We start from the raw sequence: 144,179 nt of genomic DNA, 5'->3' as shown, positions 1-144,179 counted from the left end.
CTTTAACCATTGTTGAAAATGTGAGCGCAATAACAACAAATCACAAGCACCATATGTGGAAATAATACAGAAATAATGATTCCTAAAACACAAATATCCTATTAAGAAATAATGGAGAGATATATACTCAAAATGTGTGAATAACGAGAACACAGAAAGCCGACCAACTCTGCACTCTCTGCCAAACATATCTCTAAGACCATAGCTATTACTTCTGTACGGTGACATGCAATTTATATTGAGGCCTCTGGGGAAATTAACTTTGTGGTGACAACTCACAAGATCAACAATTCTGAAAGGAATAGGCCATTCCTTAGTGAGGAGGAATACTATAATTAAAGGCCATGAACTCCTACACAGCTACGCTCTCTCTCTCTCTCTCTCTCTGAGACAATTTGGAACCTTCTTTCTAGAGCAGTGATATGTTCACTTTATTATTCACTCTATTATATCTACGGTCCATTTTCCCTGTGGTGATGTTACCCATGAGGTCGATTAGATATTTTTGAGATCGTGTTTACAATCTTCATATATATATATATATATATATATATATATATATATATATATATATATATATGCAGTACCAGTCAAAAGATTGGACACACCTATTCATTCCAGGGTTTCTCTTACTTTTTACTATTTTCTATATTGCAGAATAATAGTGAAGACATCAAAACTATGAAATAACACAAGGAATCATTTAGCAACCTAAAAAGTGTTCAACAAATCAAAATATATTTTAGATTTTAGATTCTTCAAAGTAGCCACCCCTCAAAATACACCATACTTTCTCTTCCATTCTCAACATTACAGGAGTATATTATCCATTCTGAGGAAAGGATTCTGCCTGGGCTATTATTAACTAGTGATGAGAGCCATATGAATACCAATAGGGAAGGGGAAGAACACACCAGCGCTTGAGGGTCGGACAGACTGAGATTTGAGTTACTGGGCTGTTAAAGCATATTGCAGTCTTGCATTTCAGACTTGCCATCTATGGTGAGAGAAACAGGAACAGTTTGAAAGCTCGTTCACAGATTTTAAAAAACATATGAGGTGTCGCTGAAAATTGACAATAAATGTTGGTCTCCAGACATGCCCCCCCCCCCTCCCACACACACACACACACACACACTTAAAAGTGTATTTTCCTACTAGCTCTGACTTTTCTGATAACGACTTTGCTGAGGGAAAATGTACTTGCTATGACTGTGTGGTGGTCTCATCTAGCTATCTTAAAATTAATGCACTAATTGTAAGTCACTCTGGGTAAGAGTGTCTGCTAAATGACTACAATGCAAATGTAAATGTAATTTCATAAATGTTAAGCATTCACAATTAAAATAACATGATATTGGCTCTGTCAAATTATTTCCTGTAACCCTCAGACTTTTGGTTTAACAGTGAGAGGCTTTTTAAAACTGAAAAACTGTGAAGGTTGGTAAAAGCCAGGATCAGAGACGGACTAAAATAGCCTCCTTTTATTTGTTTATTAACTGTCGTTGCCAAGTTCAACTGTCCACTTGGTTATTCACAATCACCAAGGGGCGAATGTTTGGGAAGGGCAAACAGATCCCATATTCCATTTCGTGGATCCATTTCTTCACATTCCATAATTTCTTTGCAAAGGTCCCAAATGACACCCGTTTCCCTTTTAAAGTCCACTACTTTTGACCAGTGCCCATAGGTATATAGTCAAAAGTAGTGCATTATACAGGGAATAGGGTGCCATTTGAGATACAACATGTATATTTCTGTGTGCCTCTCCAGACACCTGATTCCATCATCAAAATCCCAGTGCTTGAGTTGGCTGGAGACTGGACATTTGAACAATTTGGTCCGTCCTGGGCTGTGACAAGTGTCATTCTCAGGGTTGCTGTCATGAAGGACAACCACTAGGTGAAGTACCCCAGGTGGTTTGATTCCTCCCTTTGTTATGTTTACTGACGCCAAATAGATTTGGTCAATCCATATTTCATTTCCTGTGTGTTCTCTGGGGATTCATCTCCCGTGGCTTGACCTTGTCAGTCGGTCTGGCCACGTCTGTCTCCCCACCTGTGGAAACGGCTGCTGGTTCCCTCCCAAATGTCCTCAAATGGAGTTGATGGGACCATTTTTACAGCTTATACACAATCACAAAAACACCCATATCCAAGAGAAACAACAATAAAAACGCATAAAGTGTTAGTAAATTTGATCAAAGTCATTTCAATTTCCATTTGTCATTTTGTTGAAATGGTTATAAGAAAGTCAGAGGCATCAACACCACGTTTTGTGAACTAGAACCAAGCATGCATAGCCTGTGTAATGGATACTACAGCATGGCTAAATGGCTACATCTCTTGTGTATTCCATCAAGCTGAACGTTCTTGTCTCTCTTTGGCCTGTATTTTCCCGGCACCTCATCATTCTGTCCACCCTGCCACCATCTGTAAATGGATTTAACTTATCTGTTTGTTTCAGGCAGTGGGCTCATTTTGTAATGTCAGATTATTTCACAGCAATTTCTGCAAAGCAAACATGGCTGTTTAAACTAGGGGGAGATAAGTGTTTCAATCCAGACAGAAAAAAGGGGATAGATTGAGGCTGATGGCATACATGAACAGTGAGTGGCCTTGGTTCATCTCCCTGCAGCATCAATTATGACTGAGCCTTACATTTTGTTATCACTCTCTGTACAGTTTGTCATGAAAAGTTGACCCCACCAGAGTCAATTCGCTCTTGATACTGTATGTGCCAAGGCAGCAGCTACTCTTCCTGGGGTCCAGCAAAATGAATGCAGTTATACAATTTTAAAAACATTACAATACATTCACAACAGATTTCACAACAAACTAAGTGTGTGCCCTCAGGCCCCTACTCCACTACCACATATCTAAAACACAAAATCCATGCATACGTGTGTGTATAGTGCGTATGTTATCATGTGTGTATGTATGCGTCTGTGCCTATGTTTGTGTTGCTTCTCAGTCTCTTTTGTTCAATAAGGTATGTTTGTATCTGTTTTTTACATCTAATGTTACTGCTTGCATCAGTTACTTGATGTGGAATAGAGTCATGGCGCTATGTAGTACTGTGCGCCTCCCATAGTCTGTTCTGGACTTGTGGGGTATGCATGGGTGTCCGAGCTATGTGCCAGTAGTTCAAACAGACAGCTCGGTGCATTCAATATGTCAATAACACTCACAAATACAAGTAGTGATGTAATAAATCTCCCCTCGACTTTGAGTCAGGAGAGAATGACATGCATATTATTAATGTTAGCGCTATGTATACATCCAAGGGCCATCAGTGCTGCCCTGTTCTGAGACAATTGCAATTGAACAGTAGTCCAGGTGCCACAAAACTAGGGCCTGTAGGACCTGCCTTATTGATTGTGCTGTTAAGAAGGCAGAGCAGCATTTTATTATGGACAGACTTCTCCCCATCTTAGCTACTGTTGTATCAATATGTTTTCACCATGACAGTTTACAATCCAGGGTTACTCCAAGCAGTTTAGTCACCTCAACTTGTTCCATTTCCACATTATGTATCACACGATTTAGCTGAGTTTTAGGGTTTAGTGAATGATTTGTCCAAGTACAATGATTTTAGTTTTTGAAATATTTAGGACAAATTTATTCAATTTATTCCATCTGAAACTAACTGCAGCTCTTTGTTAAGTGTTGCAGTCGTTTCAGTCGCTGTAGTAGCTGATGTGTATAGTGTTGAGTGATCTGCATACATAGACACACTGGCTTTACTCAGTGTGTCTATGTATGTCGTAAGTAAATATATTAAAAGGTAAGGGGCCTAGACAGCTGCCCTGAGGAATTTTTGAATTATGGATTATGTTGAAGAGCCTTCCTTTACAGAACACCCTCTGTTAGACAGGTAACTCTTCATCCACAATATAGCAGGGGGTGTGAAGCCAGAACACATAACTTTTTCCAGCAGCAGACTATGACCGATAATGTCAAAAGTAGCACTAAAGTCTAACAAAATATCCCCCACAATATTTTTATCATCAATGTATCTGTCAATCATCAGTCATTTGTGGCAGTGCTGTGCTTGTTGAATGTCCTTCCCTATAAGCGTGCTTGAAGTCTGTTGTCAATTTGTTTACTGTAAAATAGCATTGTATCAGCAGCTAATGGGGATCCATAGGAAATACAAATACAAACATAGAATCACTACAAAACGTATTGTATGACCTCTTAAATACTATATTTGGCCCAGCCTCCTAGATATGGCTACTATATTGTCATCACTACATCTGATGGATCTGGATACAGCTTGACATTTCTGCAGCATTAGTAAAGATGTGATCAATACATGTTGATTTCATTCCTGTGCTGTTTGTATCTACCCTGGTAGATTGACTGATATCCTGAACCAGGTTGCAGGCACTGGTTACAGTTTGCAGCTTTTTCTTGAGTGGGCATCTTGATGAAAGTCAGTCAATATTTAAATCACCAAGAAAATATACCTCTGTTTATCAAATACATTAGCAAGCATTTCACACATATTATCCAGATCCTGACTGTTAGCCCTTGGTGGTCTATAGCAGCTTCACACAAGAATGGGCTTAAGTTGAGGCAGATTAACCTGTAGCCATATTACTTCAACTGTATTTAAAGATCCTCTCTAAGCTTTACAGGAATGTGGGTCTGGATATAAACAGCAACTCCTCCACTATTGGCATGTCTGTCTTGTCTGTAGATGTTATAACATTATATTCCTACCACTGTTTCATCAAAGGTATTGTCCAAGTGAGTTTCAGAGATAGTCAGAATATGAATGTCATCTGTTACTTCTAATCTCATGAACCTTGTTTCTTAAGCAACATATGTTAACTTGGGCTATTTTGAGCACGTTTCTGGGATGTTTCTAACATTTGCTAAATAATTATGACAACTCAGCAACGCAATGGTAGGGATTAACCTGTCTGGTACCAGTGGGACGGTAGCGTCCCACCTCGACAACAGCAAGTGAAATTGCAGGGCTCCAAATTCAAAACAACAGAAATCCCATAATTTAAATTCATCAAAAATACAAGTATTATACACCATTTTGAAGATAATCTTCTTGTAAATCCAACCACAGTGTCAGATTTCAAAAAGGCTTTGCGGCGAAAACACACCATCTGATTATGTTAGGTCAGCGCCCAATCACAGAAAACCTTACGCCATTTTCCAGCCAAGGAGAGGGCTCACAAAAGTCAGAAAATGCGATTAAATTAATCACTAACCTCACAGGACTTCATGTAACAAAATAAATGTGTGTTTTGTTCGATAAAGTTAATCTTTATGTCCAAAAACCTCAGTTGAAATTGACGCGTTATGTACAGTAATCATTGTATCAAACAAATATCCGGTGAAAGTGCAGAGAGTCCCATCGAATTACAGATCTCCTCATCATAAACATTGATGAAAGATACAAGTGTTTAACATACGATAAACTTCTCCTTAATGCAACCACTATGTCAGATTTCAAAAGGGCTTTACTGCAAAATCACACCATGCGATTACGTTAGGTGAGCGCCTAGCCACAGAAATCCATACAGCCATTTTCCAACCAAGGAGAGGTGTCACAAAAGTCAGAAATAGCATTAATAAAATTAATCACTTACCTTTGATCTTCATTTGGTGGCACTCCCAGGTCTCCATGTTAGACAATAAATGTTTGTTTTGTTCAATAATGTCCCTCTTTATGTCCAAAAACCTCAGTTTTGTTGGTGCGTTTAGATCAGTAATCCAAAGGCACAATGTGCTCTCCCAACATCCAGATGAAAAGTTTTTAAAAACTACAATAAAAGTTTGTAGAAACATGTCAAACAACACAAAACACAGTTTAGCTTGTTGTTAATCCACCTGAAGTGTCTGATTTCAATAAAGCTTTTTGGCGAAAGCATACCAAGTGTTTATGTAAGGACATCTCCCCAGTAGTCAAAATATTACAATTAGCTAGCAGCCAAGTAGATTGGTCACAAAAGTCAGAAAAGCAATAAATTAAATCACTTACCTTTGATGATCTTCAGATGTTTGCACTCACGAGACTCCCAGTTACACAATACATTTTCCTTTTGTTCCATAAAGATGATTTTTATATCCAAAATACCTCCATTTGGTTGTTCAGAAATCCAGTCACGACATCGCAGACAAATAGTATCCGTAATGTTCGTAGAAACATTTTTAAAAAAAATGTATAATCAAGCCTCAGGTTGTTTTTATAATAGATAATATATCAACCGGGAATTTAGCTTCTTCAATAGGAGAGAGAAAATGGCTGCTTCAAGCTGTTGCGCATACAAAACACTGCTGGCACCCAGCCATACAATGACGGGATGTGATCTTTCGCACTCCTTTTTCAGAATAAAAGCCTAAAACTATGTCTAAAGACTGTTCACACCATGGGGAAGCCATAGGAAAGGGAATCTGGTTGATATCCCTTTAAATGGAGCAAAGGTGGGCTATGGAACATGGAGCTTTCAAAATAGATGCCACTTCCTGGTTTGATTTTCCAACGGTTTTCGCCAGCAATATCAGTTCTGTTACACTCACAATATTTTGACAGTTTTGGAAACTTTAGAATGTTTTCTCTCCTAATTTGACAATTATATGCATATTCTAGCTTCTCGACCTGAGTAGCAGGCAGTTTAATTTGGGCACGCTTTTCATCCAAAATTCAGAATGCTGCTCCCTACCCTAGTGAAGTTAACTGAGCTGGTCATTGATAAGTCATTGTCTCAACGTTACCTTATAATGCTGTGTAAGGTTCCAGGAACCCAAGTGATTTGGGTGGATCCCATCCTCCTTATAAAACATGTTTTGCATCCAAAAGGTATCGAAATTGTCAACAAAAGTTACACCCATTGAGCTGCAATAATCACATAGCCAGTTGTGAAGAGAAAGAATCCTGCTAAAGCACTCAATGCCACGATTCAGAGAGGGCACAGGGCCAGATATTAGAGTTATTTTATCAGTGTCTAGCAGAGTCAATCAGCTCTTTGAAATCCAGTTTCAACTGTTCAAAGCCGCCATTCATAATGTCATTAAAACACACATGGACTACGATAGAATCGATTTCCATGTCCTGATGTAGTAAATTCGGGAGCATTTTAGTTATGTAATTTACTCGAGCTCCGGGATAGGACATTGTTTTAGCACCAGGAACCGTCACATTTTTTACCATGGAGCGGCCCAAAATCACGGCTGGCAAGAAGGACTCTTCACTGGTTTCGGAGAACCCTTTAAGGACGGCGAGTGGCAGGATAACTTGAGTCTGTAGGTCTCGGCGCCTGTAGAAACAGGTACCCCAGTAAAAAAGGTGCAGGAAGATCAGGTTACAGAACGGCAAAACTGTTTGTTGTTTGTAAGCGCTCCAGGCCTCTCGTTGGGAGTGTAGACTGCTTGTGGGAGGCCACTGTCTTCGGCTTCCACGGCTTGTGACATACGACCATCGTTGATTGCCATGCTCCTATTTGACTCCACTATTAGATGGGGTAGGAGAGGCAGTATATAGCTCCCCTGGTGAATAAACTCTGGTTAACACCGGCCAGTCGGATAACGACCAGGCAGAGATGCATCCAACAAGCATGAACGCCGTTCAGGCACCGGCGTAGAAAAGGTGAACATTCCACTCTGCGTTTTCCCAGTTTCTTACGTAGTCCGGCAACCTGCGTGATCAAGGAAGCCACCTCAAGCCTATAATACTCGGCAAGCAAACAATAGCCGCATTGAAACTCTGAGAGGTCCAGTTTGTCCGTAGTAGATACAGCTCCTACATTGCTGGAACCGTACATTTTCTCTCCAGACAAAGGGGGCTCCTTTGCTAAACTGATCTGGGACTAACTTCATTAGCTTGATGGCTAGCAGCTTAGCTAGATTAGGGTCTCTGTCAAGCAGGTTCCAACCTGTTAGTTAAGCGGGATTCCGGGACAAGAAATAGCGGTCCTAGCTGTTAAAAGCTAACCGCGTTGCACAATCCATGCAAAAAGAGGTTTGGTATTTATATTTAACAAAAATGTATTATGTTTTAGTAAAAAAATACAAGCCTAGCGTTTCCAGCATACAGTGTTCAGCTGCGCACTCTGATGACGTAGAAGTAGTCAGTCAGTCAGTCAGTTAGTCGATGACCTAATAAGTCCACATCATGGTCGATTCCATTCTGGACAGCTGAGTTAACTCGAGCACCTGTCATTACAATGTCTTGTTCAACTGTGATTTAGAAACACTCATAGGCATAGTGCATTCGGTAAGTATTCAGAACCCTTCCTGAGTGGCGCAGCGGTCTAAGGCACTGCATCTCAGTGCAAGAGGCATCACTACAGTCCCTGGTTCAATTCCAGGCTGTATCACATCCAGCAGTGATTGGGAGTCCCATAGGGTGGCTCACAATTGACTTGCCTAGTTAAATAAAGGTTCAAATATATATATATATATATTTTTCACATTTTGTTAAGTTGCAACCTTTAAATAAATAAAAATCCTCATTAATCTACACACAATAACCCACAATAACAGGTATTCAGATTTTTTTGCAAATTTCTTATAGCACATAAGTATTCAGGCCCGTCGCTATGAGACTTGAAATTGAGCTCAGGTGCATCCTGTTTCCATTGATCATCCTTGAGATGTTTCTATAACTTGATTGAAGTTGATCTAGAGCAAAAGAAACGCACACCTATATAGGCCAGGTGCTGGCTAGCGGAGTGGAAAACTTGAAAATAAAGGAGAGCCGCACACTCTAAAAGCTCAGATGCAAACATTTTATGTCCAACGTTTCGACAGTCAAGCTGTCGTCATCGGGGTATAAAGACAGCTTTCCTGTCGAAACGTAAGACATTACATTTTTGCAGCTGAGCTCTTAGTGTGTGCGGCTCCCCTTTATTTTCAAATTCAATTGATTGGACATTCTTTAAAGGCACTAACGTGTCTATATGAGGTCCCACAGTTGACAGTGCATGTCAGAGCAAACACCAAGCCATGAGGTCGAAGGAATTGTCCGTAGAGCTCCGAGACATGATTGTGTCGATCTGGGGAAGAGTACCAAAACATTTCTGCAGCATTAAAGATCCCCAAAAACACAGTGGCCTCCATCATTCTTAAATGGGAGAAGTTTGGAACCACCAAGACTCTTCCTAGAGCTGGCCGCCAGCCAACCTGAGCAATCAGGGGAGAAGGGCCTTTGTTTGGGAAGTGACCAAGAACCTGATGGTCAATCTGACGGTACTCCAGTGTTCCTCTGTGGAGATGCTAGAAACTTCCAGAAGTACAACCATCTCTGCAGAATTCCAACAAACAGGCCTTAATGGTAGAGTGGCCAGATGGAAGCCACTCCTCAGTAAAAGGCGCATGACAGCCCACTTGGAGTGGGCCAAAAAGCACCTAAAGACTCTCAGACCATGAGAAACAAGATTCTCTGGTCTGATGAAACCAAGATGGAACTCTTCGGCCTGAATAGCAAGCGTCAACATCTGGAGGAAACCTTGCACCACAGTGAAGAATGGTGGTGGCAGCATCATGTTTTGGGATGTTTTTCAGCAGCAGGGATTGGGAGAAAGCTGAACAGAGCAAAGTGCAGAGAGATCCTTGATGAAAACCTGCTCCATAGAGCTCAGGACATCAGACAGGGGGGAAGGTTCACATTCCAACAAGATAAGCACACAGTCAAGACAACGCAGGAGTGGCTTTGGGACAAGTCTCTGAATGTCCTTGAGCGGCCCAGTCAGAGCACGGACTTGAACCCGATCTAACGTCTCTGGAGAAACCTGAAAATAGCAGAGCTTGAGAAGATCTGCAGAGAAGAATGGGAGAAACTCCCCAAATACAGGTGTTCCAAGCTTGTAGTGTCATACCCAAGAAGACTCAAGAATGTAATCGCTGCCAAATGTGCATCAACAAAGTACTGAGTAAAGTGTTTGAATAATTATGTAAATGTAATATTTACGTTTTTTTTATATATATACATTTGCAAGAAAAAAACTGTTTTTGCTTTGTCATTATGAGGTATAGTGTGTAGATTGATGAGGGGGGAAATAACCACGTATTCCATGTTAGAATAAGGCTGTAATGTAACAAAATGTGAAAAAGGAAAGGGGTCTGAATATTTTCAGAAATCACAATATATGCAATCAAGGCAGACAGAGATTTGATCATAATAACGATTGCTCCATTGCAATAACAGTGCAACATTTTTGTAGTGCAAAAACATTTGACATGGACTTGGACATGCTCTACCAAAATGTCACCATATGTTGACAGTAGCTACAGTTGAAGTCGGAAGTTTACATACCCTTATGTTGGAGTCATTAAAACTTGTTTTTCAACAACTCCACAAATGTCTTGTTAACCAACTATAGTTTTGGCAAGTCGGTTAGGACATCTACTTTGTGTACAACACAAGTAATATTTCCAACAATTGTTTACAGACAGATTATTTCACTTATAATTCACTGTATCACAATTCCAGTGGGTCAGAAGTTTACATACACTAAGTTGACTGTGCCATTAAACAGCTTGGAAAATTCCAGAAAATTATGTCATGGCTTTAGAAGCTTCTGATAGGCCAATTGACATAATTTCAGTCAATTTAGGTGTACCTGTGGATGTATTTCAAGGCCTAGCTTCAAACTCAGTGCCTCTTTGCTTGACATCATGGGAAAATCTAAAGAAATCAGATAGGACCTCAGAAAAATAATCCATCATACCGCTCAGGAAGGAGTTGTGTTCTGTCTCCTCGAGATGAACGTATTTTGGTGTGAAAAGTGCAAATCAATCCCAGAACAACAGCAAAGGACCTTGTGAAGATGCTGGAGGTAACAGGTACAAAAGTATCTATATCCACAGTAAAACGAGTCCAATATCGACATAACCTGAAAGGCCACTCAAGGATGAAGGCACTGCACCAAAACCGGCATTGCATTGTTATGAAGCCTTGACTTTCTGTTTGTGAAGTGTCTGGGTCTGTCCCAAATGGCACCTTATTCCATATATATTCCACTTCTTTTGACAAGGCCCCATAGGGCTCTGGTCAAAAGTAGTGCACTATGTAGGGAATATGGTCCAATTTAGGAAGCATCCTCTCTCTAAGAGCTATTGCTGGAATACAGCGAGCCGAGGTGATAACATGGGACAGGAGATGTTGTGTGTTAGTCACTTTAGACGGCCCAGTCTATTTCGGTTTGCATGGAGCTTTAAATATTTATTAGTCATTAATTTGCCAAGGCGATGGTGAGCAAACAGGGCTACACGCGTCTGGTCGGCAGGCCTGTAATGATCATCACACTGCTTATCTCCAGTAGTGGTGCGTGGGTAAAATCACTGGGAAGCCAAGCCAGAAGCAATAGCCATATTACAACCAGGCAAAATAAGAAGACACAGTGGCATTCAACCAAACCTTTGTTTCATCACAAAATCATAGAGCAACCTCTGTCCGGTGAAGTCCACAAAGCATATTGCATGTAATAAACAGTTACATGACCTCCGGCATGGTCAAGCAAGTTAATGCTTTCAACATTTACGGACTACTGAACAACTATTGATTTAGAACCACAGAGAGTTACTGCAAGTCGCAAAGAAAACAGGAGCTGCCTCCACTTATTCCAGCACCATTTCAATTTCAACATTTCAACATAATCAAATCACTGTCATACAGTACACGCTTTGATTTTTGTTGTCTTAGACTACCTGGCTAAAATGCTTGCCCACTAGCCTAACTTCCATTCATGGGCAACATTAGCTAGTTACCATTATTAGCCTTCTACATCTAGCTACATATTGAACTTCTATCCTCTCAGTCCAGGGGCACAATGTATGAATTTGTAGTTGGATCAGAATCACCATTATAATCATTGGCCAGTACGGAGAATTAAGTAAAACTACAAGTCCAAATCCCTATCTCCTTCCATGGTTAACATAGAAAAGGGAACATTTTTGCTAGCTAGCTGGCCAATGGAGGACAGCAACACAACGAGAAGCAACAATTCAAGTTGTTTCTGTCAATGACATATTTCTCTTCATGCGGTGTGGTAGGAGTGAAGCCAAATCCAAACGGGCTTCCCTTGACCCTTTTCTTTGGTAGACCATTCACAGTTGAGCTCACTCAGTGTAGCTCAACGCTGATTAGCTATTATTTTATACTTTTTTATGAAAGGAGGCCAAATGCTCGCTGGCTTCCCTTGCATTCAATGCTACAGGCAGCAATAATGTCATACACTTTATGACCAGACAGCATCAGATAGATGGCCTACACATACAGAGACAGAAGGGCGCTGTTTTGCTCACTCGGATGCTTCCTCCAGTGAGATATTTTCAGCCTCATGCGAATTGAAGGAAAATTATGAAAAATAAAAGTTTTTCTTGGTCAAATTTTTGGGGAAGCCTGGCTTCCCTTGGCATCCATGAATACACATCACTGCCTATCTCGGTGATGGTCAGAGATTAAACAGAAGCAGAGAGTAGAGAGCAGTCACCTCAAGATGACTTTCATACTCAGCTCTCATTCTGCTCTCTCACACCCAACCTGTTCTGTTACACACGCAGGTATGCATGCACACACACACCCAACATGTACTGTCAAAGTACACCCCCTTATGTATTTGTTTAAGCTATTAAGGCATTTGCCGACTACACAACAGTGGTAGGCCTGATCACCGACAATGATGAGCCTATAGGGAGGAGGTCAGAGACCTGGCAGTGTGGTGCCAGGATAACAACCTCTTCCTCAATGTGATGATGACAAAGGAGATGATCATGGTCTACAGGAAAAGGACGGGGCTGTAGAGAAGCAGTTTGACTGCAAAGCATTACAGAGGGTAGTGCGAACAGCCCAGTACATCACTGGGTCCAAGCTTCCTTCCATCCAGGACCTCTATACCAGGCGGTGTCAGAGGAAGGCCCTAAAAATTGCCAAAGACTTCAGCCACCCTAGTCATATACTGTTCTCTCTGCTACCGAACTGCAAGCGATACCAGAGTGCCAAGTCTAGGTTCAAAAGGCTTCTTAACAGCTTCTACACCCAAGCCATGAGACTCCTGAACACTTAATCAAGTGGCTACCCAGACTATTTGCATTGGCCTTTTGGATATCAGAGCAGCGGTAACTCACCAGCATCACGACTGGGAATACGACTTTTCCAAATTGGATCCTTTGTTTGTACCCCCCAGGTGAATTTAACTGATTCCGGAGGCTGATCCAAAACACCGCAGGTGGAGAAGAGGTATTCGGAGAGAACTTCAAGTCCGATTCAGGAGGCGCGCACACCATCCACCGCTTCCGAGTATATTACTTGCTAATGTTCAGTCTCCGGATAATAAAGTAGACAAGCTCAGGGCGAGAATCTCCTTCCAGAGCAGCTCATGGTGTGATTTTGATAAAATACAGAAACTCAAGTCCTTTTGATCACCCGACTTAGTTCGGTCGGCATTTGATTGTGAGGTATTCTCCCAAGAGAGAATCTCCCAAGAGAATCTCCCAAGAGAATCTCCCAAGAGAATTCTCCTTGGTTATAGTCACAGCCTTGTATATTCCCCCTCAAGCCGATACCACGACGGCCCTCAAAGAACTTCACTGGATTTTATGGAAACTGGAAACCACATACCTAAGGCTGCGTTTATTGTAGCTGGGGATTTTATTTTAACAAAGCACATTTGAGAAAAACACTACCAAAGTTCTATCAACACATTGACTGTAGTACTCGAGCTGCTAAAACACTCAACTACTGCTACTCCAACTTCCGGGTTGCCAATAAGCCCCCCCCCCCGCCCTCCCTCCCTTTGGCAAATCGGATCATACTCCGTTTTGCTCCTCCCTTCCTATAGGCAGAAACAGGAAGTACCCGTGCTAAGGACTATTCAACGCTGATCTGACCAACTGGAATCCACTCTTCAAGATTGTTTTGATCACGCGGACTGGGATATGTTTCCAGGTAGCCTCTTAGAATTACAGTGATGAATACACTGATACGCTGACTGAGTTTAGCAGGAAGTGTATAGGAGATGTTTTACCTACTGTGACTATTAAAACCTACCCTAACAAGAAACCGTGGATAGATGGCAGCATTTTCACAAAACTGAAAGCGCGAACAACCGTATTTGACCATGGCAAGGTGACTGGGAATAAGGCCGAATACAAACAGGCAAAACATCAGTATAGAGACAAAGGGGAGTCGCAAATCAACGGTTCAGACACGAGACATATGTATCAGGGTCTACAGACAATCACAGACTACAAAGGGAAAACCAGCCATGTCGCAGACACTGATGTCTTGTATTCCGGACAAGCTAAACACCTTCTTCACCCGCTTTGAGGATAACACAGTGCCACTGACACGGCCCGTTACCAAGGATGGTGGGCTCTCCTTCTCCTTGGCCGATGTGAGCAAGACATTTAAACGTGTTGACCCTCACAAGTCTGCCGGTCCAGACAACATCCCTAGCCACATTCTCAGAGCATGCGCTGACCAGCTGGCTGAAGTGTTTGTTTACGGATACATTAAATCTCTCCCTATCCCAGTCTGCTGTCCCCACTTGATTCAAGATGTCCACCATTGTTCCTGTAACCAAGAAAGCAAAGGTAATTGAACTAAATGACTATTAACCCATAGCACTCACTTATGTCATCATGAAGTGCTTTGAGAGGCTAGTTAAGGATCATATCACCTCTACCTTACCTGACATGCTAGACCAACTTCCATTTGCTTACCAGCCCAATAGATTCACAGACGATGCAATCGCCATCGCACTACACACTGCCCTACCCCATCTGGACAAGAGGAATAACTATGTAAGAATGCTTTTTATTTAAGTAATATGTGTTCAGGAAGTGGCAATGTGTCTAATAAGCTATAAGTTTAATGAATATTTATATTTTGTGTTTTAAGTTAACACCAAGTAAAACTGAAAGGATATCACTGTTACGCACAGTTCATTGACTATAGCTCCACATTCAACACCATAGTACCCTCCAAGCTCATCATTAAGCTCGGGGCCCTGGGTCTGAACCCTGCCCTGTGCAACTCGATCCTGGACTTCATGACGGGCCACCCCCAGGTGGTGAAGTTAGGAAACAACACTTCCTCTTCACTGATCCTCAACACAGGGGCCTCACAAGGGTACATGCTCAGCCCCCTCCTGTACTCCCTGTTCACGATGACTGATGATTGGCTGAGAGAAATTCAGGATAAAAATATTGTGGGGGCTGTCTTGTTAGACATCAGTGCAGCTTTTGACATTATTGATCATAGTCTGCTGCTGGAAAAACGTATGTGTTATGCCTTTACACCTCCTGCTATAATGTGGATACAGAGTTACTTGTCTAACAGAATGCAGAAGGTGTTCTTTAATGGAAGCCTCTCAAACATAATCCAGGTAGAATCAGGAATTCCCCATGGTAGCTTTTTAGGCCCCTTGCTTTTTTACATCTTTACTAACTACGTGCCATTGGCTTTGAGTAAGGCCAGCGTGTCTATGCATTACCTTCCTACTTAAATTCTCTGGTGTTACCTAAACCACAAAACCAAGCAACAATAATCAGAAACTGTCAAAGAACTCTGCTCCAAATGTCCAACTGTGTTTTTTACAGCCCGCTCGCTTCCAACCACAGCTAATCTATTTTTCAATCTCAAGGCTCAATCATGTAACATTGCATTAAAACCTCAGCTTCTTCAAATTACCTAAATATTGCATCATTAGAGTGCCATCCCAAAACCCCACTAATAACATATTACCATTCACATACTGTTAACCAAGTTTAGCTGTAGGTTTTTGGATTCCTTTCTCTGCATGTTGAACAAGTGCATTACTCAAATCAATAGCGCCAACTAAACTGACTTTTTGCGATATAAAGAAGGATTTTATCTAACAAAATGACCATGCATGTTGTAGCTGGGACCCTTTGGATTGCAAATCATAGGAAGATTTAAAGAAAGTAACTGAATATTTAATCGCTATTTGTGATTTTATGAAGCCTGTGCCGGTGGAAAAATATGTTGATGTGGGGCGCTGTCCTCAAACAATCGCATGGCATGCTATCGCTGTAAAGCCTATTGTAAATCAGACAATGTAGTTACATAGATGAACAAGACTTTAAGCTATTAACCAACATAAGACACTAGTACGTACCTAAATGTTTAACATCCATAATGTTTATGATTATTTATTTGAATTGCACGCCCTTGTCGACCGGTGCCCCTAGCCCTACACAGAGGTTCACTTACTTATTCCAGCCTGCACTGTGAATGATTACTCAATGTATAATTTTTTGGGGGGAAAAGCACAAGTGTTTGTGTTTAATTTAGTCAAATTGTGTTAGTCTATTATTGTGACTTAGATGAAAATCAGACCACATTTTATGAGTAATCAATGCAGAAATCCAGGTAATTCCAAAGGGATCACAAACTTTTTCTTGCAACTGTATAGTCAGGCGGTTGAGGATGGGTTATTAGCAATTGTGTATGTGTGTGTGTGGGTGAACAAACAGCCGACCCACTCATCACTATTACAAATATTGTCTCTGCACTTCATTAATTACCACACGTTCTCAGCTTGAAAATATCCTCTTCGCTCTATATCTCTCCAGCAGCTAATCGAATTGATCCTGTAAAAAGCACACTTACCTATTATCCTCAGAATGGGGAATGAACTGTAAATAATTCAGGTCTTTGAATGGAGACTCAGTCTGCGTCCCAAATGGCACTCTATTCTGTTATTAGTGCACTACTTTTGACCAGAGCCACACAGTGTGAGTCCCAAATAGCATCATATTCCCTATATAGTGCTGAGACAGAGACACTGGGCCATAATAGAGATAACTGAACTCAACACAATGAATGCAAGCATTTCAATGGCTAGGATTAAAACCACAATCCTGAGTCTGTCATTTTATCCTAAAGACAGCCACATCACTTTGAGCATTTGACAGCAGGAAAAATCCCAGATTATGTGTTTGGAGAGCAGACTCACTGCACTATAACATTGAAATGACTTTACTGTCCCATGTGACTCAGTTTCTAGAGCATGGCACTTGCAACGCCAGGGTTGTGGGTTCAATTCCCACGGGGGACCAGTACGAAAATGTATGCACTCACTACTGAAAGTCGCAAAATATATTTTATGTACTTGCATGCTTTTGTAATTTAATAGCACTCCAGAAAAAAACGCTATACGAAATGACCTCAAAACACAATGTTGTGTGAGCGCTGCATATTTAGAGCGGCAGCGTCTCCAACTGCAGACGTGAGGAATCCTCAGTCAGATCGAGTACGACATTGTTATCTGGGAGGCAGCGATGAAGCATCTGCATTAGAGTAGCATGGAGCTGTAGCACCGACTGACACTCCTGTATGCTGCTGTCTCCCTGATCCAAGAGAGCTGCTAGGATAAAGCAGGGACAGGGAACATAATCAGATTCGGAAGATTGCAGCCAGAAACATATTTCCCCCTTTCTGTCATTCTGACTGGAATCAAACAGCTGTGTCAAGGAGTCATTGTGATTAATCTGCTCTTTTGCCTTTTCAGAATTTAATTTAAGGTGCCTGGTAAACAAAGCTGTGTCCCAAATGGCACCCTATTCCCTATGTAGTGCACTGGTCAACTGGGCCCTGGTTTAAAGTAGTGCACTAAATAGAGAATTGGATGCCATTTGTGATGCAGATAAAGAAAGGTCATTGTGGCATTGAAATGGCTGTTCTGCATACAAGGAAAGAGAGACATGAATGTATGCATGCAGAGCTGAGATGGCTTTGACACATAAATCCTACTTCATCTCTGCTGAGTCAACCTGCGAGGGCTTGTATGACATGGTAATCGTGGCGTTCTCTGCATATTTTTGTCTGACTTAAAAGGTAGTTGTATTCTTTGATCATGATTTACAGTATTGTAACATATTAAGATAAATGAGCACACATTAGAAGATTATCTATCTAATCAACTGCCATCAACTGCTAGCTAGCTAATTGTTTTTTTTTTTTTTTTTTAAATGTTATTGACCTTTATTTATAGGGATGAACTCGTGAAATCATGGATATCATTTTTTGTCTCTGTATTTGTAGTTAAAATGGATCCCCATTTGTTGCTGCCAAGGCAGCAGCTATTCATCCTGGGGTCCAGCAAAATTAAGGCAGTTATACAATTTTAAAAACATTTTCAATACATTCACAGCAGATTTCACAACACATTAAGTGTGTGCCCTCAGGCCACTACTCCACTACCACATATCTTAAACACAAAATTAATGCATACGTGTGTGTAGGGTGCGTATGTTATAGTGTGTGTGTATGCATGTGTCTGTGCCTGTGTTTCTTCACTGTTCCAAAAGGTGTATTTTATAAAAATGAAACAAATAAAATGTTACTGCTAGCATGAGTTACTTGATGTGGAAGAGAGTTCGATGTAGTCATGGCTCTGTGTAGCACTGTGTGCCTCCCATAATCTGTTCTGGACTTGGGGACTGTGAAGAGACCTCTGGTGGCATGTCTTGTGGGGTATACATGTGTGTCCGAGCTGTGTGCCAGTAGTTCAAAGAGACAGCTCAGGTGCATTCAACACCTCTCACAAATAGAAGTAGTGATGAAGTAAATCTCTCCTCCTCTTTGAGCCAGGACCTGCATATTATTAATGTTAGCTCTCTGTGTTTTAAAAAAATATATATTTCACCTTTATTTAACCAGGTAAGCTAGTTGAGAACAAGTTGTCATTTGTATGACATGGTGTACAGCCGAGGGCCACCTGTGCTGCCCTGTTCTGAGCCAATTGAAATTTTCTTAAGTCCCTCTTTGTGGCACCTGACCACAGGAATTAACACTAGTCCAGGTGCAAAACTAGTCACACATATTATCCAGATACTGACTGTTAGCACTTGGCAGCTTCCCAAAGAATGGGCAATAGGTGAGGCACTGTTGGTTAAGGGCTTGTAAGTAAGCATTGCACGTTAAGGTCTACAGTTGTTGTATTCGGCTAATGTGACAAATAACGTTTTACTTGATTTGAACCTGTCTCACCATCTGTCTCCAGTATGAAGGAAGTTAGAGGAAGTTTTGCGATCCAATGCTAACTAGTATTAGCGCAATGACTGCTAGCAATGACAGCTAGTCATTGCGCTAATGCTAGTTAGCAACTGCATGCAGAAACATAAAAATGGTATTCACGAGTTCATCTGACTCTGGAAAAATAGATAGGGCCTGTTTGCCAAAAAAGTGTCACCTTAAGCAGTGAATCATGCTCTCTCTCTCTCTCTTTCGCAGATGAACCCTGCAGAACACCAGTGACTTTCAGGCCCTACCCTACTCAGGCCCGATTGCTTCCAATTGCCCTGAAATAACTTCCTCCGTTAGTATCCATTAGCTGCTCATCTGTCTGACCCTTGCTCCCTGTGCTGCTTGCGCCCTTTGCATGTCTTGTGTCGTGACTATCATTAATGTGATGATGGCTATTCATCAAATAATTACATACCACGTTCAATTATTATGTGATTAAATTAATCATATATTAATTAAGTAGTAATCTGGGGCACCACAGGAAAAGTGTATTTAAGTTACCATTTCCGGAATTAACTCAAAATGTCAGAATCTCGACATCATAGACATCATCCATCAATCATTTATTAATTGTTACCTTGTCAGTCTCATTCTGAATGTCGCAAAATGATTGGATATCTGCCCGAACCCTAGCATAAATGATGATTCAGCGATATACAAATTGGCTTAATTATTTATTTACTAACTAACTAAATAATCATACAGAAATACATAAAAACACACACACAGTGTAGCTATTGGTTACTAACACAATGCAATGAAAGGTCCCTAGTGGACTAAACCGATATGACGGTTTGTTACACAAAATGGCGGATTCAAAAGAGAGAGAAATGGAGAGACAAAGGAATTCAACTATCGGGACATTTGTAAACTATGCTTATGGGAATATGACTAGTTTGCACCTGAACGACCGCTCATTCGGATTTAGAAATGCAACACATATTTACACTTGTTTGTCCTTGTAGTCTCTCTGTTGAAATCAAGCGGTCTTTATACTGAGAGTAATTCACAGTCTCTGGTTGTCCTGTCCTTTGTAGTTGTAGTAGGTTGGTCTCAGAGTGTCTGTTAGAACGCATCTTCCAGAGGTCTATGAATGGTAATTTGATAGGGAAATGTTCTTATTTTCTCGTCTTTGGTCGAGTTTACTAGACTATTTTACATATAGAGCTGCAGACTGTGAACGTGTAGTCTCTATCTTCTTCACTAGTTGAGAGTTCCTGACCATTTGTGGTGCATTCAGCTCGTGCTGCACGTATACTGGTCTGGTAGAGTCTAACCATTCGTGACGTCCTGTTCAACACCATCCACCTGCTTGGTCTGGTGTGATTTTCTTCTTCTCTGTTGAAAGTTTCAGAGTTTCTAACCATTTCGTACCTTTCAGCTCACGCTGTCGGTCACGCTGGTCTAATATGAATTTTGTCAAGAGGGGTTTTATGCACTCTGGCAAAAGGGGGCATTCCATGACGCGGACATAATGTCTGTGCTCATGTGGGTGTGGTCACTGACTGGGTAAAACGTTTATATGAAAAACAATTCTTATTTAGAAGGCTAACATCACACTTAATTTTCTCACAAATAGTTTAATTTTTAATCATATAAGTTCCACAACATTTAGATGTAAACCTGACAACTGGGAAATGTACACTTTCAGAGATATACAGTAGTTATCTACAGTATATCTACCGTCTATAATGACATCACAAAATCTTAATGAATTCGACAGATTGTTCTTATAAATAGCCGAGGACCATTCCAAATATTGTTTCATTTCATTCATCCAATCGTGGATGTTACAGTACTACAACATCTCTCTCTGTTGTAAACAAAGGGATTTTTAACTTCCATTTCTGCAGAGTGGGAGAGAGAGTTCCTGCAAGGTATTTAAGGCCTTCATAAAACATCCAACTTCATCCCCTCCCCACCCCTCTCTGGTGGGAGAGGGGGGGGGGCTCTCTCTGATCCTCACCCAGGAGGGAAAGTCATGGCTCTGCTTGTGTGAGTGTCCATAGCAATGCTTCTGTTTGCTGGTCTGCTCATTGATAAGAGTGAGCAGATAGCTGTAAACAAGCTGCTTTTCGTCAGTCTAAACTCTGACAAAACTAAAGAAACATTATTATTTTCTATCAAATAATCTCTTCTGTGGACTTTGACAATGTTCTGGTCTTATATTTGACAATGTTGAAGCCCTTCTGAAACCATGATATGTATTTCATAGCAGAGCACAAGTAAATGGCTTAGCTTCAAAATGTTAAAGATTAATTTAATGATACCCGACCCCTACATGTACCCTAGTTATTGATGAAAAAACAGACCCTACCTGGCCCTAACCCAATGTATAATGTTGTGGCCCATCGGGATCGGATAGCAGAGCCCTATTACACATCAATTACATGAAAAACAAGCACAAAACACAAAAAGCAAAACATAACCATAACCATATAAAAGAAACACATTATTCAGTATTCAGTGCCCTAGAGGCACCAACTCCAACAACTTTATTCCACATGAGAGGCACCAAAAAACAAAAAGCAGATTTACCTACAGCGGTTGTTTCTTTAAAAGTTACGAGTTTATGCCACGACCGTTAGTGGTAGATGGTGGCATTCTGTCATTGCACCACACTATCACAAGGGGGAGTTAGAATGCTGATCTATCGGTAGTCTAAACTGTGGCAATTAATGGAGGTGTTTTCAGTCTGTGATTTCACTTGACTTGTGGACTGGCGATTTTTGAAAAATAGGCACAGTGGGCTTTTGGTTTATCTCCCTCAAAAAGTACAAGAATTACAAATTAGTAAGAATGTCTCACCCCATGTTCAAGAATGGCCTTTTTCCCTTTATTCAGATAACAATTGCTCACTGTCGGTTATTTGAAACAAAATCATCTCCAAAATATCATTATTTTAAAACAAGAAATAGAAAGTTGGTTGCAATTTCAGTAAAAAAAAGAAGTAAGGAACTTGTCTATCAGCCCTGCATTAAAGACCAAAATTGGTTAAAGAGAATTGGGATAAATAAAAATATATACCAGTTTCATTTAAGGACCAAAAATGACAGCTTTGCCACATAGATTGTAAAATATTTGGGAAGAGATATTCGATGTACCGATTCCATGGCACATGGTTTATGAATAGACATGCAATTTTCTGTTTATTATAACTTACTGCAGGCCTAAAACCTATGTGTTTAACCTTCTGAATTAATGATTATATTGAAGATAGAAGCCGCCTCTTAATGAGTTCCGAGAGCCAATCATTTATCCAACGATTATTATAATTATTATTACTGAATGATAGAGCATGGGGACTAGTCTTGATAAATCTGATTATTTTGCTCTTAACTTGCAGTCACTTAGTAGCTTAGGCCTACAGTACTCTCAACTGGTCCCGTTGTACAGCGTCATATTTTCCTAACTGTAACCCTTAATTAAATCGCTTAGCCATGATTGTAAAATTAATCTGCTGATGCATTGGTCCAGAGGCAGGTGATATTGGTGGAGAGTCAGGCAGTAAATGAGGCATTGAAGAGGGCGAGGAATGAGATGGATTTAAAATCCAAGCCAGGCACACCTGTGAGCTCTGGAACTCCACTTCCTGTTTGTGGACTAACCTCACTAGGGTAGGGGGCACTAGGGTAGGGGGCACTATTTTCACCTCCGGATGAAAAGAGTGCCCAAAGTAAACTGCCTGTTACTCAGGCCCAGAAGCTATGATGTGCATATAATTGGTAGATGTGGATAGGACACAACCTAAAGTGTCCAGAACTGTTAAAATATTGTCTGTGAGTATAACAGAACTGATATGGCGGTGAAAACCTGAGAAAAATCCATCCAGGAAGCTGGATTTTTTAAATGTTTGTAGTTTTCCATTTACTGCCTTTACAGTATCCAATGACTTAGGACTCAGATTGCACTTTCAATGGCTTCCACTAGATGTCAACAGTCTTTAGAAATGGTTTCAGGCTTGTATTCTGAAAAATGAGAGAGTAAGACCTCTCTGAATGAGTGGACCACGACCGAGAGCGCACCTTTCTTGTTTTTTTTTATATTGATGAAGCTATTGTCCGGTTGAAATATTATTGATTATTATGACTAAAAACAACCTGAGGATTGATTATAAACTTCGTTTGACATGTTTCTACGAACTTTACTGATACTTTTGGGATTTTTCGTCTGCCTGTTGTGACTGCCTTGGAGCCATTGGATTACTGAACAAAACGTGTCGACAAAACTGAGGTTTTAGGATATAAAGAGGGACTTTATTGAACAAAACAAACATTTATTGGGTAACTGGGAGTCTTGTGAGTGCAAACATATGAAGATCATCAAAGGTAAGTGATTAATTTTATCGCTATTTCTGACTTTTGTTACTCCTCTACTTGGCTGGTAACTGTTTGTAATGTTTTGTGTGCTGGGAGCTGTCCTCAGATAATCGCATGGTATGCTTTCGCCGTAAAGCCTTTTTGAAATCTGACACAACGGTTGGATTAACAAGAAGTTAATCTTTAAACCGGTGTATAACATTTGTATGTTTAAAAAAAAAATAGAAATGCTCATAATGTTTTTGAATTTGGCGCCCTGCAATTTCGCCGGATGTTGGCTAGGTGGGACAGTAGCATCCCATACCCCCTAGAGAGGTTAACATATTTAGTCATTCCATGATGGGCTATTAGCAGGACAATAGACACTTCATACATCAATTTATTTACAAAATGGTAATTTAATAGCTCGGCTACTGTAGATGTGAAAATCCCTCAACTTACAATGTATTTGATGTATATTTCAACTACTTTTAGTTGCATGTCCCCTCAGCTCCATGACCATAGGTACAACTTTGCTGAGATTATCAATGTATTTGTTGCATTGTTGTATCATCGATTTCTCAATCCAAAGCGTCTTGAGGCCTTCACCAGTTAATATTTGCTTGTATGCTTGGCAAAGTTACTGATTGATGTTTTCAGTTGATTTGATTGGGTTTAAATCAGGAGACATACAGTTGAAGTCAGAAGTCTACATACATCTTAGCCAAATACATTTAAACTCACTTTTTCACAATTCCTGACATTTAATCCTAGTAAAAATTCCAAGTCTTAGGTCAGTTGGGATCACAACTTTATTTTAACTTCATATGGCGGCAGGGGCAGTATTGAGTAGCTTGGATGAAAAGGTGCCCATTGTAAAGGGCCAGCTCCTCAGTCTCAGTTGCTAATATATGCATATTATTATTAGTATTGGATAGAAAACACTCTAAAGTTTCCAAAACTGTCAAAATATTGTCTGTATGTATAACAGTACTGATATCGCAGGCGAAACCCTGAGGAAAATCAAAACAGGAAGTGGCTTCTATTTTGAAAATTCCATGTTCCATAGCCTCCCATTGCTCCATTTAAATGGATTTCAACCAGATTCCTTTTCCTATCGCTTCCTCAAGGTGTCAACAGTCTTCAGATATAGTTTCAGGCTTTTATTTTGAAAAATGAGCCAGAAAGATAACATCGCGTCAAGTGGTCACATGAGTTTTGCTCGCGCAACAGAGTTTGGACAGCTATTGTTTTTCCCTCTCCTACTATGAAAGACATTTGCGGTTGATATATTATTGATTATATATATTTAAAATAACCCAAGGATTGATTATAAAAAAACGTTTGACATGTTTCTGTGGACATAATGGAAACTATTTGGAATTTGTCTGCGTTGTCGTGACCGCTCTTTCCTCTGGATTTCTGAACATAACGCACCAAACAAACTGAGGTATTTTGGATATAAAAATAATATTTTTGGAACAAAAGGAACATTTGTTGTGTAACTGGGAGTCTCGTGAGTGAAAACATCTGAAGATCATCAATGGTAAACGATTAATTTGATTGCTTTTCTGATTTTCGTGACCAAGCTGCTTAATGCTAAGTGTACATAATGTTTTATCGTGCGATCGATAAACTTCGATAAAAAATCGATAAAAATTGATCTTGGCTGATTTCTTTTGATTTTCCCAAGATGTCAAGCAAAGAGGCTCTGAGTTTGAAGGTAGTCCTTGAAATACATCCACAGGTACACCTCCAGCTGACTCAAATGATGTCAATTAGCCTATCAGAAGCTTCAAAAGCCATAACGTCATTTTCTGAAATTTTCCAAGCTGTTTAAAGGCACGGTCAACTTAGTGTATGTAAACTTCTGACCTACTGGAATTGTGATACAGTGAATTATAAGTGAAATAGTCTGTATGTAAACAATTGATGGCAAAATTTATTGTCATGCACAAAGTAGATGTGTCCTAACTGACTTGCCAAAACTAGCTTGTTAACAAGAAATTTGTGGAGTGGAGTTTTAATGACTTCAACCTAAGTGTATGTTAACTTCCGACTTCAACTGTACATGTAGAGATGTGTTTTGGGTCATTGTCTGCATTTGGAGAAGAAAAAAAATCTATTTAGCCTAACAGCCAACATTAGGTACAATACTAGAAATATACATGTAAATAGGTCTAAACATAACAAAATATTTCTGAAACACCTCTCTGACATAGGGTCCAGCATATCTTTTGATGATTTCTTCCTCAAAGAAATCTTGAGCCATGATACCTGAAAAAGGAGGCAACAGTGAATTATTGTGGAACACATAGCAGTCCGTGAAGTGTAGGCTACAATATGTTGTACCTTTTTCTTTGTAAATAGCTAAGCTTACCATAAAAATCTAATATGGGCCTGGTCCCTGGCGAGATATTGCCCCCTACACATGGAGTTTGAGGGGACTCAGCTTGCTTGATCTTCTTCCTTTTTTTCTGTTGCAATGTGAAGATGATGTCATTGAATGTCTCGCCTGCTTTAATCTATGCCTGGGCCTGCAGGACATGAAGGTATTTGTTTGTCAGACGAATCACTGGGTCGAAACTACAGAACAGTACATTTGTGTGTTGGCGTCACTTTTAATTCTTAATTGTTTCGATCGTAGGCCACTGTAATCGATGGGGGCTCAGGGCGGTACCAGTCTGCTCATCTGATGAAGGTGCACATGGATTAGATTCAAACTTTGAAGACCGAGATCAAGTCATTGAAGGCAGACCAGCAGAAAGAGAAGCATTATCTTAGGGCAGAGAAACTGGCAACAGCTGATGCATTGGTCCAGAGCCAGGCGGTATTGGCGGAGAGTCACTCGTCATTGGCGGAGAGTCAGGAGGCACTGGCGGTGAGTCAGGCGGAGAATGATGCATTGAAGAGGGCGAGGAATGAGAAGGAGTCACAATCCATGCCAGGCACACCTGTGAGCTCTGAAACTCGACTTCCAACAGTCAGAGTCAAGATACGTGGCGGATTCAGTTGTTTTATTGTTTTAATTATTTAAGGCTCCTTTCTCTTCTCTGTGCTGGAGTTCTTTTAAGAATAATGTTGGCTAATGAAGGTAACAAGTTGTTGCTTACTAGAACACCCAAAGTCATCCAATTTTTATCATAGGATTTGAAGCAATAGCCTACCCGCGTGTGGTCAACTATTTCAGCAATGTTTCGTGCTACTCTGAGACAAGCATGGGGACTGGTCTTGATAAATCAAAGATATTTCTATTTTCACTGAATCTCTGTTTGGGTATTGGTTAGCCTATTATTAGAGTGGGGAAAGGTGAGGATTATTTTGCTCTTCACTCGCAGTCACTTAGTAGCTTACTCCCGACCGGTCACATTGTACAGAGCCATATTTTCCTTTCTAGTTTTTAGTTTTTCTTGGAATAGAAACACTATAACATTAAGCAAATTAATTAAGCAACATTTCTAAAAAATCTATCCCATATACTATTTTCTTACAAAATAGCTTTTCAATTCCCTAGTACAGCCAATATTAAAAACAGTCAAATGATTCTCAAAGATGCCCTCTGGTGGTCAAACTAGCACTAACTAGCATTAATGGAAATAATGGCTGACACATGCCATAGAATTCTGAATCAGCCCGCAAGCTGTGCTGCAGTACGACACAACTTTTAAAGGAAGAACCACTGTACAGTATATGTAGAGATTAAAAATAATCTCCAGGGTTAGCTATCCCTGAGTCCGGGTCTGGTAATTTACATGTCTGAAAGTATGGCAGATCTTACTCGCCGTAGCAGAGGTGGTCATGCTGTTTTTATGTTATCCAGAGAGTTGGTGACTGTGACTGTGCTGTCAGTTTGTAAATTCAGAGCGTTTCACTCTGGGAGCATTCAGAGTGGGCACTGGACACTGGCCGATGAGTAGGGTTGATCCGAGTGTTCTGACCTCACAACGGCAGTCAAGAACCCAAGCTAATTGGCTAGCTTGCTAGCTAGTTCCAGACACAAATGAGAGAACACCCCCTCCCCAGCAGAGCTGGTTATTCTGTTTTCATGTTATACAAAGCGTTAGTGACTGTAACTGTGCTGCTGGCAATCATTTAATTATGCTTTTTTGCCAATGTTTACTGACACCGGCCATATTCAACAAGTGTTGAGTGTTCGTAAATTCACCAGTTACTCTGCCACACTCAGACTAGAGTGATCGGAAATCGGCGTAGATGGTCAGACTGAATTTATGAATGCACCCAAAATGGTTACTTGCATAGTGGAGTCTTTTGTTAAAGCATGTAGCTAGCTAGGTAAACAATTGACCATAACTCATGAATCAGCAGGTAGCTAACCAACCATGTTCAATGTTAGCTAGCTTACCCGCATATATCATGGTTGGATGCTTCTCCCTGTCATGAATGCCATGGTGGCCCTTAGTTTGAAGATGTAATCCGGAGACAGGTGTTTTCTCCATCTCCTTAGCTACCATACTCTAATTCAACTGACTTCAAAACTCGGTCCTCCAGAAAATGGAGAGCAACACTTATGCAGTTCTACTAAGCAATAGATAAAAAAAGCTGTAGCCCAATTCAAACTCATCTCTTGGCAGCCCACTCATTATCTCAGCCAATCATGGCTAATGGGAAGGTTGCGGTCTATTTCTGTGGCTAAACCAACTAGGCTCATAATTTAACAATTGCATTTGTATTTACTGGTGGCATTAGAGGTTTATTAAGGAACATGAAAGTTCACATGTTCCAGAAGGACTTTCTCAAAAATATTTTTTTTATTAAATTCAAATGGCACTCGTGAGAAGTAGTGATCCGCGACATACGCCTAGTTTCTATGTAGAAAATAGTAAAAATAAAGAAAAACCCTGGAATGAGTAGGTGTGTCCAAACTTTTGACAGGTAATGTATACTGTATATATTTTTTTATTACATAGTGGATAGGAAATGATATAGAAAATTACATTGATGGAAGATACAATCGATCTGCAACATTAAAACTGATCTACCCCATAAATAAAAATACTAAATAAATACAATGTAGCTTCTGTTAGCTTAGCTCACACGTATCTTTATTTCTAAACAATATTAAATTTCTCCCTTGTGTTGGCCAGAGATGTTGTACATTGTAAACAAGTCTAGCTGTTGTATCGCTAATTTATGTTTTTTTTTTTTTTGTCAATGCAACCTGTAATTTAGACTGGTTTAAGGAATGAGTTTGGCTGTGGATGTGTTCCGTGTGATGCTTGGATGATGAAGTTCGCATGCATCTTTTACAAAAAAAGGTGAAATTGAGGAACAAATGAAGAGCCGTCCATAGGGTATGGCATGGTGTTGCAAGATGGAGTGATAGCCTTCTTTCTTCAAGATCCCTTTTACCCTGTAAATCTCCCACTTTACTACCACCAAAGCACCCCCAGATCACCACATTTCCTCCATCATGCTTGACAGATGGCTTCTTCGTGATCCTTCACCTCAAACTTAGATTTGTCTGTCCGTAACACTTTTTTCCAATATTCCTCTGTCCAGTGTCTGTTATTTTGCCCATCTTAATATTTTCTTTTTATTGGCCAGTCTGAGATATGGCTTTTTCTTTGCAACTCTGCCTAGAAGGCCAGCATCCCCGAGTTGCCTCTTCACTGTTGATATTGAAACTGGTGTTTTGCGGGTACTATTTAATGAAGCTGCCAGTTGAGGACATGTGAGGCGTCTGTTTCTCAAACCAGACACTCATGTACTTGTCCTCTTGCACAGTTGTGCACCGGGGCCTCCCACTCCTCTTTCTATTCTGGTTAGAGCCCGTTTGCACTGTTCTGTGAAGGGAGTAGTACACAGCGTTGTACGTGATCTTCAGTTTCTTGGCAAGTTCTCACATGGAATAGCTTTCATTTCTCAGAACAAGAATAGACTGATGAGTTTCAGAGGAAAGGTCTTTGTGTCTTGCCATTTTGAGCCTGTAATCGAACCCACAAATGCTGATGCTCCAGATACTCAACTTTTCTAAGGAAGGCCATATTTATTGCTTTTTTAATCAGAACAACAGTTTTCAGCTGTGATGACATAATTGCAAAATAGTTTTAAATTATAAACTTGGATTAGCTAGCACAACATGCCATTGGAACACATGAGTGATGGTTGCTGATAATGGGCCTCTGTACGCCTATGTAGATATTCCATAAAACATCAGCCATTTCCAGCTACAATAGTCATTTACAACATTAACAATGTCTACACTGTATTTCTGATCAATTTCATGTTATGTTAATGGACAAAAAATGTGCTTTTCTTTCAAGAACAAGGACATTTGTAAGTGACCCCAAACTTTTGAACGGTAGTGCATGTCACAAAGGAGGTAACTAGGGGCTGTAACTCTACACTGCTTCTAGTTGTTGGATATGTTTAGAGAAATACTGATTTTATTAGTAGGATACTTTTAGAGAAATTCTGCTTTTAGGAGTTCGATTAATTTAAGAGAGAAGAAAAAGTACTCTTTTGCATGGAAATAAAACATATACATTACCAGAAAAAAGATTGGACACACCTACACATTCAAGGGTTTTTCTTTATTTTTACTATTTTCTACATTCCAGAATAATGGTGAAGATATCAACACTGTGAAATAACACATATGGAATCATGTAGTGACCAAAAAAGTGTTAAACAAATGAAAATATATTTTACATTTGAGATTCTGCTACCACAGCATTTTGCAGCAATATGCTATCCCATCTGGTTTGAGCTTAGTGGGACTATTATTTGTTTTCAACAGGACAATGACCCAACACACCTCCAGGCTGTATAAGGGATATTTGACCAAGAAGGACAATGATGGAGTACTGCATCACATGACCTGGCCCCCACAATCACCTGACCGCAACCCAATTGAGATGGTTTGGGATGAGTTGGACAGCAGAGCGAAGGAAAAGCAGCCAACAAGTGCTCAGAATATGTGGGAAACTCCTTCAAGACTGTTGGAAAAGTATTCCAGGGGAAGCTGGTTGAGAGAATGCCACGAGTGTGCAAAGCTGTCATCAAGGCAAAGGGTGGCTACTTTGAAGAATCTGAAATATAAAATATATTTGACTTTTTTGGTTACTATAGTGGTGCCTCCTTTAATAGTTGTGAGCTTGCACCTCGGGACTTAAAGGGTACCCTCCGTCACGGCTTCATTGCTCCAGACCACTACAAGGTTGAATTAGAGCACTCATAATGCATTTGGGTCCCAAGGTTTTTATATGACCAATGATATCAAGTGGTTCCAATGACAAATTTTGTCACAAGCCCCACCCTTGCCTTGTTGCGTTCTTCAATAAAGATGGCTGACAAAACATTACGGTGGAACCAGATGTAAGTTGTTATAGCGTCATAACGAGTCAAGTAAAAAATGTACAATTGAGAGGAATATGTTAGTTAATGTAGAGACAAACGTTTGTGCATATGTTTTTGTCATGAAGTTAATTTACGAAAATTGCTATTTAGCAAGTTATCTGACTAGCTAACATTAACCAGCTAGCTAGTGTTAGGAGAATGAATTTGTAACTCTTGTTGTTTAATGTTTTAGGGACTCCTGAGAAAACCAGCAATCCAGGCTGTCATCTTGTAAAACAGTGGATGTAAAGAATCTAGCTAGCTTAAGCATTTACTGTAAATTGAATGTACAATTGGGTAAGCTTGTCTTGCCTTGCAATGCAGCTTAAGTGACATAGCTAGCTAACTATTTACTTGCTTATTGTGTAGTGGAGGATAAAAACAACTGTATGCCTACGGATGTGTAGCTAGCTACAGTATGTAGCCGATCTGTGTATGGACCCTAAAACATTAGGTTCTGAACTAATATTCATACCAATCTATGAACCTCAGCTATCATAGTTGTTGTATCAACTTCAAGTCTGAATGGCATTAATTAATGAAGCCTATGGATAGAGTAGAATATAATAACTTCATTGTGCCAATGATGAATATATTCACTGATCATATACTCGTCCTTGGCAAATAAAGGTGCGGCTCAGGTATGAGTCTCAGAGACATTCTTTTTCATTCATATGAAACTCTGTATGTATTACAATTATGCACTTCAACAGTGTTTACCACTCCTGCTCCTGGGACATCATTGATTACACATTGTAGCTATGCAATAGACTAGAAACATGATTGATTTGAAATTCATATACACAGAAAAAAAACTATCCATATCTAACTCCCTTCACCTGCATTAATCTGAGGACACAGGACAGTATTTCAATGAGATACTTAATTTCAACCAGTGGAGAATGTGAAATGCTTTATTGAAAGAAGTTCATTATCCAGGTGTTATAAATTCATAAATGAATTATAATTATGATAATTGTAATATTATAAATACAAGTTCAGTCTGTACTTCAATGCACATATGGTGTGCATTATAAAACAAGGAAGAAAAAAACGAGGTGGGGAAAGAGGTGTAGAAGACAGAAAGGGAAAGAGGTAGGAACAGCGGCAGACAGCAAGCATATGATTCATGAATTACAGTGCTACCCTAATATTCTCTCAGTTCATCGCAATTGCGGCGTCTCCTAACCAGCCTTGGCCCCCCAGTTGGCCCGAAGGTTATCTTAAAACTTCTTATGGCTGCAGGGGCAGTATTGATTAGCTTGGATGAAAGGTGCCCAGAGGTGCCCAGAGTAAACGGCCTGCTCCTCAGTCCCAGTTGCTAATATATGCATATGTATTATTGGATAGAAAACACTCTGAAGTTTCTAAAACTGTTTGAATGATGTCTGTGAGTATAACAGAACTCACATGGCAGGCAAAACCTGAGAAGAAATCCAAACAGGAAGTGGGAAATCTGAGGTTGGACGAATTTCAAGTTAAACTTCCTAGGGCTTCCACTAGATGTCAACCATCTTTAGAAACTTGAATGAGGCTTCTACTGTGTTGTGGAGCCGGATGGGAGCTCTTTGAGTCAGGGGTCTGGCAGAGAGCCAGGTCCTAGTCACGCGCATTTCACATGATAGCGACCTGCGTTCCATGGCTTCTCTACAGACATAGGAATTCTCCGGTTGGAACTTTATTAAAGATTTATGATAACAACATCCTAAAGATTGATTCTATACTTAGTTTGACAAGTTTCTTCGACCTATAATATAACGTTTTGAAGTTTTCGTCCGACGTTCGGATGGACCTGCACGAGCGTTTGGATTTGTGTACTAAACACGCTAACAAAAGTAGCTACTTGGACATAGATAATGGACATTATCGAACAAATCAAGCATTTATTGTGGAACTAGGATTCCTGTGAGTGCATTCTGATGAAGATTGTCAAAGGTAAAGGAATATTTATAATGTGATTTCTGTTGACTCCAACATGGCGGATAATTGTATTTATTTTCTGAGCGCCGTCTCAGATTATTGCATGGTTTGCTGTTTCCGTAAAGTATTTTTGAAATCTGACACAGCGGTTGCATTAAGGAGAGGTATATCTATATTTCCATGTCTAACAACTGTATTTATCAACATTTATAATGAATATTTCTATTAAATGATGTGGCTCTCTGCAATATCACCGGATGTTTTTGGAACTAGTGAACGTAACGCGCCAATGTTTACTGAGATTTTTTTATATAAATATAAATTTAATCAAACAAAACATACATGTATTGTGTAACATGAAGTCCAATGAGTGTCATCTGATGAAGATCATCAAAGGTTAGTGATTAATTTTATCTCTATTTGTGCTTTTTGTGACTCCTCTCTTTGGCTGGAAAAATGACACAATTTTTCTGTGAGTTGGTGGTGACCTAACATAATCGTTTGTGGTGCTTTCTCTGTAAAGCCCATTTAAAATCGGACACTGTGGTGGGATTAACCACAAGATACATTTATGTATGTCTAAGGAATTTTAATTATGAGATTCCTGTTGTTTTGAATGGCGCCCTGCACTTTCACTGGCTGTTGTCATATCGATCCCTTTAACGAGATTGCAGCCCTAAGAAGTTTTAAGAGCGGGTGAGGTGGCGATGATGGGACTGGCTTCCTCTCTCACATCAAAACATACCTGCAGACGAGTGACGGATGGGCACAGAGACAGCATGATTAAGCCTTGGTTTTTTTATTCTAACACGGTCAGTCATCTTAAATCAGGAGGTGAAATGCAAAACTGACCTTGGATCATTAACGCTGGGACTGCTACGTATTTTTAATAATACTTCCTGTTGACCCGACCAAGTGATATCTCACCTATGATCATGCTATGCCCTGTGTCAGCCAGATCAAATGTGGGAGGGGTTCACCAAAACAGCTGACATAACCTATAGGATTTAGGGAGAAGGGGAGAGGGATGAAGTGAAGAAGAGAGACTGTTATTGTGTGTGTGTGTGTGGTCTCACCTGGTGTCCACACTAAGTGGCTACAGAGTACTTTATGCTGAAAAACAGACACATGAGGACAAACAATAGAAGATAATGTCAATAGAAGATACTGTATGTGACACACACACCTATCGGAGTGTACCTGAAACATTTAAATGTAGAGGGCTATGTGTCTCACCACTTGGTTATTGCAAGGCTAACCCCCAGGGAAATCATGACTTGGCAGCAACAGATAGTCCAGTGAAAATGGCTGTGTTTATGTGGTGTAAATCTGAAAATTAGCAGCTGACATCTTAAAACTTCTTGTAACTAGAGGGCAGTATTTTCATTTTTGGAAAAATAACGTTCCCAAAGTAAACAGGCTATTTTGTCAGGACAAGATGCTAGAATATGCATATAATTGACAGCTTAGGATAGAAAACACGCTAAAGTTTCCAAAACTGTAAAAATATTGTCTGTGAGTTTAACAGAACTGATTTTGCAGGTGAAAGCCTGAGAAAAATCCATTCCGGAAGTGACTCATGTTTTGAAAGCTCTGCGTTCCGATGCGTCCCTATTGAGCAGTGAATGGGCTCTCAACCAGATTCCTTTTTCTACGTATTCTCCAAGGTGTCTAGAGCATGTTGCCATAATTTCACGCCTTTATGTTGAAGAATGAGCGTAAGCGACTACATTGCATAAGTGGTCACATGATGGCTCTCAGAGTGATTCTTGCGTAAAATACAGAGGTAGCCATTTTTCCTCTCGGTCCTACTGAAAAGCCAATTGTTCCGGTGAATATATTATCGAACAGATATTTGAAAAACACCTTGAGGATTGATTATAAACAACATTTGCCATGTTTCTGTCGATATTATGGAGCTAATTTGGAATATTTTTCGGCGTTGTCGTGACCGCAATTTCCGGTTGATTTCTCAGCCAAACGTGAAGAACAAACGGAGCTATTTCGCTTACAAAAATAATATTTTGGGAAAAAAGGAACATTTGCTAACTGGGAGTCTCGTGAGTGAAAACATCCGAAGCTCATCAAAGGTAAACTATTTAATTTGATTGCTTTTCTGATTTTCGTGACCTGGTTGCCTGCTGCTAGCTAGGCATAATGCTATGCTAGGCTATCGATAAACTTACACAAATGCTTGTCTTGCTTTGGCTGTAAAGCTTATTTTGAAGATCTGAGATGACAAGGTGATTAACAAAAGGCTAAGCTGTGTTTCAATATATTTCACTTGTGATTTCATGAATAGGAATATTTTCTAGTAATATTTATGTCCGTTGCGTTATGCTAATTAGTGTCAGATGATGACAACGCTCCTGGACCTGGGATGGGTAGTTACAACAGGTTAAGGGTTTTTAATTAATGAATGTGACATAGGTTCCATGTACAACAAGACAAGCAGAGATGGAGAAAAAGACACAGAGCAGTTTAATTACCTCTGTTTATGGACACTTTTCCAGCGATAAAGCTTCCACAACCTGTTCCTCGGACAGTGAACATCTGGCAATATCTACATTTTCGACCCCTTGGTCAGCTCGCTCTCTGAAAGTAAAGAAAACAGCTTATTTTTTATACATATGACCAATCTAAAGCAGCATATGCCATTTTTAGGATACGTTAATACAGCCCAGTACTGCTTACCTGAGATGCCATCTTCGTAGGTGTCCGCTTTGACTTCCTTTGTGTCGGAAAAAAGTTGCTTCCAGAACAATTATTTTTGATTGAAAATAAGAAAAGGTTTGACTCTCGACAAAGACACAAATGTACCTCCATAGTGTATAACAATTTGCCTGTGAATAACCACACCTTCATACAAATGTGCTACTGTATGCAGAAATCTTGGCGCACAACCGAAGATGCCATATCCTGCCAGCATGCCCACAAGTGAGCCACTCAGGAGAATAATTTGTTGCAAGTTGGGGAGGAGGGCTAATAGCTGAATCATAGACTATTCAACCTTTACTAAAGAATAATCTAATACTAATCCTATTACAGATCAGATTTGCTACTCAATGTAATAAAGTAATGACTTTTCAAATAAGTTACCTTGGCTGACAATTTGTTAGCTACACTGTCCTTACAGCGGTATGTACCGGTATGTTAGTAGTTAGTATGTTAGTAGTTATACATCAAACTTGCCAGTATATTAACTATAGGCTATCTAACTACTCAATGTTTATTGACTTGATTATTCTCGTCATTCTTAGCTTAGCTAAATTGTATAGGTATTGTGCTTTCTCAATGGACATTTTGTGTGCTTTCGTAAATTCGCTCTGGCTATCTATAGGCTGAACAATAGAACGAGTCAAAATTCAACTAAGGCTGAAAAACGGCTTAAGAACATTGGCTAAACTGGAAAACTAGCACGGATGGTGTCAACTGTTCTTATGTCTGCATAACGAAAAAGAAGGGAAAAAATAAAAACGTCTGACTATTTCTGGTCTAGTGATCGATGACAAATGAGCTCGCTGCTCAGACTTACATAATTACAAAGGAGATTCTCCTGATTAACATGGTACCCGTGTAACAGTTTTGCTTCCGTCCCTCTCCTTGCCCCTACCTGTACTTTCTCTGAACTTGCACAGCATAGTGATAAGGAAATACTTATCATGTCACTCCCTGATCTGTTTCACCTGTCTTTGTGCTTGTCTCCACCCCCCTCCAGGTGTCGCCCATCTTCGACATCACCCCCTGTATATTTATACCTGTGTTCTCTGTTTGTCTGTTGCCAGTTTGTTTTGCTCGTGAAACCTACCAGCGTTTGTACCCCTGCTCTTGCCTGTTTCTCGCTCCTGTTTTCTAGTCCTTCCCGGTTTTGACCATTTTGCCTGCCCTGACCCTGAGCCTGCCTGCCATCCTTTACCTTACCCCACTTTACTGGATTATTGACCCCTGCCTGCCCTGACCCTGGCTGCCATTCTGAACCCTTTGCACACTCTCTGGATTATTGACCCCTGCTTGCTTTTGACATGTCATTTGCCTGCCCCTGTTTAAGGAATAAACATTTGTTTCTTTGACACTGTCTGCATCTGGGTCATACCTTAAACGTGATAATAATATGCTCAACAAACTGTAGTTCAACTTTTTCATCTAGAAAAGTTATTTTTAATGACTTTTCCAAAGCTTTATGAAACATAATACACTTTGGTGTTCTACCACTAAACCAGGTCTGCTAAACCTACCAGCCCAGGCTGAATATTAAAGCAACACACTGGAAGGGTATCCTACAAAGTGTTTTCTAAAGCTAACCAGCTTCAGCTAGCTTCACATTCCAGCTCAGGCTTCATCGTACTTGTAATATTCATATGTGTAAACATACTGAATTATAATTGGATGCATTTTAGCCGTATCATACTGTGCTATGATTGGTTAAGACCACCCAGATGGTTAGGTCATGTTCAGTTGATCATGGTTGGAGATACGTGAACTTTCAAGTTATAGCTAGCTAATAAAGAGCTACGTTAAGAAATATCCTGTAGAACTGCATTTTATTATTTTGTACAAAGCGTGCAAAACAAGACATAACTACAATGGTGGATATTGCTCGTCCGCCTGCCGTTAACTCTAGCAGGCTTGTAACTGCACGTGCATGTCAAACATGGCTATTCGGACGCTGAACTCTTTACTAACAATGCTGAAACATCAAGTGAGTCGTCTTCCTCAAATGAAGGGGATGATGACGCAATCTTTGCAACAGGGAGGGAATCTGATTTAATTGATCCTCAACTCGCGGCTCACTCATTTCAATAGAGTAAGATGCATTAGTTCTGAAGGATTCGTTGCCATAGAAATGTACGTGGCTAAAAGGTGAGCCACTTTTGTATGACCGGTTATCCCGAGTTGAACTCAGAGTGGACCAAAGTTACTTTGCTAACTCCTCATACCTGCTTCATAGGATACCCCTTGGCATGTGTCATATCAACCTTCAACATAAAATCCTTACATTCCCCATAAGTTAGCTAAGGTACAGCCAGCCTTGCTGTCATCTGCTGAGTGTAGCAACTACTGTAGCAGGCTGTGTTGTGTCATCGGTGATGGTAGAGCTCAGGAAATCCAATCACAAGCACCGAGTACAGAGCAGAGGCAGTTAGCCTCTTCCTTTTCCTCTCCCGCCATCTCTTTCCCTCTGTAACACTTCCTTACTGTGCCACACCAGAGCTGTGTTCGAATACCTATACTAATTTACAGCATACTAAATACTTAAGGAGTGTATATACTACATATTATATACTATTAGTTCATTTTAGTATACTGTAAACAAACGTATCCTTTCAGTTGAGCGTATTAGCGCTTCACCTGTCTACCGGAAGTTGATGCTGTTACTATGCAACATCTTGCTAGCTTGTTAGCTTAACAAATTACTAGCTAGACATTTTACGACTTTGGGTGTGTTCTTAAATTCAATCTGGGTGTTCGTAAATTCAGAGCGTTGTCAGATTGTCCACATGTAAATTCAGTGTGTTTCGCTCTTAGATCGTTCAGAGTGCAAACTGGACACTCTGACCAAGGAGTAGGGTTGATTTGAGCGTTCTGACCTTACAACGGCGGTCAAGCACCCAAGCTAACTGGATAACGTTGGCTAGCTTGCTAGCTACTTCCAGACACAAAATAGAGAACACCTCATTCTAACCAGAGTGTTGGTCACTGTAATTGTGCTGCTGGCAACAATAGAATTGAGCTTTTTTTGCCAACGTTTACTGACACCAGCCATATTCAACGGGTATTGAGCGTTCGTAAATTCATCAGTTATTCTGCTCTCTGGTCTGGTACACTCAGATGAGATGAGAGTTCTCTGAAATTGGAGTAGATAGCCAGAGCGAATTTACAAAAGTACCTGAATGTCCATTGAGAATGCACAATGCCTATACCACTTAGCTAAATTAAGAATAACGGGAATAATCAACTCAATAAATGTTGGGTAGTTAGTTAGATAGCATAGAATTAATATACTGGCAAGTTTGATGTATTAGTAGCCAACTAATGTTAGGTAGCTAGCTAACATACCCATACAGACTTCTGTAAAGATATGCTGTGTGGTTCGTAAGGATAGCGTAGCAAATTGTCAGCCAACATAACGTGTAAAGTAACTTTTTTGGAAAGTAATTACTTTGTTACATTGCTCAACATTTTCTTTGTCATAGTTAGTTAAAGGCTGCATATTTTCCAGCATTTTCTCCAAACAATGTGAAGCCACGCCCATTTTCTGAAGAATTGCATTATGGGCCCTAAAAGCACGGAATTAGTGATCACCGCTTGTACACTTCGTATTTTGGCGAATGCAGTACGACATCCGGGACCTTTTATATATCGATACTATGAGCAATAAGTATACTATATACCTAATTTACATCACAAATAGAACGGGTGGTGCGGTTAGTATGAATATTCGAACACAGCTCCCGTTTAAACTAGAGCATGGGGAGCTCTGCCTAACACCATTACACAGGTTCTGACAATCCAACTTGAGCTGGCAAATGTGGAAGTGAGCAAACCAACACCATGTAACAGTTGAGCATTGATTTAATATTTGCTTGAGAGTTCTGAAAAAGACTAGCTCCACTAAAATGTAGGTTACTGAACAAGACGGACAAACATCACTCAACATTCATCATCAACAGTACATACTTAAAACGAGACAAGGGCAGGATCAGGTCAGAGGTAAACTTGGCACAAAAACATATTCAAATTTAGATTTTAAATCATCACCAAAACCAAGTGCTCCACTTACCTGCTCCTTCCTCTTCAGCTGCTCTAGCTATGTTTGCTACATACTTCATTGCGGAGAGGAAACAAATGTCTGTGGGCATGACGTAGTGTTTGGCTGGAGCAAGGAGTTTGGGTAGCCAGGGAACTCTACATCTCCCCCATTACTCATCAATGCAGGTGAACATCTACTGTACTTGAATTTGCTGCTTGATTGAGAATACTATGGTAGTAATATCTTCATTGAGTAGCCTATTGATTGAATGTAAATTACTATTTTTCTGACATTGCCCAGGGAAGATTTCTTATTAAGTGGGAGTGGTGATAAATTATATCCAGGAACCAGGGTGAGGAAGTGGGTTGAAGGGAGGGATGGGAAGGGGAATGGCCACGACACTGCTGAATGGACATCAGGTCCACATGGATGTGCTGAGTGAAGAGGAAATCTCATTCTGGTCCTGAGAGTGGGATATAGACAAGGAAATTGAGAATAGGGTCTCAGGATCAGAGATGAGAGGTTGATAAAAAAATGCTGTCTATTCTCATGCTAAACCTAGTCAGTCATAATCTGGTGAATGTGTTAAATACATGTTCAACAGACAAATTAATGAATTCTTACGAAGTCATTTGTTCCAATGTATCTATCGATAAGAGTCCTACTAATCACCCCAATCAACTGCGAACAACCACAAACAGGCAACCCAAACAACTGCAAACAAGTACCTCAAACAACCCCAGAGAACCACAACCAGCCAAAAACAACCACAAACAGGTACCACCTCCCCCAAAAAAATAATAACAACAACATTAAACAATCACAAACAGGTACCCCAGAGGACCACAAACAACCACAAACAGGTACCCCCCCCCCCCCAAAAAAATAACAACAACAACATTAAACAACCACAAACACAAACAGGTACCCCAAAGAACCAAATAACCACAAACAGGTACCACAAACGGGTACAAACAACCACAAACAACCACAAACAGGTACCCCAAATAACCCCAAACAAGTGGTACAGGTGCTCTAATGCCATGTACCTGAGGGATAATTTGTCACTAGCTCTGGTCCAGGGCATATCTAGTAGCTAGCTATCTCTGGTCCAGGGTATAGCTAGTGGCTCTGGGCCACACTAGCTCTGGTCCAGGGTGTAGCTTGTAGCTGGCTAGGTCTGGTCCACATTAACTTTGGTCTAGCTCTTGTCTGCACCAGTGTTGGGATTAGTTACTTGGGAATGTAATACATTACATATTACTCTATCATTAACAAAAGTAAGGCATTAGTTTACTATATTACTTTGTGTGGAAAGTAATGTGTTATATCACTGTGGGAAGGAGCAAGGCCAGCCGCGTGTGTTCTTAAAAAGATAGGCTACTTACTAACTCAGGTTTGATCACAAGTTTCTCCTTTTATCTGTGGCAATGCTTTCCTGTGCTAGACGACAAGTGCTGCAGCTATATACAGTAGAACACCAAAAGAGAGCAGAATTAGGCTGATACCCGCTAATTATCAAAATCCAGAAAAGAGCCGTTCAATTCTACAACCACCTAAAAGGAAGCGATTCCCAAACCTTCCATAACAAAGCCATCACCTACAGAGAGATGAACCTGGAGAAGAGTCCCCTAAGCATGCTGGTCCTGGGGCTCTGTTCACAAACACACCCCACAGAGCTCCAGGACAGCAGCACAATTAGACCCAAGCAAATCATGAGAAAACTAAAAGATAATTACTTGACACATAGGAAAGAATTAACAAAAAAACAGAGCAAACTAGAATGCTATTATGAAAATTGGAATGGGTCTAGGGTTTCTGGGATAATGGTGGTGATGTGAGCCACTACCAACCTTTCAAAGCGCTTCGTGTCTACGAACGTGAGTACTACTGGTCTGTAGTCATTTAGGCAGGTTGCCTTTGTGTTCTTGGGCACAGGGACTATGGTGGTCTGCTTGAAACATGTTGGTATTACAGACTCAATCAGGGACATATTGAAAATGTCAGTGAAAACAACTGCCAATTGGTCAGCACCTGCCCGGAGCACACGTCCTGGTAATCCGTCTGGCCCTGCAGCCTTGTGTATGTTGACCTGTTTAAAGGTCTTACTCACGTCGGCTACACAGCTGATGCTCTCATGCATGCTTCAGTGTTGCTTGCCTTTAAGCGAGCATGGAAATGATTTAGCTCGTCTGGTAGGCTCGTGTCACTGGGCAGCTCGCGGCTGTGCTTCCCTTAGTCTGAAATAGTTTGCAAGCCCTGCCACATAAGACGAGCGTCGGAGGCAGTGTAGTATGATTCAATCTTAGCCCTATATTGACGCTTTGCCTGTTTGATGGTTCGGTGCAGGGCAGAGCGAGATTTCTTGTAAGCTTCCGGGTTAGAGTCCTTCACCTTCAAAGCGGCAGCTCTACCCTTTAGCTCAGTGCGAATGTTGCCTGTAATCCATGGCTTCTGGTTGGGGTATGTACGTACAGTCACTTTGGGGATGACGTCCTTGATAAAGCCAGTGACTGATGTGGCGTACTCCTCAATGCCACCGTAAGAATCCCAGAACATGTTCCAGTCTGTGATAGCAAAACAGTCCTATAGTTTAGCATTTGCTTCATCTTACCACTTTTTCACCACTGAGTCACTGGTGCTTCCTGCCTTAATTTTTGCTTGTGAGCAGGAATCAGGAGGATAGAGTTGTGGTCAGATTTACCAAATGGTGGGCGAGGGAGAGCTTTGTACGTGTCTCTGTGTGTGGAGTACAGGTGATCTAGAATTTTTTTCCCTCTCTATTGCACATTTAACATGTTGATAGAAATTTGGTAGAACTGATTTCAGTTTCCCTGCATTAACGGCCAGTAGGAGCACCGCCTCTGAGTGAGTGCTTTCCTGTTTGCTTATTTCCTGATACAGTTGACTGAGTGCGGTCTTAATGCCAGCATCTGTCTGTGGTGGTAAATAAACGTGATCGTGATCGTACCTCGTCTAATTTATTGTCCAATGATTGCACGTTGGCGAGTAATATTGACGGTAACGGCAGCTTTCCCACTCGCCTTCTCCGGGTCCTGACAAGGCATCTGACTCTTTGTTCTCTGTACCTGCGTTGCTTCCTCTTGCAAATAACGGGGATGTCGGCCCTGTGGGGTGTTTGGAGAATGTACTGTGCGTCTTCCTTGTTGTAGAAAAAATATTTGTCTAATCTAAGGTGAGTGATCACTGTCCTGATATCCAGAAGCTTGTTTTTGCCGTAAGATGCAGTTGGAGAAACATTATGTACAAAATAAGTTACAAATAATGCGAAGACCCACCACATAATACACAATGGGTTGGGCGCCCCTAAAACTGCTGCCATTTCTTCCGGCGCCATTTTAATGTTTGGGGTACTTTTGGGTTCTTTTGGGTTCCTATTTGGGGTTGTTTGTGGTTGTTTGGGGTACCCGTTTTGTGGTTGTTTGGGGTTGTTTTTGCTACCTGTTTGTGTTTTTTGGGGGTTGGTTTGGGTTGCTTGGCGTACCTGTTTTGTGGATGTTTGCTGTTGTTTGGGGTGGTTTGTGGTTGCTTGGGTTTGTTTGGGATACCTGTTTGGTGCTTGGTGTTTTTTGAGGTACCTGTTTGCGGTGATTAGTATGATCCACTGATAATGCTATTGACTATTTACATCACTATTCCCTTGATACCATACCTTGAATAAATCATTAGTGGATATACTGCATCTTCATGCAACATCGTTTTATAATGTTATGTCAGTGCCAATCATATTTTATATCCACATGTCTGTCTGAGTGCTATTCTATGACTGTAATAATGTAGGTGGTGTATTATTTATGTGGCTAGCGGCTTTTAACCCAGTTAGAATGCAATCAGCAGGATTATTGACGATTGTAGGGAGGCATGAGACACTTCAATTCCCGGTGTCAATAACGTAAGTAGCAGGGATCTCCAAGAGCGGGCGTACATGTTCATTAAGGCGTTAAAGATGCCTCGGCAGCCATTATGCCTGGTTGCGTCCCAAATAGCACCTCAATCCCTACATAGTGTACTACTTTTGACCAGAGCTCTATGGGCCCTGGTCAAAAGAAATGCACTGTAGAGGGAATAGGGTGCCATTTGGGACGCAGGCCCTGACTGAGATGGGTAGAGCAGGAAATCATAGCAGCTCCCCTCCAATCCACTTACCCAGCGAGCGGAGAAATGCCAGATAATAATGTAATGAATCAGAAAATATGCAATTCTGTTACATCTATCAGGCCACTCTGTCTATATGTGGGAGGGTGCAATGGCTAATTCACATTAGATTGGAGAATCAATCTACACACCACAGCAATTCATCCCGCTGTTGTCGCTTTCCAGTGGCCAACATATATTCATGTTTAACATTTAGGGTCAGATCCATCATGAGGTGTTTAGATATCACAGTGCCAGGTGGAGGAGTCTCTCTCTCTATTATCTCTCTATCTCTCTCATACTCATGGTTGTTCTAGCTGAAAAGGAGCTATCAAAAGACAACGATACACACTAAGGGTTCTTGGAGTCATCATGGTTCCACATAGAACCATGAACCTCACCAACGAAATCTTGATGAACCAACCATCTTTTCTTAGTGTGTATACATATAGAGTTTAGCAAAGCATCCTCCATGTTGGCACCAACCATCCCATAACGATAACATTCTAATTTGCATTCTAACTAGAATGTGTTGAGGAACTTTCTTTGCCAAGATGCCTGTCATTAAAATTCTGAATCTAAACTGAGTTGTACTTGTATACTGTAGCTTGTTTATCTATGGCTCTGGTTCTATCCAGTCTGATTTTGTGGTTCAATCCAAGTCTCTCAGCGCCTTCAGTACAGTTTGGTGATCAATAGTAGCACCCTGACACCAAATGAATCCATTCACAGTCATGGAAAGGCTAAAGAAAGCCATGATACCTGTATTGAGATGAACACATTACATTCCTTTCTAAGAAACACATATGATGCTATTTCACTCTAGAATAAAGAGCAGATGTAAAGTTTCATTAATAAATTGGTTTGAAATCTTCTTTATAATGTGAGCTCAATTTGTCATGTTTTGAAACCGGCAATAATGGTAGCGATAGTGAAGTAAGGGTGGCAGCCAATGTTATGAGCAACGTATCCTCTATTCCTGTAGGTTATAGGACACATTCTCCCAGCCAGACATCCTACAACTATTCTCTAGTCCGCATAGGGACTCATGCACAGAGACACAGGCATACACACAGAAGTGTACACACACACACACACACACACACACACACACAAACACACACACACACACACACACACACACACACACACACACACACACACACACACACACACACACACACACACACACTATATCTGGTAACAATGGACATAGCCTTAATGCAGGGGCTGAACCTGATTAGAGGAGAGAGGCTAACAGGCAATGGTGTCAAGGTCAAATTAAGTCAAACTGCACTGAAGTGTGGTCACCAACTTTCATAGAAGGGGACATAGAGGGTTTATGTCAATGTCAAGTGAGCCTATCTCAGCTAACAATGTCTCTAATACTCTCAAATAGATTTTCATTGAATGGGATGAAAAGCTGTCAATGTCATGTTGCTTTGATCTGTGAATATTCTCCATATTTTATCTCAGTGGATAGTTGCATTTCAGCTAGACTAGACGTGTCCTTGATTATGATAATTGTCTGAGCATGTTTTTGATAGTCTCACATGATTATTGACAGAAAATCACAGTCCTGTGGTGCTTGTAAAGTAAAGAAACTCACATTTTCATCTCCCAGGGAAACCATCTGTCGGTCAGGAAAGCCCCGTTACTCCATAATATCTCTATTTTAGCACTTAATCAATTCTAGTAGATGTAATGACAACCCAAGACAACATTTAACACAGATTTGATATTTTCTGCTCATGTTTGCACCTTCTTATTTGCTCAGAACAGAAGAGGCAGTCTATCTCAGGCCAAACCATTAGGGCTGGGGACCATTTTTCATAATCCAGTGGAACCCCTTAGATCAATACTCTCCTGTGTGTGTGTGTGTGTGTGTGTGTGCATGCCAGGGTGTGAGGAAGAGAGCGTGTGTATGGGTGAGTCTGGCTGTGTGTGAGGGGAAAGAGTGTGTTTGTGTGTGTGTGTGTGTGCTGGGGTGTGAGGAAAAGTGTGTATGTGTGTGGGAGTGTGTGAGAGAGTATGTGGGGGAAGTAGATTGTGTGTTTACTTGATAATTATACCTCTGGCGAGTTGGGAGACCATCATTCAGGGGTCCCTTAGTCAATAGAAACTGCACCCAGTGTAAGTGTGTGCACAAGTCAGTGTGTGTGCCTGTGTCTGTGTGTTTAATTGAATGGAAGCTGACCATGGTAATGACCATGAGGCATGGAGCCCAAATGTTCCTGGAAGCTTGGGACCAATATATCCAGCAACTGCTGCAGGGCATTAAACACTGAGTTCAGGGGTAGTCCACTGCTATTGTTTTCTGCTTGATAAGTGTGGTGAAATGTGTTGTTATACGGTGCCAATGGCGACGCAGCTTCAGACACCTCAGCCATTTTGAAATCTCTGCAGTGATTTGCACACTAAGGAGGTACATCTGTTCAACTGAACAGACCCTCTTCCAAGGGAATTTATCGCAATGTATGTTCAATCAATCCTGTCTTCCTCCACCATCCCTTTGTATCTTCTCTTTACCAATCGTGAGGAAAGCACTGTCAACTATGTTGTCTCACCGGGCAGTGACATTCTGGTACTAAGACAGTGTGTGTATCCAAAATGGCACCCTATTTCCTACATAGTACATACTGTTGACCAGCGTCCTACAGTAGTGCGTTATATAGGGAATAGGGAGTCTGTTGGGATGCAACCTCAGTGTCACCCGTGTGATGTCCCACCCTGCAATGACCCTCTGGTTCTGAGAGAATCAGGATGTCAGTTTAACAGTGGCCTGACTATTAGTTGCCTGGCCAGCACAGTTACTGTAATTGTTCAGGGATGACAATGGACAACCAAGGACATGATCACTTAAAATACAGAGTCGACAGGCTACAAATTCCAAGATTAAACTTCAATGTGCTTTTCCAATGTGCTAGTATTCACCTGTATTTTAGATATTTGTTCTGTGGTTGTGGTAATAGAAATACAGAAATATAGAAAATATAGCACATTGGTATACAATATACAACCAACTTAACAGAGAAGTATTTTACTCATACCAAGTAAAATGATACGATTGCGATCTAGATTATTTTCATGAAAACAGTAGTCCACTTGTCCTCGTCAATCTGTCGTGTGACTAACAAACTGAAAATGCATCTTAAAACTTAAAGCAATGGTCCTTAAAAACACTCCCTCTAAGCTTACTCTGTAAGCATAGCAAACATGATTGCATGCTCTGTGATTTAAAAAAAATTAAAATACAGTGGATCAATTATAATTATACCATGGATATGGAGAATATAAAACCTCATATAAAACCTCAACTGATAGTTGCTCCCAGGCATTTATGACTGAAGAATGAGGACCATGCAGCACAGCGACTGCGAGCACTGTCTGAGCTTCTGTTGTTCCAGAAACTAGTCCTTCACATGATAAGGTTCAGACCATAAACAAACCTCAACAAGCAATACAAGGGATTAATCAAGGACGTATGTCAGTGAGAGGGTACACTTTTGGGGGTTTCTTCCATTGGAATTATATTGAATTCTGCTTATATCACACAATAAACAAAGTTCAAATGCAGAGACTCCGAGACCATTGATTGAGTGCTTTGAAAGTGACAGTTTTGGAGTGAAATCTGTAGCCTATCGCCGTTGCGCTGAATCATTACAATGGACAGCACCCTACATACTAGAGCAAGGCTGTTTTGGTATTGAATATAGGCTACAAAACAGATAGGCTGTTTGTAAAAGGGGAATTACCCTATGTGAATGCAGCCATACACACAGCTGTTTTACCAAAATAACGGCAACTAAATGCTGAAAGTAGAAGCCTGGTTATTCATGCACGCAAACAAAAATACTGAATAGCAGTTTAGCTTAGAATACCGACACAACTGCAAACGTGAACAGAACAAAACAGTGGTACCAAGTAGTAGGCCTAGTAAACAAAATATAATATTGATAAAGGCATGACACCATCTATATTTAGGCTAGTTTCATTAACGGTAAACAATCACAGCAAATAAAAGGAGAATGGAGATCAAAATAACCTAAACATAGCCTACGGCCTACTACAGTGAGATGCAGCCATGCACAGCTGTCTCGCCAAATAAATTGGCTCATAGGCACGCTTCAAACTCTAGGACAATTTGACTACTATTCTAATGAAAATAATTGAGATTGCAAATGGATCATATTACTTGGTATGAGTAAAATACTTATCTGTTAAGTTGGTTGTATATCATTTAAATAGCATTCCAATGTGATATACTTTATATATTTCTGTATTTCTACTACCATAACCACGGAACAAATATCTAAAATACAAGTAAATAATAGCACATTGGAATAGCACATTGAAGTTTAATCTTGGAATTTGTAGCCTGTCGACTCTGTATTTTAAGTGATCATGTCCTTGGTTGTCCATGGTCAACCCTGAACAATTACAGTAACTGTGCTGGCCAGGCAACTAATAGTCAGGCCACTGTAAAACTGACATCCTGATTCTCTCAGAACCAGAGGGTCACTGCAGGGTGGGACATCACACGGGTGACACTGAGGTTGCATCCCAACTGACAGCCTATTTCCTATATAATGCACTACTGTAGGACGCTGGTCAACAGTATGTACTATGTAGGAAATAGGGTGCCTTTTTGGATACAAACACTGTCTTAGTACCAGAAGGTTACTGCCCGGTGAGGCAGAACATAGTTGACACTTCCCTCACAATTGGTAAAGAAAAGATGCAAAGGAATGGGGGAGGAAGACGGGATTGATTGAACATACATTGTGATAAGTTCCCTTGGAAGAAGGACTGTTCAGTGGAAGATATTTACCTCCTTAGTGTGAAAATCACTGCAGAGATTTCAAAATGGCTGGGGTGCCTATAGCTGCGCAGCGGAGATACAGTGTGTGCCAACCTTTCACTCAATAATTTGAACTTTTTGGCTATTTTTATAAAGGGGATGTAAAACTCCTCCACACTGGGCCCGTCGCAGACCTGGACAAAGTACCACACATATAGTATGAGTACACTACCTTCAAATCTGTCCTCAATATGAAAGTATCTCACTCACAGACACTGATCTCCCCAGAGAGGGAGCATTTATTTATTTACTTTTATAGATGACCACACAACTGAAGGAGACGGAAGTGTGAATTTAAAGGCTGATTACTGTCTCCACCGGCACACCAGGAACATAGCTTAGAGATCATTTAGATAGGTATACTGTTTATACACCTAATTCATTCCTCGGCTCTCAAGAGGAATCACGGGAGAATATGTGTGTACACACACACTACAGTATACTGTGTACACATGTAAAGGACGTCATGCTGATAGCTTAGCTAGTACCAATTCTTCCACATTCAGCCCATACCTGACGCAAACTCAGGACCTCTGCCTTGCTAACACACATGACCGCCCTCCTGAAGCATTTTACCAGTCGGTGCCTCGTGAAAAGCTAGCTATCCGCTGGCGCAAGAAGTGACACTTCAGGCTGAGGAGTACATTTCACACATCCCCATGTGCGACACACACAAAGACTCACAGCTCAAGACTAATGAGGAAAACAGCCGAGCCATGACCTGGATCGGTACCGGATCATGTAATTGCAGCCATCAGTAGAAAAGGTGGCAGAGAGCCAAAATGGACTACAAGTCTGTCTGATCTTCAGTGCGGGCAGAGTTTGGCTAAAGTATAAATGACCTTTCACTAGACTAGAGACTCGTTAAAAAATAGATGCTAGAATAGAAGCTTCATGAAATGGAATGTCAGAGGTTGACAAAATGTCTGAGGATGAGGGATGCAACTTGCTACAGTAATCTATATCATTTTGGAATGTTAGAGATATAAAAGCCTTCCCTCAATGTTCCACATTCCCTAGACAAGCGATTTGATATGGGACACAATACATTTTGTGACAAACAAATTGCAGTATCATCATCTCAGAATTTGTTCTCAAGGGTACCATTCAATGTTTGACTTATTATTTTAAAACATTTATTATCCAGCCTGCACGTGTCCCTTCCAAATTAGGGCCCGACTTTTGTGAGAGCTGAGGACACATTTTGGTAGAAAAATAACTCAAAGCATCGATGATATAGACTCTCTACATAATTTGTGTATTTCTCCCAGAGAAGACCGTAGCATCACAGATAAAACATTTCTTAAGTGATAAAGAGATGCGATAAGACTGATGAAGCAACAAGATACAAATAAATAATCAAATACGAGGCAATCCATTTTTTCCAACAACAATTCAATGTCAATTGAATGTATTTACATTACACTTTTGTGCAGAAAACACATGGATTCAAAAGACCTTACATTATGAGCTGATCATTTCAAGGCACATATAATATATTACCATAACATATTTTTTTTGCTGAACATAAACTCAGATAGTTGCTTCGTATCCAACTGTCTTGACAGATGTGCTTGTGGATCTTTCATTCTCAGCTATACGACGTACAGCTTCCTTATGCTTTAATTTTCGTTTTTTTTGGAAAGCATAAGATGCAAACTTATGACCTGTGCATGATTTGCTGAGTCGAGCTGTTTTTTAAACAGCTTGGGAAACAATCAAAAGGTTCAACAAACTCCATAACTACAGTAGCCTACTACCATTTTCATGAACAGTATTTCCAGGTTGTGGTGAATGACCACTGGCCAACAACATAACCATGTGTTACTGAAATAAATACTTGAATCACACGCCGCATGTATCAAGCATCTCAGAATAGGAGTGCTGATCTAGGATCAGTGTAGCCAATTTTGTATAAGATGACAGAGGGGGACGTGATCCTAGATCAGCACATCTAATCGGAGACACTTGATGTCTACCAGCCCTGGAATCCATGCAGCCATTTGACCAACACTTCTCAAAACTGTGTTCATAGAAATGTGTCTTTGTTATGTAGATGAGATGATGAAAGAGAGACACTCACTGCAGTATTACTTACATAGGCAGAACTACATTTCAATACTCAGCAATGTCCAAGCAAATAAAAAGATCAAGAATCATGAATGAATCATTGACAATAATGAAAAATTCTGCCCTCTTGTGGTGCATTTGAATGAACAGATTCTCTCCCTCTTTCCCTCTCTCTTTCCCTCCCCTTCCTCCCTCCTTCCTATACTCTCTCCCATTCTCTCTCAAATCCTTACTGTGAGAAAATATTTATCCCCAAAGCTCATTTCCTGAATGGTTGGTTCTCTCTGTCACATTGAGTTGCCACATCAAGTCTATGACTTAAAACCCTTTTTGTTTTAATTTCCATTGCCAAAACATGGGATGTAGCTATATCTGTTATGGACATTGTGCATGTTAGACTCATTACTGGCTAGGCTATTTTTATAGGAATGAGTAGACCGTCTGACTATCATATGACTTCCACATGGCCCAATCTTTATGGAGCTCAAAATATAAAATGATGAGAGAAAGCTCTGATTGTAAAGAACTGTATGCACAGAACCGAGTTACACAACTTTGAGAAATAAATAACTTATAAATCAATTAGCATTTTTTACTAAGGGAATATAAAAGTTAGCTGAATTCAACATTATAGCCCAGCCGGTGTATAAATTACATTGCAGACACAGAGGTCTTTGAAATATACTTTTCAGTGTACTGTATGCAGTTAAGTGTATTTGTTAATACAAAGGGGGTTCTATAACACTCTGCTATGCAAAACCATCATGTACGGCAAAAGTCTGCGTCTGCTTGAACATTGTTCTTGCAGTATACTGTGCTATTGCTTCCCAGAGGGCAGTCTCTGAAGCCAATGCCCCCATTAGGGGTATAAATGGGCTGTATGCGGTAGTCTCCCTTGAGGAGCTGCTCGTTGTTCAGGGACGCTATCTGGAAGCTGGTCTCAGTCATTTCCAGTATAGAGTTATCCTTTTTGGTTCCTGCCTCGCAGTAGTCGTCTTTTCTCCTGCCCTTATTGTATTTCCACTTGGCCGAGGACGACCGACCCTTCTTGTGCATGTGCCAGCAGAATATGCTAAGGAGAAGCACCAGAACTACGATCACGGCCCCTCCGATGAGGCCAGCCAGAAGAAAGGGAGAACTGGGGTCCTGCTGGGTGGCCTGCTCCGGCCCCGGTGGCCCTGTATTATTACCTTGGCCATAGGAGACCGGCTTAGTCACAGCCTCTGAACACACTGTATCATCCTTGGGCCGGTAGTTATTGAACGCATCCAACGGGATGACACAGATCCGGTAGGTGGACTTAGGCTTCAGGTTGACCAAACGTATGCCCCGGTGCTCCCCTCCCACCATCCTCTCCCTCACTGTGTCTCCCGACAGGCTGGGACCCATCTTGGCCCAGGTGACCTTGTAGGCTGTGACAGGAAAGGAGGCCACCCAGCTGACGTGGATGGCTGAACCATTGAGTATGGTGAACTTGATCTGCAGGGTCTCCCGCTCAGGGTCCAGGGGCGGCAGGTTAGTCCTCTGTTCCCCATCTCTGGAAGGGGAGGAGGGGAGGAGAGGGGGGTTATGTGTGGGTGAGAAGGGGAGCCTGGATGGGGGAGAGAGAGACTCTGTGTCTGAGGGGTAGCCTGTGGAGGAGGGAGGGAAGCGGATGGTGAGGCCTGGCGAGGTGGGGGGCAAGTGGGTGGGCAGCAGGGCAGCCGTGGTGCTGCGAGGGCACTGGATAAGCTCGGTGTTCAGCTCTCTGATTACCATGCCCCGGACAGTTTCGGGCTTCTGGCACATGAAGCCGCGCACGTTGAGGGAGACTGGCAGAGACTTTAACCACAGTATGACCCAGTTAATGCTGCAGTCACACAGCCAAAGGTTGTTACGAACAGTGAGCTGTCTGAGGCTGACGAGGCCATCAAAGACCCCCTCTGTCAGGGACTGCAGCTGGTTGTTGGAAATATCTAGCCTCTCCAGCTTTCTCAGCCCTGCGAAGGCCGTCACAGGGATCTCATTCATCTGATTATCCTGAAAGTTCAGCTTCACCAGAACATCCCCTGGGAGAAGCGGGGGCGGGTAGGTGAGGGAGTTCCGCGCCAGAGACAGCTCCCGTAGTGTCACCAGGTCCTGGAAGGTTCCAGGGGCCACACCCTCATCTGTCAGCAGGTTCCCGTCCAGCAGGAGGCGCTCTAACCTCGTCACATTCCTGAGCGCCTCCTCGGTGATCACTGCAATCCGGTTCTCGTCCAATCGCAACTCTTTGAGGTCCTCAGGGAGACCAATAGGGACACTGCTCAGGTGGTTCTTGGTGAGGAAGAGCATCTTGAGGCTGACGGCCTCCCTGAATGCCCCTTCTTCCACCCCAACTGTAGAGATAGAGTTATCGTCCAGGTGGAGCTCCTCCAGCCACAGCAGCTGAGCCAGCGCGGCCCTGGAGATGGTCTGGATGTTGTTCTCCTGCAGGTGCAGTACCCGTACATTCTTGGGCAGGTTGATGGGAAACTCGTCCAGCTGGTTACCATAGAGATAAACAGTCTCCACGGAGGCGACGTTGTGAAGCTCAGAGGGGAAGCCGGCATTGTTGATCTGGTTGTTGTGGAGGTAGAGGGTCTTGTAGCCCTCTCCGATCCCTAGAGGCACCGAGGTCAGGCTCCTCTCGTTGCAGTAAACAAAGGTCCTGTCACAGCGGCACTCCTCTGGGCAGCTTGAGCCAGATGCCCGGTAGAACTGCATGTGCAGGCCCAGCAGTATGGGTATCCATGGCCTGAGGAAAGAGGCCCAGTCCTTATTCCACACGCGCAATGGATGTAGCTCCATTATAAACGATAGGTCAGAACTGATGGAGCTGTCGTTAAAAGAACGACAAATGACAATCACAACAGCCAGTAGCAAAAAAAGGAAAAAAAGAACAAAAATAGTAAAAATCCACCCGAATAAAAAAAGTTCTGTAACCAGCTGTGAATGCTTAGTTTGCTGCTCCAGCAGTAAGCAGTGGTGAAGCGGCAGCAGCAGCAGTGCTGGAGAAGGCCTCTGGTGGTAATTCCTCCGTAATTGCCTGTCCTAAGCGTCCTAACACAAGAGCAATGGTCTCATTAAGCAATGTGCCTCCTTCACCGGCCGCCATCCACACTCACTAGCTCGCTACGGGGGATGATAGCAAAGCTCATCACATTTTCACTCTCAGTCAGCCGCCGCAGTGCACTGTAAGGGCCAATTTAAAATGGTGGCTACCAGAGAGCCATGTGTGGTACACTCAGGGTTATCATCGGAGAGACCCCTCCTTCTCCTTCTCTTCCTCTCTCTCTCTGTCTTTCACTCTCTCGTTGTTTCACTCGCTCACGTTACACACGGCTGGGCCCAGACTGATGCTGCCTCCGTTGGAATTGACATTTGGATCCAGAGGCCTATTTTCAAAGAGACAAATGGAGAAATCAGTTGGATGATCTTAGAATGCATGCTTTCCTTCTAAATTAACAGAAAGGAAGACTTCAATTTCTATCCCTCAAATACAAAGTGCAGCATTGTAAATTAGAGAGAACAGACTCATGCATCACATCTTGTGAAGCATATCTATCAACAACAGTTTACCAGACTTGTGCTTTTCAACAATATCATGTTGACAGACTAGTGGATGGTAAATCTGATAGACACACTTATTTCATATCCTTCACCAGACATGTGTTGCAGCAGTGGATGTTATATAAAACAGTGAATGTTGAATAATGCTCTTGTTGTAAAAAATAATGTAACACTTTACATGACAGTTTCCTTACAGCTGTAATTACGTCATGAAACAGCTGGCCATTGTGATCTGTAGCATAGTTTTACAAATTAATCACAGGTAGAAGTGTCAATGAAAATGTCCATGAAGCATTGTAGGTTTAATCCAATTGTGGCCATATAATAATGGAACAATGGAAACATTATTGTGTGGAGTTGCGCATTTTCAGTGCTGTGAAAAAGTATTTTCCCCTTTCTAATTTTCTCTACTTTTGCATATTTTTGATACTGAATGTTATCAGATCTTCAACCAAAACCTATTAGATAAAGGTAACCTGAGTGATCAAATAACACAACAATTACATACTCATTTCATTTATTTCATAAACAAATTTATGCAACACCCAATGATCCTGTGCAAAAAAAAGTAATTGCCCCCTTACACTCAATAACTGGTTGTGCCACCTTTAGCTGCAAGGACTCCAACCAAACACTTCCTGTAGTTGTTGATCAGTCACTCATGTCGCTGTGGGGGAATTTTGGCCCACACTTGCATGCAGAATTGCTTTAACTCAGAAATATTTGTTGGTTTTCAAGCATGAACTGCTCGCTTCAAGTCCTGCCACAACATCTCAATTGGGATTATGTCTGGTCTTTTGATTAGGCCATTCCTAAATGTAAAATTTGTTGTTTTTTAGCCATTTTCATGTAGACTTTATTGTATGTTTTGGATCATTGTCTGGCTGCATAACCCAGCTGCGTTTCAGCTCACAGACAGATGGCCTGACATTCTCCTGTAGAATTCTCTGATACAGAGCAGTTATACTTTTGACTCATCTGTCCATAGAACATTTTTCCAAGAGTCTTGATGATCATCCAGGTGCTCCCAGGTTTTTTCTGCCAAACTTCAGTCAACTTTTTAGACAAATGGGTCCCATTTTGTCTGGCAAAAGCTAAACACTGCATTCCACAGTAAAAACCTCATACCAATGGTCAAGCATGGTGGTGGTAGTATGATGGTTTGGAGATGCTTTGCTGCCTCAGGACCTGGACGACTTGCCTTAATAGAAGGAACATTAAATTCTGCTCTGTATCAAGGATTCTACAGTATAACGTCAGGCCATACATCTGTGAGGTGAAGCTTGAAGCACAGTTGGGTCATGCAGCAAGACAATGATCCCAAAAACATTTTATTTTGTATCTTTATTTAACTAGGCAAGTCAGTTAAGAACACATTCTTATGTTCAATGACGGCCTAGGAACAGTGGGTTAACTGCCTTGTTCAGGGGCAGAACGACAGATTATTATTTTAAAAAATGTATTATAATTATTTATTAATTATTATATATTTTTAACTTTGTAAACTTTGGGATTTGATCTTGCAACCTTTCGGTTACAATGCTCTAACCACTAGGCTACCTGTCGCCCCAAAACAAATAATCAAGTCTACATAAAAATGGTTCAAAAGCAACACATTTTAAGATTTGGCATGACCTAGTCAAAGTCGAGACCTAATCCGAATTGAGATTTTGTGGCAGGACTGGAAATGAAATCAAAATTCTTCCACAGCGATGTGAGAGAATTACATACAACTACAGCGAGCATTTGGGGTGGCAGGTAGCCTAGAGTTTAGAACATTGGGCCAGTAACCAAAAGGTTGCTGGATCAAATCCCTGAGCTGATATGGTAAAAATCTGTCGTTCTGCCTCTGAACAAGGCAGTTAATCCACTTTTCCCTGGTAGGCTGTCATTGTAAGTAAGAATTTGATCTTAATTGGCTTGCCTAGTCAAATAAAGCTTTAAACAATGGTTGTAGTCATTGGAGCTAAAGGTGGTACAATACATTATTGAGTGTAAGGGGGCAATACATTTTTCACACAGGGTGTTAATTAAATAAATAAGTATACTTTTTGGGGGTTATTTGTAAACTCAGGTTCCCTTTATCTAATATTAGGTTTTGGTTGAAGATCTAATAACATTCAGTATAAACAGGGTTGGCTAGGTTACTTTCTAAATGTAATCCATTACAGTTACTAGTTACCTGTCCACATTCTTTATCAGTAAAAATTCCAGAAAATTATGTCATGGCTTTAGAAGATTCTGATAGGCTAATTGACATCATTTGAGGTGTACCTGTGGATGTATTTCAAGATCTACCTTCAAACTCAGTACCTCGTTGCTTGACATCAAGGGAAAATCAAAAGAAACCAGCCAAGACCTCAGAAAAAAAATTGTAGATCTCCACAAATCTGGTTTATCCTTGGGTGCAATTTACAAACGCCTGAAGGTACCATGTTCATCTGTGCAAACAATAGTACACAAGTATAAACACCCTGGGACCACGCAGTCGTCCTACCGCTCAGGAAGAAGACGCGTTCTGTCTCCTATCAAATGATGTCAATTAGCCTATCAGAAATCTTCTAAAGCCATGACATCATTTTCTGGAATTTTCCAAGCTGTTTAAAGGCAGAGTCAACTTAGTCTATGTAAACTTCTGACCCACTGGAATTGTGATACAGTGAATTATAAGTGAAATAATCTGTCTGTAAACAGACTTGTGTCATTCACAAAGTAGATGTCTTAACTAACTTGCCCAAACTATAGTTTCTTAACAAGAAATTTGTGGAGTAGTTGAAAAACTAGTTTTAATGACTCCAACCTAAGTGTTTGTAAACTTCCGACTTCAACTGTATATACACGTACTAGTAAAAAATGTTGGGTCACACCTACTCATTCAAGGGTTTTTCTTTATTTTTACTATTTTCTACATTGTAGAATAATAGTGAAGACATCAAAACTATGAAATAACACATCATGTAGAACCAAGAAAGTGTTAAACATTTGTTTTATATATGCAGTGGGGCAAAAAAGTATTTAGTCAGCCACCAATTGTGCAAGTTCTCCCAATTAAAAAGATGAGAGAGGCCTGTAATTTTCATCATAGGTACACTTCAACTATGACAGACAAAATGAGAAAAAAATCCAGAAAATCACATTGTAGGATTTTTTATTAATTTATTTGCAAATTATGGTGGAAAATAAGGAATTGGTCACCTACAAACAAGCAAGATTTCTGGCTCTCACAGACCTGTAACTTCTTGTTAAAGAGGCCCCTCTGTCCTCCACTCATTGCCTGTATTAATGGCACCTGTTTGAACTTGTTATCAGTATAAAAGACACGTGTCCACAACCTCAAACAGTCACACTCCAAACTCCACTACGGCCAAGACCAAAGAGCTGTCAAAGGACAGCAGAAACAAAATTGTAGACCTGCACCAGGCTGCGAAGACTGAATCTGCAATAGGTAAGCAGCTTGGTTTGAAGAAATCAACTGTGGGAGCAATTATTAGGAAATGGAAGACATACAAGACCACTGATAATCTCCCTTGATCTGGGGCTCCACGCAAGATCTCACCCCGTGGGGTCAAAATGATCACAAGAACGGTGAGCAAAAATCCCAGAACCATACGGGGGGACCTAACCCTAGTGAATGACCTGCAGAGAGTTGGGACCAAAGTAACAAAGCCTACCATCAGTAACACACTACGCCGACAGGAATTCAAATCCTGCAGTGCCAGATGTGTCCCCCTGCTTAATAAGCCAGTACATGTCCAGGCCCGTCTGAAGTTTGCTAGAGAGTATTTGGATGATCCAGAAGAAGATTGGGAGAATGTCATATGATCAGATGAAACCAAAATATAACTTTTTGGCAAAAACTCAACATGTCGTGTTTGGAGGACAAAGAATGCTAAGTTGCATCCAAAGAACACCATACCTACTGTGAAGCATGGGGGTGGAAACATCATGCTTTGGGGCTGTTTTTCTGCAAAGGGACCAGGACGACTGATCCGTGTAAAGGAAAGAATGAATGGGGCCATGTATCGTGAGATTTTGAGTGAAAACCTCCTTCCATCAGCAAGGTCATTGAAGATTAAACGTGGCTGGGTCTTTCAGCATGACAATGATCCCAAACACACCGCCCGGGCAACGAAGGAGTGGCTTCGTAAGAAGCATTTCAAGGTCCTGGTGTGGCCTAGCCAGTCTCCAGATCTCAACCCCATAGAAAATCTTTGGAGGGAGTTGAAAGTCCGTGTTGCCCAGCAACAGCCCCAAAACATAACTGCTCTAGAGGAGATCTGCATGGAGGAATGGGCCAAAATTGAACTTGCAGAAAACATTTGACCTCTGTCATTGCCAACAAAGGGTATATAACAAAGTATTGAGATAAACTTTTGTAGGTGACCAAATACATATTTTCCACCATAATTTGCAAATAAATTCATAAATCCTACAATGAAATGTTCTGGGGGTTTTTTCTCATTTTATCTGTCATAGTTCAAGTGTACCTATGATGAAAATGACAGGCCTCGCTCATCTTTTTAAGTGGGAGAACTTGGACAATTGGTGGCTGACTAAATACTTTTTTGTCCCACTGTATTTGAGATACTCCAAATAGCCAGCCTTTGCCTTGATGAAAGCTTTGCAGACGCTTGGCATTTTCTTAACAAGCTTCATCTGGAATACTTTTCAAACAGTCTTGAAGGAGTTCCCACATATGCTGAGCACATGTTCACTGCTTTTCCTTCACTCTGCAGTCCAAAGCAAAACATCCCAAACAATCTCAATTGGGTTGAGGTTGGGTGAGTGTGGAGGCCAATTCATCTGATGCAGCAATCCATCACTCTACTTGGTCAAATAGCCCTTACGCATCCTGGAGGTGTGTTGAGTCATTGTCCTGTTGAAAAACAAATGATTGTCCGACTAAGCGCAAACCAGATGGGATGGCGTATCGCTGCAGATTGCTGTGGTAGCCATGCTGGTTACGTGTTCCTTGAATTCTAAATAAATAACTGACAGTGTCACCAGCAAAGCACCATCAAACCATCACACCTCTGCCTCCATGCTTCACAGTGGGAACGACACATGTGGAGATCATCTGTTCATCTACTCTGTGTCTCACAAAGACACAGCATTTGGAACGAAAAATCTCAAATTTGGACTCAGCAGACCAAAGACAGATTTCCACAGGTCTACTGTCCATTGCTCGCATTTCCTGGCCTAAGCATGTCTCTTCTTCTTATTGATGTCCTTTAGTAGTGGTTTCTTTGCAGAAATTCGACCATGAAGGCCTGATTCACGCAGTCTCCTCTGAACAGTTGATTTTGAGATGTGTCTGTTACTTTAACTCCGTGAAGAATTTATTTTGGCTGCAATTTACAAGGACGGTCAAATATAATACAATTATCCTCTGCAGCATAGGTAACTCTGGGTCTTCCTTTCCTGTGGCGGTCCTCATGAGAGCCAGTTTCATCACAGCGCATCATAGTTTTTGCGACTGCACTTGAAGAAACTTTCAAAGTTCTAGAAATGTTCTGGATTGACTGACATTCATGTCTTAAAGTGATGAGGTACAGTCATTTCTCTTTGCTTATTTCAGCTGTTCTTGCCATAATATGGACTTGGTCTTTTACCAAATAGGGCTATCTTCTGTATACCACCTCTACCTTGTCACAACACACTGATTGGCTCAAACACATTAAGAAGGAAATCAATTCTGCAAATTAACTTTAAAGAAGGCACACCTGTTAATTGAAATGCATTCCAGGAAACTATCTCATGAAGCTGGTTGATAGAATGCCAAGAGTGTGCAAAGCTGTCATCAACTTAATGGAGGCTACTTTGAAGAATCTCAAATATAAAATTAATTTTGATTAGCTTAAAACTTTTTGGGTTACTACATGATTCCATATGTGTTATTTCCAAGTTTTGATGTCACTTTTATTCTACAATATAGAAAATAGTATAAAGTAAAAATTAAGAAAACCCCTTGAATGAGTAGGTGTGTCAAAACATTTGACTGGTACTGTATGTACTATACCAATCAAAAGTTTGGACACATATTCATTCAAGGGTTATATATAAATATATATCATTTTATAAGTCAAAAAAATGGATGTAGCAAATGCAGATTGACCCTTTTTAAATCTATAAAAAAGTGTGCGAGTTTGAGCATGTGTCAATTAGGCCTATGAATTATTTTGTTTATCAGCATGAATTAGATTGAGCAATAAAATACCCATTTTATTCCATAGGCTTGGATCTGCACTATGCAGCTGTTGCAAGAGTGCATTTTTACTGGCTGTCCACTGGTTTCAAAAACTATGATTGATAAGCAGCTTCAACTTCTTCAATTCAACCATTAATGGGTTGAAATACACAGAAAGATTTGTGAGCAGCCATCCACAACAACCACAATCTAAAAGGCTCAAATAGCTAAATGAGAGAGCTGCATTGTGATTCACATCAATGCGCTATGCAGATATCAATAATAAGTCATATCCGTATCGCCGTAGACTACACCACTCCTGTCATCCTTACCCCCAAGTGTTTATTCAAGTTGGATACTCTTTGGATGCCGACAGCAGTCGCACCATAGGAAGACATAGCTTGGCCTGTAGTCTACAAAAGCCTATTCCTTTCTTTTCTCATGATCCATTGAACACATTTGGTGTGTCATCATAGTGATCTCTGACTTGTGGTCAGACTCGCTCAGGTGGAACAAACATAAACTTACACATTTTTTCAATGCTGATTTGAATGTCATTGAAAAAAACAGAAGTCTCAACTATTTTTCCTTCGCAAAACATACATTCTGAATTTAAAAGTAACAATTTTCAAAAGTATCTGTAATCTGATTACAATATTTTGGCTGGAAATGTAACGGAATACAGTTACTGTTTTTTTGTAATCCGTTACTCCCCAACTGCCAAAATAAAGAAAATACCAACATAAAGTGTCTTAGGGCGTTGGGCCACCAGAACAGCTTCAATGTGCTTTGGCATATATTCTACAAGTGTTTGGAACTCCATTGGAGGGAAGGGACACCATTCTTTCCTGAGAAATTCAATCATTTGGTGTTTGTTGATGATGGTGGAAAACGCTGTCTCAGGTACTGCTCCAGAGTCTCCCATGAGAGTTAAATTGGGTTGAGATCTTGTGACTGAGACACACATACGCTCAGATAGGCTCTACCTGTGCAGAACACATGCCCCTTTGCTGATGGTATAATCAACTCACTGCCCGCAAGTCGTCATAAAGCTTGCCACCCCACACCCAGTCCCGGTTGCCCCTTTTTTCCAGTATGCCCTGTACAGAGATTGTGCGCTCGGTATCCAAACATGCATGGTTTGAGACATGCGGTCACCGGTTGAGTATGTGTAGCTAACTACCCAGTTTAAGTATCAACATTACTGCCACAGCAGCATACCATTTGATTAACACTTGATAATACTTGATTTAGCCTACATCATCAATATTGGTTGGTTGATACGTGGAGCAGAGAGAGGCAGAAAGACATACAGACGTAACAATCAGTAAAAGAAATAGAGCTAGCTAAAGAGAAGATTTACATCAATCATCAACATCAATGATCAGCTGATTGCCCACCCTCTTCTCCTGATGTCAATCATGTCTATAGGAGGCACTGTAACTACACTGAACAAAAATAAAAATGCAACATGCAACAATTTCAAAGACTTACAGTTGATATAAGGGAATCAGTCAATTGAAATAAATTAATTAGAACCAAATCAATGGATTTCACATGACTGGGAATACAGATATGCATCTGTTGGTCACAGATACCTTAAAAAAAGTAGGGGCCTAAAAAACTCTCAGTATCTGGTGTGACCACCATTTGCCTCATGCAGCGCGACACATCTCCTTCGCATAGAGTTGATCAGGCTGTTGATTGTGGCTTGTGGAATGTTGTCCCACTCCTCTTAAATGGCTGTGTGAAGTTGCTAGATATGGTGGGAACTGGAGCACACTGTCGTATACGTTGACCCAGAGCATCCCAAACAGGCTTAATGGGTGACATGTCTGGTGAGTATGCAGTCAATGGAAGAACTGGGACATTATCAGCTTCCAGGAATTGTGTACGGATCTTTGAGACATGGGGCTGTGCCTTATCATGCTTAAACATGAGGTGATGGTATCTCTGTGCATTCAAATTTCCATCGATAAAATGCAATTGTGTTCAATGTCCAAAGCTTATGCCTGCCCATACCATAACCATGGGACACTCTATTGACATCAGCAAACCGCTCGCCCACACGACCCCATTAAAGCTTTCTGCCATCTGCCCGGTACAGTTGAAACCGGGATTCATCCGTGAAGAGCAGACTTCATCAGCATGCCAGTGGCCATTGAAGGTGAGCCTTTGCCCACTGAAGTCAGTTACAACGCCGAACCTCAGTCAGGTCAAGACCCTGGTGTGGACAACGAACATGCAGATGAGCTTCCCTGAGACTGTTTCTGGCAGAAATTCTTTGATTGTGCAAACCCAGTTTCATCAGCTGTCCGGATGGCTGGTCTAAGATGATCCCGCTGGTGAAGAAGCCAGATGTGGAGGTCCTGGGCTGGTGTGGTTACATGTGGTCTGCTGTTGTGAGGCTGATTGGACATACTGCCAAATTCTCTAAAATGAAGCAAGAGGCGGCTTATGGTATAGAAATTAACATTAAATTCTCTGGCAACAGATCTGGTAGACATTCCTGCAGTTAGCATCCCACTTGCATTTTCCCTCCAAACTTGAGACATCTGTGGCATTGTGTTGTGTGACAAAACTGCACATTTTAGAGTGACCATTTATTGACCCCAGCACAAGGTGCACCTGTGTAATGATAATGCTGTTTAATCATCTTATTCAAATGCCACACCTGTCAGGTGGATGGATTATCTTGGCAAAGGAGAAAAGCTCACTAGCAGGGATGTAAACAAATTTGTGCACAAAATTTGAGAGAAATAAGCTTTTTTTGCGTATGGAACATTTCTGGGATATTTTATTTCAGCTCATGAAACATGGGACCAACACTTTACATGTTGCAATTATATTATTGTTCTGCTTATTGCCTGCTTACAATTTGTGATTGAGTGAATGTGTTTTGTTGCAGAAAGAAATAGGCCTGTGTAAAACGTTCACTACAGAGCTAATTGTTATGTTACCAAACTCAAGATATGAATTATGAAAGTAAAAAACTAAATTGAATCAGGGGGAATGCCCTTTTATTATTTTGAGCTCCTGCCTGGAGAAAGGGCTGCGCGTGCGTGCACACACGTACACACACATTTGAAACTCGCAATGCACGTTTGAGACCCACATTTAAACTCACTGAGATCTCTTCTTCTAGCCATGGTAGCCAAAAGAATCGGCAACTGGGCGTTTTTATACATGACCCTAAGCATGATGGGATCTTAATTACTTTATTAACTCAGAAACCACACCTGTGTGGAAGCACATGCTTTTAATAGACTTTGTATCCCTAATTTACTCAATTGTTTTCTTTATTTTGGCAATTACCTGTACATTTTTAAAATGTATAGAACAATTTTTTTGCTGCATGTGCTGAAGCTGGCAAGAAATGCTGAATGAAATAATCAGAGTGAGAGAGAGAAATAAATAGAAAAACAGATGCATACATAAATGAAGAAATAGATCAATCAATAAATAGGTAAAGTAAATTGAGTCAGGAATAAAGAAAAGCTCCTAAATGTATTTTGAATAGTGGTGAAGTAAGTGAGTGATGCTAAAGAAATCACTGGCTCTGGGCATTGAGGTGTTTAATCTGTCAAATGCCACGGTGATGGGCAGAGATTTGCTCCACTGCCCTCACAAGAAGCACTGCACAGTCCTCCAATAGTAATGAGAGAGAGAGAGAGAGAGAGATACACATGAAGAATTACATTTCATAATGTCTGTCTCTCAAAACACACATACATGCATGCACACATACACATACACACGTCAGTTCTATTAACATTTGAAATGTTGTGATTCAGTTGTTTTAGTTAGAGGGGGAACAGAATCTTGCAAATGAAGCTAAAGCATGGGCAACAATACTCCAGTGAAGTTGATTTGCCTATATATGCCATTGATGACGATTATGCTCTAAAACATAAAATGGAGAGTTGACATACCAGATACAAAGAGCATGTGGGTCATTCTTGAAATACAGTGGCATTTGGGGGAAAAAATATTTGGATACATCCTATTCTAAACCAACTAATATGGTAGCTTAATGATGTTTAATAATTTTTAACACAATGATAGCATTGTGCCACTGGTAAGAGTAATAACATCAATGATGGTAACATCAATGATGGTAACACCAACGAGATATTTTAGGTAAATTAGGATTTTCTGAAATGGAGGTCACAAATGCTAAATCCTAAGGTTATCAATACTTTAAACATCTTTTGCTAAAGTGATATGATTAATAATCTTTCTGACAATGTTATTGCCCTTCATTTAAATTTAGTAAAACTAAGTGACACTTTGGATTTAGACACACCAAATGATCAATGGAATCCTTAAATGTATGACATACTAAAAAGGTGTGATTAACTAATAATTTTCTTTAAAATAGACCCTTCCTCCGATAACAATTTGCCACTAGAGAGAAGACTCAAGGTCCCTGTACATCTTTGTAATGAGTAATTTTCAAGGCGCTAACACCAATGACATTACACATTATACTGCTCATTTTATATTTATTTAATTTGTCTTTTTTGTTCACTTTCTAACATTCTAAATAATAGATATCTCTAAATCCCCAAAACAACTCTACAACTCCACACATCACTACTAGGACAAGCCTGTTTGCTTGCCCTAAGTACTTTAAGCGATGAATAAGTATACAGTCTTGTAGTAAAGGACTTGCATTATGTTTTATCAATAATAAACAGTTCAATATAAACAAAAACATGTTTGTTGCATAACTATTATTAGTTTTAATGTGTTGTGTATGGTTGCAAATGCCACTGCAATTCAAGAACGACCCATGTAAAGACAATGATTCACATTTAAACATGAGTGGACTAATTCAGTTGTATTCAAGCAGTAAAAAATTTACTTGCAATCCACCTCCCATAACTGACGATATCTACCCTATGCAACCTCAAGCAGTATCAATATTTAAAGCTGAAGGGGCTGAGCAGGGGCGTCATGCAACCCAAAAAATCTGAGGGGAAAAATAGTACTTGAGGATGGCTGGGGGGTAGTCTGGAGTGGGGCTACCCCCCCCCCCCCCCCCCCCCTCCCAACTGAAGTTGAAGAATTTTGCATTTTTCAAACACCTGAACCTGCTTTTTACTGCATTCTATAGCCATAATCATTATGCTTAATTCTATGTAAAAAAAAAAATAATGTATATTTTTCTGCATATCTAAGCATACCTCTTTAGCTGTCTGTATCCTCATGACTGGGGATTTTTTTTTTAAAGAAACTAAATATGTTTCTCTACATCTCTGCTAAAGTCTTGGTTAAAGGTTGAAAGGAATGTGAGTCTTATTCAGTACATTTAGTTATTGCTTGCTTTTCTTAAGTCTTCCAACCTTGCCAGCATGCATGCCAGCTAAACTAGTTAGGGAAGCTAGCTACTCTAACTTGATTGATAGCCTGAAATGGCCTCTTGGTAGCTAGTTATGAGGTTTGGAGATCGGGAACCTATTTGGGCTAGCTAAAGCCAACTTCATATAATTGCTAGGTGGCTAGTAGTGTTACAGGGAGAAAAAACTGGGCCAATCTGAAGGGGTATGTGTCCCTGTGCCTCCTATGGGCATGACAACTCTGGGACAGAGATCCAGATATGACCACATGAATTAAAAAGGTAGAGAAGAGAGATGGGGACAAGTAATGAAGTTACACCTGGCTGGCTGTCATTTCCTCAAATGTCATTGAAAATGTCCAAGACATTATCTGATAATGTAGTGTAAACCTCTACTTTTTACCCTGCCAGGACAGGAGGAAACGAAGCCTGGCTGACAACTAGTGTTCCTCAAGGGTTCTTTGGGAAGGATGATGGTTCGATGTGGAACCATACTGACCCAAAGAACCCTTTGAGCCCTTTAATGGTTGTTTGCTATACAGAAAAGGGTTCTTTCATCTTTTGGTGGTAATTAAAATGTCGGGGTGGCAGCTCATTCAAATATTCTGGGGTGTGGTTTGCCCACAGCTATTTTTGTGCAACCTTGAGTGAGAGTGTCATTCCAGTTTATCTAATCTGTTGTGTTTTGCTATTATATGACTAAAATGATTATAGCTGGTAATGGTGTTTCAGGTAACCCTCAGATGTGGCCTTGTGTCACTAATAAGCTATGGACTAAATCGTTTTTTTTAAATAATCTTCTTTCTGGCTAACCAGAAAAAAAGAACCCTGTATGGTTCTTCATAAGGTTCTCTGTAGAACATTAGAGATTGAGAATGGTTCTATAAAAAAAAACATTCTCAGTAAAGGTACTATAGACAATGGGAGGCACACAGTACTACATAGAGCCATAGCTGCATAGAACTCTATTCCACAGACACATTTACACATGATAAGACACGCACTCTACACATGGGGACATGTATGTTGTATTGTAAATATGTGGTGGTGGAATGGTGGCCTGAGGGAATGCACTGTATGTGTTGGGTAAGGTGTTATATAATGTAATGTCATGTAGTATTTGAAACTGTATGTACCTGTCTTATGTTGCTGGACCTCAGGAAGAGTAGCTGTTGATTTGTTAGCAGCTCATGGGGATCAATAATAAATGCAAAATACAAATACTATAAAGAACCATTAAAAAGGGTTGAATCCATGGTGGAACCCTTTTTTGTGCTATATAGAACCTTTTTTTTTATAGTTCTTTATAAAAACCGTAGAAAAGGGTTCATAGCACCATAAAGGTTCCATTTAGAACCGTGTGAGCATGGTTCTTTATAGAACCTTCAAAAAACGGTTCTATATAGCATCAAAAAGGGTTCCACTATTGTTACAAGCCAAATAACCCTTATTTGGCACTATATATAACCATTTGTTTTTGTGTAACACGGATCATCAGCTTCTGAACTGGATAGTGAATACCTAACTCTGTCCCTAATCCAGGTGAAGCACTGGACTGGCAACATCTTTAAATAGAATCCTGAGCCGATGTGTCAATATAGCCAGCAATTTAAATAAATGTCAGTTACAGCTGCCAATAGCAGCGTAGGTAAAAGTTCCTTATCATTACCAATATGTCACGAACCGCAGGTGAATTTCAAACGCTGCGCAAAAAGGGAAAATCGACACTCACAATGCCAATAGATTTGTCTGAAACGGCTCACTTGAAGTACTTGATTTGAAATCAAATGGAAAATACATATAAAGTACATTTAAAAAGAATATGTAGTCAGTGTTTCATATAGGCTTGTTTTACATGTCGAAATAAAATACAAAACCATAGGCTATATTGTGCGTAAAACATGAACCATATGCGTGAAATCAAATTTATCCTATTTTAGCTAAAGTTTTAAAATATATGTATATTTACCACCGTAGTGTTATTAGGCTATAGTGGACAGCGCTGTAGGTATTTAATAACGCATATTCAGATGTCAGCGATAAAACTGGTTTTAGGCAGTAAGATGGTCTTCACCTTTTTCAGGAATGCTGAACGTCGTTTTATTGTATATCCATGGGGCATGGTGAACTATCCCTGGTCCGTTTCCCCCGTAAATGACACCCAGCGCAGGCTTTCACTCTGTTAGGCTTTCAGGCTTCCACATCTTGACTGGTGTACTCCAGGGTCCTAGCGGCTCTGCCCGAGAATTCCCGGAGGCGGGTGGTTGTTGTGGGGGGCATGCTGGTCCGGGCAACGATTCAGTTTATCCCCGGTATGCTCCGCTACTCCTGTACTCCGCTGGCGATGCCACAGCAGCAGTCCTTCGCCTCCCGGGCTGGTTCAGAGGCGCCACCAAGTTCAGCGCTGCCTTCAAAAGATTAAAGGATTACATTCGGCAAAGAGATGGGACTTTTGTCTCCCACCCCTTCATGTACACCCAAAAGAACCGACTGCGCGCAGTTCTCAAGAAAGCAGACCGATTTCCTAGCCATAAACGACTAACATTGGATTGTTTATTGCTAATGCAAGAATTGCCTTTTCCCCTTGAAACCCATGGGAGACGTTAACTGTAATGAATTCAGCTGATAGCGATCTTTCCCAACTGCGCTCTCTCTCGCTCTCTCGCTCTCTCTCTCTCTCTCTCTCTCTCTCACACACACACCTAAGCGTTTCTCACTCTGTCTCTCCCACCATTTCAAGATGACTAGCCGTCCTACACCACACACTAAAAAATGTGTGTTCCTCAAGAGTTCTTTGGGAATGGTGATGGTTCTATGTGGAACCATAATGACTCAACGAACCCTTTGAGCTCTTCAATGGTTCTTTACAGTTAACAAATGGCTTCTTTGCTCTTTTAGTGATAATTCAAATGTAGGGGAGGAGGATTGTTTTAAAATATTTTATGGTGTGGTTTTCACATTGGTCTTTTTGTACAACCCTAAATGAGTGTCATTCTAGTTTATGTAATGTTTTGTGTTAGGCCAGATTTTGATTTATTATGAAGGACTATGGAGTGATGCTGGTTTATGAAATACTCACGTATGGCCTTGGGCCAATTGAGAATGGTTGGTTGACTAAATCAGTCAGTGGGTTTCAATTCCCTCTTCAGGGACCCCAAGCTGTTCCAGAGATAAAATCATGATTTTCATTCAATTGGGTGATGTTTGAAAGAAACCAGATCAAAGTATGATGACCAAAGTACGAAAAATTACTGTTGCTTCTAAATTGATTAAGTTTGATCATAAAGTTACTGGGCCCCTCCCCCATGTCAAACACTTTGATTAATTATCAGAGTGACAATGTGACATCACCTTAACTCAAATTTGAATACACCAATGGTAAGATGATATTATCTTACCTAATTTAAATTTGCACTTGTAACCAACATCGGAGAAGGCATGTCTGCGGAGAGGCGTGGTTTATATAGGTAGGTACTCTACTGGTGCCAAAATTGGACTGTAGGATGTCAGCAAATATAATTAAAAGTTTATCTTATTCATCTATGGCAAAGTTACTTATATGTTTGTCCTTTCATCTGTGTCTGGTTTTAAATACAGTTGAAGTCGGAAGTTTCCAAACACCTTAGCCAAATACATTTAAACTCAGTTTTTCACAATTTCTGACATTTAATCAAAGTAAAAAGTCCCTGTTTTAGGTCAGTTACAATCACCACTTTTTTTTAAGAATGTGAAATGTCAGAATAATAGTATAGAGAATGATTTATTTCAGCTTTTATTTCTTTCATAACATTCCCAGTGGGTCAGATGTTTACATAAACTCAATTTGTATTTGGTAGCATTGCCTTTAAATTGATTAACTTGGGTCAAACGTTTCGGGAAGCCTTCCACAAGCTTCCCACAATAAATTGGGTGAATTTTGGCTCATTCCTCCTGACAGAGCTGGTGTAACTGAGTCAGGTTTGTAGGCCTCCTTGCTCCCACACGCTTTTTCAGTTCTGCCAACACATTTTCTATAAGATTGAGGTCAGGGCTTTGTGATGGCCACTCCAATACATTGACTTTGTTGTCCTTAAGCCAGTTTGCCACAACTTTGGAAGTATGCTTGGGGTCATTGTTCATTTGGAAGACCCATTTGCGACCAAGCTTTAACTTCCTGACTGATGTCTTGCGATGTTGCTTCGATATATCGACATCATTTTCTTTCCTCATGATGCCATATATTTTGTGAAGTGCACCAGTCCCTCCTGCAGCAAAGCACCCCCACAACATGATGCTGCCACCCCTGTGCTTCACGGTAGGGATGGTGTTCTTCGGCTTGCAAGACTCCCTCACTTTTCTCCAAACATAACAATGGTCATTATGGCCAAACAGTTAGATTTTTGTTTCATCAGACCAGAGGACATTTCTCCAAAAAGTACGATCTTTGTCCACATGTGCAGTTGCAAACCATAGTCTGGCTTTTTTTATGGCGGTTTTGGAGCAGCGGCTTCTTCCTTGCTGAGCGGCCTTTCATGTTATGTCGATATAGGTCTGAGGCATGCATCAAAATTGCTAAACAGTTGACTTCGAAGCAGTGTCCCTATGCGTGTATTGCTTTTTCAGAAGTATGTCATCAGTGATGTCTGAAGCTTTGTTTGATCACGTGCTTTTTAAAACGTATTTTGCAAAATGCGAGATCCCACAGATTTCGCCATGGTTCCGGTGCTTTCTTCAATTCCAAGCTGCATTACAACACCGACCTCTACTGGACACCGTACTTACAAATGTAGTTAGGATTTTGTACAAAAACTTTCATCTGACCGGTAGGTTTCAGGTAGATTAGGGAACTATGGAACATTCAGGGACATGAGGTTAAATCCAGTTTAATACACAATATTTAGAAACCACACTTCCTGCACTGTTGTTCAAATACTTTGTTTTATTTAGTATATGTGACCCGTTTCAGAAAACAAGGCGTATTTTGCAAGTCACGACTTCCCAGGAGAGCCATTTAAACCCTTTTAATTTAATTTGATCAAAATGTGTTTTTTGGCAGAAATTCCTCCTGGAACATGTGCCTTAATAACAAACTTGTATGCCATCTGTAACATTCCCACTAGCCATGATTGGCTGAGAAAATGAGTGGGCTGGACATGCGGAGAGGAATTTGGATTGGTCTGCCATATTGAAGGCGTCTGTCTATTTGAGCGTTGGTAATCCTGTCGAACGCAGCTTTAAAAAAAATGTATTGTGTAGTGGAGCTGCATAAGTGTTGCTCTCCATTTTCTGGAGCATCAAGTTTTGAAATCAGTGGAAACAGAGTATGATAGCTAAAGAGATGGAGAAAATACCTGTTTTTTGAAGATTACATCTTCAAACTAAGGGCAACCATCATATGGCATTCTTGACAGGGAGACACGCGTCCATGATGCATGGTGATGTCTGCATGTAAAATAGTCTAGCATTATCCAGTTACAATTTCAAATATTACACGTTTCTAATTTTGACAAAGTGGTTTCATTTCAAGCTAAAGTAGCTAGCTAGCTAACATTAACTGGCTGCCCCCCTAGTTGACGTTATTATTTGTTTCCCAGAGCTGTTTTTTTTTAAATAGTTAGAGTCTAATGTTAGCTAGCTAACATTGTACCTGGTTGGTTAGTGCCTAGCACTGTGGCATTGTTGCCACCATGTTCACTGTTGTTTAACTAGCCAACATTAGATTGCTGGCTCGTTATCTAACGTTACGCGATGTGTGTGATCTTAAACGTTGTTTATCTAGCTAGGTTCATTGTTTACCTAGCTAGCTAGCTATATGTCTTAAACTAAAGTGTACTGCTAGCTAGCCAGCTAACGTTAGCTGGCTGGCTCCCTAGCGGACATTATTATTAGTTTCCCAGAGCTGTTTGCTTTTCTAGTTCGAGCCTAATGTTAGGCAGTGTTGGCACTTTCTTCATTGTTGTTTAACTAGCTAATGTTACCTGGCTAGTTCATTAGCTAACGTTACACGACGTGTGTACAACACCCATTGAATATGGCTGGTGTCTGCAAAAAAAGTGTTTAATATTATCCAGAGGTAAACAAATCATTGGCCAGAAAGTCAAGTGTTCGCTCCGAGAGCAAAATGAGATGGGTGGAGCTAAAGCTTAAGAGGGTGTGAATGATGCTGAATGGGTGTAGACAAAGAAAAGCTCTTTAAAAACATTCAAAAGTGAGTTTACAAGTTTATCAACTTTCAAAGCAGAATACTTTCCCATTGTTCCTCAAATGCAATGTATGATATACCATTTTGTAGCTCTGAGTCTCTACTTTTATCCTTTGTAAAAAACACAATTTCACATTTTTCTACACAAGACCGAATCCAGGTGGTGAGTCACAAATATCTAGATAACACACACTCATGCATGCACACAAATACACACAGGTCTTTACCCTGTCAATATCATCATTAGTATTTTGTGTCCACTGCCTCTATGTGACATTACCAGGAGCTTTGTGGCTCTAAGTTCAACTGCCAAACACCACATCTGCTCTCTTTCTCCGACCACTTCCATAATTAAAATTATATTTAAATCTGGCTGTTGGTTACTAAATCATGAAGTGATGGGCCATATCAGGCCCTCACTGACAATATGTCCTTCATGGTGGTTTATTTGGGTGGTGTTGGTATAATCTGTGTTATAATGAGACTATGTAGCCCACATAATTAAAGCTTTAAAGGGACAATCTGGAATTGGTAGGTTAATTTTTAAAACTTTTAAATGAAGGATATTATAACTTGTTGTTGTTTGAATTCGTTGTTGCCCCTTTAAGTACAGAGGCAGCTGCTAAATGAACAAACGCAGTGGTGCTGAACACATATTCAAATCACTGTCTGATATTAAATACATGTATTATATACTCTCTAACTCAATACAGGATAGCAGAAGGATTTCTGTCTTGTTAAGTGTTCCACAACTGGAAATGAAACATCATCAAGCTGGTATTTGTACATTTTATATGGCACTTATTTGAGAGACTACAGGGTTTGAGGTTGTAAAGGAAGATCTGTGGTAAAGCTTGTATGTGAATCGTGAAATTTAAGCCACTGTATGTGGGCTATGTGCAGTGAGTCAGGTGCTGCAAGTTCAACATGCTATATGAAGGTGGCAGTAGTGTACAGGATTGTACCACATCTGGAGTCATGATACAGTATGTCACACATGAAGGACACCCAACCTTATGGATATAGACCTTCCCTTTGACCCCTTGAAGTGTGGTGCCATGAACAGTCTGTAAAACATATCTTTGTGACCTTGCAAGCACATAGAGACACAAAGCTATTCATTAGAACATACAGACAGTGGGGCAAAAAAGTATTTAGTAAGCCACCAATTGTGCAAGTTCTCCCACTTAAAAAGATGCGAGAGGCCTGTCATTTTCATCATAGGTACACTTCAAATATGACAGACAAAATGAGAAAAAAAAAATCCAGAAAATCACATTGTAGGATGTTATGGATCCATAACTAAATTAACATCAGCATTTTGAAAGAGTATTTTGAAAATGATTTTATTAATGAAAGCGTAAAGATGCCATTATTAGTAACATTATTTTAGTTTGAACGTGCCGACTGGTACTAAGAACAACGGGAACGTTTCCCTAGTCAGCGTCATTATTAGTGCAATGCCCCTTAAATATTTTGGAGATGATTTTGTTTTCAAATAACGTAATATCAGCAAGAAAAAGGCCATTCTTGAAAATGGGCTGAGACTGTTACTAATTTGTAAATAAAGCCTGTTTGTTATTTATAATTATTTATTTCTGTTTTTAGAGGGAGAAAAAATAAAAACCTATTGTCATCTCATGGGTCTCCCAGTCGAGGACAGCATGGGTATTGCACCAGCATCTGTAGCAACACAGCTTGCACTGCTATATGGTGTCTTAGACCATTGCACCACTCAAATGCTGTACAACATTACCGGTCGGGAGTGGCCTACACTACTACAGTAAGAGCAAAATAATCCTAACAAAAGTTTTAGTAAGTAATACTGAAGTCGTGCACAATTATCAGTTTCTATTTAGGTTTATGTCCCCCATTCATTATCAGTTAGCTACACAGTAGGACCCAAAAGCATAATCAGTGCTGTAACTCCCCCTTGCTGGTCTGGAGCAATGAAGTGGTCACGCAGGGTACCGTACTAAACCACAAATTACCTCTAAGTCCCGCAGCGTAAGCTCACAACTTTTAAAGGAGGAACTACTGTACGGTCACTGTGGGGATGACGTTGTCAATGCACTTATTGATGAAGCCTATGACTAAGGTGGTATGCACCTCAATGCCATTGGATGAATCCAGGAACATATTCCAGTTTGTGCTAGCAAAACAATCCTGTAGCATAGCATCTGCATCATCTGACTACTTCCGTATTGAGTGAGTCACTGGTACTTCCTGCTTTAGTTTTTGCTTGTGAGCAGGAATCAGGAGGATAGAATTATGGTCATATTTGTCAAATGGAGGGCGGGGGAGAGCTTTGTATGCATCTCTGTGTGTGGAGTAAAGGTGTTCAAGAGTTTTTTCCCTCTGATTGCACATGTGACATGCTGGTAAAAATTTGGTGTAACTGATTTAAGTTTGCCTGCATTAAAGTCCACGGCCACTAGGAGTAGCGTTTCTGGATGAGCATTTTCTTATTTTCTTATGGCCTTATAGAGGTGGTTGAGTGTGGTCTTAGTGCCAGCATCGGTCTGTGATGGTAAATAGATGGCTACGAATAATATAGATGATAGCTCTCTTGGTAGATATTGTGGTCTCAGCTTATCATAAGGTACTCTACCTCCGGCGAGCAATACCTTGAGACTTCTTTAACATTAGACGTCGCGCACCAGCTGTTATTGACAAATAGACGCACACCCCAACACACACCCCGTCTTACCAGACGGCTTCTTCTCTGTTCTGCCGGTGCATGGAAAATCCCACCAGCTCTATATTATCTTTGTCGTCGTTTAGCCACGACTCAGTGAAACATAAGATATTACAGTTTTTAACGTCCCATTGGTAGGGTAATCTTAATCATAGTTCATCAATTTTATTTTCCAATGATTGCACGCTAGCCAGTAAAACGGATGGCAGTGGGAGTTTACTCACTCGCGTACTGATTCTCAGAAGGCAGCCGACCTGCGCACCTTTTCCTCCGTCTTTTCTTCACGCAAATGACACCGATTTGGGCCTGTTCCCGGGAAAGCAGTATATCGTTCTCGTTGGACTTGTTAAAGGAAAAATCTTCTTCAGGTTTGAGGTGCGTAATCACTGTTCTGATGTCCAGAAGATATTTTCGGTCATAAGAGGCATTAGCAGCAACATTATGTATTAAGTTTAAAAACAAGTTACAGACTCAAACAAACGTACAAAATAGCACAGTTTGTTAGGAGCATGTAAAACGTCAGCCATCCTCTTTGGCGCCATCTTGGACAGAGGATCTCGAAATCTCTGCGCAAGAAACACGAACATAAAAACACTAATGCTAGGCTATTTTCTGGCAATTGTGCTGTTATTATGTGCCAGATGTTATAAATGGCCCATTTGCAAGATTGACTTGTCATTTCAATAGACAGGCTACAGATACAAATCTGGGTTCTTTATCAAAATGTTGCCATAGTTTGCTTAGATAAAGGCAGGTAGCCTATAGGGTTACATCTGATTTAACATAGTCTACAGTAGCCTAGACAAGATGTAGACAAGATGTAAACTGAACAATTTAGCAGCTTTCTTAGTTCAAATACTGGAAACACTTATCTCCCTCACTGGCTTTAAGCACCAGCTGTCAGAGCAGCTCACAGATCACTGCACCTGTACACATAGCCCAACTACCCCTTCCCCTACTGTATTTATTTATTTATTTAGCTCCTTTGCACCCCAGTATTTCTACTTTGCACACTCATCTAGTCAAATCTACCATTCCAGTGTTTTAATTGCTATATTGTATTTACTTCGCCACCATGGCTTATTTATTGCCTTTACCTCCCTTATCTCGCCTCATTTGCTCACATTGTATATAGACTTATTTTTCTACTGTATTATTGACTGTATGTTTGTTTTACTCCATGTGTAACTTTGTGTTGTTATATGTGTCGAACTGCTTTGCTTTATCTTGGCCAGGTCGCAGTTGTAAATGAGAACTTGTTTTCAACTTGCCTACCTGGTTAAATAAAGGTGGGAAAAAAAAAATATATATATACTAATTTATTCAACATGAATAGGAAGGCGATTTCGCAATAAGAAGTTATTGTGTTTCCCAATAGCCTGCTGGAATAGGCTACTGAAGATGTGGTTACAATTTCAATAACTGAATTCAATATTAATATGTGTAAGAACTGAATATGCTTGTCAACAACAACCAGTTTTTACATGTTTTAAGTGTTTTACCTGTAGCCTAATCTGAATACTTTTAACGTCAATCTAAAGCGTTCATAATAACACAAGGCTACAACAACAATAAACTTAAGTTATAGCCTATTTATTAAATTGATTTGCCAGCTCCAGGTAGGCTACACAAGTGTTACAAATTCATTTGCAATGACTCCAGTGATATCATCATTTCAACATATTTATTGTATCAAATGGTAGCCTACAATGGCATATAAACTCAGCCGAAAAATAAATGTCCTCTTACTGTCAACTGCGTTTATTTTCAGCAAACTTAACATGTGTAAATATTTGTATGAACATACGATTCAATAACTGAGACAAGCTGAACAAGTTCCACAGAAATGTGACTAACAGAAACTGAATAATGTGTCCCTGAACAAAGGGGGGGTAAAAATCAAAAGTAACAGTAGGATCTGGTGTGGCCACCAGATGCATTAAGTACTGCAGTGCATCTCCTCCTCGTGGACTGCACCAGATTTGCCAGTTCTTGCTGTGAGATGTTACCCCACTCTTCCACCAAGGCACCTACAAGCTCCCGTACATTTCTTGGGGGAATGGCCCTAGCCCTCACCCTCCGATCCAACAGGTCCCAGATGTGCTCAACGGGATTGAAATCCGGTCTCTTCGCTGGCCATGGCAGAACACTGACATTCCTGTCTTGCAGGAAATCATGCACAGAATTAGCAGTATGGCCGGTGGCATTGTCATGCTGGAGGGTCATGTCAGGATGAGCTTGCAGGAAGGGTAACACATGACGGAGGAGGATGTCTTCCCTGTAAGCTCAGTCTGATGATGCTGTGACACACTGCCCCAGACCATGATGGATTCTCCACCTCCAAATCGATCCTGCTCCAGAGTATAAGCCCCAGTGTAACGCTCATTCCTTCGGCAATAAACACAAATCTCACCCCTGTTGAGACAAAACCGTGACTTGTCAGTGAAGAGCACATTTTGCCAGTCCTGTCTGGTCTAGTAACGGCGGGTTTGTACCCATAGGCAACGTTATTGCCGGTGATGTCTGGTGAGGACCTGCCTTACAACAGGCCTACAAATCCTCAGTCCAGCCTTTCTCACTCTCTTGCGGACAGTCTGAGCACTGATGGAGGGAATGTGCATTCCTGGTGTAAATCAGGTAGTTGTTGTTGCCATCCTGTACCTGTCCCACAGATATGATGTTCGGAACCAACGATCCTATGCAGGTGTTGTTACATGTGGTCTGCCACTGCGGGAACGATCAGCTGTCCGTCCTGTCTCCCTGTAGCGCTGTCTCAGGCTTCTCACAGTACGGACATTGCCCTGGCCACGTTTGAAGTCCTCGTGTCTCCTTGCAGCATGCCTAAGACACGTTCACGCAGATGAGCAGGGACCATGGGCATCTTTCTTTTGGTGTTTTTCAGAGTCAGTAGAAAGGCCTCTTTAGTGTCCTAAGTTTTCATAACTGTGACCTTAATTGCCTACCGTCTGTAAGCTGTTAGTGTCTTAATGACCGTTCCACAGGTGCATGTTCATTAATTGTTTATGGTTCATTGGAAAGTGTTTAAACCCTTTACAATGAAGATCTGTGAAGTTATTTAGATTTTTACAACTCATATTTGAAAGACAAGGTCCTTTTTTGCTGAGTTTACATTAATAGACTACTTGATGGCCAACAGAGGAAAATGTATAATTCTCCACTTTTAGCCTAATGTCAGTTCCATTGAGGACTTTTCCCTTAAAGAACCACGGGATTGAGTTTCATAACTTCCACTCCATTCTAGCGCATTAATATGTTTTATAGAAAAAGGTTTGGAAATAGGTGTCTCCATTAATGAGAATCTAAATAGCCTCCCTACAACTGGTAAAAGGTTGTCACAACATACGTGTGTGCTGCTCTTGCTCTTGCTCCTCTCGATCACCTGACTCAGCCAATAACTGTATACTTCGGTGCCCCTGTTCGGCTACTGCATGGCAGGCGGTGTCCCGGCCAACAGCTCATAGCCATTGTTGCAGTTCCCGCTACCACTCCATCCCTGCTTCTCCCGAAGTTCACGCCCACTATCCTTGGTAGCGATGGTGATATGTGTGTGTTTTTACATGTGATTATCACATGAATAAAAATGAATCTGCAAATTAAACTATTGTACTGTTTTTTTAATGTTTGTGTGTGATGATTAGTGATTAAGGCAGTAGTGCCTTGGGACCCAAAAACATAATCAGTGTTCTAACTCCCCCTTGTGCTGGTCTGCAGCAATGAAGCAGTGACGCAGGGTACAGTACTAACCTACTGATTACCTCTAAATCCCGCAGCATAATATCAAAACTTTTAGTTGAACAACCACTTTAGTGGAAATCATTTCAGATTAAAACTTCTTGCTCCTACCTGAGACGCAGATGTCTCAACTAGACACCTGGAAATGTAAATGCGCTACGCTAAATGCTAAATGTACTCGTTAAAACTCAAACGTTCATTAAAACACACATGCAGGGTATTGAATTAAAGCTACACTCGTTGTGAATCTAGCCAACATCTCAGATTTTTAAAATGCTTTTCGGCGAAAGCATGAGAAGCTATTATCTGATAGCATGCAACACCCCGAAATACCTGAAGGCGACGTAAACAAAATAATTAGCGTAGCCGGCGCTACACAAATAGCAGAAATAAAATATAAAACATTCATTACCTTTGACGAGCTTCTTTGTTGGCACTCCTGTATGCCCCATAAACATCACTATTGGGTATTTTTTTTCGATTAAATCGGTCCATATATACCCAAAATATCCATCTATGGAAACTGTGTGATTCAGAAAAAAACAGTTTCAAAACGCAGCGTCATTTTTTAAAATTAAAAAAGTTGACGATAAACTTTCACAAAACACTTCGAAATACTTTTGTAATCCAACTTTAGGTATTAGTAAACGTTAATAATCTATCAAATTGAACACGGGGCGATGTGTATTCAATAGCTCCACGTCTTCAAATCATGTTTTGGAAATCTCTCTTCCAAGACGTCCTGTCGGAGACCGGATGGAATGGATCTCTCTCCTTTGTTTGACCAAGAAATAACTCCCAGGAAATTGACAAGACTGGCGACATCGTGGGGAAATTTGGTGTCCCTTAAACAATACATGCAAGTGGCGCATGGATATTTTTTTCAGTTTTCAGTGACCAGTTTTTCTTGCGCTTTTCAATGAAACACACGCTCTGTTATAGTCACAGTCGTGATTTAACCAGTTTTAGAAACTTCAGAGTGTTTTCTATCCACACATACTAATCATATGCATATACTATATTCCTGGCATGAGTAGCAGGACGCTGAAATGTTGCACGATTTTTAACAGAATGTTCGAAAAAGGAGGGGGTAGACGGAAGAGGTTTAAAAGTAAGCTTTAGAGACTTGCAACCAGATTTGCTACCATGTCGAAGAGACAAAAACTTTCAGGAGGCAAATATATATATAAAAAATAAAATAAAAAAAATAAATAAGAAAAGAGGCACACTCTCTAAGCAAAAGAGATTCACTGTTGAAATGTATCAGCGTGCAACAATTTCCATCAGCTGGTGTGGAGAACAACAAGCCTCCAAGGAAAGGCCAATTCATTCACATCGACAGACGAGCCCCTGTTCACTGGTTCTACCAGCAAAGAGTGCGAGTCAGGGCTATCCACTTCCACCGATGATGACAGCTGCCTGGGAGGACAAGAACCAGGTGGTCTCACCAGGCTAGCCACACCTCCAAACATTGCCAGCAGAGACCCTAATATCTAGGACCCGTGCTCAGATTCGTCGATCCACGTCCCCGATGACAGTGGTGCTGCTGCTGGTAAATCCGACTCCCAGACAAAAAAACATAAAATATCCCGGTGAGTGGCCAAAAGATATGAATGGATCTTTACAGGATATGTTAGCGCAGGCTTGGCCACATCAAGATAAGGAGGGGAATTTTCCAAGATATATTTTCATTGGCCCACTACAATAGGAGGATGACGAACGGAGTGCTATGCATAGATGTTGGTATAGCCAAATCCTCCAATACTGTCCCATGCACTCGTTAAATACCTCAGTGTCTGGGAAGGTCTTGGTGTATTTGGGCTCAAATTGAATTTTTGCCCTTTTCTTATAAGAAAAGGGCAAAAAGTATACCTGTTTTTAGTTTTATATTTATACTTAGAAATAAATACATTAAAAGTTTGGGGAAACCCTGCTATAAACAACCATTCAAAAAGGTTCTAGAAGGCCCCAAAAATTCCACTATGGTTACAACCCTTTTTTTATGGCTCAATATAGCAGTGTTTCCCAAAATCAGTCCTTGTTTGTCATGTTTGGGATGCTCTGGATTAAAGTGTAAGACAGCCTGTTCCAGTTCCCATAAATACCCAGCAACTTCACAAGGCCAATAAAAAGGAGTGGGACAACATTCCAAAATGCCTGACTCAACAGCACGATCAACTCTATGTGAAGGTGATGTGTTGCGCTGCATGAGGCAAATGGTGGTAACACAAGATACTGGCTGGTTTTCTGATCCATGCCACTCATTTCTTTAAGATATCTGAATTCCCAGTCATGTGACATTCATAGATTAGGGCCAAATTAATATATTTAAATGTACTGTTTTCCTTATATGTAACTCAGTAAAATCTTTGAAATATATTTTTCAGTATAACTTATTTTTCCTAACCATTCTGAATGCTGGCTGCTGGTGAATACACATTCCCAGCTCCCGCTGGATTCAGAGTTACACATCACTTTACAAGCCTGCATAATGTGACTTTCAGTCCAACATATTAGGTTAAATCTAAGCCAACAAAGTAAGGCTTTATTTTTGTTCAGTCAATTTTAATGATAACACATTCACTTAAAAACTTATTAGGGCTGCAATCCTGTTAACGGGATCGATATGATATGAAAGGCGATATGATATGTAGGGCGGCAAATTCAAAACAACAGAAATCTCATAATTCAAATTCCTCAAACATACATGTATTTAATACCGTTTTAAAGGTAATCTTGTTATTAATCCCACTACAGTGTCCGATTTCAAATAGGCTTTACAGCGAAAGCACCACAAACGATTATGTTAGGTCACCACCAACTCACAGAAAAACCCAGCCATTTTTCCAGCCAAAGAGAGGAGTCACAAAAAGCACAAATAGAGATCAAATGAATCACTAAACTTTGATGATCTTCATTAGATGACACTCATAGAACTTCATGTTACACAATACATGTATGTTTTGTTTGATAAAGTTAATATTTATATCAAAAACCTCAGTATACATTGGCCCGTTACATTCACTAGTTCCAAAAACATCCGCTGATATTGCAGAGACCCACATCATTTTACAGAAATACTCATTATAAATGTTGATGAAAATACAATTGTTAGACATGGAAATATAGATAGACCTCTCCTTAATGCAACCACTGTGTCAGATTTTTTTGAAACTTTACGGAAAAATCAAACCATGCAATAATCTGAGACGGCGCTCAGAAAAAAAAAGAAATATTATTCGCCATGTTGGAGTCAACAGAAATAACATTATAAATATACCCTTACCTTTTATTATCTTCATCAGAATGCACTCCCAGGAATCCTAGTTCCACAATAAATGTTTGATTTGTTCGATAATGTCCATTATTTATGTCAAAGTAGCTACTTTTGTGAGGGCGTTTAGTACACAAATCCAAACGCTCGTGCAGGCCCAGCCGAACGTCTGACGAAAACTTCAAAACGTTATATTATAGGTCGAAGAAACTTGTCAAACTAAGTATAGAATCAATCTTTAGGATGTTGTTATCATAAATCTTCAATAACGTTCCAATCCGGAGAATTCCATTGTCTGTAGAAAAGCCATGGAACGCAGGTCTCTATCATGTGAAATGCGCATGACCAGGACCTGTCTCTCTGCCAGACCACAGACTCAAACAGCTCCCATCCGGCCCCACATCACAGTAGAAGCCTCATTCAAGTTTCTAAAAACAGTTGACATCTAGTGGAAGCCGTAGGAATCGAGCAACATCAGATTTCACACTTCCTGTTTGGATCTCTTCTCAGGTGTTTGCCTGCCATATGAGTTCTGTTATACTCACAGACATTATAGAAACGTCAGTGTTTTCTATCCAATACTTATAATACTATGCATATATTAGTGACTGAGGAGCAGGCCGTTTAATCTGGGAACCTCTGGACACCTTTCATCCAAGCTACTCAATACTGCCCCTGCAGCCATAAGAAGTTAAAACTTGTTTGGGATAGGGGGCAGCAGTTTCACTTTTGGATGAATAGCGTGAACTGCCTCCTACTCAGTTCCAGATATTATGCATATTATGCATATCATTATTAGTATTGGATAGAAAACACTCTGAAGTTTCTAAAACTGTTTGAATTATGTCTGTGAGTATAACAGAACCCCTTTTTCAGGCAAAACCCTGAGACAAAATACAAACATGAAGTGGGAAATCTGAGGTTTGTAGTTTTTGAACTCACCCCTATCGAATAAACAGTGGGATATGGGTTATTTTGCACTTCCTACGGCTTCCACTAGATGTCAACCGTCTTTAGAACGTTGTTTTAGGCTGCTCATGTGAAGGGGGGCCGGATGGGAGCTGTTTGACTAAGGGGTCTGCCTATAGCCTCGTTCTCAGTCATACAAGAGAGGTATCTCTCGTTCCATTTCTTTTCTAGAGACAATGGAATTCTCCGGTCGTGACATTATTGAACTTTTATGATAAAAACATCCTAAAGATTGATTCTATACTTAGTTTGACAAGTTTCTTCGACCTGTAATATAACTTTTTGAACGCGCTTTTGGATTTGTTTACCAAACACCCTAACAAAAGAAGCTATTGGACATAAATGGACATAAATGATGGACATTATCGAACAAAACAAGCGTTTATTGTAGAACTGCGATTCCTGGGAGTGCATTCTGATGAAGATCATCAAAGGTAAGTGAATATTTATAATGCCATTTATGAATAATGTTGACTACCCAACATGGCGGATTTCGCTGGCTGGTTTGGGCTCTGAGCTCCGTTCTCAAAATATGCTTTTTTTGTAAAGGTTTTTTGAAATCTGACACCGCAGTTGCATTAGGGAGAAGTGTATCTAAGGTTCCATGTATAATAGTTGTATTTTCATCAACATTTATTATGAATATTTTTGTGAATTTATGTGCCTCTCTGCAATATCACTGCATGTTTTAGAACTAGTGAACGTAACACACCAATGTAAGATAAGATAATAAGAACTTTACTGAATGAAACATACATGCATTGTGTAACATGAAGTCCTATGAGTGTCATCTGATGAAGATCATCAAAGGTTAGTGATTAATTTGATCTCTATTTGTGCTTTTGTGGCTCCTCTCATTGGATGGAAAAATGGCTGGGGTTTTCTGTGAGTTGGTGGTGACCTAACATAATCGTTTGTGGAGCTTTTGCTGTAAAGCATTTTTTTAAAATCAGACACTGTGGCTGGATCACTGACAACTTTATCTTTAAAATGGTGCCTAATACTTGTATATTTGAGAAATTTGATATATGAGATTTTTGTTGATTTGCATTTGGCACCCTGCAATTTCATGAGCTGTTGGCGAGGGGTTCTGCTAGCGAACCCCAGTCCTAGACAGGTTAAGACTTCACTTGATGAAGGCTACATTACTGACAAAATGATGAATGTGACCTTTTGGGATATAAAGAAGGATTTTATCTAACAAAACGACACTAGATGTTCTAGCTGGGACCATTTAGATGACAAATCAGAGGAAGATTTTCAAAAAGTAAGTGAATATATAATCGTTATTTGTGTGCCGGTGGAAGAATATTTTGATGTGGTGCATTGTCCTCAAACAATCGCATGGCATGTTTTAGCTGTAGTAGCTACTGTAAATCAGACAATGCAGTTAGATTAACAAGAATTTAAGTGTTCAGCTGATATAAGAAACTTATATGTACCTAATTGTTAAATATCCATAATTTTTATGATTATTTACTTGAATTGTGCACCCTCCAGTTTCACCGGAAGTTGTCCCGCTAGCGGGACACCTATCCTTAGTGCTGAAAAGTGTGGACCCGAATAGACAATGGACCAGTGTTATATTTAACACTGGATAATTTGCTGTGCACACCCACCAAAACATGTAGACAGCCATAACACCTCATCAGCCCCCTCAAATGGAAAAACAATGAACATATTTCTCAGACCCGGGGACTAGGAGAGAAAGGGTGGCAGTGTTCAATCAGCTAATTTGTTCAATATGCCAGTTCTCTCAGTCAGAGTCAAATTATCAGGCTAAAAAAGCCCTGGGTACAACAGACATTGAGCTGGGTGGCAGGCTGTGAAAAGCCTGTTAATGGCCGGGCTACATACAGACAGGAGAGGAGGGACATGAGAGCAAAGAAGAGGGAGGGTTATTGAGCAAAGAGGAGCTCGCTCTCTTTCTCTCTCTCTAGCTTTCTCTGTCTATCTACCGCTCCTCTCTTTTTATTTGTCCCTCTGACTCTTCCTCCCTCTCTACAAATCTCTATCCCCTCTACTCACTTCTCTAATTTCTTATTTTTCGCACCAACTTTTTACCCCCCTCTCAAACTCACCCCGTTCTATCCAACACTCCACACGTCCCTCTTTCTCATTCATCTCTCCTTCTCTCCAACTCATTATGCCTATTCCTCTTTGTCAAATTCTACCTCTGCCCGCATCTCTATTGCCACAACTCTCTCCAAAAAAACTCCCTCTGTATCTCCTCACCGTACTTTGTCTTTGATATCAAGGCTGATTGGGGATATTCCACTCTGAGTTTTACAACCTAAATCCATTGTAGTTCTGCCAGTGTCTTTTCTCTCTGTGCTCTTTTCTGACCATTAACATTCTTTGTCTGACCCATTTTGACATCATCCGACATCAAAGGAGTTCCCTGCTGTGGATGTTCCATCTCTTAGATCATCAGTTTGACTCAAAAGTATTGCACTACATATTCAATTAAATCTAATTGTCACATGCTTCGTAAACCACAGGTGTCGACATACTGACAAGTTGAATCAAGGGAATAGTGTGCCATTTGGGAAACAGACATTATTTCTAGCCTGAAAACATGGAGGTCTGTTCTGAACACAAAGCCTGTCTGAAAAGATGCAACCTCTACTGGTTGTAATGGAACGAAAAGTAAGCTACAGTAATAGCACCCTGAGAGACCATCATGGAGTCCAGTTTACCAGCATTAATCTCAGGCTGGCCCACAGGCCATACTAGAACACAACAACACTCCCTCAGTCCAATCTAACAATCTAATGCTTAATTATTTCGTCAGTTGTTGAAATGTCATTTCACCCCATGACACAAACATTAACAAGTGCTATTGTCTTTGAGAGTCGCTGAACATACATTATTGTGATTTGATGTTGGTTTTGTGATAATCGTGCCATGCCTTCTCAAAAGACGATTGAGTAAACAGACAAATAGCTTCAAGCAATGGACAGGTTTCTCCCTTTTGGCTGGTCTCTCTCTCAGCTGGGCTCTCTCTCACACCGTTGAAGACACTGGCTGCTGCCTTCTACACTCTAAAAAGTAAAGGTTCCTGGAGGATCCTTTAGGGGTTATTCAAATTGAGACTGTGGGGGAACCACTACAAGTTCTTCGAATAACCTTTTTAAAAGGGTTCTTCAAAGAACCCCTTAATGGATCCTCAAAGAACCTTTTGAAGAACCTTTTAGGCTACGTTTGTTTAACTACCCCCTCCTCCCATATTATTAATATGCATTACAATAACAACAATAACACTATTTAAGTCGTCAGTGTTTTATTATGATTTTAGTGAGGGAAACTCCCAGCAGAGCCCCGAGTCCAATGGGTATATCCTCTGACATGTTCATGTTCTCCGTATCCATACCCCTAATGATTTTGCAGTGCATGGTGATCGAACAGGATTCCTGTTATATTCATCAGGTGTAAGGAGGGTAAAGTCTGTGAATCCAAAAACAGATGTTTAACAAAACATGCGCACAACAGTATTTATACCTTGGTTTTTGTGGTAAATGTGAATGAAAAAAAGCTGTTTTGATAATGGTTTCCATACACATACCTTGTGTATGTAGAGGCCTGTGGGATTTTCATTGAAGAGGTAAGGGAGGAGGATGGTAAATGTGATCTGCATAACATATCAATACCAATTGACATACCTGTGTATGCCTCCTCGTCTGTATACCTGCAGACACAGACACAAAAGTGAGCAGTTCATTCATCTGCACCCAAAACTGCTAGCCTTCAACCAATTATTGTAGCCTACATATTCTTACCTCTTTGTGGATTGATATCCATTGAATTGTGTACATTTTCTGTTCTAGAAAGATTTGCACAAATATGAAAAGATAGATGGTATCATCATAAAACAAAATCAATGTAGATCATACAAGGGACAAACCTTACCTTAAATTGAGGAGATCTTAACATTGTTCAGTTAAATGCCTGCCCCTGCTGTCCTTTCAAATCCAAATGTTTCAGTGGGGCAACTAAGGAGGTTCCTCGATGAACCCCACCTCCTATGCGGTTCTTGGAAGAACCTTTTGTCTGCAATTTTCAGTGTCTAGAACACTAAGGTTCTTCTAAGAACTTTGAGGATCTTAGAAGAACCCTTGTTGAACCCCTAATATTTAGAGTGTACACATAGCTAGTTACACCAGAGAAAACGAGAGAGAGAGCGAGAGAGAGAAGCAAGAGCTGCTTCGCTTCCTGCCTGACTGCTGCAGCCCATACAGTACCTCCTCCCGGGGAGGAGAGGGGGAGAAAGGAGCAAGTCAAGTTGTTGACACAAGAGTTAAATATATAGGAGAAGTCAGGGTGATAAGAAAGATAAATAGGGTAGGGCTAAGAGTTGGGTTGAGAGGAGAAGAACAGTTACAGTAGGAGAAAGCAATGGGGAAGCTAGAGAAAGTGCAAGACACTGTAGAAAGCAGAACATGCTGTCTGTCCCCCAGTGACTCTTCAAATGGATACATTGATTATTATCATTGTCAATTACCATTCCTTTCGCGTCATACAGAGAGGAATTTTAGCCAAAGGAAACAGCACTCCATCACGTTCCTCCTTTCAATTAAAAATACAGAGGAGTTGCAACAGTTGCTCACCCCATAATTACACTGTTTCAAAATGTCAGTTGGTGACTTTCGTGGATTTTGTCGATCTAAGTGAAGTGCTCGTGAAGTGAAGTCACAAAATGCTCTTATCTTCTCTGGCATAATGTTCCTTTCTCTCTCCATGATCCAGTCAGATTCACACTGGTTCTTTTTCAGGCTAGATCCCAAATGGCACTCTATTCCCTATAGTGCACTACTTCTATCTGACCAGGGCCCATAAAGCGCTATATAGGTAATAGGGTGACATTTGGGATGCACCCCACCTCAGATTCTAGATTTCATTCAACTGTTACAACTCTCTCAGGTAACTTCAAATCCCAATCCCTACTTCCAAATCTATCCTCACGATAGATGGTTCGTCGGAACGACGTGTCGGAAGGGACGAAAGCCGGCGGGTTTGTAAATAAGTCATTTTCTGTTCCTTGTTCCATATGGCGTCAGTGGAGCAGTACAAGCCTGCTCAGTTTGTGGGCCCCATCTGGGCAGTTGGAAGGACGGTTTGTGTTCTGACCTTACACCTTCCCACATGTTACCACCACCAGCATGAGAGAGAGAAAATGTAAATGAACAAACATGTTGCTCTCTTCTGAGGCCAACTCACGATTAATTAAATCAACGACACCCCTGTCGGTGTAGCACAGTAGATCCGCTACTCACAGTTCTGCGTGAACATTTTGTATTTTTTACTTCTTGAAAATGCTGGATATCACAAGACCATCCAGGATCAACGGAACATAATGACAATCCAGGATGTACACAACTATGACAATGCAGGATCAACACAGCTATATAGCGGAACATAACCGGAAAAAAATTTGAGCTGCTTTCCCTCAATCCTCACACAAAGTCACTAGCTCTAAATGATGATCCAAAATCAAGTGTAAACACAGCTCAATGACAATCCAGGATCAATCCGGACATTCTCTGCTATGATTCGGCCTGCTGTACAGCACAGTAAACATTAACTAGGCCAGTGAGTGATGGTAATGTGAGGCATATTAATGAACAGGACGGCTTTCTTCTCCAATTATTAACCAGAGGGTGGGACCTGAGGAGATAACTCTTCTTCGGGTGGCACAGGGCCGAGCACCAGCGGCTGTCATGCCACCACCCCACACAGCAGAATAATGGAAGGATGCCGCTGCAAATGAATCACATATGGCTCATATCCTTCTCATCCATGAAAATGCATAAGTATCAAGGGTGTTTTTCTTTGTCAATTCTAAAGTGTGATTCAAAGTGGAGCCCGGTACTCGGTTCTTCTAAGAAAAGGGAGATAAAAGAGAAATGTAAATCAAGGAGACCAAAGTCACCTACCTGTGAGTGTGTGAATGTGTGTGTGCTTGCACATGTGTCCACGTGTGTGCGCACCCACGTGCCTTCGTGCGCATCCAGGGTGGGAAATCATTACCATTTGAGATTTTCCATTGTATAATTCATGTGTTCTGGTCTGTTCTGGGCTCCACCTGGGCTTTAGGTTCATCACATGACACATGAGATTAATTACAGTGGTGTTAGGAAGCTGAGGAGCCAGCACCTGTCCCGTCAGAACCATACATCAGCATTAAGAAATCAGCCCTCTGCGAACCCTATTTATCAGACCCATTAAATGCCCGTAAGGGCCCAAAGTGCTGCAGGAGCTGTGGAGAGAGAATATCATTTGAATGTGTGTTTAAAGGTCTGGCCCCAAGCCCACCTGAATCGCAAGAGGAAAAAAGGGCTTCTGTTAAGTTTCTGTAATCATTTACAGATAAGGTAGATTAGCTCGAGAGCAATATTGCAACGACTGCAAAATGTTATTTAAAAATGGTATCAACTAAAAAACAAAATGGCTTCTTTGTAACTATAATGATGTTCATGGTGGTAAATTTGGTGGTGAGGATTGACGCTGGAACAGTGTTGTCAGAACAGTGTAAGCTGCTGTATGTGTTCATACGAAGTTGATAGTTGAAACATGGACAGTCCAAGGCCAACAGAGTGCCATACATTATCACAATCCAGGCTTTTCATATTAAAGTCCAGCCAACAGAGAAATTGAGTCACACATCGAGACGTACAGTATAACACTGCATGTGGCATACTCCATTTCAAAGTAGTGGGGAGGGCAGGGAGTTTCAGACCTGCATTAGCCATGTTCAGGAAGGAATACCACATTCCCAGTCATGGCACATTCCTGGGACAGGCAAAAAAAATCCCCTGGGGGACAGGGATTGGCTTGTGTCCAGTCCAACTGATAGCTAGACCTCATAACAAGAAGGACTTGTTTTTAATGAATGGCCTCTTTGCATGCACAGCGGGAACATGAAGCTTGGGCTTTCTGACAGTAGACCTCGCAGGCAGGCTCAGACCTGGAGCCCTAGCCCTCCTGTCTTCTGTCGTCTCTCTCCACATCACCACTGGGCTCTGGGCTTAGCTGTATTGTTATTATTATTCCACACTCGGCTGGAGTCTGTGTGCCTCAAACAAGCGCAGGTATTGTGTTTTGTGTTCCACACGGAGGGAAAGAAAGCGGGAGGGAGGGAAGGAGGGAGGGAAGGGGGGTACCAGTCACATTTCCCATCAGGGTCCGTCTTGGCAGCGGAGGGAAGGAATACCCCAGTCATCTTTCAACAGTATCCACTAATGAACCGTTTTTATATGACAGCATGTAATTACAAACACGGCCAGCCATGTCATGAAACCTTTTTTCCTCTCTCTCTCTCTCTCTCTCTCTCTCTCTCTCTCTCTCTCTCTCTCTCTCCATCTGATGTTGAAATCATTCTCTGTGCCAGTTTGTACATCTACATTTGGAATCCAATTCACACCCCTGACAGTGTGGATGTTGTCAGACTCCCCGTACTAATATTTTGACATAACTGTACAGAGCAGTCTGTGGATGGCACTACCTTCCTCCTACCGTATGGAAGTATTCAGATACAGACTCGCACTGTCATTTGTATCATGATTATCTGTCAATTGTTACACAGTTTTTGAAACTGTGGTTGAAACTGTAAAATTGGTTAGTTCATATGCAAGAATGTCAGTGTGTAGTTTATCAAGTGTATTTTTCTACATAAAACATTAAAGAATTGAATTGAATTAATGTAAATTAAAGGCGGAAAGAGCATTCCAGCATCAGATATTGTAACTTATTGTGAAATAATTTTATGACAAGAAAGTTTCCCTAAGCGGAGAAAGATGGAGAGAAATATCCAGATATCTTATTTTCTAGTCTCAGTACTGTCCCTGCGGCCCTTGAAATTCTCAAAATGGCAAACTAATTTGTCAGCTTTTAGTTTGGTTTTCTACCACTTCTGACCTTAGACCACCCTACCCTACCAAACCAATCAATATGCAAAAACACACACACACACACACACACACACACACACACACACACACACACACACACACACACACACACACACACACACACACACACACACACACACCTAACACTTTTTGGGTATCCTTTTCCCTCCTCCCCACCACAGTTTTGGTTGAGGATAGGTTATCATGCTGCTTACAGTCATGCAGGCGAACAGGTAGATTCCTAATGATTTCCACTCTCTACTCTGTGAGACTTCCAGGCAGTTCAAGTCCCACGGCCAAGGCCTCAGTCTCTCTCATCAGTATGCTGCACAGTAGAGCAGACAAATGCTTTCATCACAATGCAGAGGGCGAGCTAGGAGATGATACTTTGAGATGAAAACAGACAAATCATCTGTTTTCCAGAACGAGGGTGAGATTGGGATCTCCCCCTGATGGAGAGAGAATGGCTCTCTCTTTTTCTCTCTACTACTGCCTCTCTCTGTCTCTTTCTCTCTGTCTGTCTGTCTCTGTCTCTCTCTCTATCTTTGTCTCTCTCACTGTCTCTCTCAGTCTTGTATAACTAACCTTGTTGGGACACACAATTCCGTCCCATTCAAAATCCTATTTTCCCTGACCCCGTACCCTAACCTCACCCTCTCCAGACCGGTATGATGTACAATATAGAAACAGGGCAGAAAGTTGCAATACGCACGTGCAACCCATGGTTTGATACCAGCATAAACCACAAAACCTAACCTTAACTATAACCCTAAAACTAACCCCAGCTCCTAACCCTAATGCTAAATCTAATTCTAAGCCTAACGAACTCTACATTAACTCTAAACCTTTTAGAAATAGCGTTTGACCTTGTGGGGACTAACAAAATGTCCCTTGTTGGTCTGTTTTTTGTTTGTTTACTATTTTGTGGGGACTTCTGCTCCAAGAACAGGGATAATATCCTGCCACTGCAGATACAGTGCCTTGCGAAAGTACTCGGCCCCCTTGAACTTTGCGACCTTTTGCCACATTTCAGGCTTCAAACATAAAGATATAAAACTGTATTTTTTTGTGAAGAATCAACAACAAGTGGGACACAATCATGAAGTGGAACGACATTTATTGGATATTTCAAACTTTTTTAACAAATCAAAAACTGAAAAATTGGGCGTGCAAAATTATTCAGCCCCCTTAAGTTAATACTTTGTAGCGCCACCTTTTGCTGCGATTACAGCTGTAAGTCGCTTGGGGTATGCCTCTATCAGTTTTGCACATCGAGAGACTAAAATTTTTTCCCATTCCTCTTTGCAAAACAGCTCGAGCTCAGTGAGGTTGGATGGAGAGCATTTGTGAACAGCAGTTTTCAGTTCTTTCCACAGATTCTCGATTGGATTCAGGTCTGGACTTTGACTTGGCCATTCTAACACCTGGATATGTTTATTTTTTAACCATTCCATTGTAGATTTTGCTTTATGTTTTGGATCATCTTCTTGTTGGAAGACAAATCTCCGTCCCAGTATCAGGTCTTTTCCAGACTCCATCAGGTTTTCTTCCAGAATGGTCCTGTATTTGGCTCCATCCATCTTCCCATCAATTTTAACCATCTTCCCTGTCGCTGCTGAAGAAAAGCAGGCCCAAACCATGATGCTGCCACCACCATGTTTGACAGTGGGGATGGTGTGTTCAGCTGTGTTGCTTTTACGCCAAACATAACGTTTTGCATTGTTGCCAAAAAGTTCAATTTTGGTTTCATCTGACCAGAGCACCTTCTTCCGCATGTTTGGTGTGTCTCCCAGGTGGCTTGTGGCAAACTTTAAACAACACTTTTTATGGATATCTTTAAGAAATGGCTTTCTTCTTGCCACTCTTCCATAAAGGCCAGATTTGTGCAATATACGACTGATTGTTGTCCTATGGACAGAGTCTCCCACCTCAGCTGTAGATCTCTGCAGTTCATCCAGAGTGATCATGGGCCTCTTGGCTGCATCTCTGATCAGTCTTCTCCTTGTATGAGCTGAAAGTTTAGAGGGACGGCCAGGTCTTGGTAGATTTGCAGTGGTCTGATACTCCTTCCATTTCAATATTATCGCTTGCACAGTGCTCCTTGGGATGTTTAAAGCTTGGGAAATCTTTTTGTATCCAAATCCGGCTTTAAACTTCTTCACAACAGTATCTCGGACCTGCCTGGTGTGTTCCTTGTTCTTCATGATGCTCTCTGCGCTTTTAACGGACCTCTGAGACTATCACAGTGCAGGTGCATTTATACGGAGACTTGATTACACACAGGTGGATTGTATTTATCATCATTAGTCATTTAGGTCAACATTGGATCATTCAGAGATCCTCACTGAACTTCTGGAGAGAGTTTGCTGCACTGAAAGTAAAGGGGCTGAATAATTTTGCACGCCCAATTTTTCAGTTTTTGATTTGTTAAAAAAGTTTGAAATATCCAATAAATGTCGTTCCACTTCATGATTGTGTCCCACTTGTTGCTGATTCTTCACAAAAAAATACAGTTTTATATCTTTATGTTTGAAGCCTGAAATGTGGCAAAAGGTCGCAAAGTTCAAGGGGGCTGAATACTTTCGCAAGGCACTGTAACTTAATCATACTGTGTTGAGTCTGCCAAGATGCATATTCATGTGTCTTATCTACACTATGTCACAGTAAAGCTATTTCCAGGACATGCACTAAATTCTGTTTGGTTAGCTTCTAATAAAATATTCTACAATGTGTTCTACATGTGAAATGGTTTACTTATTTAAATAGTGGCTTACCATAGTTTGTTTCCATGTCCTGTAACACATATGAATTGGCTTGAGAACACAGGCAACAGTTCTCCTCTTCTCAATCTGTGTCTACTGAGAACTTGTACTTTGTTGTACTTTGGACAGTTACTTTGATAAGCATTCTAGAGTTTCTTTGTTTCCCAAATCACAATTTTTCTAACTAAAATCCTTTTACTCCTCAAAATGTGGACTTCTCTTCCCACGTTTTTATGGTTATATTTTTATAGCCCTCTATGGGACAATGGGAATGCGTAGACAGCAAACACAGAGAGCTGGCCTGTGTTTAGCTAGCTAGCTCGTTTGTGTGAGTGTATATTACCTATACATAAAATGCCTTGCAATGACCCTGTGTCCTAATTTACGACACAGTCAGAAAAGCCTTGCTAATGGGCACACTCCTCCTAAAATAGCCTGCCTCACAGAGGCCACCATACATCATGTAACTGTGCCTGGGGTTGCATCCTAAATGGTACCCTATTTACTATAGAGCACACTACTTTTGATAGGACTCTGGGGTCCACTAATTTCATTCCATCAGGCGGAAAGGAAAGGGAAGACCCCCGGCGAAAAAAACAAATGGCGTTAACAGGAGCACTTTCCTCCGGGCAATAAAGAGGGAGTGCACGTTCCTCCCTCTCGGTCTCTGCTAGCTGCACTCCACCATGTCATTCCAGGGGTATTTCATAGACCAAGTTGTGATGGACAGCAGTATGTAACTAGAGATTTGTACCTTCCTGGGCCACGTCTTTATGCCTGCAGCCAAGACTCAATCAGCAAAATTATGTTGAAATGTCGACATCACCATGCCGGTGATGTCGACATTTGGTGCTGGTGCTGAATGAAAGGTAAGAAGATGTCTTTCCAGACGTTGAAAATACATCTTATTTGGATATTGAAATGATGTCTTATACAGACGTCAAAAATACGTATTTTCCGGATGTTGAAAATATATTTTAAGAATACTGTACATCTTTTCTTGATGTTGAAATCAGGTGTATGTTACGTACTGAATGAAAGGTTAAAATATGTATTTTCCAGACGTTGATTTACATTTACAGACATTGAAAATATTTTTTTTACGGTCATTGATTCTATGGCCAAATTTCAACATTATATCACAATTATTATTTTCCAAACCAATTAATAGGAAAGAGGAGCCAACTGGAGATTGCAACCAAACATGTATTATTGCTCCCATCTATGACATGCTTTCACTGTATGTTATCTTTTTCAAAAGCTTTAAAACTGGAAGTGAGGATGTTCAAAGTAGTCCAATATACAAAACAAAACAACAGACCACTTCAATTACAACTGATTTTTTCCCCCCTTACAATGACTGTAATATATTGTTTTTCTACCTTAGTTGAATGCGCTGAGTGTAAGTCACTCTGGATAAGAACGTCTACTGAATGACCAAAATATAAATGCAAAAAAACAAACACTTGCAAAGCATGCTGGGCATTATTTTAATTAGCCCCCAAACAAGTACACATGTGGTCGGTGCGGATCAGATTCAAACCCGAACAAATCATAGATGCCTAGGCTATGTTTCACAAGTATGAACATCACAGTACAGTATAGCACAGTTTAGTACAGTGGAGCATAGTAGAAGATTGAAGAGTACAGTACAATATGGTACGGTACAGAACAGTAGAATTTTATTCAGTAGAATACAGTACAGTACTTACAGTACAATAGAGTTGAATTGCATTAGACTAGAGTACAGTAGAGAATACTACAGTAAACTATAGTTTAATTCAGTGGAGTAGAGTACCGCACAATACTGTATAGTTGAATAGTTTTTCTTGGTGAGAGCAGATGCACCCAGGGACGGGGCTAGTGTACTACGGCTGTTCAAGATCAAAAACTTGTCTAGTCAGAAGAAAATAAATACAACAAATCTGGATAAACAAAGCTGAAAACAAATGTTTTACCAGGGAGTGGTCCTAAATCGGTCCAGGAGTTGTGCCTATGACCATTTTTCTTTTGTTGCTGATGTTGCATGGTCATGGAAAAACTTGACCCACATACTGTATGACCACTACTGGCAGCACATTTGTTTTCAGGTAGGTTCATTTGTATTTATTTTGTTTTTCATCATCATAAACCCTATTCCAGGAAAGGGCAGAACAGGGTCCTTGCCATGGAGGAAGGCTGTGCCGAGATGGACTCAATACAATCAGAATACCCCAGCCAGTGTTAGGAACATTTCTGTGATAACCTGTGTTTGCAGTGAGGTCAAATTACTGTACCGTGGCCTACATCTCACCAACAAGAGCTACAATCCTCTGCTTTGATCCCAGCCCAGCCATCACTCAGGCTAGGGCCTGGGAGAATTCACTGGAGGTCTGACCGGACAGCCCCAGGTTCCAGGGCCCAGAGCCAAAACCCTGAAGTATTGCAGCAATCTCAATTAATGAATATTTGTTTTAGTGGTGGTATCATTTCACGGCTGATACAGTGTGTACCATGAAAATAGCGAGCAGCGGGGGCAGCCTGTAACCGATCTGGGCGGTTGCCTTGCCAACAAAAACTGACTCACTTCTTGGAATCTTTGAATTTGCAACAATAAATCAGGACAGGGAGTAGCGGCCAGTCAATCTACCCAGGGTCTGAAACTCAAGCCGTCACAGTGTGTGTGTGTATGTGTGTGTGTGCGTGCTGCATGTACATGTGTGGGTACTGTGTGTGTGTGTGTGTGTGTGGGTGTGTGTGTGTGTGTGCGCATGTGTGTTGGGTCTAGGGGCTCAAAGTGAGGCGTCTCTCTGGATCATATCTGTGCCACTTAATCATGTCTCTCAGCAGCTGAACAAATGGAGATTGACGTTGTTCCCACTTCTGCTCTCATCCCTGTGAGTGGCTTACACACGGGCATGACCGATCCCAGCACATGCGTGTCACAAGATATACGAGCGGCTGCACATATGAACTACTTCACAAAACGTGTTGAAGAATAGAGTGGAAGTGTGCACTACGTCAAACAGAGGATGAGCTAGGAATAGGACAGTTTGGGTCTCCACGTACGTGAGGCTTTTGTGACTTATGTTCTGACAAGCCCTCCCCGGCTAGCACAAACTACTTGGCTAACAAGCAACGCAGTGCAAAAGGGAGTACAAACTAACTCAGAGCAGACTTTCACAACTTCACTGGTGCAGGTAGTTTTAAACTTGCTTTTGGCTATAGTCTGGCTTGTATTATACCATATTGAAGTCATTACATTATAATATAGTTTGACTTGATATTGACACTGGGATATGGACTTTTAATGATTTGATACTTAACGTGACTGAATAGTCATGAGAACATAACCAAAAAAAGAGATGTAAGCCAAGTGTGATCGCTCCATAGACTTTGGCAAGTCAACTCGGGAACACTTATCTCATCCTGGTCTTATGAGGTAAAACAGACTTTCAAAAAAGCTTTTAGAAAGTTAACTTTTCTAATGGGACAAATGGTATCTGGAGATATTCACATGTAACTTAGACCTTCGCTTGAATCTTTGATGTCAATTGGAGAATTTAGAGTCTGAGTTATGCTTCCAAATATCAAATTCGGGTTTGGCACCAATGTGCATATAATCAAAACAACACAAAGTCTGAAAATGTGCTTTACATGTGTTGTGGCTTTTATTCTTTATTTTCTTACGATTTAAATGTGCCGCAATAACAGCGATATTCTTTGTGTTTGATATACTCACAGTTCTCACTTTGTGTCACAGTTTCAAAATATTTCAAACTTCTCCTTTCTGTCCAAACAACAGTATTTACAAGCATAGACAAACAACGCTTCCCCCCAAAAACGTTCTCTGTGGTATGTCATTTTACGGTACATGCAGTTGTGTATGTGTGTGTGTGTGTGTGTGCGCGTGCGTGTGCATGTGTGTTCGTGTGTGCATTCTTGCTTGCTTTCTTGTGTGTACAGTATAAATAAATTAAACCCACCAAACAGTGCCATTGAGCCAACATCCACGCACATATATTACATCTGGTTTCTCAGATGGGGCTATAGATGTTCTCTATCAACATAATCATCTCCACATGCCCTGTGGAGTGTGCAATGTTATGTACACATTGCTCCCTAACCACCGCCTTCAGCTACAAATCACAATCAAAATGATTACCTCTCGGAGATTAATGTAGCCTACTACATGACCTGTTACAATAATGCTTTTGGGTTGCATGATTGAATGGTTGTAGTAATTTTGAAGACAGCGAATAATAGGCTACACAGGTTATTTTGTTCAAACTGGGATTGAAAATGTACCAAAACTTACAGTGCAGCTAAGAGTATAATAATGTTTTTTAAGGTAAGTTTTGGTAATGGTGTAGACAGAGCCAGTGGGTGACAATCAGTGGTTTAAGAGAGTTACAGTGCAGCTAAGAGTATAATAATGCTTATTTTAGGAAGCTCTCTTAAACCACTGATTGTCACCCACTGACTCTGTCTACACCATTGCATCATACCTAGGGCTAAAGCATTTGTGTGCCCTACTCACAACTGACAGTTAGCTCTCATTGGCTATTCTGAAAAAATATGAACAATTCTGATGACAGAAGAAAAGGAGAGCGGAGCGAGACAACACTTCAGAGATTGTTTGTGTTTGTTTCTTCATTTATATTTAATTGTATCATTTTTCATTTTCTTACCTTTTCTCCCCAATTTCATGGTAACCAACAGTCTTGTCCAATTGCTGCAACTCCCATACGGACTCGGGAGAGGCAAAGGCCGAGAGCCGGTCGTACTCCGAAACACAACCCAGCCAAGGCACACTGCTTCTTGACACAATGCCCGCTTAACCCGGAAGCCAGCCGCACCAATGTGTCGGAGGAAACACCTAGCAATTGTGTCAGCATGCATTGCACCCGGCTCACCGCAGGAGTCGCTAGAGCACGATGGGACAAGAACATCCCTGCTGGCTAAACCCTCCCTCTAACCAAACGACGCTGGACCAATTGTGCACCGCCCCATGGGTCTCCCGGTCATGGCCGGCTGCGACAAAGCCTGGACTCGAACCAGGATCTCTAGTGGCACAGTGCCTTAGACCTCTAGTGCCTTAGACCACTGCATCACTGTCTGTTTCTGTGTGCTTGCGAGAGAGCTTTAGCAATTATTTTTTTTCTCTATTTCCCCCCCCAAGCTTAGCTGAGGTCGATGCTTTGTCTTCCATCTGGTCTGCCACCAGCGCTAGGCCCCTTTAATGTGAAAGACACAAGGTTAGGGGATCCACTTACTAAACAGCAGCAGCCTCCGCCAAGTAATCAACTAAGCATGGCATTGCAATTTGACCTGGGTCAACCAGGCTCATACCTCCACTTTAAGACAGGAGGAGAAAGCCCTGTGAATGTCCCAAATGGTACCCTATTTAGTGCATTACTTTTGACCAGATCCCTAGATCCTCAGACACTCAGTCAATGGGAATTTGCATAAAATGCTTTCTATTTAGTGTGGCCTCCACTGTTCTAATCTTGGTTATCTCTATATCCCTTTGTCTCAGTGTTTTATTGTGGGGGGTTTTCTTGCCTGGAAACAAAAATGGAAATGTTGTTTATAGACCATTGCATCATTTTTGTTTGTTCCATAAATATTTTTAAATGTATGGTTTTGAATCTGTTTCCAAGGATGCCAACAGGCTGAACGTACGTAGGAGTTAGGATTAACCACTAATGGGGGTTAAAAAATGTGGCCTGCAGGAATGAGGTCTAATCCAAATGGAGCTGATTTGGATTTAAGCTTTTAATAAAGATGCAGAGCATCACACCCACTTGGCAGACCTAAACTTTTCCACTTCTCTTTGTTTCTTGGCAGCATCATGTAAAACAAAAGTAGAATACAACCCACCGGTTGCCAACCCCTACTCTCCCAGACCTCTTTGAAATGCCCAATAAAGTCAATATAGTCATTTTCTCCTGTTTTCATTTCCCTCCTCCTCTGCCTCTGGAATGATGCTAATATGTTTTTCTAGCCAAGTGCCCCGACACCACAACAAATTCTTTAGGAGCGAAGCAAGAGTCTAATGTTTACCACCTTGGAACAAGTTTTGAGTCCATGCTTTTGGAAAATCTGCAATACATATCCCAGTTATTACAGAGCTAATGCTGCATTGGATGGGTTGATCTTCAGTTTCGGCTAAGTTTGCAAAATTTCTGTAACGTTCCTCAAATTCACAGGGTTTCCAGAAATCCCAGTTAGAATATTCCCAGAATCAGGAAGGAAAAAGCAGGAAATCCAGAATCAGCCAACCAGTATTTCTGGAAAACTTGGTAATTTGGGGAAAGTTAGAGTATTTTTTCAACCCTTGGGGAGAGTAGAGGATTCAAGGCTAATGATTGCTCAGTCCCACTGGCTAGCTCTCAATGGGAGGTGCTAACAGTATAAATGCATAAATAAATAATTTGGTAATTTGAATAACCGAAGAAACAAGCTGGACCCCCTGCTAAGAAATGTATTATCTGGTCCATTGAGCTAGATTTCTCCTCAAAGGAATACAGTTCAGCCGATTCAATTCAATTCAACAGTATTCTTGTATTTTACAGTTGATATGCTCTATCTAGCCTGATCATAAGATGTAAAGACCTAAATATGAGACCGTTTTTTTTGTTGCTTCATTTGATAATATCTACTCACTATATGCTTCATAGAAAACCCCAGACAACTCTCTAAAATTAGGTGTGAAATTCTTCTGTCTCGTACTGAAAAACTTCTACAGTTTGCTATAGAATACTACAGTACTTACTATAAAATCTATAGTAAACTGTAGTATACTATACTACACACTGTAGTATCCCTCAATCATGTGTACACAGCAAATTCTCCAGTGTTAAATCAACACGGACAGTGTTAAATTTAACACGGGTCCAGTGTCTATACGGGTCCACACTTTTCTGTGTTAAATTAACAGACTGCTTAGTGTAAAGGCTTATTTGCGTATTTGCCAGAGTGCCTTGCCTTTCAAGTAAATGGTATAGTTGCCACCAATGACTGTATTTGTTAGTGACAGACATGGCTGTTGAATTCATCAAGCAAGATTATAATCTGACATATTATAATTAAAATACAATTGCTTAACACAATACAACAAGTATTTCAGAAAGTCACATTATAATGGATTACAAAGTGATGTGTAAATCATATTGCAATCAAGGCGGGGATAAGTGGGGATATCTAGCATTTGGAATCTTTATTCAACCACAACCTGATTTTAGATTGACTGCCGGGTTGGGATGTATAAAATGTGAAACTACCTAAAGCATCTAAACTGGAGTTTGGACAAATGTATGATAATTATATTTGATTAACATTTGATTAATTATGCTACTTTGTTTCAAAAAATCCTTCCAGATTATACAAAGATCACACACACACACACACACACACACGCACACACACACACTCCACTTCTATGTCAAAGATAATAAAACAAAACACTATAGTAAATACTACAGTATAGTACGATCCTCAAGAACAATACATTAATTACAATAGTATTTATACTATAGGTAACTGGAAATACTACATTATACTACAATATACAACACTAAATACTGCAGTAAAGTCTACAAAAACACTACAGTGAATGCTGCAGTAAAGTCTGCAAAAATACAACAGGGAATACTATAGTATTTATACCATAGTATGCTGTAGTATTTTTTCATGTGGGTCATCTGTATGTTTTAGAGATCTGCCCTGAGGGGGAGTAAGATTTCACAAACTAAAAAACAAAACGATAAGCATAACATGAGGGCAAGGTACTTTGTGACCAGCAAACAAGAGACCCCAAAAAATGTATGCCTTGACATTGTTCACGGTTTGGAGTTAAGAGCCCAAGTCCTTGCTTAGCCTCAATATGTCTCCCGTCATTTGTGAAAGAGAATACCCCTGGAACCATCCATTTACTACAGAGGATTGCTACTACCTAATTCAGCTCTGTCCTGGTTCTGGAAGCCCCTTTAACCTGTCTACAAAGCCAGGGGAACCAGCTTCAAACCAGCCCTGCCCGGGGAGAGGAGATCTAAAGATATACTGTTCTATAGTCATTAAGTCTTGTCGTCATTAGGTACCCAATAACTGTACTGTCAATGGGCAAGTTCAGCAAGTGTTCACTGTTTTGTGTGTGTGCACGTGGGCATGCACGTGTATTGTGTTTCTGTATGTGAACGTTTGTGTGTGTTTTTTTGTGTGTGTTTTTATCTTTCTACAACTACAGTGGCGTACAGTAGGTACCCTGTCCACAGCGACCCGACCAGCAATGAAACTGTTATGTCAGCACTTTGTCACTGTCACGTGTCTCACAACACGTAAATCCACTGTGACTTCTGTGGCATAAGCAAAGGGAAAGCCCCAGAAGGGGTTGTTGCTTTTGTCAACATACAGAGTAGTAGCCAACATAAATGCATTTTCATCACAATATAAATGGCTGGGAGCCTTAGGATTCATTTTAAACTGTTGCTTTTTCTAGTAAAATACATTTTCAAAAACTTCTTCAGGCACTAGATATAACAAACCTAAAACTACAAAACCAAAACTGCTGGTAAAAGTTTGTATTCTATTCTATCTCATATTTTTGTAGAACAGTACAAAAGCTCTTTTTGATCTTGAGATGTTTTCAACGCTCCTCCGCTGGTCAATCGGCTTCATAGAAACACAACAATCATCCCATTGAATCACAATACAGTTGTGAGATGTATTCAAATTCTGGTCTGTCTGAATTGTACTATTTCTCTGAACAGCTCTGTCCAGGATTTAATGATTGAGGTAGTATTTGAATGAATTAATGTCAGTAAATAGAACTGCAGGGCAAACAGCTAAACAGAGGCACTGATGGGATAGCAACCATAACTGTGGTTTCACCTTTGATCAAAACACTGTAAAATACAAGTGGATGGACTGCAAACACACTAGGAAAGCAGAGACATGAAATATGCACACACACAAACACAACACACACACACACACACACACACACACACACACACACACACACACACACACACACACACACAAGTATGTCCTTGCAAACACATACAGTAGATATACACACCAAACTCTTCTAAGAGCCTATCCGTACAATGCTCAAGAGGCCTAGTAGTGAAGACCACCATTGAGACTTTCATTTTATTCCCGTTTTGACGAATGAAACAACTGATGTAAGATTTTGATCTGGTTCTGTCTGTTGTTTTAAATCTACTATTCCAAGCTACACTATGTCATGTCACATCTACTCCCGCTCGGTCAACGTCACCAGTTTATTCATTATTACGCACACCTGCCACCATCGTTACGCGCACCTGCGCTTCACGAGTCACCTGGACTCCATCACCTTCCTGATTACCTCCCCTATATTTGCCATTCCCTTTGGTTCTTTACCCAGGCGTTATTGACTCTGTTTCTGTGTTTCATGTCTGTACGCTACTCGTGTTTCTTGTTTTGTTCCATGTTTCATTTCTTTATTAAATTCACTCCCTGTACTTGCTTCCCGATTCCTAGTGTACACACTGTAACGGAAAACTGTAAATTATACGGTCATTTTGTCTATTATCAACAGTAAAATACTCTGAAATGTTTTAATGCAGCATACTTAACATTAGGATGCATTGTGGGGAAATGTTGTGGGCGGAAAAAGAAATGCTGCATTTCAAATGGTACTGTAATTCCACCCCACAGAATACAGTACATTACTGTATTTTTGGAGCAACAAAAACCTTTTGACCACTAGTGAGTGCATGGTATTGTTGTTTCCAGGTAATTAACATATTTTGAGGCATGCCTTGTAAGAAGCTATCTTTGATGCAACAGTGAATTTAACTCCTATGTGGTTATAGTGCCCCATCATTTAAAAATGTATAGGGTACAGATTGGAGTGGCAGCAAGTCTTTAAATCTTAAAGCTGCAATGTGTAACTTTTTGGGCGACCTGACCAAATTTACATAGAAATGTGTGTTATATATCTGTCATTCTCATTGAAAGCAATTAAGAAGCAGTAGATCTGCTCTATGTGTGCTTTTTCTATGCTTCCCGTTGTCAAGTTTATTTTTTTCTTACATTTTTTCCCTTTTTTTATATACCTTTTTTTAACCCCTATTTAGTTATTCAAGTTTAGTTTTTGTGTCTTTTACTTTCTGTTTTGTACACCAGCTTCAAACTGCTGACAATTTTTTTTTTATGATTTAGATGGTACAATGATTCTCTACACTAAACTTGCTTGTTTTGTCACATAACCTAAAACTAGCCAAATTATTAGACACTTTGCAAGCAGGAAATGGCGGCGCGATTTCTGCATAGTGCATCTTTAAATGGTTGAGCATTTTGCCATGTCCTTTTAGTCTGTTTTGCCCTGTAGTTGCTGTCAGTTTAGAAGCCTTTGTAAAGCCCGCTAGAAGTGCAAGTAATATACTGTAAAACACCAAATATTCATTCAAATCTTTAAGTGTCTATTGACGCATGGGCGGCGTCTCAATCCACTACATCCGCCTATGTTGGCCTTCCACATCTGGCGGTGGAAGGTGGCTGAGCTACAGTTGTGTTTGTCAGACCATGAGATATCCCAAAAATTGGTCTTCTCGTGGAAACGTTTGGGCTACAAACTAATATGTAGCGTCCAAAACATTTGGGCTTCAAACTAATATGGAAAGATGAGATTCTCACAAACACGATGGTTTTCTCCATTTTGCTCTCCGACCCCCACAAGTGCCATGGGACTCGTCAGAATGTAAGCTGGTCCTGATTTTTACAAAAAAATGGTAGTATGGAGGTACTTTTGAGCCAACAAAAAAAGTTGTGTCGAAAAAACAAAAATTGCCTACGTGTAGGACAGACACTACAAAACCTATTCCTCATGATTTATTTTTTGTTTGTTTTGCTATTTTTTGTCTGTTTTGCAATGAGTTTCTATAGGCTATAGTAGTAAAGGTTAAATACTTATGAAAAATTCTGATACCTACAGGGGTCATAAAATTCTAAATCAAATAGCTAAATGATCCATGGTATGACCATCTTAAAATAATGACATATGTTAGCTTGGTAAAACACCCTCACAAAGGCTTAGACCTTTAGTATGCTGTAATGTTTGCAAACACTTTACCTAGCAACCAACATGCTCGCACCAATCCCTTATAATTACAGTAAAATACTGTGAAATACAAACCCCTCTCCTCAATGAATTTCATTCATCCATTCATTCATTCCGATTACGGTAACATTTACTTTTTCACAGTACAATACAGTCAACTATACACTATTGTATTGTGTGTCATCATTACACAGTACTTGCTTTGATACTGTATTTATTTATATTACAGTAGATGTACTGTAAAATGAAATACAGAATTTTACTTGCCACTGAGCCTGTAAGCTACTGTCAAAATCAAGGTAACCCCTTTCCAGTGAGCAAAATTCTCAGAAGTGGGGAAACGGTGAACAGTTACACGGATTTCATGGACAGCGGCCCGTCTGTAGTTACTCTAAATTCATGTTCAGATTTAAAGAATTTACAACAATACATCAGACTAGATGACATCTGTGTATTTTCAAAATTGCATTTTGTGGTATCGCTGTATTTTACAGTACTGTTTCCAATAGGAGATTGTATGATAGTAATGGTACTTAGGTCAAAAAAAAATGTAATTTGTAAGTACATGTTAAAGCTGGTTTCAAATGGTACGGTAGTGAAGCAGTGCTTGATAAACAAACTTGTAATTCATATGTTGTTATTGCGTAAATACAATTGTACCAAGTATTTTATTTGTAAATACCTAGAAAATACTGTACTGTAAAATAAAGTTTAAAAATATATATAATACCACCATATAGGCTTTACATAACATTAAATATCAAGTCATTAAAAATATATATTTATATATTTTCTGTAGTCTTATCCTCCAAACACTAGCACGGAATTGAGGAGGAAATTCACTCAACAAAATAAATTAAGTAATAGGATAATGCCGTATTTCCATCTACATGGCAAATCTGTGTGCCTTACAATATATCAAAGACATATTTGAAAAGTACAGTACGTGTTTCACGCTGTGTCTTTGGACAAAATACTTGAAAGGCCGGCAAGAATTCAAACCGTCTTTGAAACTACCCTTGCTTGTGTGTTGCATTATAAATGAACACTTTCAGCTTGAGTTACTCCTTGTAATACACGCTGTGTTACATGTGATCTTCATATAACTTTGAATATGACTTTGAATATGGTTTCTTGTTTCACATTTGATCTCAATGTACTGTAACATTGAATATAACTCTGAGGATAGTTTTGTCGTTCATTATCTTTTCACCATACATGTTTTTATAAGGTTTATCTAACCTCTACCAAACATGTCTTAGTAAACATTGAAATAATGATCATAAAGATTTTAGTTAATTGTCCAGCCGTTAAGCGCATGCAGCAACAATTTAACGGTTTCCCATATAGATACTCATTATATCAGGTAATTAGGTAGGCTAGCTCTTTACCTTCTCTAGAGCTGCTGTCAGGGACTCTAAATGCATGCAGTCTCGCAGTCCTCTGTGGTGCTCCCCCTTCCTCGTACTGCACGGTTGACTTGTAAACTTTCAGAGAGCGAGCAGGAGACCGGGGCCACTGCTCAGCGGCTCAAGCAACTTTTCAGTGAGATCAACACCTCAGCATTTCCTTCTCTTCATACTGTGTAACTTAACCCTCTCACTCCCTCTGTCCCTCTTCCTCAACTCCCCCTCAGCCCTGGACCAGCCCTCCACAGGCAGGCATCACACCTCCAGTTGGGATATCGACTTCCTCTCCTTTTTATTTAACCCCTAAGCCCAGCTAGCGATGAGCTCACAGGTGCAGTAGGGTCGGGTTTCCAGGCCTCGTGAAGGAAGGAGAGCCTGGGGAAGACCAGAGAACACAGGGGAGAAGGAAAAAGTGAGAGTGGCCAGGCTGGTTGAGGAGTCTCTGCATCTCACAGATGAAGACCATGTGATGATCCGTCCAGCAGGCTAAAACTCCCCAAGCTTTAGAACAGAATCGCAACTTCAACAAAGCTTAAGGTAGGGGAAATGGCACTCTTGTGAACAATGAGTGGTTCCCCAAAAAATAGGTACAGAAACTTTTCAAGCTAAGCGGCCGTTTTTATGAGGTCAAAGTGAACAGTCTATTAGCGCTGTTATTTAGAAAGGGATTTCTACGGGTTCATTACAGTGTGCTGTGCTTTTAAGTTATCTCAGGTTACTTACTATGACCTATTTTTACATGATGTGTCTCATCTGAATGCTGCAGAACACATGTGCATTGCATCATTAAAGGTAATGACATCATGTCATAACCCCTCCTAGTATTGACGGTAATGGAACCGTGTAGTAGTTCATTGGAGAACACCCCATTGGAGAACACCCCATTCCATATGGAGTGCACTACTTTGGACTAAAACCAGTGCATAATAGGGAATAGGGTGCAATTTGGGACGCATTCAGAACATGTATAAAACTCATTATTGACTTGTTAGTAGTAGTGGGACAAAGAAAATGTGTTTTCTTCAATCTCTTGTCAACAGGGATACTGTAATTCAAATCAACAGGACTGGATGGCAGTATGCCTAGAAACTTCTGTGTTTGTGCATGTGAATAATGGAGCCGTGTGGATCCACAGATGAGGTATTAGCCCATATTTATTATTTATCTGGGTGAGAGAAAGTGCTTTGACAAGGTCTAGCTAGCACAGGCTCCCACTGGTCTATGGCTGTCTCAAATTGAACCCTATTTTCTATATAGTGCACTACTTTGACCCATAGGGCTCTGGTCAAAAAGTAGTGCACTATATAGAAAATGGGAATGGGGTGCCTATGGGTCTTTTCCAGAGGAGGCTGGTGGGGGAGCTATAGGAGGACAGGGTCATTGTTACGGCTGGAATGGAATAAATGGAACCTTATCAAACACATCATACATATGGAAAGCACAGGTTTGACATTGTCCATTAATTCCATTCCAGCGATTACAGTGAGAGTTTATTCTCCTATAGCTCCTCCCACCATTATTTTCTGGTCCTCTCACTTAAAATCATTAGGGAGTTTTAACCCATATAGATTTCTATCTCAGTCCTCCATCTTTATGATTTTTGTTGTCACCCAGAAGGAACTTACATACTACTTACAATATTTTGTCTTTTTTTAAATTTTTTATCTCAGACATGAACAAAGACTAAAATGAACAGAATGCAATGTCAACTAAACAAAACTCCAAAACAAACCAGTCATAAACCCCTTACAGTAAAGAATTGGAATACATGTCACAGTTTTCAATCCTGTCGACTACACCACAATGTCTAATCTGTGCAATATTTTTGAGGGGACCTGTCTGCAGGACCCCTCGACATTCAGGGAGGTTGTAGTGTCACATGCCATTTAAAGAACAGGTCATACCTCTGGTTAGATCATCTTTGCAGGTAATGCAATACAAGAAATATCACTCTGTCACTTTTTTTGAACACATCTCAGTAATGTGTCTGACTTGTATGTGTGAGAACATCGGCTACAGTATCACATAAATTATACATGTATATATCAATGAAGAAGCATTCAAAGACAAGAGATTCTTGTCGTTCTGTGAACGTTAGAGACCACACTCGATACATCACCAGCTCTTAGCTGTACAGACAGACACAAATATAATGTTACCTCTGCAGATTGCAGGAAATGAACTCTGTAAGATGTCATTGTGTGTGTGTGTGTGTGTGTGTGTGCGCGTGTGCACCTTGAGTTGGTATGTGCTATTATTGTCTGTTATTGTGAGTCCATGTAAAACCATGTTGATCTTAAATTTCACGGGAAACTCTATTTTCACATGTATTACATTTAGAGTGCAGATGGTTTGGTTTCGCAAGTGATTGTTTATCATTTCCAGTCAACTTGCAGACTTGTTTACGTGCTGCTGTGCGTTTTGTTGCCAACCTTACTTTGCTACCTGACAACTTTTTTAAACATTTTATTTATTTTATTTATTTTACCTTTATTTAACCAGGTAGGCAAGTTGAGAACAAGTTCTCATTTACAATTGCGACCTGGCCAAGATAAAGCAAAGCAGTTCGACAGATACAACGACACAGAGTTACACATGGAGTAAAACAAACATACAGTCAATAATACAGTATAAACAAGTCTATATACAATGTGAGCAAATGAGGTGAGAAGGGAGGTAAAGGCAAAAAAGGCCATGGTGGCAAGGTAAATACAATATAGCAAGTAAAACACTGGAATGGTAGTTTTGCAATGGAAGAATGTGCAAAGTAGAAATAAAAATAATGGGGTGCAAAGGAGCAAAATAAATAAATAAATTAAATACAGTTGGGAAAGAGGTAGTTGTTTGGGCTAAATTATAGGTGGGCTATGTACAGGTGCAGTAATCTGTGAGCTGCTCTGACAGTTGGTGCTTAAAGCTAGTGAGGGAGATAAGTGTTTACAGTTTCAGAGATTTTTGTAGTTCGTTCCAGTCATTGGCAGCAGAGAACTGGAAAGAGAGGCGGCCAAAGAAAGAATTGGTTTTGAGGGTGACTAGAGAGATATACCTGCTGGAGCGTGTGCTACAGGTGGGAGATGCTATGGTGACCAGCGAGCTGAGATAAGGGGGGACTTTACCTAGCAGGGTCTTGTAGATGACATGGAGCCAGTGGGTTTGGCGACGAGTATGAAGCGAGGGCCAGCCAACGAGAGCGTACAGGTCGCAATGGTGGGTAGTATATGGGGCTTTGGTGACAAAACGGATTGCACTGTGATAGACTGCATCCAATTTGTTGAGTAGGGTATTGGAGGCTATTTTGTAAATGACATCGCCAAAGTCGAGGATTGGTAGGATGGTCAGTTTTACAAGGGTATGTTTGGCAGCATGAGTGAAGGATGCTTTGTTGCGAAATAGGAAGCCAATTCTAGATTTAACTTTGGATTGGAGATGTTTGATATGGGTCTGGAAGGAGAGTTTACAGTCTAACCAGACACCTAAGTATTTGTAGTTGTCCACGTATTCTAAGTCAGAGCCGTCCAGAGTAGTGATGTTCGACAGGCGGGTAGGTGCAGGTAGCGATCGGTTGAAGAGCATGCATTTAGTTTTACTTGTATTTAAGAGCAATTGGAGGCCACGGAAGGAGAGTTGTATTGCATTGAAGCTTGCCTGGAGGGTTGTTAACACAGTGTCCAAAGAAGGGCCGAAGTATACAGAATGGTGTCGTCTGCGTAGAGGTGGATCAGAGACTCACCAGCAGCAAGAGCGACCTCATTGATGTATACAGAGAAGAGAGTCGGTCCAAGAATTGAACCCTGTGGCACCCCCATAGAGACTGCCAGAGGTCCGGACAACAGACCCTCCGATTTCACACACTGAACTCTATCAGAGAAGTAGTTGGTGAACCAGGCGAGGCAATCATTTGAGAAACCAAGGCTGTTGAGTCTGCCGATGAGGATGTGGTGATTGACAGAGTCGAAAGCCTTGGCCAGATCAATGAATACGGCTGCACAGTAATGTTTCTTATCGATGGCGGTTAAGATATCGTTTAGGACCTTGAGCGTGGCTGAGGTGCACCCATGACCAGCTCTGAAACCAGATTGCATTGCAGAGAAGGTATGGTGAGATTCGAAATGGTCGGTAATCTGTTTGTTGACTTGGCTTTCGAAGACCTTAGAAAGGCATGGTAGGATAGATATAGGTCTGTAGCAGTTTGGGTCCACTTTACGTTTTTTACATTTTAATTACCGTTTATATTTTTAGTTTTTCCCCCACACAAATTTTTTTCATTCAACTTTTTCACTCCGGACGTTTTATCTGGACATGGTTCGTCAGGACTTCCGACAGCTGAAGCTAAGTAGTAACATTAACATGATGCCTCCTTATTGCAGTCGCTGTACTCATAATATACAGGAGAACGATCGCCTTACGGCGAGGATAGCTGTGCTGCAAGCCCAGCTTCAGACGCAATCGTTAGGCAAGGGTAATTTCAGTGTAGGAAAGGATGAAACAGCATCTGTGCCACCAGTAAGTACAGATAGTAACATAAGTAGCATCTCTGCCACCAATAAGTACAGATTGTAACGTAAGTATAAATCCCCTCACACGGTTCCCGCAGCCGGACAACTTTCTCATGGCTCCCCGTTAGGGGGAGTGATGAGCTCTACAGCAGTCTCACAACTCAATCGCTGGTTGAAAACTGTTTTCTGCACCTCCCAAATTTGTAGAATTTGAATTTGTAGATGCTTGTTCTAGGTCCCAAGAAACAAAGAGATCTTCTGTTGAATCTGACAATTAATCTTGATGGTTGTGCAGTCGTCTCCAATAAAACTGTGAAGGACCTCGGCATTAATCTGGACCCGGATCTCTTTTTTGACGAACATATCAAGACTGTTTCAAGAACAGCTTTTTTCCATCTACGTAACATTGCAAAAATCAGACATTTTCTGTCCAAAAATGATGCAGAAAAAGTAATCCATGCTTTTGCAACTGCAATGCTCTACTTTAACTGCTAAAGCACTAAATAAACTTCAGTTCGTGCTAAATATGGCTGCTAGAATCTTGACTAGAACCAAAATATTTGATCATATTACTCCAGTGCTAGCCTCCCTACACTGGCTTCCTGTTAAGGCAAGGGCTGATTTCTAGGTTTTACTGGTTTTACCTACAAAGCATTACATGGGCTTGCTCCTACCTCTCTTTCCGATTTGGTCCTGCCGTACATACCTACACGTACACTACGGTCACAAGACGCAGGCCTCCTAATTGTCCCTAGAATTTCTAAGTAAACAGCTGGAGGCAGGGCTCTCTCCTATAGAGCTCCATTTTTATGGAATGGTCTGCCTACCATATGTGAGAGACGCAGACTCGGTCTCAACCCTTAAGTCTTTACTGAAGACTCATCTCTTAATTATGTATCCATGAACAATTATATTTGTTGAAAAAAAGGAAAGAGAAAGCTATATTTCTAACCAATTTCTGAGTTCCTCGGTCAAGCCATGTGGTAACTATGATCTTAATTAGCATTGGGGATGTCACACCCATACTGTGTGACATCCAACCCCACGATGGGGCTGGTTGTCACACTTGGACAAAGTGTGTTTGATGTCTAAGAACTCCATATTGGAATAAGATATGATGATAAATAGGGTTCCAATTTCAACCCAAGGCCTTGGTCCTTCCCCTAATATTGAAAAGAGTATTGTAAGATATAAAAGTGTGACAACCAACCCCGTTCTCCCCAATATTTCGTGATCCTGGATTTAGAGCTCATGCTTTGCTGATCAAGTGATTAAACGTAATTGTACATTAGAAGGCAATATTACAGTAATATTAACATTAAATTGCACGGTAAATCAACTCATCGAGCGGTATTGATTGATATAAAACTTTAAAACACATTACCCATCTTAACTTTTCAGAATAACCTTATTGTCTTCAGAATTTGAGAGTGGTGTCATGGGTGATGTCTAAATTGCTGTCTTGTCAGTGAGTATCGCTGAGCCAAAATTGACATTATGATCTCCGTTGTCACTCATTTGACCCGGATCATTTCTCATTAAGTATGTGGGCGAGACAAAACAATGTCCTTGTGCTCATTCTGAAACATTAGCCAAGTGGATAACGAGCGATTACACCCCCATTATTTCTAAGCACCCTAAACAGACTTAAGTGTTTGTTCTGATGGGTATTGTTTGGTGATCTCTGTATTTGAAGCACACCGCATTATTAATCCCAATAAAATGGAAAATTAAACAGGAAATGTAATATAGCTACACATCCCAGAAACTAATTTGTATTTTCACAGCTGCTGAACCGAATTTATCTTTAAAAATAACAATTGGAAAAAGCAACAATCAAAGCAAGATAAACTTAATTATTGTCAAAACATCAATAGACATGTAAATAATGTTATCTGAAATAAAATATAACCAAACACCATTATTGTAGGAAAATGACAGGTAATGTGCATATTCTGTAAAACAAATATATAAATTGTTTCCTTATATAATGTGCAGCTTTTTTCCAAAATACAGTCCACATTAGTAATAAAAATCTGATTTACTGCCATTTTCTTGTAGTATCATTTTGTTTTTAGAATGTTGAAGAAAATATAGAATTGTGAAGAAAATATAGAATTTTGAGATATGTACAGTATGTGGTAAAAATGACTGCCATGTAAAGGGGCAGTACACCAAAAGGAAAACTATATGTAATTTTAATGATAAAATTGGATTCTTCCATCAATCTTTACAGACGCCCCTAGCCCTGGTTCAATCCTGAGCTGTATCACAACCGGCCGTGAACGGGGGTCCCATATGGCGGCACACAATTGTCCGGGTTAGGGGAGGGTTTGGCCGTCATGGTAAAATACCGTCATTGTTCTTAACTGACTTGCCTAGTTAAATAAAAGACAACGACCAAAAATATGGCTTAGTTTCCTGTTTTTACTTTCCCCACAGCCAGCATTAGCATCGCTGCTAGTGACACAATGCCCATATCCTCAAAGTCACTTCAAACCAAATGTTATATTATCCAAAATACCATAAGTTGCACATACAGAATATTGGAGTGTATTATTTGGGATCGGCGTCCCGTCATCGGGACAGTTGTAAATCATGCAGCGTCTTGTGTCACCATCGCAGATTTTAGAGAAACAACAACTTTCGGTACATATAAGTCTTATATCGGCTGAAAACTTAAATTATTATTAATATAACTGCACTGTCCAATTTACAGTAGCTATTATTGCAAAAGAAAATGCCATACTGTTAATTGAGGAGAGCTCCTAACAACAAAACACTTTTTTTCACCGCGATAGGTTTGATAAATTCACCTCTGAAGGTGAAATGTGTACTTGCATTCTGAAATATTGCTCTGATTTATCATCTAAAGGGTCCCAGAGATAACATGTAGTTTTGAAAGATAAAATCATTTTTCATATCCTAAAAAGGTCCATATAGCATGATCGATTTTGTATTTCCACTCATAAAATGTTCAAAGAAAGGAATTGGTGAAAATCTCACCATAAACGTTGTTTCAACCAGCCAAATCACATTCATATGTGTTCCCCAGAGATCATAGAACGTAACAAGACTTCACTATATCATTAGGGGTGTAGTATATCCTATAGGACACCATATTTGGTCAGAGAGCGACGCCTTCATGGCACGACGATGACGCAGGTGGTCTTCACTTGAACGACTCTAACTCAAATAAGCACCAATCAGGGTCAAACAAAGCTAGCTAGATAGCCAATGAGCTGGGCTTTACGGGAGTATCCAGTAACCATGTATCTGTCATAAAATGTAGCTACTAACCTTGAATGACAGCATCCCTTTTCATTTTGGACAAAAATTATACGAATATTCAGAGTTATGAAGTTATGAAAACGGGTTGTTTTGCAAAGGTTGAACTTATAATATGGCTACTAATACCTGGAAAGCTAAATCAAAGTCCAAGTATACAGATTTGACAATACTCTTACAGAAAAATGTAATATGAATTCTAATGTCTCCTTCATGATTTGCCAAAATGTACCTGAAGGCTTCACACTAAAGTCTTGTAGTTCGCTCATACTTCAAGTTATCCATCTGAAACTTTGCACATCTTGTAGACACTACCGGAGTGATGGCTGGAAGGGGGACCTTTCTGTTGCATTTCAAAGATGGTGGTAGAAAAGAAACAGCTGGTTTTTACTTTGTATTTTCTTCTACCAGATCTATTGTTTTATATTCTCCAACATTCAATTTTCCATTTCCACAAACTTCAAAATGTTTCCTTTCAAATGGTACCAGGAATATGCATATCCTTGCTTCAGGGCCTGAGCTACAGGCAGTTAGATTTGGGTATGTAATTTAGGTGAAAATTGAAAAATGCCTAAGAAGTTTAAAGGAATTCTGGTATTTATATAACAATTTCAGTAGAATAAAAAACAATGTGTACATTCAGAGAGTAGCTTGTATCTGTGTCACAGTTATACAAAGTATTCATATCACTGAAATACTTTTATTAGTTGTTTTGACTGCAACTAAGCATAAACCTAAGGTATTTTAGATGTTGTGCACGGTCATACCTAGTTATAACTTAGGCGAGCACACAAGCTGCTCCATCTCTGCAGGTGATCAGTCTATCAGGTCAAGATCACTTCAACAGGTTCCCATCCACCCTCTGAGGATATGTATAACCTAATATTATGTCTCTAGAGAAACCTGAATTCAAGTGTATTTTGTTGTTTATTTCCACCGGAATAACTATTGTTTTCAGAGAATACACAACAATACCGCTTTCTGTGCAGATTCAGAGCGTATATGAGTTCTGCATTGCAATTCTATCAAGTATTTTTACATTGGCAGACCTCGTATACCATTGGCCGATTTGTATATGCACACAATATGCCTCTGGTGTCAAAATGACCCCAGTCGTTATTATGAGGGCTAAATGTTACGGTGAAAAAGAACAAGAATACGATTTCTCTAATAGCTCATTTCCATGGTTTCTTTGTTTTTCTACATCTTTTCATGGCTTTGAAAACCATTTCACACCATTCAGCTGTACTATTCTAGAAGATTCTGAACAACTGTAACTAAATGCATTGTGTATGTTTCCCTACTTAAATAGCCATTCTTGGAGTGAGTCGCCACAGAAGAGACAGGCAAGTATCCCGTCGTCAACAAGTAGGAGGTAAGCCAACAGCAGTAGGGTCAGTCACTGGTGAGAGACTGCCATGATGTTTGCGATAAAATGAAATAGATACAAACGATAAAGGCACAGTTCAGTACGTCATTAGTCCAGTTTGCATATTGTTACGGTGGTAAAAAAAAACAAAAAAAACTCTCGGTGTAGTTTTTATGGGCCTTTGCAGTGGGCTCCTGCAGGCCTACCAGAGAGCTGGTTGGTAATGAAGGGCCATGTTTATGAGGGCTAGAATAGCTGGGTAATTACATCATTTGTGACTGACATGAGAGTTCTTTACTAGGAGAGAAAAGAGTATTTACTACCTGCAACATTAACCATGAAATACAACACCTGTAGAATAGGGAGCAGTAAATGGTAAGCAGACTCTATCTGAGAGGTAATAACTCATTTGTCAGAAACAAATGGATCTCCAAACATGGCCATGCCTTTTCGTACATACTGTACTGCATCTATAACGGAGTAAAGAAGTTATATCTAATTTGTTTAGTGAGACAGATACATTTGTTGCCTACAAATATCATTTTTGTATTAGGTAGCACTTTTTAATAACTCCTTGCCTCCGTACTGGAGTTGCAGTGATGGGACAAGACTAACTACCAATTGTATATCATGAAAAAAGGGGTAGAAAAATTTGCAAATAAATTCATAAAAGATCCTACAATGTGATTTTCTGGATTTCTTTCTTCTCATTTCGTCTGTCATAGTTGAAGTGTACCTATGATGAAAATTACAGGCCTCTCTCATTTTTTTAAGTGGGAGAACTTGCACAATTGGTGGCTGACTAAATACTTTTTTGCCCCACTGTAATGGTTAAATTATAATATTTATCTAGGAACTCACTTGGTGAAGGCCACAAGATTGAAAATGAACTAATTCAACAACCGTGTCTCTGTCACTAAGAAAACACAGTCATGGTGGTAACTACTGTATATATATTTTTTATTTAAACTTTATTTAATTAGGCAAGTCAGTTAATAATAACACATTCTTCTTTACAATGACAGCCTAGGAACAGTGGGTTACCGGCCTTGTTCAGGGGGCAGAACCACAGATTTTTACCTTGTCAGCTCGGTGATTTGATCTTTTAGTCACTTGCCCAACGCTCTAACCACTTGGCTACCTGCCACCCCATACAATTGAATCGAAAAGGCAAGGTGTGGCTTAGTGTGGGCGTTAATTTTAAGTATTTTCCTTACTAAAAAAATGCATTTGTATTTCTCATTCAAAGGTAGTACTGCTCACTTCAGCAATTTAAGTGTCTTAATCAAAATGTTTGAGTAGCCAGAATTTATCCAGTTTTACAGTGCAGTCTATGGACTGCACTAAATATCTCGTGGAACGATTCTGCATGTAACCCGGAGAATCTGTCGCTGACGGGATGGAATAATGAGCAGCAGTGGATCTGAAGTTGGGTTGAAGGAGATCCTTAAACTTTGTATGCTTTGCGAGAGTGGACAAATTGGCCGAGAGATTCCTTTAGTGAGGATGGAGACTTTGCAAACTGGGGAACACCCAATTTCTAACACATATGGACCCAGAACTTAATCACACAGCTGACCAAATGATGCAAGGTTTTAGCTCTTTGTTAACTGAGATTAGACTGCTCTCCACACTTTAGTTTTGGTAAAAAAGTCACTACCATGAAAAGCTTATGTTAGCATTTTAGGGCTACAAATTAATTTACTGCATGGTGATGCCACCATGGAAGGCCAAAACTCCCTCCCACCAAAACAGGTAGAAATTTCAAGTGGTCTTTTGAAACAGCACAAAGAGGGCATTATTATAATTTTCACAATATTGTTCCAACCTCATATTGTGGAAATACATAAAACACAGGAAAATCACATTTTTGACAGCACTGTGCCTTAAAGGACCATCAAATTACACTGGTCACTCAAAACATAAAGTTTTTATGAAATATAAATAGACCATACTTTAGATTCGGCCATGCAAAAATACTTAAGTAATGATTAGTAAATGGTTTATAAAGACCAATATTAATGATCTCATGAATCATTATTCATTACTTTGAAATGTATTTATAAATGTGTGAACAACTAGGTTGCTAACATTTACAAATGTGGGAGTAATGATTACTAAATAATGAATAAACAATTTACTAATCCATTATAAATTCTCTATTACGTGGAATTATTATAAAGTGCTACTTGGTATTATTCTCAGTGATTGAATATACTATACAGATATATCGTCAGGAATTCAAGTCCCGAATCTTTCATTGATGTTAACTGAGAAAAATTGAATGTGGGACAGCTTTATGTTTGCTAAAGGTATAATTTGTGGGAAGGGGAAGGCAGGGTTGTGATTACAGTATAACCTCCTCAGGTCTGAATCATGTGGGGTGAGTTCATGTCTTAACAGTTAAAAAAAAAAAATTAAGCACACTCATAAAGACTTTATGTCCCCGGAATAACATGGTGTCAGGACCACAGACTGAAAAATGGTGTCAGGAACACCACTGAAAAATGTTCTGAGATGTTTTCATAATGATTCATACTCATAAAAAGTATTGTCTATAGAAAGTTTGTTTTGTGAAAGAGCTTATTTGACACTGATAGGAGCCTTAAACCTATCCAAGAATTTCATCACGGCCTGTGTTTTATTTTAGTTGTGTTTTTGTATATGAATTCTTGGTTTCTTAAACTGTGTCTCAGATATATTCCTACCATTTATTATTTCTCCACACAGCAGGAAATATATAATCCCTCTGGGCTAAATCAGCAAATTGCTCGAATATAAAACATTTGGTGTTACTCACCTTGATTTCAGTCTTCGGTTGAAATTGTTTCAGCAGCCAAGGCCATTGTGAATGTGGAAGCCATTATACTAAAACCTTTTGATAAATATTTGACTGCATGTAAGATATTTTAACAGTCTACCTATAATCATATCTACCAAGACCTTCAAAACGGCTTCTGGATCTTCTTTTTCAGATTATCCAAGGATAGGTTATTGTAAACACTTTCATCTGTTACCAATTTTTCATTGAACAATGTGGTGCATGTTGTATGACACAGATTGTGATTGTGTAGGGAGTAAGGAATGATTGCTCACACAATGCTGCTTACAATGCTGAGAGATACAATTATGTCTCATCAGCAACTCCCATCATTTGTAACATGGGAATTCAGAGGGCAATATGCAACATGAATTCAGAGGGCAACATGGGAATTCAGAGTCCTCAGAGGGCAATATGCTCAAGGGAAGGATTCAAGAATAATATCATATTTAGGCACAAAATAATAATAAAAAGACCTCACTATTGTATGCCGTATTATTCTATTTCAGATAGCTGTTTTTTGTCATTTCCAAGAAATCCAGTGAATACAGGATTAGTCTTCACGCTCATTGAAGGCAGAAATTGTGCCCAGACTGAATTTCAATGTCAGTCACCATTCACCACCTTGATCATTGCATCAAGCAAAGGTACAAGCTACTAACTAGTTAAATAGGGCAAATCGTCCCCAAAGCCCCTTTCCCTCTCTTTTGTCTGGTGATCAGCTGTGGTATGTTCTAGTCCTGAAACTGACAATCATCTCCTTCGTCGGTCAGATCAAAGGCACCTAGACGACAAGGCGACTAGTCACAGGGGCTGACAGCTCTGCTCGTCATAGCAAGGCCTCTATGTGCAACAGGCCTGTCTGGAGCCTGGTGCTGACAGAGACTAACACGTCAAGAGCTGTCTGGTCCCAAGATTCCCCACCTCCTCTGCTCTCAGCTCCGAGCTCAGTGGTGGGGGTATCAGCTGTTCCTGTATGGAAGGGGTATCAGGCCCTGGTTGTCTGGGTCCTGCTCAGTGCTTCAGACATAGTTATCTGATGCTGTTTGTGATGGCTGTCCAGACAAACCACTTCCAGGCGGTCTAAACTCTTCACCCACAATCACATTCCTGACTACGTTTTTTTCTGGCCAAGCAGAGACAACACAGGGTCAAGCATCTTCGTTGAGATAAGACAAAAATGACGTCGACCGACAAAGGGTATTTCGGGAACAATGACCAATGGGTTTTGAGTACCCGAGCAAGAGGAAGGATAATTTGTATATATATATATATATATATATATATATATATATATATATATATATATATATATATATATATATACACATACTGTATATATTTTTTTTTATTGTTTATATTCTCAGACTGTCTTGTTGTTATTGTATTCTCTTCTGTTATATTGCTCTTTTGGGTAGTTAACTCGTATTCCTATTCATGATTCTCAGAAAAGTAATGCTCTCACCCATTGAATTGGTATGCGGCAAAAAATATATCAAAAATATTTTTTGCATGTCTAATCATTCAATGACACAAAACACTGTACAATATGGCTGTATTAGTGCTGGAGAGAGGCTTCATTCAAACTCCATACACCGTTTCATAATGTGTACAATTTTGTCCACTTCAGTGCATATGAACATACTGTCACTAACTTAAAGCACCTCGGAACCTGTCAAATTCAGGAAGCTCAGCATATTGTTTCACATCTCTCATAAAGAAACATGGAAAAGGACTACATGTTTCAGGGTGAGCTCAACCTAAGCCTAGAGTGGAAGCAGCGTATGGTGTTGAAAGGAGTTCTACAAAATGGTTTTCCCTTTTTCCCCAGTGAGGAAAAAAAGAATGAGAGAAATAAAACTCGCAGAGAGAGAGAGCATACAGCAGCCAACAACTAACTAAGCAGGAGAAAAGCTACTCCTATTTTAGTAATCTGCATTTTATATCCACCAAAATAAAAAAGTCAGTTGAAAATGTATACATAATATTGAATGTATTGATTATTGAAGGTACATAGTAAATAAATAACCCACTTGCTGGCTGGTTGGGCCGTGGGGATATTTTCCTGAGGGATCTGGTGTTATTCCCTGCGTCCCAAATGGCTATTCTCTATATAGTGAACTACTCATAGGCCTCTGGTCAAAATTAATGTGCTACATAGGGAATATAGGATGCCATTAGAGTTGCAGCCATGGAGTGCTGCCTGACTGCTCAGGGTTCATTCTAGGCCTGCCATGTGAAAAGGTTGACCTTAGGTCCACACCTTTGTAAAGGTGCTTGGGGTGATAAGCATAGGTCGAAGAATGTAGTGAAGGCAGGGTACAGGAAACTGACACTAGTCTCTTGTCCACAGTGCTATTATGATCACAGACAGGGCAGACCTTGTCTGTGTCCCAAATGGCACCTTATTTCTTAAGCAGTGCACTATAAAGGGAATAGGGTGCCATTTGGAATGCATTCCCTCAGCTCTGCTTCCCAGGGACAGACAACACTTCAGAGGGCAGAGAGGCCCGGCAAGAGGAGAGGAGCAAGAGGTGCGTCTTAAGATCTGCAATGAGCAGAATTCTTGTTTCGCCAACAAGACCAGCGGTGATTCAACTCTCTCTGACTTGTACGAGTCTTTTGGGACTAATTAATTGTTGTATGTTTTGAAACTGATAAAGGGAGAGGGAGAATGCGTGGGGTGTTGAAAGAGGAATGAGAGTGAAGGAGTAAAAAGGAAAACCCTCAGTGCCTGAGAGGTTTCAGCTTGCACAATGGTATGCACGTCTTTCGTTAACTCTGTCACATAGTCATTGCTATTTTTGCACATGAAAAAGAAAGAGAAAAAGAGAGAGAGAAAAAGGAGAATGAACAAAATAAGTGAATGCCAGACAGTACATATAGAACATTTGTAGACTAAGGGGAGAGAGACACTGAAATGGGCTCATGAGAAATGCTTCAGCCTCCACGCACCCTCTTTCTGAATAAACTAACTTCCATCTGTTTTCCTTACAGGTACACAACACAAGGCACATGTAATTATTGATGAGGAACAACATGACTTAGTTGAATACATGTGAAGTCAGAACAACAACACTATCCACACGCCCCCCTACTCTGTTTCCCCTTCCCTTTCCCGCTGACCACCAAACAGTCATTAGTGGAACAAAATTTCCATTAAGAAAAATACTGTGACTTGCTTTAGCTCTTGAAACATACAGTTGAAGTCGGAAGTTTACATACACTTAGGTTGGAGTCATTAAAAGTAGTTTTTTCAACCACTCCACACATTTCTGGTTAACAAACCATCGTTTTGGCAAGTCGGTTAGGACATCTACTTTGTGCATGACACAAGTAATTCTTCCAACAATTATTTAAAGACAGATTATTTCACTGTATCACAAATCCAGTGGGTCAGAAGATAAAATACACTAAGTTGACTGTGCCTTTAAACACATGTGGATGTATTTCAATGCCTACCTTCAAACTCAGTGCCTCTTTGCTTGACATCATGGGAACATCAAAAGGAATCAGCCCAGAACTCAGAATTTACAAACAACTGAAGGTACCACGTTCATCTGTACAAACAATAGTATGCAAGTATAAACACCATGGGACCAAGCAGCCGTCATACCGCTCAGGAAGGAGATGTGTTCTCTCTCCTAGAGATGAACGTACTTTGGTGCGAAAAGTGCAAATCAATCTCAGAACAACAGCAAAGGACCTTGTGAAGATGCTGGAGGAAACAGGTACAAAGTATCTATAGCCAAAGTAAAACGAGTCCTATATCGTTATAACCTGAAAGGCCGCTCAGCAAGAAGAAGCCACAGCTCCAAAACCGCCATAAAGAAGCCAGATTACTGTTTGCAACTGCACATAGGAACAAAGATCGTACTTTTTGCAAAAATGTCCTCTGGTCTGATGAAACAAAAATAGAAATGTTTGGCCGTAAAGGGGGAGGCTTGCAAGCCGAAGAACATCATCCCAACCGTGAAGCACAGGGGGTGGCAGCATCATGTTGTGGGGGTGATTTGCTGCAGGAGGGACTGGTGGACTTCACAAAATAGATGGCATCATGAGGGAGGAAAATTATGTGGATATATTGAAGCAACATCTCAAGACATCTGTCACGCCTTGACCTTAGTATTCTTTGTTAGGTCAGGGTGTGACATGGGTGATATGTGTGTTTTTGTCTCATCTAGGGTGTTTGTACTGTCTAGGGGTTTTGTAGATTTATGGGATTGTTTTCATCTAGGTCTATGGTTGCCAAGATTGGCTTTCAATAAGAGGCAGGTGTTTATCGTTATCTCTGATTGGGAACCATGTTTAGGCAGCCATCTTCTTTGGCTATTTCGTGGGTTATTGACTATGTTATACGTTTGCACATTGTTTATATAGCGGTCACGGTCGACTTAATCCTTTAGTTGTTTTTGTTTAAGTGTTCTTCTTGTTCTTCATTTAATAAAGAAGAATGTATTCACACCACGCTGCACTTTGGTCCCCTCCATACGACGATCGTGACAACATCAGTCAGGAAGTTAAAGCTTGGTCGCAAATGGGTCTTCCAAATGGACAATGGCCCCAAGCATTCTTCCAAAGTTGTGGCAAATGGGTCTTCCAAATGGACAATGACCCCAAGCATTCTTCCAAAGTTGTGGCAAAATGGCTTAAGGACAACAAAGTCAAGCTATTGGAGTGGCTAACACAAAGCCCTGACCTCAATCCTATAGAACATTTCCCATATAAAAGTTGTGGGCAGAACTGAAAAAGCGTGTGCCAGCATGAAGGCCTACAAACTTGATTCAGTTACACCAGCTCTGTCAGGAGGAATGGGCTAAAAATTCACCAAACGTATTGTGGGAAGCTTGTGGAAGGCTACCCAAAATGTTTGACCCAATTTAAACAATGTAAAGGCATTGCTAATACTAATTGAGTGTTTGTAAACTTCTGATTGTGATGAAAGAAATAAAAGCTGAAATAAATCATTCTCTCTACTATTATTCTGACATTTTACATTCTTAAAATAAAGTGGTGATCCTAACTGACCTATGGCAGGGAATTTTTGCTATGATTAAATGTCAGGAATTGTGAAAAACTGAGTTTAAATGTACTTGGCTAAGTTGTATTTAAACGTCCGACTTCAACTGTATATTTGTGGCAGTGGATAGGATAGCCTGAATATATGAAAGTCGGTTTGGTGTTTCTAGCTTGAACGGTTTAAGAGAAACTGTTGGTGAGTTATTTTATTATAATTTATGCAAATTTTGATAGTAATAGTTTTAAAAAAAGATTGTAAAGTATTTGAAGTTCAGATAGCCTGAATGTTTTAAATGTGGCCTTGTAGCATAATTGGACAAGGAGCAGGACCATTTTTAATAGCTACTTCTGTAATCCTATGGTTCTCATTCAAACCCATGTTAATTGATGCACATTTTCAATGATTATAGTTCAAAAAGTTTATATAGTATGAAACATTTTTTGACAATAGATCTAAGTAGGGTCAGTCTGAACATCTCAAAGTTGGTTTGGAGTTGATAGCTTAAATGGTGAAAGAGAAGATAGGTCTATAATGTTTTTATTGTCTTACCATTCTAGTCTACGGACCTTTTTTTACCATTGAAATGCACTGGTATCCGTAGTAATAGCTCTGTTTGCGCTGCTCAATTACGAAACATGAGAGAACTGTTAGCTGACGTTAGCTAGCTACTTTTCATCACTCTAAACCAGGGGTGTCAAACTTATTCCATGGAGCACCTAGGGTCTGCTGTTTATGGGGGTTTCTGTTCAATTAAGACCTACAAAACCAGGTGAAAGGAGTTCTTTACTAACTAGTGACCTTAAATCATCAACCAAGTACAAGGGAGAAGTGAAAACCTGCAAACGCTCAACCCTCCATGCAATGAGTTTGACACGTGCACTAAACTCTGACAAACAGCAGTAACGTTTGATTGGTAGAAGATAATTATGTTCTGAGTCCAGATTTAAATGGATTTTTATGTATTTATTTTTATTTCACCTTTATTTAACTAGGTAGTTTTAAACAAATTCTTATTTACAATGATGGCCTACAGAAAGGCAAAAGGCCTCCTGCGGGGACAGGGGTTGAGATTACAAATAAAAAATAAAAAAACAGAGGACAAAACACACATCATGACAAGAGAGACAACACAACATTACAAAAAGATAGCCATGAGACAACAACATAGCATGGCAGCAACACATGACAACAACATGGTAGCAACACAGCATGGCAGCAGCATAACATGGTAGCAGCACAAAATATGGTACAAACGTTATTGGGCACAGACAACAGCACAAAGTGCAAGAAGGTAGAGACAACAATACATCACGCAAAGCAGCTACAACTGTCAGTAAGAGTGTCCATGATTGAGTCTTTGAATGAAGAGATTCTGAAAAAACTGTCCAGTTTGAGTGTTGCAGCTCGTTTCAGACGCTAGCTGCAGCGAACTGAAGACACGAGCAACCCAGTGATGTGTGTGCTTTGGGGATCTTTAACAGAATGTGACTTGAATAACGGGCATTGTATGTGGAGGATGAGGGCTGCAGTAAATATCTCAGATAGGGGGATTGAGGCCTAAGAGGGTATTATAAATAAGCATCAACCAGGGGGTCTTGTGACGGGTAAACAGAAATGACCAGTTTACAGAGGAGTATAGAGTGCAGTGATGTGTCCTATAAGGAGCATTGGTGGCAAATCTGATGGCCAAATGGTGAACATATCTAGCCACTCGACAGCATCCTGACCTGCCAATCTATAAATGACGTCTCCGTGATCTAGCATGGTTAGCATTGTCATCTGAATCAGGGTTAGTTTGTCAGCTGGGGTGAAAGAGGAGCGATTACAATAGAGGAAACCAATACTAGATTTAACTTTAGCTTACAGCTTTGATATGTGCTGAGAGAAGGACAGTGTACCGTCTAGTCATACTCCCAAGCACTTGTATGAGGAGACCTCAATCTCTAAACCCTCAGAGGTAGTAATCACACCTGTGGGGAGAGGGGCATTCTTCTTATCAAACCACATGACCTTTGTTATGGTGATGTTCAGAACAAGATTCAGGGAAGAGCAAGCTTGTTGGACACGAAGAAAGCTTTGTTGTAGAGCATTTAACAAAAAATCCAGGGAGGGGGCCAGCTGAGTATAAGACTGTAACGTCTGCATATAAATAGATGAGAGAGCTTCCTACTGCCTGAGCTATGTTGTTGATGTAAATTAAGAAAAGCGTGGGGCCTAGGATCAAGCCTTGGGGTACTCCCTTGGTGACAAGCAGTGGCTGAGACAGCAGATGTTCTGACTTTATACACTGCACTCTTTGAGAGAGGTAGTTAGCAAACCAGGCCAAAGACCCCTCAGAGACACCAATATTCCTTAGCCAGCCCACAAGAATGGAATAATCTATCGTATCAAAAGCCTTGGCCAAGTAAATAAAACTAGCAGCACAACATTGCTTAGAATCAAACGCAATGGTGACATCATTGAGGACCTTTAAGGTTGCAGTGACACATCCAGAAATAGCAGAGAAGTAGACCAAGATGTCATACCCTATAAGGTTTGTGAATATTCATAGAAACGGCTCTGTTTGGGCTGATCAGTGATGAGACATGAGAGAGCTGTTAGCTGGCCCTAGCTAGCAATTTTTCGTCACTCTAAACTCAGACAAACAGCCATTACTTTTGATTGGTGGCAGAAAATTATGTTTCCTGACAAAGAGGTCTTACCCTTTAATGTTTTGTCTAACTTCTAGGGAAAGTGGTAAAAAAAAGTTAGAGAGAGTTTTGTTGATGCTCTTACTAAAACAGCTTTAACATTTGATCGGTACACAATAATTATGTTCTGATTCCAGATTTTATTAGCAGAGAATTAGACCAAGAACTCTTTCCTTATAACATTTTGCCTAAGTTGTTGGGAAAGTGGTCAAAGTAACTGATTTGTGTCAAAAGTTACATTGTATCAATGGAATCTTTTGAACATTGAAAAAATCCCATTAAAGTGGACAGTTAAATTAGTTTAATAAAAGTATAATAGTTTAAAAAGTAACAAATAATATCAAAATGTTATATGCAAGCACACTATTCTAACCTGTCTGCAGGTTTTGAAGTCTGAATGGCGCTTCTAGCTCAAACGGTGTAAGAGGAGTAGCGTTGTATTGAATAATAACTACGTCAGAAATAAGTGCTACAATATTTTATGTGTGGCTGCTTTCGCAAGCCACATTAATGAATGGAACAGCAGACCAGCAGTTAGGGGGGATTTTCACGAAACATTACTTATCCAGGGATCAATTTTGCATGTGATTAAACATAGTTAACTAATTACGGTGACAGCATGAATTATGATTATGGGAAAATTATATAAATTACAGTGAGGCAGTATAATACACTCTCTGTGATTTATCTGGAATTTGATCGTTTGGGGGCAAAAGTGAAAAATGATATTAGCAGATGCAAAACATATTAATGTGTGGTTAATGAACCTTTCGACAAGTAGCATCACTCAGCTCAGTGGTAATGTTGCATGGCGTTCAGAGGAAAAACCACCGAAAATATAAATGTTATTAACATGGCGATTAAAGATGAGGAGGGGCTTAACTTATCACCTAGACGAGCCACGCCACAGGGATACATGGTGAGCAGGGGTAAAACCAGGGCTCCAAAGCTGAGGTGTAAGCAGGGGAACAACCAGGGCTCCAAGGATGAGGTGTAAGCAGGTGTACAACCAGGGCTCCAAGGACGAGGTGTAAGCACGGGTAAAACCAGGGCTCCAAAGCTGAGGTGTAAGCAGGGGATCAACCAGGGCTCCAAGGATGAGGTGTAAGCAGGGGAACAACCAGGGCTCCAAGGATGAGGTGTAAGCAGGGGAACAACCAGGGCTCCAAAGCTGAGGTGTAAGCAGGGGAACAACCAGGGCTCCAAGGATGAGGTGTAAGTAGGTGTACAACCAGGGCTCCAAGGACGAGGTGTAAGCAGGGGTAAAACCAGGGCTCCAAAGCTGAGGTGTAAGCAGGTGTAAAACCAGGGCTCCAAGGATGAGGTGTAAGCAGGGGAACAACCAGGGCTCCAAAGATGAGGTGTAAGCAGGGGAACAACCAGGGCTCCAAGGGTGAGGTGTAAGCAGGGGAACAACCAGGGCTCCAAGGGTGAGGTGTAAGCAGGTGTACAACCAGGGCTCCAAGGATGAGGTGTAAGCAGGGGAACAACCAGGGCTCCAAAGATGAGGTGTAAGCAGGGGAACAACCAGGGCTCCAAGGGTGAGGTGTAAGCAGGTGTACAACCAGGGCTCCAAGGATGAGGTGTAAGCAGGGGTACAACCAGGGCTCCAAAGATGAGGTGTAAGCAGGGGAACAACCAGGGCTCCAAAGATGAGGTGTAAGCAGGGGAACAACCAGGGCTCCAAGGATGAGGTGTAAGCAGGTGTACAACCAGGGCTCCAAGGCTGAGGTGTACAGGAGTGGGAAGCAACCAAACAATCCATAATAAACTACATATATAATGCAGTCATAGGCCTAAAAACAGTGTTGTCATGCTAGAAACAGACTGAAGAGGCAACTGTGTGACCTACAAAAAATTAAATGAAAGGATGAATGAAATAATATCTTGAAGTGACATATTACAAATAACTTGGTGCTGAGAAGGTTCTCTCTCTTTCTGTTACTTTAGTCAGTAGTTTTTGTTGTGGACTCCCTGGAATGCTAGGTACATTATGTCTGAGCTGCTGTTTGGATGCTATAGGCCAGTGGTTCCAAAACGTTTTATAGTCCCATACCCCTACAAACATTCAAACCTCTAGCTGCGTACCCCCTCTAGCACCAGGGTCAGCGTACTCTCAAATTGTTGTTGTTTGCAATCATTGTAAGCCTGCCACACACACACTATACGATACAATTATTAAACATAAGAATGAGTGTCAGTTTTTGTCACAACCCGGCTTGTGGGAAGTGACAAAGAGCTCTTATAGGTCCTGGGCACAAATGATAATATAATAATAATCAATAATTTTTCTCTTTATTTAACAATCTTACATATAGAACCTAATTTGGTCATCAACAATTGTGAATAACTCACCACAGATTAATGAGAAGGGTGTGCTTGAAAGGATGCACATAACTCTGCAATGTTCAGTTGTATTGAAGAGAGTCTCTGTCTTAAATCATTTTCCACACACAGTCTGTGCCTGTATTTAGTTTTCATGCTAGTGAGGGCCGAGAATCCACTCTCACATAGGTAAGCGGTTGCAAAGGGCATCAGTGTCTTAACAGTGAAATTTGCCAAGGCAGGATACTCTGAGCATAGCCCAATCCAGAAATATGGCAGTGGCTTCTGATTAAATTAAATTTTCACAGAACTACTTGTTGTAATTTCGATGAGGCTCTCTTGTTCAGATATCGGTAAGTGGACTGGAGGAAGGGCATTAAAGGGATAACGAATCCAGTTGTTTGTGTCATCCGTTTCGGGAAAGTACCTGCGTAATTGCGCACCCAACTCACTCAGGTGCTTCGCTATGACACTTTTGACATTGTCCGTAAACTTTAGTTAATTTGCACAAAATAAATCCTCCAATGATGGAAATAACTGTGTGTTGTCCTTGATGATGATCATAGCCTCAATTTTGTCCCGCACATTGAAGATAGTTGCGGAGAGTCCCTGTCCTCTTAGATTCAGACCATTCAGGCGAGAAAAAACATCTCCCGGATAGGCCAGTCGTGTGAGAAACTCGTCATCATGCAAGCGGTCAGGCAAGTGAAAATGATTGTCAGTAAAGAAAACTTTAAGCTCGTCTCTCAATTAAAAAAATGTGTCAATACTTTGCCCATTGATAACTAGTGCACTTCTGTATGTTGTAAAGGCATTACATGGTCATGGCTTTTGCCCCATTAAGTACAGATATCAACATCAGCAGCAGCTACTTTTAGCTACATACGGACCATTTATCAAGGCACAAGGCGAGACCCAAATGCAGACACAGGAGGCAGATGGTTGGAGTCTTACAATGTTTATTAATCCAAAGGGGTTGGCAAGAGAATGGTCATGGACAAGCAAAAAAGTCAAAACCAGATCAGAGTCCAGGAGGTACGGAGTGGCAGACAGGTCAAGGCAGAAAGAATGGTCAGGTAGGCGGGTACAAAGTCCAGAAACAGGCAAGGGTCAAACAGGGAGAACTAGAAAAAGGAGAATGCAAAAAGCAGAAGAACGGGAACACCTCTGGTTGACTTGGAAACATACAAGACGAACTGGTACAGAGAGACAGGAAAAACAGGGATAAATACACTGGGGAAAATAAGCGACACCTGGAGGGAGTGGAGACAATCACAAGGACAGGTGAAACAGATCAGGGCGTGACACCGTTAGTGGAATTTCCGGCAGAGAATAACGGTTAATGTGATTGGATAAAAATTATTTGACTAGGCTACCTGTAATTGACATTGTGTTGCTATATTGCTGAACACTAGATAGTTTAATGACATTTTGGCAGTGAAACAAGGCTACTCAAACGAGAAAAAAAACTCACCCAAATGTATAGCCCCGTTGGAAAATATAAATGGACTGTTTGAAAATATGAAAAAAAAGAAGCATTGCGCATACCCCTGTTTGGGAATACCGGCTATAGACAACTATGTTTGTGTGGATGAAGTAGATAACAAGATCTTTTATCCTCTATCATTCTCACTCTTTTATGTTGAGTTGTCATTGAGTATTTTGATTGACGAGAATGTAGAGTGTTGTGAGGCCTGGGGTTTGCTTTCTTTAGCAGTGAAAATAAATTTTCTGGATCAGTTCTTGTAACTTTCCTTTTCATTGTTGTTCTTGAGTTGAGAATTATGTTTTGCTCTGTATGTACGGGGATCCTGTGATCTTTATTTCATGTAATGATGGATGTATACTGCTGGTTATACATTATACAGGGAAATCAGTTAAAATCTCTACAGTATCAGTGGGTCCCCCAAGGCACGGTTGAGCGAATGTAGGCTAATATGATTAGCATGAGGTTGTAAGTAACAAGAAAATATCCCAGGACATAGAATTTAAGCTTACTGACAATATCCTATATGTCTAACTGCACTGTCCAATGTACAGTAGCTATTACAGTGAAAGAATACCATGCTATTGTTTGAAGAGAGTGTACCATTATGAACTTGAAAAGTTAAACTAATTAAACCAATTAGGCACATTTGGGCAGTCTGAACAGAAATAGAATGGTTCATTGGATCAGTCTAAAACTTTGCACATACACTCCTGCCATCTAGTGGCCAAAATCTAAATTGCAGCTGGGCTGGAATAAAACATTATGACCTTTCTCTTGCATTTCAAAGATGATGGTACAAAAAATACAAAACAAATGTATGTTTTTTTCTTTGTATTATCTTTTACCAAATCTAATGTGTTATATTATGTTAGATTCATTTCACATGTGTTTTCTTTCAAATGGTATCAAGAATATGCATATTCTTGATTCAGGTCCTGAGCTACAGGCAGTTAGATTTGGGTATGTCATTTTAGGCGAACATTTAAAAAAAGGGGTGGATCTTTAAGCACAATTTAGTATTAGTATTAATTATACAACGGTACTGTTGAATATTCATTTCTAATTGGCTTGAAGGGCATTCTATTTTTCTGTTTTATTGTCACATACACCGGATAGGATAGTCAGTAATACGGCAGGCACCCTTGGAGCAAATGAGGGTTAAGTGCCTTTGCTCAAGGGCACATCGACAGACTCTGGACTAGAGTGGGCATTGTTTATCTGTAATGCATGGGAACAACCAACGGCTATGAAGTTCATTACATACATGTTCTATTTTTGAACTGCTTTTGAAAGCAAAATTATAATTGGAGGCATTATTGCCATTGAAGACTGACGGTTTGGTTAGCTAACATAGCAAGTCTCTCTTTGGTAACCAACGCAATTACAGTAGCCATCGAATACACTTTCTAGCTACTTCAGTGGATGTTGAACCCATTTTTAGCGATAAGTGTGTTCAATTATAGGTGTGGTATAAGTAGGATAATCAACTCTGGGCTCTATGCGTTCTGTGGGAAATAATGCAACTCCACGGAAGGTTAGTGCAACAACGCACAACACACCTTCCACGTTATGCATTATTTACCACATAACGCAATGGCCCCTCGTTGATTATCCTTTAAGTATTGAGATTGTGTACAGTATACAGATGACGGTGTATTCCTCTTTGTCTGTAAACCCCTCTCATTGTGCTCAGTAGCATAAATGTTTTCAAGCATGCAATGGCCTTTTACCGTGGTGAATAATTGAATAGTAAGTGCTATTGTTCTGTAGTTCTGCACAGCTGATCTGTAGAGTAGCTTCTGTTGGCAGGGCAGGCTAACAGTTTATTAAACCATTGTTCAGAAAGGAAACTGTGACATTTAAGGGTCTCCCAGATGATCAAAAGGTGTTTAGAGTTAACCAGTGTTAGGGAAGCTACTCTGAACATACAGTTTACCAAGCTACCAATTACTTCACACCGGAAGAAGTTAACCTATGCTAAAGCTACCCTTAAAAGCATGTAGTTTACTTTGAAAGTGTATTTCACCGCCTCCAAACTACTTTGTGGACAAATTAACATATCTAAATCAGAAATGTTACAGACTACAAATAGCAAAAACAGATCACTCTGGAGTTGAGCTAAGCTACAGCATAATGTCATTAAAATAATAGTTGAACTACACGTAGTTCACTACTCCCCAGCACTTGTGTTGTCTGATAAATATGGCGCATTTACATTGTTTTGAAACAGAGTCAAAGATACAAACAGGGAATATTGAATGCATATTCAAAGAGTGAACTAATCTCAACAGTCAGTACATCTTTAAATATATGACAATTTTTTATATACTAAGATATAGTTATTTTGTAGGCACAAATATTGTGACATTCAAAGGGGCCCCAATGAATAGGTGACATACATTTTCTTGTCCACCACTCCTTAGTAATATATTTTCCAGGGTTTAAATGTGTGCTATGTAGGCAACAATCATAATACCACAGGAAATCTGTAGGCCTATCTACCATTATCGGATGATTTAAGGTGATGTCCACTTACGGGGGTCCTCTACACCCTGAGATGACCAATATATATCGCTTATACCTCAGAGCACTCAATTCCTAATGGAGAGCAGTTGTGTACATGCAATCTTAAAGTTAGATAGCCCTGCTTTGGCCTGTGGGCTGGGGAGGACAGGGACCAGAAATCAGCCCTGGCATTTCTAACACACCAGCCCTTTATTTTCTTTATTTTCAGCCTGGTCTCATAGACGTAACATAGTAAATGTAAATCAGGGGGCCTCAAATTAGTATGAAATTATACTTTTAGAATGGTTATATAAGAAAGAAGGTTACTTAAGGCAAAACGGGTGGATGGGTGGGTATATAATGCGAATGTCTAATGCGAATGTCATCATGGACAACTTTATCATTTTAGCAATTTTGCAACTACTTACTACTTTTTAGATAGTTTGCAACTACTTAGCATGTTACCGAACCCTTCCCCTCAACTTAACCCTTTAACATAAGTCCCAACCCTAACCGTAATACAATTATTTTTAAAATATATGTATATTTCACCTTTACTTAACCAGGAAGGCCAGTTGAGAAGTTCTCATTTACAACTGTCACCTGGCCAAGATAAAGCAAAGCAGTGCGACAAAAACAACAACACAGAGTTAAATTTAAACAAATGTACAGTCAATAACACAAAATAGAAGAAAAATCTATGTACAGTGTGTGCAAATGTACAAGAGTAGGGAGATAAGGCAATAAATAGGCCATAGAGGCAAAAATAATTACAATTTAGCATTAATACTGGAGTGATAGATGTGCAGATGATGATGTGCAAGTAGAGATATTGGGGTGCAAAAGAGCAAGAGGGTAAGTAATAATATGGGGTAGTCGGGTGTGCTATTTACAGATTGGCTGTGTACAGGTACAGTGATCGGTAAGCTGCTCTGACAGCTGATGCTTAAAGTTAGAGAGGGAGATATAAGACTCCAACTTCAGAGATTTTTGCAATTCATTCCAGTCATTGGCAGCAGAGAACTGGAAGGAAAGGCGGCCAAAGGAAGTGTTGGCTTTGGGGATGACCAGTGCAATATTCTTAACTCCTAACCCCTAGCCCAGCTAACGTTAGATACCTAGCTAACGTTAGCGTTAGCCACCTAGCTAACATTAGCCACAACAAATTGGAATTCATAACATACACGACATGAACAAAAGTATGAGGAGACCTGCTCTTTGAACATGTCATTTCAAAATGACGGGCATTTATATGGAGTTGGTCCTCTCTTTGCTGCTATAGTAGCCTCCACCGTTCTGGGAAGGCTTTCCACTAGATGTTGGAACATTGCTGCAGGGACCTGCTTCCATTCAGCCACAAGAACATTAGTGAGGTTGGGCCTTGATGTTGGGAAATTAGGCCTGGCTCGCAGTTGGCGTTCCAATTCATCCAAAAGGTGTTTGATGGGGTTGAGGTCAGGGCTCTGTGCAGGCCAGTCAAGTACTTCCACCCCAATCTCGACAAACCATTTTTGCATGGTCCTCGCTATGTGCACTGGGGCATTGTAATGCTGAAACAGGAAAGGGCCATCCCCAAACTGTTGCTACAAAGTTGGATGCACAGAAATGTGTAGAATGTCATTGTTTGCTGTAGCATTAAGATTTCCCTTCACTGGAACTTAGGGTCCTAGCCTGATCCATGAAAATCAGCCCCAGACCATTATTCCTTCTCCACCAAACTTTACAGTTGGCACTATGCATTGGGGCAGGTAGCGTTCTCCTGGCCAACCCAGATTCGTCCGTCGGACTGCCAGATGGTAAAGCGTGATTCATCACTCCAGAGAATGCGTTTCCACTGCTCCAGAATCCAATGACTGCAAGCTTTACACCACTCAAGCTAACGCTTGGCATCGCACATTGTGATCTTAGGCTTGTGTGCGGCTGCTCGGCCATGGAAACACATTTCATGCAGCTCCAGACAAACAGTTATTGTGCTGAGGTTGCTTCCAGAGGCAGTTTGGAACTCGGTAGTGAGTGTAGCAACTCGGCGGTGCCTTTCTGTGAGCTTGTGTGGCCTACCACTTTGCTGCTGAGTCATTGTTGCTCCTAGACGTTTCCACTTCACAATAACAGCACTTACATTTGACAGAGGCAGCTCTAGCAAGGCAGACATTTTACAAACGGACTTGTTGGAAAGTTGGCATCCTATGACAGTGCCACGTTGGATGTCACTGAGCTCTTCAGTAAGGCCATTTCATTGCCAATATTTGTCTATGGAAATTGATGGCTGTGTGCTCGATTTTATACACCTGTCAGCAACAAGTGTGGCTGAAATATCCGAACCCACAATTTGAAGGGGTGTCCACATACCTTTGTATTTTCAAATTTGTAACATATTGAACAAATTGTAATTATTAACATATCATTCAAAATGGATGATGCCCATCCACAAATGAATACATATTATACAAAATGTAACATATCATACTAATTGAAGTATCCCGGATTTACTTTTACTATGTTATGTCTACCACTGAGTACAGGTAGATTTTTTTCTTTGAGTCCCCCAGTATTAGCCAAATAATGATTTATTTTGAGCAAAGAAAACACGTTTTTTGCCCAAACCCAAACCCAGGCCCACTGAGACAAAAATAGATCAGCCCATCTGACATTTTCCGAAACGGGAGATGGCCAGTCCGCCCCTACCTGTGAGTCTCGCAAATACTGCCGGATGAGACGGTTTTCGGCAGCCTTCACACCCTGATCAGCGAGAGGCAATGAAGACGATTGATGACAGTTTGGGCTACGTCTGAAGGAAACGCCCCGATGAGGAGGCAGCCTCCTCATCGGAAGCAAATCATTTTTTTTCTCCATCGCTCCCCACCATGCTTTGGAAGATTAAATTGCCAGCAGGTTGTCTCCTGCAGGCAGGAGAGTATTACTCAAGAGAACACTTGCTTTGAAGAGAAGGAAGGCACCGCTTCCTACCACCACCTGAACACAAGACTGAGAAAGTGAAAATATGAAACAGTGCAGTCACGGTCTTGAAAACACAGCTGCTTACATTTCAATTTCTGCTGTTATATGACATAGCTGAGCCGGTTTTCCATTAGTGTCGTAACCCTATTTATTTTACTTAATTATCTATCACCTTCCCCCGAAGGACCCATGATAGATAATGGGCCTGTGATAGCTAATTAAGTCACACAATCATGCCCACTAACATGGGATTGTTACACCTAGGGAGAATTAAAGAAGCGAACCTCCAGACAGTGAGACTGACATGCCAATTACACAGCGCCTCAAGTGGCCACTTGCTGATGTCTTTGATAGTGATCACTCGAGTCTGCCATCGTTTTGGGCAAAAAGGATAATATAACAAATTGTTTTATTCCCAAAATGATACATCCACCAATTTTTTGCATTTGTGTTTTTTTATCAGAAATTATTTATTATGGGTACATTCATGTGTGTGTAAATATGTTGCTGCTACAGTTTATCTTGCCTGTAGCCTAAACATTTTACCCCTATTTACATACAGTGCATTCGGAAAGTATTCAGACCTCTTGACCTTTTCCACATTTGTTACGTTACAGCCTTATTCTAAAATGTATTACATTTTCCCCCCTCATCAATCTACACACAATGCCTCATTATGAAAAAGCAAAAACCGATGAATTAAAAAAAAACTAAAAACTGAAATATCACATTTAAGTAAGTATTCAGACCCTTTACTCAGTACTTTGTTGAAGCACCGTTAGCAGCGATTACAGCCTCAAGTCTTCTTGGGAATGACGCAACAAGCTTGGTACATCTGTATTTCGGGGGTTACTCCCATTACTCTCTGCACATCCTCTCAAGCTCTGTCAGGTTGGATGGGGAGCGTTGCTGCACAGCTATTTTCAGGTCTCTCCAGATAGGTTCGATCGGGTTCAAGTCTGGGCTCTGGCTGGGCCACTCAAGGACATTCAGAGACTTGTCCTAAAGCCACTCCTGTGTTGTCTTGGCTGTGTGAACACCTGAGCTCAATTTTGAGTCTCATAGCAAAGAGTCTGAAAACGTATGTAAATAAGGTATTCCGATTATAAATAATTATATTATTTACTACAATCTTTAAAAACCTGTCTTAACTTTGTCATTAAGGGGTATTATATGTAGATTTCAGAGAATTGTATATTTTTTTTTATTCATTTTAGAATAAGACCGTAACGTAACAAAATGTGGAGAAAGTCAAGTGGTCTGAATACTTTCTGAAGGCACTTTATCTACTTCAAATACCTCGTACCCCTGCACATCAACTCGGTATTGGTACCCCGTGCATATAGCAAAGTTATCGTTACTCCTTGTGAATTTATTCCTCAGGTGATGTTTTTTTTCTAAATTTTTCTCTCTGAGTTGTTGGGAAGGGCCCATAAGTAAGCATTTCACTGTCAGTCTACACTGCATGTGACAAATACAATTTTATTGATTGATTAAAATATTACCGTTCTCAGATTTTTTATTAATACATTTTAAATGTGTATGAAAATGTGTTTCTTTTTTTGCAAAAAGCTTTATATCCATTGTTTAGCTGTAATGGGATGTTCGTATCCTGTATATTTGACAGTGATATGTAGTTGTCTCACCTAGCTACCTTAATTAACTTATTGGTGACAGGGGGCAGTATTTTCACGTCCGGATGAAATGCATGCCCAAATTCAACTGCCTGCTACTCATCCCCAGAAGATAAGATATGCATATTATTAGTATATTTGGATAGAAAACACTTTCTAAAACTGTTTGAATCATGCCTGTGAGTATGACAGAACTTAGTTAGCAGGCGAAACCCCGAGGACAAACCACTCAGATTTTATTTTAGAGGTCACTCTTTTCAATGGGTTTTCATTGAATCCAGATTTCTAAGGGACCTTCTTGCAGTTCTTGCAGAGGTTTTTCCTTTGTGTAATGAAGAAGTAGCCCTGTTCAGAACAAGGGTCACTTCAAGTGTACTTTCAAGTGTATTTTCACACTCCCAAGAGAGCTCTCCTTTGTTTACGCCCATTCAGCATCGTTCAAACTCTTTTACGCTTTAGACCACCCCCCACACATGTAAACTCATGTGAGTCAGCATGGCATTGTCCTCCAGAAAGTAGTCTCGACTTATATCCAGCTAAAGTCAGGGCAGCAATGTTTTTGAGTGCTGTAGCAACACTTTTGCAGTTGTCAATAGCTACATGTATATTTTCCCCAACATCTGCGGTAGCAAAGATGATCTATATACTAACCAGGGAAGAGCCCATTATGTTATAGCCTGTGACATGCCAGTTTCAAAACCTCAGTAACACCCTGTTAAAGCGAGGGGTTCCCTCTCGGGGAAGCTGAAATGCACCCAAAATTTCCTCTGGTCCCGAAAAGTTGCGCATCAAAACTTCAAAATTACATATTATATGTCGACTAAACAGGTCAAACTAAGTGCAGAATCAAGCTTTAGGATGTTCTAAACGTACAAAACAATTCTCAATTCAACCGGTCATTGTTACTTCTTCCCAGGAGAGCTGGAACAAAGGAATGAATGTGACCAATTCGCGCCCTAACGCACAGGTAGTTTCTCGCGACACGCACTCAATTCACTCCCAAAGGGTCAAAACTCGCGGGATTTGAACAATTAAACGCTGTACTGAATGAGGACATCTAGTGGAAGACATAGAAAGTGTCCCCAGATCCATAGCTGGTTGGGAAGGGTGGGGGCGATGGCGTCAAAGTTGCTAGTAGTTTGGGAGATTGCCTGCCCTGTGAGTTCTGCTATACTTAGAGACATAATTCCAACGGTTTTAGAGGCGTTAGAGTGTTTTCTATCCAATAATAATTATTATATGCATATATTAGCAATTTTGGACAGATTTTTTTTCAGTTTACTATGGGCACGCAATTCCTCCAAAGGGGGCAGTATTCTGCCTAGGCCTAACAGGGTAACCAGTAAAAAAAATACCTGAGAAATACAGCACCAGCAGATCAGCTTTAATATTGCAGCTAGATTGTAGCTTGTAGTAACTGTCTGCATAATTTCCAATTCCCCATATATTTGATTTGGAATTATATATATATATATATATATATATATATATATATATATACATATATATATATATACATACATACATACATACATACATACATACATACATACATACAGTACCAGTCCAACGTTTGGACACACCTACTCATTACAGAATTTTCTACATTTTAAAATAATACTGAAGACATCAAAACAATGAAATAACACATATGGAATCATGAGGTAACAAAAAAGTGTTAAACAAATCAAAATATATGTTATACTTGAAATTCTTTAAAGTAGCCACCATTTGCCTTGATGACAGCTTTGCACACTCTTGGCATTTTTTCAAGCAGCTTCATGAGGTAGTCACCTGGAATGCATTTCAATTAACACGTGTGCCTTGTTAAAAGTTAATTTGTGGAATTTCTTTCCTTCTTAATGTGTTTGAGCCAATCAGTTGTGTTGTGACAAGGAAGGGGTGATATACAGAAATGGCCAAGTCCATATTATGCCAAGAACAGCTCACATAAGCAAAGAGAAATGACAGTCCATCATTACTTTAATACATGAAGGTCAGTCAATCTGGAAAATGTCAATAACTTTTACATTTTCTTCAAGTGCAAAGGACATTGTCATTGTCCGTTTATTGCTTGAGTCGCTGGTTTATTTAGTTATTTAGAGTTGAAACAAAATCAACTTTGTTATTTTATTTTATTTGTAACTTTCAGGTTGTCTGATAATCAAAGGTTGATTATCTACAATGTCATAGGTGGAATGGCTTTTTGGATATTTCACCAACTATTGTCAAACTATTTTGTTATTGGTTATTTTAATGTTATGGTGTGTGAGAAATACTTTGTTACGCCTTGTTGAATACTGTATGTGGCTTTGAGAAACTACTGTTTATTTTTGAGTGTTTAATGCTGATGGTTGGAGAAATCAGTCCACTGATCTTTATTGTTTTCATTGAGTGTTATCAGTCTGAAGCTATATCACAGTGAACGATTACATTGACTATTGAGGCACCATACAGTTGCTTTTGCTTTAGTGTGTTGACTATCAAGACTCTCGACTCTATACCACTACTCCTAGTGGATGAACATTGTTTATGTGAAACATTCTATCATTCTAATAGAAGAGACTGATACACTTCATGTTAATGGATGGAATTAAACAAAACAAAAAATCTAAAAATGTATCTGGACTCACCGCGTGGATTGATTAATAAAGGAATTGCCATTGCACTCCAACATTTACTTTTACTCAAATATGACAATTTTGTACTTTTGTACTTTTTCGGCTTGCAAGCCAAAGAACACCATCCCAACCTTGAAGCACGGGGGTGGCAGCATCATGTTGTGGGGGTGCGTTGCTGCAGGAGGGACTGGCGCACTTCACAAAATAGATGGCATCATGAGGACAGAAAATTATCTGGATATATTGAAGCAACGTCTCAAGACATCAGCTTGGTCGCAAATGGGTCTTCCAAATGGACAATGACCTCAAGCATACTTCCAAAGGTGTGGCAAAATGGCTTAAGGACAACAAAGTCAAGGAATTGGAGTGGCCATCACAAAGCCCTGACCTCAATCTTATAGAAAATCTGTGGGCAGAACTGAAAAAGTGTGTGTGAATTTTTTTTGTTGTTGACCCAATTTAAACAATTTAAAGGCAATGCTGCCAAATACTAATTGAATGTATGTAAACTTCTGACCCACTGGGAAAGTGATGAAAGAAATAAAAGCTGAAATAAATCATTCTCTCTACTGGCCAGTGTTAACTAGTGTTGTTTTTTCAGTGTAACATTTCTAGTGTTGATTCAGGTGTTAAAATCACTCTGTAAGCGTTACATTAACATTAATTAGTGTAAACAAACCTAAGTGATGGTGTTAATAACCAGTATTAAAACTAAACCATACCAATCAGTATATTTCCCAGAATGCTTTATTGCAGGCACATTTTTTGAATCGTTTTTTTCAATATCTATGTTTTTGCATGTACATTGATTGATTTATTCATATTTGCTACTCAAATATAAATAGCATACTTTTTTTAAACTAATAGAATCTGTTACTTGGACTTATTGGACCCATTACTGAAATCGTTGTTCCAGTTTAAATGGTTTAAGGTAATTTAATAATTTAGTGATCCTTACTGCAGATGGCAGGTGAATAGAAATTCATTATGTTGGCTATACTGGCTGGATTCCAATAGAAATTACACATCACTTTTCAAGGCAGCATAATGTGACTTGCAGGCCTGAAAACCACGAGTTTCAGGCCACTGTAATAGGGTAAACATAGGCTCTCAAAATAAGGCAAGAAGTACTTAATAATAACATATTCACTTAGGATCTTACTTGGTAAATGCCACAAAATTACTGCAACAACCATGTCACTGTCACTAACAAATACAGACATGGGTGGTAACTCAATTTAATTAACCTGAACTGCAAGGCAATCTGGGAAATATGAAAATAAGGCTTTACAGTAAGCAGTGTGTTAACACAGAAAAGTGTGGCCCCATATAGACACTGGACCAGTGGAGATTTGCTGTGTAGAGAAGGGAATATTAGGGCCTTTTGCAGGATGCTTCAATAACCATGACCAAATCCTCAAATCCACTTCAAACCAAGTGTTATGGCAATCAAAATACATAACAAGTTGGAGGACATTGTAAAAATTATGGTATCTATATAAAATGTTTTGTATAATATTTGTTTTCAGAGAACACACACCAATAGAGCATTATGTGTACATTGAGAGGTTAGCTGGTTACTCTATTACAGTTCTACCAAGTATTCATAGCACTGACAGTCCATTATGAGTTGTTTTGACTGCACCTAAGCATACATTTCAGGTAATTTAGATTTTGTACACAGTCACACCTAGTTATAACCAGTTATACCCATTGGCAAGTTTGTAAGGTGTTCCATCTTTGCAGGTGATCTGTCTATCACTCCAACATGTCACTCTCAATCCTCTGAGGATATTTATTACTGAATGATGTCTCCTCAGAAACTTGGATATTTTTATATATATTATATTTTGTTTAGGTTTGCACTAGAATAACTATACCGTTCAGAGAATACACACCAATACAGCTCGCTGTATTGCTATTCTATCAATTATGTATACTATTGGCAGATATTTCTATGCACAAAAATACAGTATCTTTGGTTTTGCACACAGTCATGCGATACATGGTATAGAAAAGTACAAACTTTGGCAAGTACATGGGCAGCTATTTCTCTGCGGATGATCTGTATAACTGGTAAAAACACTGATACAGGTCCCCCTCCACCCTGTGTTGGTATGGATAACTTATTACAGTTTGTCTCCGGAGAAACCTAGATTCAATTAAAGGTCTTATCTATCAAATTAATATAGGTGGAAGTAGGTGTTTTTACCTGGGTTCCAAAGGACTTGGATCTTTTAAAAAGTCACATTTGATACAGAAACACTAAACAATGAATTAGATCTATTCACAACAATAGGAATGTTTCAGTTCAAAACACTACCCAAAAAATGGCCAGTGTTACTTAGTGTTGATTTTTCAGTGGAACATTTATACTTGTGATTCAGGAGATTAACTATCTAATAGTGAAATTAACACTCACTCAGTGGGGGGGAAATACATATTGTTGGTGTTAATACTCTCTGTGGAGGGTAAAACATTCCCATCAAAACCATGCCAAACATTATCATACTGCCCAGCATGCTCTACTGCAGCTAGATGTTTGGGGGATTGTTTAGGGGAATTGTTTTTGCATGTACATTGATTGATTGATTAATCGTATGCTACACCAAGATAAATAACATACATTTTTCAGTTAGTTATTGCACCCACTACTGAAATGGTTGTTTCAGTTAAAATGGTTTAGGTAGTCTCCTTTATCAATGCTCCAAACCTTGACAGTCATTCGGAATCCAGGTTGTGGGTGAATAAAAACTCAAAATGTTGGATGTATTAACTCTGTCTGGATTCCAATAGGAGTTGCATATCATTTTACAAGCCAGCATAATGTGATTTGCAGGCCTGATGTGGTCTTTAAACCAGGAAGTTCCTAACTCCAAAGAGTTAGGGTAAGACTTGGCCATCAAAGTTTGGTCTTATGATATATGTACTGTATTGTCATTAGCAGTTTAATTTTAATGAAAACATTTGCCTACAGTAGGAACTCACTTAGTGAAGTCCACAGGACTAAAAATGAAACAAATTCAACAACCAAATACAGAGATGGGTGCTAACACTACAAGTCACTCAAAAAGGCAAGGTACATTGGGAAATTATATTGGAGGAGTGTGTTAGTGGGTGCGTGGCTTTCAATTAGTTATTTTTGGCCACCTGTAAGTGGACGTGTTATACTAGTTTAAGTGGTCTATGGTTATGTTAATTAGAGTTCGAGCATATCGGCTCTCAATTATGAATTCCTTATAAACGCTTGCAAAAGAGAATGTGGTACAACGCCCGATTGGTTTCGGTAGAAGACAAAAAGGTTAAGCTGTGTACGTCATCTATAATAATTTGTCTGTTCTAAATTGTTTTGACCAGCAGGTGCCACTAGTGTACACTGTGTTGATCAAAGCCTTGCGTAATCAACATATTTTTGACACAATTAGCTGGAAACACTCAATTCTTCAGGAAGCTTTGTTTCCCCATCAATACTGAACAGTTATTCTGAAAAGTACTTGCTCTCATGGGTAACTACCAGGAGGTTTAAAAAGATAGGCTCAGTGAAATACTTACTGTATGTCAAGCAACTTGGATGCAGTGACCAGTGTTACAGTAAAATCATCTGAAGGAAATTTGGTGATAAACAATGCAACTCAAACAACATTGAAATTGCATCCATGACATAATTTTTTATATACGTTTGGCATGTATGGTTTGGCATGTATGGTTTGATGTGGTTCACAGCAGCACTGACGGATTTGTTGTCTTGACAACTGCATCAGATTTTTGAATGTCCCTTACCCCCCTTTTGTTCCATGCTGGTTGATGACCTAGCTAGCCCTTAACTAGCTTAAACCAGACACAGATGAAAGGGGAAACATATCAGTATCTTTGCCATAGATGCATAGGGTACTTTTACTTATATTTGCTGACACTCTACAGTCAAATTTTGGTACCAGTAGAGAAGCTATCGAGCTATAGCACCTTCTCCGATGTTGGTTCCAATTAGGGAAGAGAAAATTATGTTACCATTGTAGTATTAAAATGAGAGTTAAGATGGTGTCATGTTGTCCCCAAATCCAACTGTTTGACAAAGGGGAGGAGACCAGTAACTTTATGACCTAAATGTATCACAGTAGAAGCAACAGTCATTTTCTTACTTTAGTCATCATACTTTGACCTGGTTTCCTTGAAATATCATCTAGTTTCATGAAAAACATGATTTAAACTGTATGACCTTTAACACTGTCAGTGTTGATTTAACACTGGATAATCGTCTGTGTATAAATCTATTTTCAGAAATGTTGGTAAATTAACTTTTATTGTTTAAAGAAATTATAACAGGGATTGGTGTGTGTTTTTCACTATCTAATGATGGCATGGGGTTGCTCAATGACAGACAGGTAGTTGTTTAAAATATATCACTTGATGGTTTCTTTTCAGAGCGACAAATAATCTGTTTAATTTTTGCTAAACGCTATATATCCGCCTCACTCTCAGAAATAAGTAGTACTGCTACGTTTTACACAGTCAAATGTAACAAATAACTACAGTTTTATTAAAGAACTGCACAAATTATACATTTGTGACAAATATTGAATTGTTTTACAAATAATTCAATACAGTAATATCAGATCTGTATGTAAAACATTAACATGTTACATTTATGTCATTCAGCAGATACTCTTATCCAGAGTAACTTACAGTTAGTGCATTGATCTTAAGATAGCTAGGTGAGACAACCACATATCACAGTCAAAAATACAGAATACGAACATTCCATTTAAGTTTAACAATGTATATGTTGCATTTTGCAAAAAAATATATACTAATTCAACATCTGACAACAGTTATATTTTACACACACATTAATGTACCTATAAGCAATCATTGCGGATGAAAAAACACAAATGTGAAAAATTGGTGGATATAGCATTTTGGAATAAACGCTTCAATAGTTGAATGATAATGTCATGAAGATTTTGAAGAACTGAATAAACCACCTTTTATTTAAAAAAAATATGGACCTTCCAAATGTTATACTTCCGTGGGTATCTTGGAAACAGCGTTACTGTGATTAGTTTATGAATACATATGATTACATTGTACGTTGTATGGCGGAGGACAAACATTTCTAGGTTGAAATATCTCTGTCTCTCTCTCTCTCTCCACCTATCTCTCTCAACGAACAGGCCTCCTCTCACTACACTTTCCTTCCTCTGACAGAAATCTTCATTTAGTTTACATTAATTAATAATCTCCCACACAGAGCACCTCAATCAATAAACTAAATCATTTTTATGTCTGGGGTTAGGGAGGCTAAGACAGAGCCACCGAGGGCAGTCAATAAGGCGACCTGACGCTGACCTGAAGTAAATAAATGGGTTTCACTGCCCATTTCTGAATATATGGG

The 144,179-nt window shown here is 40.2% G+C and overlaps 1 protein-coding gene across 5 annotated transcripts; it reads right to left on the bottom strand.

Annotated features, from left to right (window-relative positions):
* Positions 1 to 49,739: 49,739 nt before the first annotated feature.
* Positions 49,740 to 105,868, bottom strand: si:dkey-87k14.1 (leucine-rich repeat transmembrane protein FLRT2). Of its 5 annotated transcripts, XR_005037700.1 has the most exons (4): positions 86,314 to 89,563; positions 86,184 to 86,227; positions 85,970 to 86,092; positions 85,677 to 85,851 (listed from the first exon to the last, which is right to left on the bottom strand). XR_005037700.1 is itself a non-coding variant. In XM_021573897.2 (2 exons), exon 2 carries the CDS (start codon positions 53,237 to 53,239, stop codon positions 51,194 to 51,196), a length of 2,046 nt encoding a protein of 681 aa, XP_021429572.1. In that variant the 5' UTR covers positions 53,240 to 53,826; positions 105,554 to 105,851; the 3' UTR covers positions 49,740 to 51,193. The 5 variants fall into 5 exon arrangements, 2 of the variants coding, with proteins under 2 accessions (XP_021429572.1, XP_021429571.1); XR_005037701.1 differs by lacking the exons at positions 86,184 to 86,227; positions 86,314 to 89,563 and adding an exon at positions 105,554 to 105,868 and having other exon boundaries at positions 85,681 to 85,851; XR_005037699.1 differs by lacking the exon at positions 86,184 to 86,227 and having other exon boundaries at positions 85,681 to 85,851; positions 86,314 to 89,464.
* Positions 105,869 to 144,179: the final 38,311 nt, after the last annotated feature.

Source organism: Oncorhynchus mykiss, chromosome 19 (genome assembly GCF_013265735.2).
Source record: "Oncorhynchus mykiss isolate Arlee chromosome 19, USDA_OmykA_1.1, whole genome shotgun sequence".
In the NCBI taxonomy this organism is placed as follows: Eukaryota; Metazoa; Chordata; class Actinopteri; order Salmoniformes; family Salmonidae; genus Oncorhynchus; species Oncorhynchus mykiss.
This window is presented reverse-complemented; position numbering and strand designations above follow the sequence as displayed.

Bases quoted from the DNA above. Each gene is read 5' to 3' on its own strand.
- si:dkey-87k14.1 (XM_021573897.2), bottom strand. From the start codon at position 53,239: ATGGAGCTACATCCATTGCGCGTGTGGAATAAGGACTGGGCCTCTTTC.